The sequence below is a fragment of the Sinohyriopsis cumingii genome, chromosome 2, assembly GCF_028554795.1.
Source record: "Sinohyriopsis cumingii isolate HCF-2022 chromosome 2, ASM2855479v2, whole genome shotgun sequence".
Taxonomy (NCBI): domain Eukaryota; kingdom Metazoa; phylum Mollusca; class Bivalvia; order Unionida; family Unionidae; genus Sinohyriopsis; species Sinohyriopsis cumingii.
The window spans coordinates 93,268,521-93,396,920 of record NC_142962.1 but is presented as its reverse complement, the minus strand read 5'-3'; the positions used below and the strand labels follow the sequence as shown (position 1 = coordinate 93,396,920).

Genomic DNA, 128,400 nt, shown 5'->3' with positions numbered 1-128,400 from the left:
TCAAACTAATACATTTGGGGCTTGTATGAAGTAAAGAACCGAAAGTACAGTGAAACTCAAGGATGATGACCCAATCTGTCTGTCTATTGATGCGTGTATTTACTTAAGAAGAAATATGACCTCTAAAACACAAAGAGATACGGCAAGCATGATTAGATCAAACACAACGATGTTTTCCTTCACGCCCGTGTAATTTAGAGTTTCAATCGTCTTTGAAGACAAACTTGGTCTCCTTTTGTAGGGCTTGAAATAATAAAAGAAACTGAAAAATCTTAAGCACTTTGCTATAGATAATTTCATCAACAGACTAAACAACATAAATACCGTTACAACAATAGAAAGCCTTAAATCTTCTATCAAAAAGAAATGCATGAAAAAAATTAAAGATTAACGATAACTAACCAATGAAACCGAATTTAACAAAGGCAATGACATGTGAAGAAATGCCTCTCACTTTGGAAAGGTAGGCGAATGTACTCTGTCATGCACCATCAACTTGAAAAAAATTATAAACAGAGAGAAACCTGAATTCAAAATTCAGTTGTTTCTTTTTCTTCAAAATTGTTTCGTTTCTTTTTTCTTTTTTTTTGGAACAAATCTAAGCACTAATATAGAGTGGAAAAGGGAAAATGCACATACAAGCTTTGATATTTCTGAAAAAATGATGGGATATTCCTAACGTTCATAACCACCTATATATGCTTGGACTTGTCTGTGACTTATCCACAAAACAAGATGTACATATTTCTGGTCAAGCTGCAAGTGTGTGCGTGTTTTTGAAAATGGTAAAAATGGGATATACAATTTTCTCGTGACACTTATAAAGTGAAGAGTCTGTGCAAGTGTCAAAAGCCAAAGTCATATAAGTTTTGTATTTTGTACGGCTTGTAAAGATTTCCACTTTAGAAAATGTGAAGTATCACAAGTTATTATCACAAACAGAAGTGGAACATAGGGGCTTGCAAGAAAGAAAATAAGCCAGACAGTTGGTGTCATCAAGAGTGCTAGAGACGGTACCCGAACTTGCTTGCTTGCTTACTTGAATTAAAGTGATTTTCGCTCTAATGGAGCATGTATCACTGGTTTAATAACGCACCGCGTGATTTTTAGTTACTCCTGGGAAGGAAAGAGAGCCTCATCCCCCCAGGCTTTTATGTACTCACAGACTACTTTTAAATTTAGCCAATCAGGTGTAGGACTAACTAGTCCTTAACAACCTGACTGAAAGGCTTTAAACATGAGTGGGAATTGTCTCACCACACACTCATTTTTCTGTCCGAGCGTGGTAACGGAGGAAAAAGGTGCTCAGCAAGACAGCCATGGATGTTAAGTACTCACCAAAACGCTAGCCCGTACTTATTTCAAATCAAGTCGTGTCACCAAAAAAGACGACGTGTACGACATCAAAGGCATTGTCAAACGCAGAATGCCTCAGTGCTAACTGGCTAGGTCTGCATTTCTTGCTCCCGCTGCTGTTGCGTATATTTCTTTCCTCCACACCGAGTTCTGGGCATAATTCTTTAAATTTCGTTGTACCCGAACTTACATTATCCATATTATCACCAACAAAAAAAAACAAAAAAAAAAAAAAACGCACAGACCTAAAAGAAACACTCACTCACTTTTTACAGAACATTACTATTTTTAAAATTTTGATAAGCGACGGAAACGAACAACTTAGAGTCACACTTTCTAACCAAGATAAAGAAATCATGTGCTGATAGACTCACTTCTGTATTTTTTCTTCTAACTGACTAACATATCATAGGCAATGGAATGTTATTTCTTTTTCGAGAGTATGGGGTAGCCCTGAAATTTTTTGGGGGAACTTGAAGCGATCGCCATAGCTTCAAGTTCCCCAAATTTTTGGGGGGAATTTTTAAAAAAAATTTGGGGAACTTGAAGCTATGGCGATCGCTTCAAGTTCCCCCAAAAAATTTCAGGGCTACCCCATACTCTCGAAAAGAAATAACATTCCATTGCCTATGATATGTTAGTCAGTTAGAAGAAAAAATACAGAAGTGAGTCTATCAGCACATGATTTCTTTATCTTGGTTAGAAAGTGTGACTCTAAGTTGTTCGTTTCCGTCGCTTATCAAAATTTTAAAAATAGTAATGTTCTGTAAAAAGTGAGTGAGTGTTTCTTTTAGGTCTGTGCGTTTTTTTTTTTTTTTTTGTTTTTTTTTGTTGGTGATAATATGGATAATGTAAGTTCGGGTACAACGAAATTTAAAGAATTATGCCCAGAACTCGGTGTGGAGGGAAGAAATATACGCAACAGCAGCGGGAGCAAGAAATGCAGACCTAGCCAGTTAGCACTGAGGCATTCTGCGTTTGACAATGCCTTTGATGTCGTACACGTCGTCTTTTTTGGTGACACGACTTGATTTGAAATAAGTACGGGCTAGCGTTTTGGTGAGTACTTAACATCCATGGCTGTCTTGCTGAGCACCTTTTTCCTCCGTTACCACGCTCGGACAGAAAAATGAGTGTGTGGTGAGACAATTCCCACTCATGTTTAAAGCCTTTCAGTCAGGTTGTTAAGGACTAGTTAGTCCTACACCTGATTGGCTAAATTTAAAAGTAGTCTGTGAGTACATAAAAGCCTGGGGGGATGAGGCTCTCTTTCCTTCCCAGGAGTAATTAAAAATCACGCGGTGCGTTATTAAACCAGTGATACATGCTCCATTAGAGCGAAAATCACTTTAATTCAAGTAAGCAAGCAAGCAAGTTCGGGTACCGTCTCTAGCACTCTTGATGACACCAACTGTCTGGCTTATTTTCTTTCTTGCAAGCCCCTATGTTCCACTTCTGTTTGTGATAATAACTTGTGATACTTCACATTTTCTAAAGTGGAAATCTTTACAAGCCGTACAAAATACAAAACTTATATGACTTTGGCTTTTGACACTTGCACAGACTCTTCACTTTATAAGTGTCACGAGAAAATTGTATATCCCATTTTTACCATTTTCAAAAACACGCACACACTTGCAGCTTGACCAGAAATATGTACATCTTGTTTTGTGGATAAGTCACAGACAAGTCCAAGCATATATAGGTGGTTATGAACGTTAGGAATATCCCATCATTTTTTCAGAAATATCAAAGCTTGTATGTGCATTTTCCCTTTTCCACTCTATATTAGTGCTTAGATTTGTTCCAAAAAAAAAGAAAAAAGAAACGAAACAATTTTGAAGAAAAAGAAACAACTGAATTTTGAATTCAGGTTTCTCTCTGTTTATAATTTTTTTCAAGTTGATGGTGCATGACAGAGTACATTCGCCTACCTTTCCAAAGTGAGAGGCATTTCTTCACATGTCATTGCCTTTGTTAAATTCGGTTTCATTGGTTAGTTATCGTTAATCTTTAATTTTTTTCATGCATTTCTTTTTGATAGAAGATTTAAGGCTTTCTATTGTTGTAACGGTATTTATGTTGTTTAGTCTGTTGATGAAATTATCTATAGCAAAGTGCTTAAGATTTTTCAGTTTCTTTTATTATTTCAAGCCCTACAAAAGGAGACCAAGTTTGTCTTCAAAGACGATTGAAACTCTAAATTACACGGGCGTGAAGGAAAACATCGTTGTGTTTGATCTAATCATGCTTGCCGTATCTCTTTGTGTTTTAGAGGTCATATTTCTTCTTAAGTAAATACACGCATCAATAGACAGACAGATTGGGTCATCATCCTTGAGTTTCACTGTACTTTCGGTTCTTTACTTCATACAAGCCCCAAATGTATTAGTTTGAAAACGAAAAGATAACATGCCCCTCAATACTGTAACACGTCTGTTCTGACTCTACCGATGTGAGTGTGAGTGTTTATGTCGAAATGTTTAAGTGAGATATAAAAAAAATGGTCAGTTTGGAAACGCGAACCAATACTGTGACGCTCAGTATTTTGATGTGGTAAGAGGAAATGGTACAACACACACAAAGAGGGCTTGTAAGTTCACATTTCAGTCTGTCTGCACTGTAATGGTAACAACGCAAGAACATAGGGATTATTATGCCACACAGTCCTAGAACAAAACAATGCATCACCCGTTGTAAGCCATTTCATTGGCTATACTTATTTTCTTACCGCGTTCGCTTCGAATTGACTTGAGTAGCTATTCAGACAGTGACGAGAATGGCCATGCTTTACTGGGTCTATCCTATAGGCGATTTATATAAAAAAATATTTTTAAAAATTAAACTAATGCACGAACATTCGTACCATGGGCGATCCCATGGAAATTGTGTCCGTCTTATTGCAAAATACATCAACATTTAATTTAACCGTGCAGATCGCTAGAACAAACCTCTGATAATATACATTTTGAAAAGTGTTGTGTGACACGGATCGCCATTGTCGCTTGGTGTCTGCTTTCTTGTTCGAAAGAGATCGTTTCGTCTTGACTATAAAAATTTAATTTGACTAAGTTTTACGCACTACTTGAACTCATACATTTACGTTGTAGGTGTAAGCCGTCTTTCTCAGTTTTCTGGAAGTTCCTTTTTGCGTTTCTCAGATATGATACTATTTTTTATGGACCGAACGAAATTTCTTTTGGCGTGAATCAGGACTCGTGGTTTTGTGGCATAATTGGAGAGCATTGATTAAAGCTCAGTTATGTCGTCTTCGAAATCGCTGACACGGATTTGAACTAACACTTCAGGTTTTGTGTGAGGCGATACGGTACATCATTGCTTTTTACTTCCTCAATGAAATCGTTTCATCTTATTGCAAAATTACATTTGACTAGGTTTCATACGCAGCAGGTCTCTGTATATAAGGAGAGTGTCTTAGCGTCAGAGTATTCATTCCGCTCTCAAACGATCAAGAAGATGGAAGAGTCAGCACAGATCGACCTGCTGGTCAAATATTTGCTAAAAGTCATACGAAAGCATAATTCACATGCGAAAGTGGCAACAAAACTTACTCTTTTGATCGTTGATTTGATGAGAGTCATACGAAAGTGTGTAAGTGCTAATGAAGTTTGCTATATCTGCAAAGGTAAATGGGTATTTGTCTCCAGAATACCTGCTTCGTCTAAGAAAGAGAGACAAAAGTCAAGATACCTAATATCGTTGTCAGGAGAAAGGACACTGGAATTCAGAGTGCCCTACGAGAAAAGAGAAGAAACAAAAACAAGACGAAACAGAGAAGAGGGATTCAGAAGAAGAAGAAATTGAAGATGATGAAGAACTTGTGCCAGTAAAGACATAGAGAGAATAGACCAGAAAGAAAACGTAAGTGTCTCTTGGTCTTGACATTGTATAATAAGGATGGCGTGTTTTGTTTTTACTCACACTTTATGAAATTGTGCTCTTTCACCTCTCTCTATCCCTCTGGATCATGTTTTAGTTAGAATTGAAATGGAAGGATGTTTTCCTTCACGCACGCTCTTTAGGCATGCAAGTCGGTAAACAATAGTCAGTCTATTCATCCATCATTTTGTGTCTTGATGTTTCCTAAATCACACACTGATGCCATAAAATAACGGGTTAAATGGGTTTTGTAGTGTTGGGAGTGGGGCTGGGGTGTAGGTGTTTGGCAGAGTTGGTCATTGCAGGTGAGGGCTTAGGTGCTTTCAAAAAACTTTTTCTTCTTCACTCTGTGTTGATAGTATATTTGGGGTTTGTATGCGTTCGCGTACGTTTGTGTGGATAGTTTATTTGGGGTTTGTATTATCTCCCTTCTGTGTTGATAGTATATTTGGGGTTTGTTTTTGCCTCTTCCCTCTGTGTGTGTGTATGTGTGTGTGTGTGTTTGTTCGCGTACGTTGTGTAGATCGTATATTTGGTTGTTTTTTTTCTTCTTCCTCCCGAGTGTGGATAGCATATTTGGGGTTTGTATGCGTTAACGACGTTGTGTGAATAGTATATTTGGGGTTTGTATGCGTTCGCGTACGTTTGTGTGGATAGTTTATTTGGGGTTTGTATTATCTCCCTTCTGTGTTGATAGTATATTTGGGGTTTGTTTTTGACTCTTCCCTCTGTGTGTGTGTGTATGTGTGTGTGTGTTTGTTCGCGTACGTTGTGTAGATCGTATATTTGGTTGTTTTTTTCTTCTTCCTCCCGAGTGTGGATAGCATATTTGGGGTTTGTATGCGTTCGCGTACGTTTGTGTGGATAGTTTATTTGGGGTTTGTATTATCTCCCTTCTGTGTTGATAGTATATTTGGGGTTTGTATGCGTTCGCGTACGTTTGTGTGGATAGTTTATTTGGGGTTTGTATTATCTCCCTTCTGTGTTGATAGTATATTTGTGGTTTGTATGCGTTCGCGTACGTTTGTGTGGATAGTTTATTTGGGGTTTGTATTATCTCCCTTCTGTGTTGATAGTATATTTGGGGTTTGTTTTTTCCTCTTCCCTCTGTGTGTGTGTGTGTGTGTGTGTGTGTGTGTTCGCGTACGTTGTGTAGATCGTATATTTGGTTGTTTTTTCTTCTTCCTCCCGAGTGTGGATAGCATATTTGGGGTTTGTATGCGTTAGCGACGTTGTGTGAATAGTATATTTGGGGTTTGTATGCGTTCGCGTACGTTTGTGTTGATAGTTTATTTGGGGTTTGTATTATCTCCCTTCTGTGTTGATAGTATATTTGGGGTTTGTTTTTTCCTCTTCCCTCTGTGTGTGAGTGTGTGTGTGTGTGTGTTCGCGTACGTTGTGTAGATCGTATATTTGGTTGTTTTTTTCTTCTTCCTCCCGAGTGTGGATAGCATATTTGGGGTTTGTATGCGTTAGCGACGTTGTGTGAATAGTATATTTGGGGTTTGTATGCGTTCGCGTACGTTTGTGTTGATAGTTTATTTGGGGTTTGTGTTATCTCCCTTCTGTATTGATAGTATATTTGGGGTTTGTTTTTTCCTCTTCCCTCTGTGTGTGTGTGTGTGTGTGCGTGCGTATGTCTGCGCGCGTACGTTGTGTGTGTGTGTGTGTGTGTATTGGTCTCTGTTTGTCCCTATAAAAACTCACTTTATCCCTATCAGATACACTCTACCTACCTACCTGCAGTAGCGTGTATTCAGGTCAGCCACTTGCAACACTGTTGACATTTATCCCCTAGTGTTCAGTACAGTGACGTCACTGACGCTGGAAATTTTGAGACTATAAATATCGACTTGGGGATTTCCACATTTTGTAGCTATACATATATACTAGAATTCATAAACAGGAACGTCACTCAAGCTGAGGCTATAAAAAGATAGTGGGATTTTCCAAAGGAAAAACCCACAAGTTGGAGCTATAAATAGATAGTGGGATTTCATAGGAATTTCAGCTGATTATAGATACATAGGTATTTATTCACGATCGTCACAGAAGTTGATATTGTAAGTAGTTACTAATTTTATCCATTTTAGTCTAAACCATTGTAACTTAATTTTCGGGGATGTGTTTATTTTCCTTTAAATTCTGGGACAATTTCGTCATTTTAGCGTTACTTTTAGTCACATCCATTTTGTCGTTGAGCATTTCCTTGATTATAGCTATTTATAGCATCATTACAATTATGCAAATTTTTGAACACCCCAGCAAGATTTCAGGTCTTGGTAATGCTTTATATATAAATCTCACGCTTGTACTAGTGTATGTATGTCTCTGTCTCTGTTGTGTTTGACCCTCTACCATTATTGTCCCTAGACAATCCCACCATGTTCAATTTCCCTTGACGCTAGACAGTCCCACGATTTATTCCCATGTTAAATTCCCCTTGTCCCTAGACAAGCCCAAACTCTATTCCCCCCATGTTCAATTTCCCTTGTCCCTAGACAAGCCCAAACTCTATGTTAAATTCCCATTGTCCCTAGAGTTGCCCACGATTTTTCTCCATGTTAAATTTCCCTTGACGCTAGAGTTGCCCAAGGGGTCTTGTAATGCTAATTCCCATTGACGGTAAAGTGGCCCACTTAACTACTTACGGAATAAAGACAAGGAAGATGGCGGCTGTAACAGAATTGTTTAACCAGTTGAAGGACATTTGGTATTGGATGGTGGATGGAGCCTATGTGGTGGAAAGGCTTGAAAGTGAATGGAAGCATGAAAGTAGTTAATGGGGATCTTATAGGGTCTATGGGATTTATCATTACAGACCCCCTTGGGAACATATAGGGTCTATGTAAATTTAACATGGAGAAAAATCGTGGGAACATATAGGGTCTATGGGAATTAACATGGCCAAAAACCCTGGGACAATATAGGGTCTATGTAAATTTAACATGGACATTAACCCTTGGGACTGTATAGGGTCTATGTAAATTTGAAACAGGGAGGGTCTCTATTTTTTTTTTAAAAAAATAAAAAAAATAAAATAAAAAAAGGGGTAGGCAATTCAAAGACTATCTCTTTTCGAGAAATATGGCTGGCCCTGAAAAGGGCCTTTGGTTTATGTTAATATGCCCTTAACATAAAGGGCATTTGCGACATCTTCTTGTCCTCAAACTTCGTCTTACAGCAGGGCCATACATCAGAGTCCTCTTGAGGCAACCTTGTCTCTCTATATAGACTCTTCTTATCCACAGGCTGCTGCTGGTCCTGTGGACAACGGTCCACTTGGATCGGACATACATGAGCATGTCCGTCCTGAACATCATTGTTGACACAAGGGTTGAAGATTCAACGTCGGTCCACATGTTGAGGCTCCTACAATAGGTGAATCAATGCACTGAACTGCGCTTATTTATAGGGACAGGTAGGATTGAAACGGATTGAGTTCATTCACCAATCCGAACACGCGTTACAGAATTCAGTCAGCCCGCATCCAATCCGAAGAGAGCAGTCTGTGACGTCACGTAGTCAATATAGATCTGCTAGCGCTTGTGTGCAGTCAATCTATGCGACAGTGATTCAACATGACGGAAACTCAGAAAACGATCCAATGGGGTGCACCAGCAGCGGAGACCGCCCAAGGGAACCCGGACTTACTTTCAGAAGAGGTGAATTGGGATTTTGTCGATTTTCTCTCCTCGCAAGAATTTGTTCCGGAACCTTCGTTACCTTCTTCATTACCGCAAGTGGAGAATTTTAGACAGAGACAGAAAGAAGAATTGGAGAAATTTATGCAACGACAAAAGGAAGCGGAACAGGCTTTTCTCTTACAGCAACAGCAACAAGAAGAAGAGGTAAGAAAAAAACAACAGCAAGAAGAAGTAGCAGCAAAGAAACAAGAGGGTGAAAATCAAACGGTCACGGTACTGTTGGATATTTTAGCGGAGTTAAGAAGTCTGAAACAAATGTATCAGACTTCTTTATCACGACCGAAGAGAATACGACCTTCCCGAGCTAAACACGTCAACCCTGTGACTAAGCCTACCGTACCACCCTTAGTGATTTCAACCCAATCATTATCATCATCATCAACATTACGCAGTCCAGAAGTAGGCCTTGGCCGTGGCAAAGGCATAAGGCAGTTAAAGTTGATTGCTTAAACTCACCCCTACATCGTAATAAAAGGCCCTTTTCAGGGCCACCCACATATCTCGAAAAGAAATACAATTTCAATTTGCCAATAACTCAAAAAAAAATAACCCACCCATTTTACCCTTATAGTACGTGTCTGTGTATGAGTGCGTGAGTGTAGCTTCTTATTTTAAAATCATAACTCAAAGACTCTTACCTTATATCATTCATTTATTCTTTTCTCCATTTTTTACAATCCAATTCACAATTCACAACACAACACTTTAATAATAAGTTCATTGACTTCTTCTTTCTCCTTGTTTAGTCTCTCTGTTTTTTGAATTTCTTCACCGTCACACTCTTTTCCTCTTCTTCCTCCTCACTTTCTTCCCTTCTTCTTTTCTTCTCCTGTTTCTTTTTCTTCACCTGTCTGCTTTCTTCCTCTGAAGAATCCCTCTCTTCTTCTGAAGAATCCTTCTTTTCTTCTGACTCCTCTTGTTTCTTTTTTGGGCAATCTGGAGACCAATGTCCTTTTTCTTTACAATAATAACAGGTATCTTGACTTTTGTCTTTTTTAGCTCCTGTTTTTTGACGGTCTGGACACTCTGAAGACCAATGCCCTTTCTTCTGACAGATATAGCAAGTATCTTGACTTTTATCTCGAAAGGAAGGAGAGTAGTCCGTAGGCTGGTCTGAAGAGAATTTTCTAATGACCCCTCGCAAAGCTCTGACGAAACGTTCCATCTGGTTAGTCTCTTCCATCGTTGTGCTCGGCTTGAGAGTGAAATGAATAGTGAAAGGACAAGACACACACCCTTTTATATACGCTGGTCTGCTATGACTATAAAGTAGTTTATGGTGTTTGAACTTGAGTCATTTGACTTTTTGCTTTCAAGATGAAACGATCCCATTCATTCGAGAAGAAAGAAGAAAGTAAGAGGCAGAAACGTGATCTATCGCCTCGAACCAGGGCTGAAATCTTGGCACAAATTCATGCCAGTGATTTTGAAGAGGACATGAGTGAACCAGAATTTGAAACCTCTAAACCAAGTTTACCACCCTTAGTCAACCCTGAAAAATACTATTCCATTCGAGAGACGGAAAAGCGCTCCTCTAGAAAATTTAGAACCACGGCTTACAAATACACGGTGAAGTTTAAAGATTTCAAGTCCGAAGTACCGTTAGAGAAAGCAGAAGGGTTCATCACCGGAGTGTGGGATTCTCTGCTCACTGCACTCAAGCGACAATGTCAACCCAAAGAAGACGATCGCTTGAGACTTTCCATACAACACGACGGTTTGAAATCCCCTGTTTGGATCGAGTTTAGCACCCCTGCAGAATTGACCGCTTCCAAAGTCATGGACAAGATTCAACACGTGCAACAATCTAATGACCAGTTTGACATCACCGATGGAAAAGCCACATTGGACATGACCCACGTCTCTCCTCCTCAAGGGACCGGACGCAAAAAGATGTTATTGGTGAACGACCTTCGCAGCATTAAGCGTAGCCTTGTCCAAATTCACAATCCTCATGACCAGATGTGTTTAGCCCGTGCCATCGTGGTGGGACGAACCTATGCCAACAAGAACGACACGGTAGAATGGAAAAGAGACTGGGAGAACATTCGACAATCGGACCGAGCCAAACAACGAAGTGAAGCAGAACTCCTGTTACGACAAGCTGGCATGTCCAAAGACACACCCTGTGGCATTCCTGAGATGCAAAAATTGCAAGATGCCCTAGCTCCACGATACACTTTGAAAGTGCACCCTCAAGAAGTGCGCGGGTCTCTGTTGTTTCGAGGGCAAGATTTTAAGGACGGAAAATACATTCACGTTTATCATCACGATGACCATTTCGATACCATTACCAGTATCACCGGATTCCTGGGATACGGTTATTACTGTGAGAAATGTGACCATGGTTATAATAATCGAGAGCAACACAAGCATTGTGGATCGAAATGCTCAGGATGTTTGGCCTCTTCACCCTGTCTGAGCGAAGAACCAGTGCCTTGTTCCACTTGTCTGCGCACGTTTGTCAGCCCTACCTGTTACCAACAACATCTGAAAACGCAAGGTTCACAGCAGAAATGTGCTTGTCAACTCCTGAGATTGTGCCCTACGTGTGGACAAGGCATACGTACCAATAGTACCAAGGCACACGTATGTTCAGGAAAAAAGAAATGTCACATTTGTCACCACATCGTGGACTTGGAACACCAATGTTACGTGCAAAAATACCAGCCCCCACCAGAGAAAGAGGACAGTCACAAGAAGAAAGGCAATTTCATCTTTTTCGATTTCGAATGCATGCAAGAGACTGGCATTCACATTCCTAATTTCTGCGTGGCTCATCGAGCGTGCGAGAAGTGCATTCAAGAACCTATCTTCAGTCATTGCCCTCACTGCAGCAAGATTCCTGGAGGACGTGAAAAAATCTTTCGGGGGTCAAACACGTTAGCCGATTTTGCCCAATGGGTCTTAGACCCCATCGACAAGACGTGGAGCCAAGAGGACATCGGACTTTACGGAGATTGTCATCGTCATGCCACGGTGATGGCTCACAATTTCTCCGGATACGATGGACAGTTTCTTCTCAGATACTATACGGAACATGGCACCGAACGTCCTAAAGTGACTTTGAACGGAGCCAAAATCATTTTCATGCAAGTGGGACAAGTACAGTTTAAAGATTCGATGAGCTATTTGGCCATGCCTTTGAGTCGAATGCCTAAAACGTTTGGAATGACAGAAATGGCTAAAGGGTACTTTCCACACTTTTTCAATACGGAAGCCAATCAACACGCCGTTCTACCCCATTTGCCTGAGGCTCACTATTACGACCCCGACAACATGCGTACCGAACAACGAGAAGCTTTCTACGCTTGGTACCAGGCTCACGCCTCGGACCCTTTCGACTTTCAGGAAGAAATGCTAAAGTATTGTCGTTCCGACGTGGACATTTTACGGCGTTGCTGTGGAAAATTTCGAGAACTGTTCATGGAACACGGAGGGGTCGATCCTTTGAAAGAAGCTTGCACCATTGCCAAAGCGTGTTCCTTAGTGTATCGACAACGATTCATGCCTGAAAACACCGTGGCTGTCATCAGTCCTCAAACGACCCACTATGTCAAGCGTCAATACTCGGTCAAAGCCCTACGTTGGTTACATTACTTGTGCGACAAGGAAGACAAGTGGATTCAGCATGCCCGCAACGGAGGGGGCGAAAAGACCATCGGAACGTATTCGGTCGATGGCTGGGACTTAGAAAACCCCAAGATCGTGTACGAGTTTAACGGTTGCTTATTTCACGGATGTCCCGTTTGTTATCCTGACCGTGGCACTAAAAATCAGTTTTTGCAACGAACCATGGAAGACTTGTACCAGGACACTTGTCAGCGACGCCTAAAGTTAGAACAGCAAGGATACCAAGTGGTGGAAATGTGGGAACACGAGTACGATCACCGTATGAAAACCGATCCCGAGTTTAAACGCCTCGTGGAAAGTTACCAGTTCATGGACCCGCTGAACCCGAGGGATAGTTTGTACGGAGGAAGGACCAATGCCACCTGTTTGCTGTACCAAGCCGACGAAGAGAACGGAGAAGAAATCAAATACTTGGACGTGTGTTCGCTGTATCCCTACGTGTGCAAATATTGTCGCTTTCCTGTAGGGCACCCGCAATTGTTCACGGAACACATCGACCTGGTCAACATTCGACAATACGAAGGCTTGATCAAGTGTAAAGTTTTGCCTCCCACGAACCTATACCATCCCGTCTTACCTCACCATTGTCAAGGCAAACTGATGTTTCCTTTGTGCCGTACTTGTGCCGAAACGTGCAACCAAGACCAGCCTTGTCATCACAGCCAGGAAGAACGGGCCTTGACGGGAACCTGGGTCAGCGTAGAATTGTTCAAAGCTATGGACATGGGATACCAACTGTTAGAAGTGTACGAAATTTGCCACTTTCCCAAGACACAACAATACCACAAGGGTGACCCTACTCAGAAAAGCATTTTCGCAGACTACGTGGATGCCTTTTTGAAACTGAAGCAAGAAGCCAGCGGCTATCCTTCCTGGTGTCACACTCCCGAAGACCAAATACAATTCAAAGAGAAATACTACGAACAAGAAGGCATCACTTTAGACCACATCGAGAAAAACGAAGGCAGGCGATCGTTTGCCAAAGTGATGTTAAATTGCTTGTGGGGTAAAATGGCACAACGCCCGTGTTTACCCAAGACGGAATATTTGACAGAACCTTCCCGCTACTTTCAGATGATTCACGACAAAACCAAATTCATGAAACACGTGGACGTCGTTCGCGAGGATTTGATCTTAGTCAATTACGAAGAAGATCTGGACTTTGTACAAGACGACCCCTTTGGAAATGTCATCATTGCGGCTTACGTGACAGCCCATGCTCGCTTAAAATTGTACGAAGCTTTAGAACTGCTAGAAGAACGCGTCCTGTACTTTGACACGGACAGTTGCATTTACATCCATCACCCGATTCAACATCACCCTGACATCGAAGGAGACCGTTTAGGAGCCTGGACAGACGAGCATCCCGACGACAAGATTCTAAGTTTCGTCAGTGGCGGTCCCAAAAATTACGGCTACGAATACCGGGACAAACAAGGAGAAGTGCACACGACGTGCAAAGTGAAAGGACTGACTCTGAATCATCGTACCAGTCGTGTAGTCAACTTTGGGGTATTGAAAGAAGCCTTGCAATCGGAAGAGGATGGAAACTTTAAAGTGACCACTTACCAACCGAACAAGATTGTACGTTTACCCACTCACCACATCGTCAGTCGACCTTTGGAAAAAGTTTATCAAATCGTGTACCAGAAGCGAGTTCGACTTCCCAATCATTTCACCTTACCGTACGGTCACGTCGGTATTGGTCTGTATATAAAAAGGAACCCTAGGCAAGATCGATAGTTCATTGTGACTACCAAGACCGAGCAAACAAGATGAATACTTTGAAAGAGACATCGTTCCAGTTTGGGGATTGTAAAAAAGTTGTATCTTCCTCTAGTGTGACTAATACTGGATGGATAAGACCCAGGCATTGCGACGGAAAATGTCCGGAAGGAAACTGCGATTGTCCATGTGGTTACCATTGTAATTGCGTAACGGAGTTTGCAGACGAGTGCGATTGTGAGCCTTGCGATGGATACGATGCTGTACGTTGTGACCTGAGCGATGCCGTAAAGCATCATGGGAACTTTAGTACCCCTACCCCTATCATGGAAAGTGATGCTGTGCGTGTCAAACCTGTCGGATGCGAAAGTGATGCCGCTCGTCCTCTTGGACATTTTACTGGGTTTCGTTTTAAAGGGGAATGTTCACCTTCACGTCTACCCCCCTACGGATGTCATCCAGCCTTGAGCAAACTCCTACCCATGTCACTCAACCCTCATCGAAACGAACCTGTGAAAAACGAATATTCGTTTCCTGTGCGTTTGTCGGAATACTGCGACTTTGAAAATCGTCTTCAATCGTTCAAAGGAAAATGGCCAAAGTATCTGGGAGGACCGACCCCCGAAGAATTAGCCAGAGCCGGATTTTTCTACTTGGGCGAAGGAGATAAAGTCAGGTGCTTCAGTTGCGATGTGACACTTCACCACTGGGAACCGCAAGATTCGGCCTACGTAGAACATGCTCGATGGTCACCGAATTGTCATTACTTACCCTTAGTGGGACCGAGACATTGAAGTAACTTCTTACCATAATAATCTGTTCATGGATACTTTACAAGAGAACATTCGTGCTTTGCCTGTGGAGTTGAGAGAACGCATTTACCGAGAGCTGGTCAAAATACAAGTGAAACGTAAAGAACAATTGCATCCGTTACGTCACCGGTGTTTGAACCACTGGTACCTGAAGGCTATACAAGGATTGATTCAATTGAAAGTGTTTCATCGGACAGACATTGATCAACGATCCTCTAGTTTTAAAAAGGATTGGTTTGGTATGGACGATTCTACCTACATCATTGTAAACGTACTGCATCGAATTCCAGAGGAAGAGTTAACGAATTACCAACATCTTGAACACAATGTCAACTTAGTGAAAGAGGAAACTTCTGAACGAATTGTAATGTGTAGATTAGTGACTCAACGATTTAAATTTGACACTGAAGTGAAACCATGTTTGTGCAAAGAGTACATTTCTTGTGTCAGACCAAAGAGGATTTAGAATGACCTATTCATGGATACTTTGCTAGAGAACATTCGTGCTTTGCCTGTGGAGTTGAGAGAACGCATTTACCGAGAGCTGGTGAAAATACAAGTCAAACGTAAAGAACAATTGCATCCGTTACGTCACCAGATCTTTAACCACTGGTACCTGAATGGTATAAGAGAACTGATTCGTCAGAAATTGTTTCAGTGGTCAGACCTTGTTCAACACTTTGAGTTAGTGAATGATCGAAATGTTCATTATTTTGGTTACTTCGAGATTCACCTACAGCAATACATTGAGGAAGACAAGTTAAAGGATTATCAACATATTTTACGTGGAATCTACTTAGAGGAAGAGGAAACTTCTAAACGAACTCTGAAGTTTCGGTTACAGTATGCAAGATTTAGATTCCCTACTGGAGAACGAAGATCTCTGGCTAGAAAGTACGTGTATTGTTTCCGAAACAAAGAGACTATAAAAACAGGCTGCCATGCCACGACTTATGTCACATGTCATCCAACAGATTCCGTGGAAGGAACTCAATGACCATATTCAAACCGTGGATCATTACCATCGATTATTACAAGAACTGTATCCATTCAATTTGGGACGACAAGTGGTGTGTGTCTTAGTGACTTGTTTTTTGGGATTTCGTTTACCAGCCGATTCTTTGTGGACTCTTTACGATCAGTACTTACCACATCCATGGCCTTAAATGGTCACGAAAAACTCCTTTTGCTCAAAGCCTTGCGTTTTCATCTGGATACTTCTCGACCTCTACGGGAAAAAAAGATTCGTCAACTTTTAGCTACCCAAGACGTGTATGACGATGTGTGTGTAGCTTGTGACTTACATCCCCATTGGACAGATGTCCGTGCCTGGAAAGAATGGGATTTTGAGGCTTGGACCCAAGAAGTGGCCCAGTATGCACGAGAGTTGTTCAAGGAAAAAAGTTACTTTTCAACCCGTGTTAGTGACGGTGCCAGAAGAACCCGTCACCCAGGACAGGACTGTCGTGGACAGACCTGAAAGACCCTTTCGGGAGGACACTTGTGTGACCTTACCCCCTGTTGAACTGGTTAGAACATTACCCAAAAGATGTGATTGTTGTACAGACACTTGTGTTTATTCCACGTTCATCGTTATCATGTGCCTTTTATCCTTGTACTTAAGCCTTTGGCTTTTATGTATTTTTGTCTTTCGTATTCATGTTTGATAAAAAACATTCAATAAACGTGTTCTGAAAAAGTATATAAACTCTTGTCTTGTTCGTTTTCGTGTCACAAGTGACATTTCTCACACCATGGCTACCTCTGCTGTCTCTGCTCCCTCTTCCTCTACTGTCAAAGTCATCGACGAACACTTAGATCGTGCCAGTTGGGAGGCTTTGTATCTTCGCCATCCCTTTAACATGCTCATTGCTGGACCTAGCGGTTCAGGCAAAACCGAATTCGTCAAACGTTTGATCGAACATAAACATCATTTGATCGATCGGCCACCTCAACGGATCGTGTGGTGTTACAAAGAGTGGCAATCGGCGTACAGCCTCTTGCGAGAAAGTCAAGGCGATTCCATCGTGTTTGTGGAAGGCATTCCTAAAGAAGACGACGGCATCGTCTCTGACTCCCGTCAAACCCATTTGGTCATTTTCGACGACATGTTAGGAGAAGACGAAGAAGAAATTAAATTGTGGTTCACGCGCAAAGGGCATCACCGTAATGCCAGTGTCATTTACATCACCCAAAATTTGTTTCAACAAAGTAAAGCCCATCGCACCATCAGTCTCAATGCGCATTACGTGGTCTTGTTTAAAAGCCCTCGAGATAAATCGCAAGTGCAAGTCTTAGCCAAACAGTTAGGAACGCCTTGGCTGACTCAGGCGTACGACGATGCCACTCAAACGCCACACGCCTATTTACTCGTCGATTTGAAACCTACGACCCCCGAGGATTTGCGATTTCGTACCCACTTGTTTCACCACTGGTGCCAAGACGGAGGGCCTGTCCTGTACACGTCTCCGTCCTCGACTTCATTTCACTCCCCATCAAAAAATCTATAAAAACCTCAGACCCTTTTTCGTCTGTCTCACACAGTGTGAACATGACGTCCCTTCAGTCGCATCTTCCCGTCAAATTGATTCGTGCCTTGTATGGCATCAGTCGAGAAAAAAATCCACAAACACGAGCCCGTGTCTTAGAAGCTAGTCTCAAAGAAGTCTTACGATGGTTCACGGTGACGGCACGTCAATTACTCCAAGGAATCATTCAGATTCCTCATCAAACCCAACGCTTTTTCGATCGAAACAAAGTCGCTTTGGTCCAACTGGCCGATCCCCGCATCGACACTCAAACCAAAAAACAAATCATTTTGAAACCTGGAGGGAGCGGTACTCTAGGAGGGGTCATCATTCGCTCACTCTTAAGATGGGATCCTAATGCCCCCAAAGTTATCCCCAAGACAAAAGTCCAACGAAGCCCCAAGAAGAAAAAGAAAAAGACCAGGTCCCCAAGAAGAATAACTTCTCCAGTGGCAGGACCCTCCTCTTACCAGACACCACCACCCCGGAAAAAGAAAAGAAGCCCCCAGAAAAAGAAACAGAGAAAAAGCCCCCAGAAAAAGAAAAGTCCACAGAAGAAAACTAGTCGCAAGAGAGGCACTTCGGCCAGGACGCAACCTTACACTCGCAAACCACGACCTGCCATGGCAGTGACTGCGTCTCCGGCATCCTCACGTTCATCCACTTCTCCGTTGATGACACCCAGAACTGAAGAGTACTTGGAGACGTTGATCACACCAAGAACATCTCCGTTGATGACCCCCAAAAGAACTTCCCCAGTGGCAGGACCCTCCAATTTAGTGGCAGTGGCTGCTGCTCACAAAGTACCTTCTCCCAAAATCAAAGTCCAAGAAAGATCGGGCATGTTACAAAGTTTACTGGATTTGTCTAAGCAAGAACTGGCTCGATTTAGTCCGTTGCGTACCCCTGCACGACGTGTCATGCCTGTCCTCAAACTGATAAAACGTAAAGACAATCAGTGGCGACGCGTTCCAGTATAAAAAGAGCCTGTGACCAAGTCGGGGTATCAGTGAACTTGTAAAAAAGATGTCACCTCCAAGAAGCCACAAAAGAAAGAGACAAAGGCAGACGCGTCATCCGACAAAGCGCTTAGCCAAGCATCGACATTACCCTAAGAAAAGACACAGTCATTCCAAGAAAAAGAGGCGTCAACAAAGGGGAGGATTCCTTGGTGATTTTGGGAAAAACATTGTCACCTTTATGACAAAGCGATAGTCCCAAAAAAAAGATAAAAGGGTGTGCGTTAAGTCATCGACGTTAGTGTCTGTTCGGTGAATGTCCCGGAACCACAAGCAAAAAATGTCACCCTCCAGAAAACCCCAAGGAAAGAAAAGGAAAGGACTGCCACCACGTTTAGCTAAACATGGGGACATGTTATCTGTCCTGTCCAAAGCTTCTTCACCCCTACGAAAAAAACTCATTCAAACGGCCTCCAAAGAGGTCATCGATACCGTGTGCGAATGTTGTTTGAACGTTTTGAAAGGCACGATCCCTTTGTCCAAACACCAGAAACAATGCTTAGGAAAACATCGTCACGTTCTTCGCCAAATGGTTCGAAAGAAAATTCCCATTCGTCAAAAAAAGAAGATGTTGGTCCAACGTGGAGGCATTTTACCTCTCTTGTTAGGCCCCATACTGAAAGGAGTCTTGGGAACCATGTTGGGAGGACTGGTGGGAGCAAGATAAAAAGGCCCTCGGAAGTCCCAAGATCTCAGAATCGACCCCTGACAACCCCATGGAAGGACGAAAACTAGCTTTAGTGCCTTACAAACGATGGATGGAATACCATCGGTGGCAAGAACAACGCACCCCTCATTTACCTCCCAATCCCCATTTGAGCGAGATGTCCCAGTTACAACACGAATTGCAATCCTTGATGGATCGCCAAGATTTGTCCGAAACAGAAAAATCGCAAAAGTACGGTCAACTCTTGCAACGACTACAACTCTTTCACCAGAAAGCTTTAGACGAAACAGCTCTACCCACTTTGAAAGATTTTAAGGCCTTGATGAAAAGTCCAGCACCATCACCAGTACCAGTACCAGTTCCACCACTACCCGTGACCAAGACAGAAAAAGGAAAAGAAGAAGAAGAAGAAGGGTTTCAAACTCCACCAGAAAAAGTACGCAAGTTAACAACACCACCTACCTCCAGAATTGGATGGATTAAAAAGATGATGGCCACCCCTTCTTCCTCACAAGAGAAAAAGAAAGTGAAGACAGAAGTGAAACAAGAACCGATATCCCCTGCTCAGACATCCTCCTCTTCAACACCTATTGCCGGTCGCACACGCAAAGCCTTGCAATCCAAGAAAATACCCCAAGAGAAAAAGAGTAGCCTCTTCCAAGAGTGGGCGCCTTATTAAGACACCAATCAACACAAAAAAATGGAAAAAGTCTTAGCTAGCATTTACTACGATCCCTCGCATCCTGCAGGTTACGCAGGAGTTCAAAAATTGTATCGTGCTGCCAAAACGCGACTGAAAAGTCTCCGTTTACCTCAAGTGCAACGATGGTTACAAGAACAAGCTACCTACACTTTGCACAAACCCATTCGACGCAAGTTTGCCAGAAGTCGCACCCGAGTGGAAGGCATCGATCATCAATGGCAAGCCGATTTAGCCGATGTCTCTCATTTGGCCAGCTACAATCGTGGCTACAAATATCTGTTTTGTGTCATCGACGTCTTTTCCAAATTTGCCTGGGTCGTGCCCTTGACTTCCAAATCGAGCAGCGAGTTAGTGCGAGCCTTGCAACGAGTGTTGAAACAAAGTGGCCGTCACCCTCTTCGATGGCAAACGGACAAAGGCACCGAATTTCTGAACCAAGCTTTCCAAAAAGAATTAAAGAAACGTGACATTCATTTTTTTACCACCGAGAATCCCGAAACCAAAGCCAGCATCGTGGAGCGTTTTCAACGCACTTTGAAAGAACGCATGTGGAAATATTTTACGCATCACCACACTCTGAAGTACATCGACATCTTACCGCACCTGGTGCAAGCGTACAACCAATCTTACCATCGAAGCATCGGACGTGCCCCGCAAGACGTGACTCCCGACAATGAAGTGTTGGTGTTTGAGCGTCTGTTCGGTACGTCCCCGACGAGGGCTGTCCCCAAGAAAAGTGGAGAGTTGGCCGTAGGAGATTGGGTGCGCATTGGCAAAACCAAACGCACTTTCGACAAAGGTTACTTACCTAACTGGACGACCGAATTGTTTCGCGTCACTGGACGAGTGCATGGCCGTCATCCTGCCGTCTATAAATTGGAAGACATGAACGGAGAAGTGCTCAAAGGAACGTTTTATTTGCCCGAGTTACAACGTGTCACCAAAAAAGAAGACGACGTGTACGACATCGAAAGCATTCTCGAACGCAGAACCCGTAAAGTGGGCAAACGACGTGTCAAAGAAGTCAAAGTACGTTGGAAAGGATATCCACCCAGTTTCGATTCTTGGATCGACGCTTCGCAAGTCATCGACTATAAAAAGAAGTGACCATCATGCCCTTTCACACATCAGACGCAGCTACGTCGACCAATCCTCCTTCACCTAGTTCTTCTGTGCAAGATTTACAAAAACAACCCTTGTGGGTGTGGTGTGGAGAACGTGTGCCTAAAACGCAAATCGTCTTTTTCTGCCAAATCTTCGTGGTGTATTGTGTCATCGGGGCAGCCATCGCCAATTTGAGTTTGCAACAAGGAGACAAACAATTGTGGACCATTTTATTGAGCAGTTGCATCGGTTACCTGCTTCCCAATCCCTCCCTGAAATTCTCCTCGAACGGGAACGTTGTGTCCAGTGCCAGTGCCAGTCACCACTCCAACAACAACCACAACCAGAACCCCATTTTGGGCGGAGACACACCTCTGACGTCCAGTAATATCCCCTCGGACAGCCACAGAACTCTGGAATTATGAGTCACCAAAACCAATTTTACTTGACCTTACCCAGTGACAGTTCCATGGAGGTGTTTCCCAATAACACATTGTGCTGTTACACGGCCAAATTACCTCAAGCCATCCCCTTAGATCACGAAGCCCATTGGGAAGTGGCTTTAGTAGAAATGATTCACCCTACACAAATCCAAAACATCACCGAAAAACAAAACTTTTTTGAGGTCGAAATCCTGAACCAACAATTACAAGAAGCCATGACTGACATCGGGTTTTCAGGGATCACAAGACCAGCCAGCAAACCAGCCTTCAGTATCTACACCTTGAAAATTCCAGCAGGGTTTTATTTTAGTGGCCAACATTTGGTGGACACTATTGTGGACAGGTTCGAGTTCGCCTTTGGCAAAGCCCTGAACAGAGCCAAAAAAAGTGTCACCCTGGAGTACCATAAAGTGGCTCGTCGCTTACTGATGAAATTTTCAGATACGGACACATTGTCCTTCAGGTTCAATGGTAGTTTGTTTGAAATTTTGGGTGGACATTCAACAATGGTCACAAACAATTGGAGCCCCAAGATCAACAGTAATATGGATTTTTACAGAGCTTTTGGAAAACCGGTAGAACTGAACCAAGGACTGAATTTAATGTTCGTGTACTCCGATGTGGTGGAGTACAACGTGGTGGGACACACCTCTGTGCCATTACTGCGTGTCATTCCTTTCAAAGTGGATTCTACCACGAACACTGACGAGGAAGGTGGAAACACTTACCACGTCCACCGCGAATTTGTACATCCTCATTATTTACCCGTCAGCAAGTCGTATTTGGACACGGTCAACATTACTATAAAAGGAGATTTGGGACAAAATATTCCATTCACCAAAGGAAAAGTCACGGTGAAACTCCATTTTCGAAAACGGTTCTCTCACGACTCGTAAGTAAGTCATGTATCCAGTGTACCGAGGGGTTGCACGACAGCGAGGACACGGTTTAGGAGATATGTTAAAATCGGCCTTTCGTTCGGTGGTCCCGGTGTTGAAACCGATGGTGACACGCGGATTGCACGCCTTGAAAGATGCGGCACTGACGCAAGGCAAAGAATTTCTCCAAAATGTCATCATCGACAAACAAAACCCTAAAGAAGCCTTCATGAGGGCAGGCAAAAATGTCTTGCTGCAAACGGGCAAAGACATTTTAGGCCGACGAGACACACCTATAAATGCCCTGCACGCTACCGAGTCAGGCATTCAGCAAGGACAAGGCAGAAAGAGACGACGAAGAAAACACCCTTTCACCAGACTTCAAGCGAGAAAGGCCAAGAAAAGAAGAACCGTTCGAGACTTAGACGTTTTCGATTATTGAAACACAGAAAAAATGATGCACCGAGAGTCTTGCGCCTGTTCCAAGACGGAACTGGATCTGTTTGCCATGCCCCCCACCATGATGACGATGCAAGAATCCCAGTGGGTGGAATTTCATCCCGTCTCCTCATTGGCCGATTCCGCTCCCATCGAGTTTGAAATCAAAGGACAACCCGAAGATTACATCGATCTGAATAGCAGTTACTTGTACTTGAAAGTCAAAGTTCTAGATAAGGATGGAAATGATATAGACACTGAGCCAGTAGCTCCCGTCAACAATTTCATGCATTCCTTGTTCAGCTCAGTGGACTTGTACTTGAATAACAAACTAGTCAGTAGCAGCATGGATACTTACCCTTACCGTGCCTACCTGGAAAATCTCTTGACGTACGGAATAGATGCCAAGGATAGTCATCTCAATGCTTGCGTGCTATGGGAACCTGACGAAGCGGGCGAATTTGATAAAACAGGTCTTGAAGCTGACCCCAAATCAAAAACAACCACCAATGAGGGATTTGTAGAACGAAGAAAGAGAATCATGGGAGTCAACCAAAGTTTAGACCTGATGGATCGTTTGCATTTGGACATGTGGTTGCAAGAAAAATATTTGCTGAACGGGGTGAATGTTCGCCTGAGACTGAATCGTAGCAGTACCGCTTTCCATTTAATAGCTGACAGTGCCGATTACAAAACCAAAATCGAAGAAGCCAGACTCTACGTACGCCGTGTGGAAGTGTTACCTAAAGTAGGTAACGACATCAGTCAGACGTTGAGCAGAACGACCGCCAAGTATCCCATACGACGCGTGGAAGTGAAAACTTTCACTATTCCTAGGGGACAGAAATCCATGATCGAAGATCATCTGTTCCAAGGACAGCTACCCAAACGTTTGATCGTTGGCATGGTCTCGAATGAAGCCTTCAACGGAGCCTTCACTAAAAATCCTTTCAACTTTCATCACTTCAACGTGAAGAAAATCGAAGTCAGTCGTGATGGCAAGTCCTTGTGTACCCGACCTTTCGAACCCGACTTTGAGAAGAAGAATTACTTGAGATCGTACTTGTCCCTGTACGAAGCCACGGGTCAGTTAGGAACCAACACCAGTCACGGTATTACGTACGACGATTATGACGGAGGCTATGCTTTGTGGGCTTTCGATTTCACTCCAGACCAAGGCAGCGACGAGGGACATTTCCACCCTATAAAATCCGGCCAGATTCGTGTGGAAATTCAGTTTGGAAACCGAACCCCTGAAGATGATGTAACGTTGAACGTCATCCTGTATGCAGAATTTGATAATACCATAGAAATCAACAGTTTGAGAGAAGTCATTCTAGATTATTAGAAACCATGGAAGACTGTTATCCCTCTTTACAAAGTGGAGAAACTTTGGAGACGGAATGTGAGGAGATCGTGGAAGAAGGATCCCAAGACAAAGACGAAGAAGTTGTCATGATGAAGTCAAGATGGCCAGAACAAGAAGCCCATTTAGTCTCCTGTTTTGCCAAACACTTGGTCGACAAAATGACGGAATTGATCAAGAAAAATTGCTATGGATGTCAAAACGATCATCCCAGTCAAATTCAACACGATAAATGCCTGATGTTAAGTCAAGAAGAAAAATTGGACGAGTATCTGGACGAAGCTTGGAGTCTCATCTCAAACAAAGACGTGTTGCACCAGTGGTATAAAGACTTGCGTGAGCATTCTTGTCCACCATTAACCACTCAAGAGATCCATCGTATCGAAGCTCTCCTGAATCAGAGTGAGGAAACAGAACGAATAACCGTTTATTCGTCAGACATTTTCAAGCAAAAAGTCAGGATCGAATTGACGACTTATTATTACCTGTGAAGAAGAAAAAACACAAATCAATGGATACCTGGGAACTTTATTACCTTTTGAACCACAGTTCGTATACGGCTTCTTGGAATCCTGTCGTCTGTGCTAAAGATGAACTCCCTCATCGCAAACCTAAAGACCATCAAGCTTACGTGATCAACACGGACGACAGTCATCTCCCAGGAACCCACTGGGTAGCCGTCTACTTTCCTCAAGAAGGCTGTGTGGAATATTTTGATTCGTACGGATTGCCCCCTTTGGAAGACGATATCATCGACTTTATGAGAAGAAATGCTCAAACCACCCGATTCAATAATGTGAAATTACAAGGCACAGATTCCTTGGTGTGTGGACAGTACTGTGTGTATTTTCTGCATCATCGCAGCCTGGGCTATTCCTTAGAACATTTAGTGACTCATTTCGATCCTCGTTCTTCTGCTAGAAACGATGTGAAAGTAGATCGATGGTTTTGTGACCATTATGCTTATCTTTTGTCTCAAGCTAGGAAACGTAGTGTCCATCAATGGCCTAATGATTTCCAACAGTGGAAATCACAATTTCATTCACAACGTTGTCAGCCCTGTTTAAAGTAGATTGTTAATTGAGAAAAAAATGTTAGTGATTTGAAAAAATATGGTTTGATGTTATAGTGTTGGATTATTGTTAAAAATGTTAGAGTTGTTGTTTAGTGTTAAGTGATTTTTGAATAAAAAATGTTGTGTTTTGAAAAAATGCTTTTGTCTTTTGTTTAGCTATAAGAATGTTGAATTGATGCTCTTTCATTTCTTACTATCCCTCTCATGACAATCACTGAACGTTGCGAATCGAAAATCGTGTTATTAGGGGGATGTTTTCCTTCACGTCCGCGCTTTCACTATAATAACCGGGGTTGTTTCCAGTCTAGCCATCCATTGTCGACTCATCCTCCTAAGAAGATGTGCTCCAAACTAGCTAAGCTCAACGAAGCCTACGTGAATTTGCATAGGGTCAGACACAGTCTGATACCGAAGCCAGAAGAAATAGAGAATGTGAGAATGTTAAAAATCACTGAAGACCTGATAGAAGAGCTCTTCAGAGAAGAAGTGAACAGGGAAAAAGAAGAATGGACGGAGAAGTACAGACTTCAGAGACAGCAGCAACAGCAGCAACAACAGCAACAGCAGCAACAACCTGAAGCTGACAGAGGCTTTGTCGATTGTCGTATCGACACCAAAGAGTTCTTCTTCTCTTTCCGAAGAAGCAGACCTATCGCCAGAAAGTCTATCCTCAGAGGACATCGCATTCTTAGAAACTAAAAAAAGAATGCCATAGCAAACAAAAAAAACAGCCCTTTTCAGGGCTACCCCAATACTCTAGAAAAGAAGTAACGATCGATTTGCCAATGTGTGTGTAGGTAGAGTAGTGTGAAAATAAACACTAACTCTTTATTGATAGTGAAAGTGTATGTGTTGGTGTGTTTGTGTTTGTAAGAGCTCAAGTAAGTTGGTGTGGATAGTAGATTAAAATGATATCTTTTCTTAGTGTTTGAGGTGTATATTTGGAGTTAGATTGAATTGCTTTGCGTATGTGGATAGTCTATTGAAGTGATTTATAAAAAAATTTTAAAATAGTGATGGGTAGCATAAAAAGTGAGTGAGTGTTTCTTTTAGGTCCGCGCGTTGTTGTTTTTGTGGTCATGATCTAGGTAAGATGAATTTTATGTTATTAGGGGGATGTTTTCCTTCACGTCCGCGCTTTCAGTATAAATTGAAACTCGTTCGGCAGTCCAGCTACCCTTGTTGATTGATCAACACCAAAAAATGAACACGAGACTTGAGAAACTGTTGGAGCTTCATGTGCATCTGGAATATGCCAGGCGCATATTAAATGAACTGGCCGCGGAAGCCATTGTCGAGGAGGGAAGGATAAGAGAGGAGGAAAGAAGAAACAAAGAAGAGGAGGAGAGAAGATATAAAGAAGAAGAAGAAAGAAGATATAAAGAGGAAAGAAGAAACAAAGAAGAGGAGGAGGAAAAGGAGAGAAGAAATTTCAAAATCCCAGAGAGCGAAAATTGGGATTCTGAAGCGACATATCCTGCCTCTGCTCTCTGCCCCCAAAAGGTAAAAAGTAACTGGGGGATAAGATGTGTATGTGGCGCCAGGCCTGGAAGGTGCCACCATTAACCAGATGTCCATGAAGTTCCAAACAAAACAGCCCTTTTCAGGGCTACCCAATACTCTAGGAAAGAAATAACGATAGATTTGCCAATGTGTGTAGGTAGAGTAGTGTGAAAATAAACACTAACTCTTTATTAATAGTGGAAGTGTATGTGATTGTGTGTTTGTGTTTGTGTTAGTAACTAATAAAGTAAGTTTGTGTGAATAGTAGATTATGGGTTTCTTTATTGTTTCTTAGCGTATGTGGAGAGTATAGTTTGGGTTATATTATATGAAATGAGAAAAGTGGGGATGTTTTCCTTCACGTCCGCGCGTTGTTGGGTCATGATCTAGGTAAGATCAATTTTATGTTTTTAGGGGGATGTTTTCCTTCACGTCCACACTTTCAGTATAAAACTAACAGTGTTGGCCATTGGAGCTCATTCTACGGAATAAGCAAACAAGAAGATGCCAGCAGCTTCAGCTTTATACAACGATCTTATGGGAAGTTGGTATTGGATGGTAGATGGATTGAGTGTAGCAGAAAGGGTTGAACAGGAATGGAGGTATGAAGTGACAAAAGACTTCGTCTCAAGACAAGTAAACAGCCTGCACTTAGCCGTAAACATCGTGAAAGAAATGATAGAGGATGAGGAGAAGAGAATCAGAGGTTTAATTAACCCACTGTATGTCAAAGTGGGTAAGTTAAAAGAAGCAATAGATCATGTGACAAGTGCAAGGTGCTTTTTAGAAGACGTTGTAGAATGGACAGATTGGTGTTTCGCAAAGTGGGGGTTAGAAAAACTTAAGAAAGCTGAAGAACTAATGAGGAATGTGCTGACCAAAGAGGTCAAGAAGATCAAAGAAAAGTGGTCCAATGAAAGAAAAGACGAAGAAAATAGAAGAAAAAAGGATGAATTCGAAAAACTGAACACAAACTGGATGAAAATCCAAGAGAAGTTCCGGGCCATGGGCCACCCGGACTGGCTGCCGGAAACAGAAAAGAAGAAGAAAGGAATGATGGACAAATTAAGAAGATGTTGGAAAAAGTTAAGAAGATAAAAGAAGAAGAAGAAAAACCCAAAGGCCCTTTTCAGGGCCAGCCATATTTCTCGAAAAGAGATAGTCTTTGAATTGCCTACCCCTTTTTTATTTTATTTTTTTTATTTTTTTAAAAAAAAAATAGAGACCCTCCCTGTTTCAAATTTACATAGACCCTATACAGTCCCAAGGGTTAATGTCCATGTTAAATTTACATAGACCCTATATTGTCCCAGGGTTTTTGGCCATGTTAATTCCCATAGACCCTATATGTTCCCACGATTTTTCTCCATGTTAAATTTACATAGACCCTATATGTTCCCAAGGGGGTCTGTAATGATAAATCCCATAGACCCTATAAGATCCCCATTAACTACTCATGAAGTTACCCGGGATTTTATCAGAAGGCAAGTGACAAACCTGAAATTAGCTATGGATCTGGTGAAAGATATGATAGAGGAAGAAGTAAAAAGACTAAGAGGTTTTATAGATCCAGAGTATGTAAAGATTGGTCACTTGAAGGAAGCGATGGATAATGTGATAGAAGTAAGGTGCTTTTTGGAAGACGTAATGGAATGGACAGAGTGGTCCTTTGTCAAAAAAGGCCTGAATCAGCTTAATAAATCGGAAGAACTTCTGAGAAAAGTGACGGAGGAAGAAGTCATGAAGATCAAAGACAAGTGGACTAAAGAACGAAAGGATAAGGAAAACTTAAAGAAAAAAGAGGCCTTTGAAAAACTCAACAACAATTGGATCATGATACAGGAGAAATTCAGAGCGATAGGTCATCCTGACTGGTTACCAGAGTCAGAAATAAAGAAGAAGAAGAAAGGAATGATGGAAAAAGTGAGAAATTGGTGGAAGAAGTGGAGGAAATAGAAGAAGAAGAAGAAGAAACCCAAAGGCCCTTTTCAGGGCCACTCCAATGCCTCGAAAAGAGATTCCCTTTCATGCCTACATTTCTTTTTTTTTTTTAAATGTCAGTTGTCTATTATCTGTGATCTATAAATCTCCCCTGTTCCATAACACTATACAGACCCACCATGTTAAATTTTCCTTGTCGCTATATAGTCCCAAAATCTATATCCCATGTTAAATTCCTATTGTCCCTATATAGGCCCAAAATATATTCCCATGTTAAATTCCATTGTCCCTATAAAGCATCAAAAAATTTCCCATGTTAAATTCCCATAGTCCCTATAAGGCAAACCCCCTATTTTAACATTAAAGTCCCCTAGTCCCTATATCGCCCCACTTCACTACTCATGTATGTTGAGTTTTTCTCGAGTCACTGTGAAGGAATATATCCTGGTCTCTGTCATAAGTTGACAGGTTTTGCACCTTTTATCGGCACAGGGGCCAGATTGACTAGGGTGGTCTTGATTAGTGACTGGCGTTAGCTTCGCCCTGACCAGGATGTCCTTGAGGTTTTTTGGGTTTTGGAATAGGCTCTCTCGGTCTGGTCGAAGACGTGGTAGGTGTAGGTTCAGGTTCGCTCATGTCTTTGATTTGAGCGAACACTTCTTTTTGCGTGTGAGCCTATATGTCAAGTCCCTGCCTCTTACCTTCTTCTCTCTCACTGAAATCGTGTGATCGTTTCATCTCGGTTGCTGATTCAGAAATGATTTAATCAAGTTCGTTCTGCGTGCGCGAGCGTGTGTGTGTGTGTGCGTGTACGTATATATATATATATATATATATATATATATATATATATATATATATATATATATATAGATTATATATATATATATATATATATATATATATATATATATATATATATATATATATATATATATATATATATATCCATCTCTACCTCTTTTTGTGGCAATGGCTTGGTATATTTCACAAAGGCACGTGAAAGTCCAACAGTTAGGAACCCTGGCTGACTTACGCTGACGACACCTCGCGCATCTTGACGACCTTTCGATTCAAACCCTACCACGAAAGAAAAAAGTTGCAAGAAGAAACCCAGACAGTTGGTGTCATCAAGATAAATAAAGACGGTAATGTGTCGTTAGGACGATTCGTTTCATTCGCAAACAAGATAGAGAACATTAGCTCAGAATTGTCTCACGAATATGAAACAAAAAATAAGAATATTAAACGCGTGTAAGACAATTGAGAAAGATAATGTCTGCAAGTTTTGTTTGTTTGTTGTGCGGTTTAACGCCATTTTTGAGCACACGATAGGCTATACATGGCGGCCAGTATTAATGGTGGAGGAAGAACCCGGGAAAACCCCGGGAAAAACCACCAACCCACGAGAAGCTACTGGTAAGCTTTCTCACATACCCACATTGGCTGAATCCTAGACTCGAACCGCCGCAGACAGAGGTGAGATGGCAATGATCCGTAACGAAGAGCGCTTTAGACCACTCGGCCACTCGAGGCCCCTCTCTGCAAGTAACTAAGTTACTGGTGAAAGGAAAAATTAAAGCGCTATCACCAGTGGCCATAGTGATTGTGAAAGGACTGTAAGTAACAGCTAAACAAAGTGAAAGTAGTACCTGATAGTGAAAATGAAAGTAATTGCAACATAAACAAAAGTGAAAATTCTTGACAGAGTCGATGACTGAGTCCTTGACGGAGTCAAGGGCGGGGTGGGTGGGGGGTGGGGCTGTAATTGATTTCTGACTATGGTAAAAAAAAAGACATAAAATTTGTATTTTATCCTTGACTTTGTCAAGAGAATCAGATTATAATATTTTTAAGCTGATCAAATTTAATGCAAGAATGTGCCTAATTCAGAATATGATCTCTAACACACACAATCGTAATAATTTGTTAGCGATTCAGTGTTAACTGTTAATGTGTTAACAAAAATTCTTGTATTCATCAGTAATTGTATTAACACTATATTTTTCTGCCTTGACTTTGTCGATTACGAAGTCATTGGGGGGACAGTGTCAATACTGTTCTGACGGCACTTTCGAGTACCTCATAGTTGTATACAGAAACTCGCGTGTTGGTACATTATATAATACCCCTTGTTTTAATAATTGTTTGTAGCCTTTGTAAAACACCAACTTCGACTCAGAAATAGAGTTTACAAAATCCTCTTCGAACGTAAAGGTCTATGATCTTACATACAGATTTAGACCGCTGCGGTGGCCAAGTGGTTAGAGCGTCCGCCCCAGAGGCGGAAGGTCGTGGATTCGAACCCCCGCTGAGTCATACCAAAGACTTCTAAAAATGGTACTAACAGCTGACTCGCTAAGCGCTCAGCATTAAGAGGTCAGTGTTAGGACTGCGTGTCTGCGAATTTACTCATTCAGTATTTTTGAAAGCAACGAATATATGTCGCGGTGCAGAGATGCTGTGATGCTATCTGCCATGTGAATAAACCATGAGTGGTACTTTGAACACTATCTGTGATCATCGTCAAGCATGATAATGTTGATTTACCACCCGAGTCCATAAAGGAAAGTAACCGTTGTTCCTCCGCGAGAGATGGTATCGTTATTGGTATCCACAGTTAGAGTTTTGTTAATATTACTTTACCAGCATCAACAACAGCAGCAGGCCGTCAGATTTCATCATTGTCATCACTCTTTCGCACAAGTACAACTGTAGGTTTCGCTCCGAAAATAACCTTTCTGACATTTCTGCAAAATCCAAAAATATGTGACAGTGGAATTGCGCATGAAAATCTTCTGCTTCCGTTCCATCCTTTAGCATTGATCTACGTGCTGCGAATCCTAAGTTGAATTTTGATATTATTCCATCACTGAGACTTGACGATATCAACGAAGATAATCTGGAGTATGCTAGCGTCGCCGTATATAATTTTATTGTGGATATTTGTTTTGCAATGATATTAACAATACCAGCAATTCCTGTTACAACTGCGACGCCGATTCCTATCACTGGTGCTATTACATATGTAGCTGAAAAAGTATCGATGTCCCTTACTGTTCCAGCGATGACCGCAGATGCAGAATATACAATTATGTCAGTAACAACGACACGTCTGAGGTATTTTTTTTTTTTTTTTTTTTTTTTTGTTTTACTGGAAACACATTAATGATAATTTTCAGTTGTGGTTGCCACTCGCGTATTTGATCGTATCTAAAACGTTGAACGTCGATAGGATTTTGATTCATTCTATTTTAAATAGGTGGTAGTTTAGCGATATGTCACATTCACATCTAAGATGAAACTAATATTTTCATCACATGGCCCTACTCAGCCTATACAGTCAGGATAAGCCTGGTTAGAATCAGCCAATGGTCCTCCATAACGTCTTATTCCATAAAATAATGAGAAATTATTGGTTAAAAATATATAGATAATGGAAAGCATGAACTTATTTGCGCTCCGAGTTCTATCACACCCACTCGTACACATACAACCACTTCACTGTAGAGAATACCACTGTAGAGAACAAAAATAGATAAGAAACTCAGCTGTACAACGACCGGTGCTTGCTGTGAATGTGGTATTATACTTAAATGGCGGCAGTTTCGAAGGGAGTAAACTGTGTGTTATTTTGTATTTTGCTGTGATTTAAAGAATAATAGATGCAGGAATGCAGTTTCTGCACACCATGTTAAGCTTATAGCATAGACCTTGAACCAGTATAATTATAATATAACTGATGGCAATGTTTTATCCCATTTGATGTCGAGAAAATGATTACTGTTTGGGTCACCTGTTTTCGAGGAAAGGTGATGTGATGTTTTACTCTTACTAGGTGGATGCTGTTACCTGTTTTTGTGTAGCGAACACATGCATCAGGATTATCCAGACTGTGCATATATATGCAAATTATTTTCCGTCTTAAACTAGAATGTAGTTAGAATTTGCAATAGGATCACCAGTTCTCGTTAGTCCTACAATGTAAGATATAGTACATGTTTTGTTGGACCTACTAATACTGCTAAGCTTGACAAAGCTACACAAAGTCTCACAAAGCAATGCAAAGTCAAATTAAAAAAGTGTATTTATATTTTTAATTATATTGATTAATAAATTAACCAAACGGAAAGACTTGTTTTCAACATAATTATGCCAAAATAATTACCAAAAACTGGGCGACAGAGTTCAAATTCAAACAATGAATAAGTATTGATAAAGTCTTGATACAATCAAATTTGAAATAATGTTTATTATTGTTTATCAATTGTTCTTTTGACTGATTACGGACAGAAAATGTAATTTTCCAATATGTTTTAGCGAGTTATAAATTTTTATCTCTACTTTTGTCTATATTCAGCACATTGTAACAAAGGTACACAAAGCCAGAAAAAATCATATTAGGAAGGTGTATTTATGTTGCAATATCAGATTGATAAATAAATCAAACAAACAAAAGATGAGGGTTATACACGTACCCTAATAATAGACTATGAATGGGGAGATTAATTTGGATAATAACAAAGTCAGACAAAATCATATTTGAAATATTGTGTATTTTTATGAGTTACTTGAATTATTAAACATATTTTGCAAACTCAGCAAGTGTGTTGATCTTTGACAAAGTATAACAAAGGCACACAAATCCTGACAAAGTCTTAACTGTTTATTTTTAAAAAATATATATATTCCCAAAATTATCAACAGAAATGGCTATTTTTCACATACAAAATCATGCAGAGTCATCACAGAAAGTATTGTTGTCATCCTAATTTGAAAAGTAAACCCCCAAAATGTAACACCTGTATATCTTTGAATAACTAACCAATTAAAAGCATGCAACATGCCAAATGATGCCTAATAAAATACTAGGGTACACGTAAATACTTATATATCAATTAAAAAAAGTTACCCTGTGTTGGCTTAATCGGATTTCTTTTACATCTCTCTAAATTATATTTCTTGTTTATATTTAACAAACATCTTATTTAAGTTTAAATTTCCAAAATGCATGGTGCTTCTGGTCAAAAAAGACAAAAAAACCACCGAACTGGCTTGTGCTGTATATGGACTTAATTGTGGTGTTGGTTCCTTTATTTGTGGTATGTGCAATGTTTGATGCATGCAAAGTGTCATGGGTTGACATCTGATGATTTAAAAACTATTTCGGGACAGTACCTTTATGAGTGTTGTGTGTGCATTCGTACAGCCTACAGTGGAGTGTACAACTATGAAAGATCAATGAACAGTCCAAATACAGATATTATAATTATTATTATGTTGATTATCAAAAAGTGTTTGTCTGTATCGACATGACAAAAACTCATTTATCATAAATTAGTAAATGAAAATAGTAGTAAAATGCTTATTATACCAAAATCCTAAAAATATTTAATTACGGTTAGTGTAAGTTTATAGAGATATCTTCCCAAATGGAGGTTGAATTTTCTTATTTCTTAATTCTACTCTTTCTCCTTTTGTTTGACAGTGAAACATCCTTGTGTCAATTTATAAAAATATTTAATTACCTTAAGTGTTGGGACTCAAAAATGACAGGATCATGATGGGCAAATACATGGCGATTACTTAACAATATTTGAAAATATATAGTGTTGATACAAAATTCTTATCTATAATTAGAAAATGTTTGCTTTGTCTATGATCATTATTTTTTATATTATCTGTTTAACTCAGTACAAGGATAGAAACATTTTTAAACTTACAATACTGGAAATTATTTACCGTTGATATAAAATTTATGGCATATGGTAGTGAAGTGCTACTGTAATCCATTAAGTAGGTGAGTAGGACTGTTAACACATTTATATTATGCCATTTTATGACATTGTGTACCTGTGTGAAAAATAACCATTTATGTCGATAGTTTATCATATGCAGACATTTTGAAATAATAAACATTCCAGTTAAGACTTTGTCAGGCTCTGTATGCCTTTTCTGAGATGCAGTGAAGTTGGAATTTGTCTCCAAATTCCCAGTCATTCATTATGGTGTGCTTAGTAAATCCAACATTTTTCTTTTGTAATTTATGCGGCAAAACCACCATACAGCAATAGTACACATTTTTTTTATCACTTTGTATGACACTGTCAAGCTGTTTATGCCTTCTTATAAAACATCAAAAGGTTTGTTGAGTTTGTCAACCTATGTTTCAATAATCAGTCAAATGAACAGTTTATAAAATAACAAACATTTCAAATATTTTTTTTCTCAGAATTTATCATTACTTTTAATTATGTTGAAACTAGTCCTTCTGTTTTGGTTAATTTATTCGTCAATGTAATTTACAATATACATTTGTCTAATATGACTTTGCACGACTCTGTCAGGCATTGTCGGGCTTTTGTATGACTTTGTCAGGCTTTGTATAATTAGGACATATTGCAGTATTGTATATTCTTTTGATAATCATTCAAATGAACAATTTATCAAATAATAAACATTTTGCATATGATTTTCTTATTATTCGAATTCAAACTTTGCCACCAAATTTCGGTCATTTAATTCGGCGTAATAATGTTGAAAACTAATCCTTCAGTTTGGTTAATTTATTCGTCAATATAATTTAAAATATAAATACACTTGTCTGATATGATTTTTATGACTGTCAGGCTTTGTGAGGATTTGTCAGGCTTTGTAGTCTTTGTCTTGCTTTGTGTGATTAGGATGTATTGAAAAATTGTGTTTTCTTTCGATAATAAGTTAAATGAACAATTTATGAAGTAATAAATAGTTTACATATGATTTTGTCAGACTTTATTATTACTTTGTCATTATTCAATTTCGAATTTGAGCTCTTTTGCCCAATTTTCAGCCATTTAATTCTGAATAAATATGTTGAAAACTAATCTTTTGGCTTGGTTAATTATTCATCAATATAATTAACAATATAAAAACTGTTTTTTACTTTGACTTTGCATGGCTTTGTTGGGCTTTGCCAGGCTTAGCAGTATTTAGTAGGACCCTGTTTTTGTTTTAGTGCTATGTCTTATTATCCAAATAACGGCTTTGGAGAACCTGTTCTGATGTCGGTTGAAATAGGAATCAGTAGTCAAAGTTTCAGGTCTATCTCACACACTTGGCAGTCTATATCGACACTCTTCCACTAATGTATGTGTAATTAATGTACTTACTGTGCTGTCTTTATCCTGGTGGAATGAAAATATGATACTAGCAGGGATGGTCCTGGCTTTTAAAAAGCTGTCGCCAAAAAGATCGCCAACCTCAATATTTTGTCGCCAATTTTCAAAAAGTGTCGCCAAAAAAAGTAGTGTACATTTTTCCAAGTGTTAATTTAGTCTATTAATGTAACAGGCAATGAAAATTACAAAAGATGGATTAGTTAATACTTTAATTACAACAAGCATTAACAAAATGTTACAAAGTGTTACATGAAGATCCGTCGCGATTTTAGGGCTGCCCACTTGTTGAATGCAGTTTCAAAGTCTAATTTTTCACATCTGTACATGCTGATTCTCATTAAATTCTTGAGAGATGAGATGCAGAGCTTATTTCTGATGTCAGTTTTTATGAAGTTCATCTTACTGAATCCACGTTCACAGTCCTCAGTGCTGACAGGTGACACCAGTAGTCTCTCAGCAGCCCCCCCCCCCCCCCCCCCGGCTAGCTTCACAAAGCTTGTAGCAAATTGCTTCCTAAATCCCAAGAATGATCACTGAATGCTGTATAAATTTTCTCGACAAGAAAAATAGGATCTCCATTCCCACGAATGAAACTTACACGAGTCAACACCTGGCAATATTGGACTGTATATATAAGCATAAATTCACACCCAATTTAGGGATTCTTTCACTCCTGTATTTTGAGAAATAAATAATTATTATTAATTATGCAAAACTTTTTTTTTTGTTGCTATTTCTTGTTGCGCAGTTTAAGTCTCTGCAGCCGTAACACAGGACTGATGGCAAAAGGAAAAGATCAATGAGTAAAATGCTGCACTAGCGACAGATGTAATTGTGATTTAGATTTTTTCCATTTGCTTTGTATTTATACACAGTAGTCGGTACTTCAAAGCTTATCAGTTTTCTATGAAGGTTCAGCAAAACTATTGTATTGGTATATGTATAAAAAAAACAGAAGGATTAGCCATGCAATTAATTGTATCTGTTCTATTCGCGTCTTCAGAAGTCGGTCAGTTGTAGGTATAGTGCGGTAGCATGATTGACTGTCTCGCAGCATACAGTACTCAGCCCCGATGTCAGCATAAGCAGATTATGATGTAACAATGCACTGTAAAGATGGGGTTGTCAATAAGAACAAAGGATCGTTTGTGTAACAGATTGATTCCAATGTATTGCTTAGTCAAGTTTGTGGCTTCCTTTCGTTCTGCCTTTTAATTTATCCAGTCCAAATCCATGATTGTATGTACAAATTAAATAACCAAAAAGTATGTCGCCCAAAAAGTCGCCAGATGGGATATTTTTGTCGCCAATAAGGAAAAAAATCACAATTTGCGACATTGGTGAAGCCCAGGACGATCCCTGTACTTGCAAATGGATGCATTTTCATGTTTCCCTGACATACATTTGAATTTGTTGCAATGTGACGGTAGTCGAGGTATGTTTCTTGAACAAAATGAAATGTTGCTTACATTTCCAATATGCATAATATATTTTTATTCATTTCATTGAAAACTAATATTTGAACTTAACCTGACTTTGGCATTCTCGGCTTTCATCGCTTTCTGGCCAACTGAAATGTAGGCCAATGAAACTTGAAAACAGGTCCATTTCTTTTGTGACAATTTGAAATTATTAGAGAAAAGACATCATGGTAAGTAAAGTCTGACAAAAACATTATAACTTTACTTTGTAGAAAAGCATTGTTATTGGTTGCCAGTTGTGTGTGATATTCCTGAAAATTTGACTTTCGTTATACTGTTAGTTAACATCAAAACACACTAAACAGTGCCATTAGACAGTAAGACCCATCACCCCCAGAACAAAAATATTGGGTGATTTGTCTTACATTGTAGGACTACAGTTCACGTCTGTTATTAGTCTGCAAGAGAAAACACATAATGTTTTATGCAGATTTAAAATTATCATCTCTACTTTGTGATGTCTTTTCAAATTAAGGCAACCTTTGTATTAAAAGTCATACAGGTCATGGAATTGCCTTGAGTTATGTTAAATTATATATAAAAATTATTTTAATATAAATTTAATACTAATTTTGTTTAGTTAAAGTCTATTTAGTCCTGATTATTGATTGCAATGATGGCCAGGCACTAAACTGGGTCAAGAAAAGAGCATGTTGATTCTAATCACCACAGTATAGGGTAGTACAAATTTCTTTACAAACATGCATAACTTTCGTTGTGACATCACAGTACACATTCAATCCAGATTGTACTGGATCACACGTTTATTTTGATCTCATCCAAAATGTTCATTACCATTTGTTTTGCTGTATGTACTTCTTGGGGGGTGTGTGTAAATAATGACCTTTCAAAGGAATATTGATGTATGAGGATCTAAATAAAGTGAATTATTGCCATTTAAAGGTATGTAGAATCAAATTCTAGAAACAACACCCATTACTGAAATAATTGGTATTGAATGCCTACGCGACCTGTATGACTTTTACTATAAATACATACAATATAAACAATTTTTTAATATTTGTCTTTGTAAAAAAAAATATCCAAAATCCTGACCTCATGGTATTGAATGCCAACATTTTAAATATTTCTTGCATATGGTTATATAAAATGTTTTGTGAACATTAATCTTTGAAAATAAATGTCCGTTTTCTCTTTTACATGTAATTATTAGGCTTTCCTGTGCATTTTGACAAAGTTCCCCCTTGCATTTTCTGCATGAAGTATGTAATTCTTGAGTCTTAAGATTTTGTTTATCTGCTTATTATCTAATTTTTATTGATGCTGTTTATTTGTATATCTGATTGACAGAATGAATTGTTTTGTTTTAAATTAACTATTCATGCTTTAAAAACCAGACCTGTGGCATCTCTTTTGATACTTTGCTTACAGAATCTAGCAAAATAGTAATCCAAAATAGAGATTTACTAAAGTTATTTTAAAAGATGAAACATCATTGCTTACATGTGCTTTGGAACTCCTAAAACATACTTCATTTAACTAAATTATATATAACACAGTTGTGTTGTGGCTCACAGACTTTTACAACTCTTTTAGTAATATCTGCCGACTGATTTTTAAATTATTGCCAAGTTTTATTGCAGAACTAAATGAGGGATTGATTTGCTACTCTGGTGAGACGTGTTGTATTCTCCAAGGAAAATTTCATCTTTGTTTAAATGAATAATGCTGTTACACATTTCTTGTTTTGAATGTTTAGTGTAAATGTGTCGGTTTTTCCATCGTTGCACTTTATTGATTGCTTGTTTCTGAAACACACAAGCTTAACCTATTTTACATGGAATCTTCCAGAATAATGCTAATAATTCTTTGTGTTTGTTGTCAATGCATTCTGTAAATTGTTGTAAAATAATATGAAACATCAGACCACCAATGCTTCCTCATTCAGCTGGCATATCCACCAATGCTTCCTCAATCAGCTGGCAAATCCACCAATGCTTAAAACAATGCCAATTTTGCATTAACTTCATCACCCAAATGAATTAGTTAATTTACCTACCAATAATATAAGTAATTTCAAATCATCAACAAATGCTAATGGTTGTTGCAACTATCCAGTCATGATTTATTAATAATGAAGATAAAGCTGCTTTGATGTACATATATATACAGTGTGTATTCCTTAATGAATGGAATGATATATTTTTAATATAAAAGTACTGTTGAGGTCAGGAGAATTTGTTGACTTTTGTTTTATATTTGTTTTGTATAATGCCACATGCATACTTCCCCCATACCATCTCACCGCAGTGAACTCGATAAATATAAATACATCTTATTATATCTTGAATGTAAGTTTTTAAGTCATAATATCTATAGCTGTAAAATCAGACTCAATTCTGTTTATTTCCTTAAAATTTAATCGAAATGTATGCACTTTCAGATCACTCTGATTTACACAGACTTATTATTTTAACACTTAAGCTGCTGTTATACATGTATTTCTTCGTCGCTGAATACTTATTGGAACAGAACTTTTTAAGGTGTATGGGTGCATGTATTTATTGATGCAATCCAATATATGCCAAGATGCAAGCGATATATAGAGTTTTCACTGGTAAAACTAAAATATTACTTATCTCAACACGGCAAAGAAGGACAAATCTTGATAGTGATGAACTATGTCTGACATGGAAGGATACAAATTTGCAAATGGTCTGTCATGATAGACTACTTGGTGTTCTGGTAGACAATAACCTATCATGGACTGAACATATCAAACATTTCAGTAAAAAAAAGTCAATTCAAGTTTATGGCTTCTCGGTAGGATAAGACATTTTCTCCCAGAAAGGCACAGAAAACTATTTTATAACAGTTACATACAACCCTATTTAGACTTCTATAATACATTATGGGGTAATTCAAATGATAAAAACATAGCAAAGCTGTCACATCTTAAAAAAAGAGCATTTGGGCTAATATCAATCCAGAAAGAAAGCAAGGAACATTTAGCTGGTAGGTTAAAAATATTACCTATTAAAAACCGAATCTGTTTGAGAAAAGCCAAATTAATGTTCAGGATATCCCATAATAGTGCTTCTGAATATTTACAATCACTATTCCAGTATAGGCTACCTGTTAATACTCCCCACCTGAGATCCATGTCTACCCAACAGTATAAAATTCCCAAACCAAATAAGGAGTTATTTAAAAAAAGTTTCCAATACTCTGGAACTCTGCTCTGGAATAGTATTCCAGTTGAGATTAGAAATGCCCACCCTATTTTCTTCTTCCAAACCCAATATATCCAGTGGCTTCAGATATGCATCTAAAATAAATAAATTCCTTTGTATGAGGGCCTCAAGGTAGATTAGTTCTTAGCTAATTGTATTACCCTCTTTAAATAAGGTCATTATTATTATTATTATTACTCACTGTTTTTGCTGTGCTGGAGTGCCAGCATAATAATTAGAAGTCACAGTGTACTACTCAGGAAATTCCAAAGCCAGTTTCACACCAGTTGCTGTGCTTATCCAAAGTACATTAACAGGTCAATATATGTACACAGGTTTCAGTTAAGTTGTTTAAAGCCTAAAGGAATATATGTTTCATTGTGCACCTCTTCAGTTAGTACTAATTTTAGTACCCCTACTTTGTGGAAGGGGCTATACCATCATTGCTTATTTTTAAGGAATTCCTGCTATTGATACCATGAGATTGGTTGGTGAGTACAGTACTTAAATTATTTACACTATTCAGTTGCCAATTTTCAAATACACGTGTTTACCAATGCATGATTCTCTGTAAAATAATTTACCGGTAAATATCAAATATGTAATCATTGTTTTGTTTATTTCTTGTTTAATATGTATTAAATTAAGTTGTTTTTCACTGTATTTAAATAACTCTGAATGTCATTAGGGGTTGTCCATAAAGGATGTCCACAGATAATACCTATTTTCCTACACCACTCTCCCCTTGTCCACTTTTGTCTGCATGCAGTTTACACCACCACCCCTGTCTGCAGATGTCCCCAATTAGCATTATACACTTCTCTGTGGTCTGGCAGTGTAATAGCTGGTGCTCTCAAAATACAAAGCTAAATTTGATAGACTGTCAATGTCTTACTCCATTTCAACAAATGCAGACTGTAGCCAGTCAAATAGGTTGCGAACAACTGGCAAACCATCATCACTGCTTTCAGTTGTGGAAGTTGATGATGTAGTTGACAGAATAAGAATAGCGCTAACAGATTCAGGCTCCACAGCACCAACTTCTGCTACTTCAGCTTGTGTGCTCACTGCAGCATCCCTGATTGCTCTTCGCAGCCTCAGGTGGAAATTACAGGCCACACTGATTACAAATGCACTTTTCAAGATTAGCAGTCAGTGACGGGCAGTAGAAATCAGATGGCATCCTCAAGAAGTTGTGTGAAGGCTGCAGATGTTAAGGCGCCAGTCGTTGATAAAGTGATCTAAATGTTCCACTGTTGCTGCCAACTGGTACATAGATAATCCCTTTATCTATGCTCTAGTGTGGAACAGGTGGAGTTAAAAATCGTCCAAGAAATATATCATTGTAGTAAGTGCAACACTGACCACGTCATGATTCACTGTTGCACTTCACAATCTGCAAGCAATACTGTGACTGTTGAATGTGCCAACTTGACCTCTCATCTGACAGTAGACTGATGTCCAGTTTTTCTGCATCACTTGATACAAAGATGCTACCACATCAAATCCATCAATAACCGTTGAGCTCCAGATTTCTGCCAGCACTTCACAGGCCTTCTGGAAATTGACCCTTTCCAACTCTATAACTCATGTCTTGCCATTGCTGTCCAAATGAGATCCATAATGATTGTGAGGCAGGATCAATCCTGATAGGTCGCGTGACAGATTAGCCATGCATTGTTCGACGGTGTTGTAGGCAGAGTGCCCTTGCGCATGGCATGCAATGAAAATTACATCCAGGTTGTTGTAATGGAAGGCTGGATAGGCTGCGGCTAGTTTTCAGAAATTGAGTGTTCTCATATGGACTGCCATCTGCTGCTGTGACCAATCGGCTTCACTGATCCATTAATACACACAACAGACTGAAATGCAGCAAGTTGTTTGAGTTCTTCAAAATCAGCAGCGTGTGTCATTGCTGTGCTACTGTCATGCCTCCCACTGCGAATGAAGATAGCAGATGGCCCTGAATACAATACAGCCACTGGTTTTATAACGCATGCATCATAGACTGATAGGATAGTTTATGGCATTCATCAATAACCCAGTAGTAATCTGGCAACTGCACATGATACTCCATGATAAAAATACTAGCTTGCAGACATCCGCAAGGTTCTTTACATCCCCTCCCCGTTGTCCACATTAAACAAACCCACCTCCCCCCATCTATGCAGATGTCCTTTATGGATGATTCCTTATTCTTCTTCATCTGCATATCAAGATGTCAGATTGACCAGCTTAATATCATATGACTTAAATATCCTTCCAAAACTATATACACAGACATGTTTTCTCATGATTACATTTGCTCACTCTCACGTGTCATAAGCATAATCCCAATTTCACACATGCACATCATTTTTTATATATCTCCGTCTCTCTCTCTATCTCAAATCATATGAAAAAAGTACATCTTTTAGTAGACCGCTGCAGTGGCCTAGTGGTTAGAGCTCAGCCTCAGATGCAGGAGGTCATGGCTGGTTCTCCAGCTGAGTCATACCAAAGACTTGCAAAAATAGTATTAACAGCTGCCTCGCTTGTCACTCAGCATTAAGAGGTTAATGTTAGGACTGGTTGGCCTGGTGTCAGGAAAATGTGACTGGGTGGGACATCATGCTACATGTCAGCGGCATGTTGCCCAAGTGCTAGATATCACTTTAAATTGTCACTGCAGACATTGTAGTAATATGACTGAAAAATTGTTAAAGCTATGTTAAAAATCCAAATCACACACACACACACACACACATCTTTTAGTTTTAAAGTTTATGTGTTTCATGGTCTTGAAAATTAAGGCTGTTATTCATAATAATGTACTTGTACATCTACTTGTGTATAACATGGCTCATTTTGTCATCCCTGTTATACCCTTAATCTAAAAACCTCTAAAACCCAAAAGTTAAATTTGGTCACAGAAGTTTTAAGTTTGAGGGTTTATCTGTATGTGACCAATACACATCTTGTTTTGTTTTAAAGAGGACCTTGCAGATTTGTTTATTATAATAAATATGCTACTCTGTTGATATTTTTGAGGGAATTACTATTATGGATAAAAACAGATTAGGTTGGTGAGTACACATACTTGATTATTCACTTTTATGTTGCAGGTTTCCTAAACAGTACAAATAAATATTAAATATGTAATAACTGTTTTAAGTACTTCTTGTTTCTTATGGAACAAGTTGATAGCTGCATCAACAAGTCCATAGAATTTCATACACTTCCACTTATCCCCCTATTATTTTGGGTGGGGTGGGGTGGTATGTAACATTTTTTTTACAGCTAAATGATTTATATGGCTATTGCATGGTATTTTTCATAATACGGTATCATTTTGAGGACCCAAACCATAGTGCTATATTGGGATCCCACTGTACTGTGAAATGGTAACAATGTGGATTTGTGAAAATATTTTTAATTTTGCATGTCTTATTTTAGGCTGTGTCAGAAGAAGGACATATTTAAGGCCAGCAGCTTCATACTGGCAATTGGTGAAGCTGAAGAGAACAGGAACAGTGCAACAGCCATGAATAAAAGCAAGCAGGCTACATTGTTCCAGAGTTGGGGAAAGAGGAAGAAAGAGCCAGAAACAAGGGCAGACAATCATTCACTTGCCAGTATCAGCCATAGCATTTGCCCAGAGAGCTATTCAACTGTTGATCCTGAAATTATTGATCTTTGTAAGGCTGTGGAAGAAGATGAAGATGATGAATTCCTTCTTGAAGCACTGGATGATGCTGGCACAGGACAGAATGGTAGTTCATCTAACTCAGATATAGGTCCTGCAAAATGTTCAACTGCTGGTGATAAAGAACAAGATAACAATGGCGATATTTCTCACATTTCGATTGGTGCAGATCTACTGCCAACTCAGTACACACAAGATAATAGTTTGCCAGGATTTGACAGAGCAGCCGGTAAACTTTGGATTTATCCTACTAATTATCCTGTGCGAGAATATCAGTTCAACATTATTCAACAAGCTTTATTCAAGAATACCCTGGTAGTGTTACCCACTGGGCTTGGCAAGACCTTTATTGCATCTGTGCTGATGTACAATCTGTACAGATGGTATCCTCGGGGGAAGGTTATTTTCATGGCACCCACAAAACCACTTGTAGCTCAGCAGATTGAGGCCTGTTACAAAATCATGGGCATCCCTCAGAAGGATACTGCAGAGATGACAGGTGAGTTAAATACAACCTTTTTTTGTTGGTCAATACTAGTGTGAGGCCCTATATCTTTTGTTATTTTCATTACTGAAATCAGTCATTGGCTGCAGTATACGAAGCTGGCTCCACACATGTAAAAATTGTTTTGACAATAATTACATTAATTTATGATGAGTGGATGAGAGGTTCAACACCTGTCCATAGGCACCATGAGTATATATTGTACCTGATGAAGCACAGGGTGCTGATAGGTATTCAGTTGATACAATGAAAATATCAATTGACTGGTAAAGGAAATGCTGTCTCACAACTACTTTTGAGCTATAATTATAGTGACTGGCAGTAATTTTCACTGATCCAACAGATTATTGATGGCTGGGTTTTAGTGATTTGTCAGCAAAATCTCTAACCACTGGATATTGTATTTGCATTAATTTTGAGCCCTTTTGAGATACCGAGGACTTGTAATTTGATGAAATCTTCTGTTTTCCTCTGTGGAATTTGTATTCTTGTGATGGATGAGGATGTGTTGCAGTAATAAGTGTATGGCTTTTATATTGATGTCATATATAGGAGTAGAATATGTAAACAAGATGGCAATTGATATTTCTTACCAAACTAAGAATTAACGGATACATGTACATTGTTTGTTTTTGTTCCTTTTGTCATTTTAGGAAATATGGGGCCAACAAAGCGGGAAAAGGCATGGTGTGAAAATCGTGTGTTCTTCCTGACCCCCCAGGTAATGGCAAATGACCTCAGTCGAGGGTCATGCCCAGCAGAAAAAGTCAAGTGTCTTGTTGTGGATGAGGCACACAAGGCCCTGGGAAATCATGCCTACTGCCAGGTAGGGCACCTTGATAAGTATGTGACAGCTAATAACAGTTGTCACAAAATACGTTTTTCAGACAATCCTGTTGGACAAATACACAAAAATTTTAATGTTTCATTTTCACATCAAATTAGTTACGGATCAGTTATCAAGTTTACTGTCTTCAATAAAATAATATTTGGAAGATAACTCTCAGTTTTCCTTTCAGGATATTGCTTTTCAGATCATTGCAGTCATTTACTTGTAACTCAGGGAACAGGCTGGACAAATTAGATACTTAACTGATGATTTATTTTATTATATGGATAATAATTAAGATAAATCTATTACAACAACAATAATGAATAAAAGTAGCATTAGCAACAACATCTGTATGGTTAATACGTATATAAAATTTATCATGTACTCTTAATCCATCATTTAACAACTTCAAACGTTACATTAGAAATTTACAAATATTCTTATGTGAAACAGTTTCTTAGTATTTTTTTAAGATGTTAGTGACCATTTGAAATTAGAAGAAAACGACAAAAGATACACCATTGTTTATTGGTCCATTAAATTGGTATTAAAACTTTTTTAGGGTAGAAAATATAACTCGTGTAACATGGGCAATCAAGCAAAACTTTATTTCTCTATTTAAAATTCGTAAAATATTTATGAGTCAGCACTTTATAGGTTTGGTGCTAAAAGTAGCTGCACCACATCTGTTGATAATATTTTGTGTTCAGTTTCTTCATTGCCCTGTAATTTGCCAACTTTCTTGAAATATTTGGCTGCCACTGGTACTTGTGATGCAATCTGAAAACAAATATTTATGTACAGTGTATTAATTATTTAGTATGTTGGGTCTACTATATATTAGTACAGGTATGTACTTCCAAATTTCGATATAGTCCTACATTTATATTTGGTTCCATTATTCTCACTGGCAATATATTATATTGATTCTTTATTTTCCTTTTGGGTTTTATGTATGCTTTGTGGCATGCAAACTTGCTTAGGGTGATTTTTAAATAAGCACTTGATATCAAAGGGAACATTTTGGTTCCTATTGCTGATCTGATGCTATTGTTGTTATAAAGTCTCTGGACAGTACTCAACATAAATTCTTTCAAAATCTGATTTTAATCATAGCAACATGGAATTATGTAATTTTCTTAGGCAAAGACAAGAATCACATTACTATGACTGCCAATTCAGTTCCATAAATATTATGCAAGATGCACATGCTAATAATCAAATGATACACAATCATTACTTGGGAATGCGGTATCTATTTCAGCATATGGTGGATGTTAGTGCTGTCCTCTTAAATTAACAATACACAAGAATCACTAACAGTAATCAAGTTAACTGCTATTTTATAGGTTGGTCAGAAATAAAAATTTTGATTGTACTGCAGAAAGACCAAATGTAAAATATTAGGACTTCTTTCTGGCATGTCAGTTAGATAAATTGGTATAGAATTTGAGTTATGTTTCTTAACATTACAACTGTTTATACTCAAGGTAACATGGACGAATACTTTCAGTCCATAAATGTTACATGTGGTTGTTTTTTTAATGTCAGTCATATATGACCATCTTGAGAGTTCAGAAAAAATACTGGTGTTTCCTCATTGAATTCTATAATTTTAATGGTTATCATGTATCTCTAATGAAAGATAAACAGTTTATATTTAGTTTATTTGTTGTCCATTTAAAGAGTTCTTTTTTTGTCACATATGGAACTTACCTGTTCATATAAGTTATGTAACATTCTTATGGACATCTTCAGCAAGCATCCTCTATCAGCTGTAAACAACCTCTGATTGGTTGTATGATGTTTTTTTTTACAGCTGTAAACAAACTCTGATTGGTTGTATGATGGTTTTTTACAGCTGTAAACAACCTCTGATTGGTACAATGATGGTTTTTTACAGCTGTAAACAACCTCTGATTAGTACAATGATGGTTTTTTTCCAACTGGATAGCAAGTGTACCATGTGCAAACTGAATGCCATGTGCAACTGTTTGGATTTTTGGTAAAAATAGAACCCAAAATTTTACTTACATAACAGTGAAAGCAGACAGACACAGACATTTTTTTGTTGTAAATATGTAAATTTGTCAAATGTTGATATATAAAAGTAGTTTTAAGTTTTCTTTATTCAGACATTATTCAGACACAATGCACATTTTACTATTTAATTTACAGAAAGTATTATGATAGGTGATGTTGAACTTTACATAATTGACAGACGTATCACGTGTAACAGTGGGGTGATACGAAATAAAAATTTTAACATTTTTCCAACCAGCAAGACAATTTTTACAGGTTAGAAATCAGAATACTCTAAGTTTGTAGCAAACATTCATAGTGTTATGCATTTTCAATGAGCAACGAGTAATGTCCCATTTTGATCCATTTCTAATGTAATATTTTCAGAAATGACAGAGGAAATTAATAATTACAAACAAATGTTTTAGGTCATAATTGTCTTTATTCCACTGTAACACATGAACATATATAATAAGTAATATTTATGAGCAATTCAACTCTGAATTACTTTTGAGAGCCTCTTTTCAACAAACACTAGCATGAAATCTGCCAATTACTATTAGATTTATAAGCAAAATGGGCAGACTTAAAGTAATTAAAGCTTAAAGATAAATTATCACTTGACATAACATATGAAACCACGTATTAGTGGTAAATAAAAAACCCTCACATAAATGCTTTGCTCTGTTCTTATTTATTCAAAAGCACAAATCAAGTTAAAAAATGTAAAAAATTTGCCAACTTTGATTTAGATTCACAACTTTTAAAAATGTTTATTAAGAAAATATGATATTTAGCTCTACTGGTCATAGATCAGAAGAGCTTATGGGAGGATTGCCATAAAATATTAAACACGGGGCCCCGAGTGGCCGAGTGGTATAAAGAGGTCACCGTTACAGATCACTGCCATCTCACCTCTGTCTGTGTCGGTTTGAATCTCGAGTTCTACCTATGTGGGCATGTGGGAAAGCTTGCCAGTAGCTTCTCGTTGGTTGGTGGATCTTTCCAGGGTTTTCCTAGGTTCTTCCTCCCACCATTAATACTGACTGCCATGTATAGCCTATCTTGCGCTGAAAAATGGCATTAAACCGCACAACAGCAGCAACTTTACACACAAACACACACACACTCATCCCAAGATCTAGTTGTTCCTAAAGGAAAATGGTGCTGCTCAGATATCCAATAGTGACCATCTTGTAAATCATGAATAGATGGCCATATTAACTTGGGATTTTCACAAGAAGACTTTCTGTGCTGTCTAGTTGGTTCTCTGTGATATTGGTACCATCCATTATGGGCACCATGCCATTATATATGAAAATGGTTATGACGTGACACCTAGAAAAGCCACCATTGCAGCTATATTGAATACTTTTTATTGCTACTCTTTCTAAATAGAAAGACATATCGATATGGGTTTTTTCTACCAAAACACTAATTATGATATCTAGTTAATCCTGAATGAAGATGGTGCCAATCTGATCTCAAATATGGCTGCTACAATGAAGATGTTGAAAATATTGTCACTGTTTATACTGAATGGGTGGTCATATTAACATGGATTTTTCATCAGTCTTTTAATGGTAACTAGTTTGTCTTAAATAAAGATGGCACTGATCTTATGACCAATATGAATGCCATAGTGGCGAATTTGAAAAGTCTGATTGCTCAAGAATATTGTAGATGACTTCAGCACTCAGCTGTTAAAAAATGGTTCTATGTTGAAGTGATAGGGCTGTCAGTGCTAAAATATTTAGAAGAACTTATTCATTAGATGTGTTGGAACTTGTGCCCTGTTCTGTAGTTATTTGACATGGGTTGATCATTGGTTGGCTTTTGTCATGTTCACAGGGCATGTCTGACATGGTTTATTGGATGACGACCTCAGGATGGCATGCAAGGAATAGCAATATATACACAGTAGTCATAAATGTAGCAGAGTGAGCAGAAGTAATTAATAAATAGAAATAAGAAGATTATATCTTCGCATATTTTCACGAGGATGAGCTCCACTAACATGATCTAGATTATATGAGAATTAGTAAACAATTTCTGATGCCTTTAAGCAATGGATTGTAAATTGCATGTCAGAATTGCCTATAGTACATAGTATACTCATTCTAAGTCCAGTCCAGCTGCACACTGCACAGACCCAGATATGCCATCATATAATGTGCTGGCAGAGCTGTGTCTTTGTTGCTTGTTAGCAGGAGTCAATAAAACAAAAAGAATATATTAGACCATATTCTGCCAGGGCATTATGTGAGGACAGATCAGGGTTCATGCACAGGCATTCATCCAAGTGTTCCTAAATGAAAATAGTGTTGCTAGACTGCCAATATGGCCTGCATGTTGAAAATTTTAACAGTCATTTTGACATGGGATTTCTATTAGAAGACTTCTTATTATATTAACTTGCTCCTAAACGAAAGTGGCATTGATCTGATGGTCAGTATGGCCACTTTGGTGGCCATCTTGAAAGACTTGTTGTGTCTAGTCCTCCTGAATGGATGGTTATATCTTCTTGGAGCTATCACAAAAGGACTTCTTATGAGTTGATCCATATAAAAATGGTTCTATCAATGATGGCTGTTGTTATTACTACTACTTTTGAGGAGTTGTCATATCAACTTGGTGCTTTAATTACAACATTTTCACTATTTGTTGTTGGTCCTAAATGAAAATGATGTCAAAGTGATTTACCAAAATTTACAAAACTTTTTAACAGCTACATTTCCTAAAAAGATGGCCAAACTAAAGATTGCTGTAAAAAAAAAATCTTTCTTTAAAATGATGCTGGTTTAAACACAAAAATGGCTCTCTTGATGGCCATCCTGAAATTTTTTATTTAGGGCTTCTCCTGAGTGAAAGTATTACAGTATGAACATAAGAATTTTTCACTAAAATACTTAAGTAGGTGGTTTTCAATGAAAATTATTTCTTTTGACCTCTAGCATTACATACTAGTATTTATCTGGAAAAAATGTTATCATTCCATTGATGGCATTGTCATGGGTTTCTTGACCTAGCACTTGTTTCAATATTTAATTTGTTCTAAATGTAAATGGCGCAGAACACCAGCATAGCTATATACATAACAGAGCTTCACACTCCATCAATAAGCCATTAAGAAATGGACCTCCTGGAAGTCAAATGACACTATTGGCTGAAGCAACAACAAAACATTTAATTTATTTGCACCAGTATGTGATTATTTGTGCTAACAATGCGATTTGGATGATAATGATGATGATGCGGTACTGCTGTATATACTTTGTGCCATGAAACAGTACCATTAGCAGCACTATATACATAACAGAGATTCACCACTCCATCAATAAGCCAGTAACTTAATAAGTCTAGAACTGGGGTGTCATGCCACAGACATGTAACATGATGTCCCACCCAGTCACATTATCCTGACACTAGGCCGACCAGTCCTAACCAAACCTCTTAATGCTGAGCGGCTAGCGTGTACATTTACATTGTAAGGAGATTTAACAGGTGAAGATTTAGATAAAAAGAGAAAGTTTCTAACTTAAGAGTATGTATACAGTGGATTGATTTCTTTTTACATATTGATGGTTGAATACTGAATAGGTGATATTGTAATGCAAATAAAGCCTTCATATGATATCATCTGATAGCGAGGATATCACATGGCAGAAATTCTGATCATTTATAATGAAAGATACATATTCAGAAGCTCTGATTTCTAAATGACAAAAAAATCCCATAAATAGACTAAACATATGTGAGTAGTTGTACCATGCAATCAACAGAATTTCAAATTTGACAGTAATAGCACCCACAAATTTGCTCCATCTGTGTAAGTTAAAACAGAATTAGTTCGTAAAATACGTTTGAGAGAAATCAATTAACACATGAGTCAGTAATATAGAGTCTGATTTTGAATTTTTAATTGGACACATTGGTGTTTTAGCAGATGGTAAAAGAGGCTACTAGCTCTGGCATCGCCTGTATATAGCAGAATGGCTTCCACAGACCTAGTCCAAATATTCAAGCTGCCAACACAATGACTGATAGGTTGTTCCTTTTCAAAGACTTGACACCTATTAATTTTTGTGTACTGTAAATACCATTCTTACAATGTCCATGAGTTTTTATCCTCGGATTTATGCATTGCCAACTATAGATGCATTGTTGCTTGAGAATTTTGAACAGTCTTAATTGGAATGGTGTATCAGTCTTAATTGGAATGGTGTTCCATTAACTCTTCTTGGCTTAAAGCAAATAATGTTATATAAGGATTAAAAGTCAGTGGACAGATTGTGTACACTGTTAGCTCAGACAATTTTTTTTAAGGAAGATCCATTTTTGCCAAAGAGGACTTTATGGAATTGTGATGCTTCTCAAATGTTAGGATTTTCCAACTGTGAAAGTCAACCTTTTTTTCACTTGACATGGTCATACCAAAGGGATTAATCTATGAACAACCATTGTGAAATTGAAAGGATAAAAGTTGCAATTAGGGTTTTAATGAAAAAGTCTAGATTATGCTCAGAGTATTTTATTACATGTATTTCTTATTTAATATGGCAAAATTAACAAGAGAAGTTATCTAAGGGAATATCAGATATGGTTTCAATATTCAGCAGTTAAAAATAAGGAAAGGACAGGAGAAATTGGCTTTTTTCTTGGATTCCAGATTCTTTTCGTCAGCAGACCTTTAGTCTTTTGTAGGGACTCTTGTTTTGATTTTGCTAGACCTATTTGTTGTTTGCAAGACTTCACTAAAAGTTAGTTTCCTTTCTCAATGTTCAGGTTGTGAGGGAATTGGTCAAGTACACACAAGACTTTCGTGTTCTAGCATTGAGTGCCACACCAGGAAGTGACATTAAGGTGATGTATATATATGCACTTTCCTTTACAACAGTGTAAAATATTTTTATAATGAATGTTTTTGGATCAGCACAAATAATTTTTCATAACAAAGTGCTCATTGACATAAATTGTTTATATGTGTATCAGAGCTCATTTAAATTGCAAAGTGAAACAGCATATCTCAGTAATTTAAGACAAGACATATTTAATCCAATGTCATGCAACTGTTCCTTTATAAATGTCTCCCACCTTGCTAACACCACACAGACACACTTTGAGGCACTGCGTATATCTTTCAGAGACCATCAAAGGCCCTCAAAAATGAGGACAAATTATTTCTTTTGCCAGGTAAAGCAGGGAGAAGCAAGAGACATTCATAATTATACTAAAATGATGTATTGAAGATTTTAAAATTAATAATAAAGGCTATTTCATTTACTCATACGTAGTACACAGGGAAGTCAGTTTTTGAAAAATATATGTAGAGGAATCTTTTTTAACTCATTTCATATGAAAATGATGCCCAGTTCTGAAATGCATCTATGGGTGAGTACCCCCAATAAATGGGACTTTTGTGAGTCCACTAAGAAGACTACTTGTGCAGAGTTGCCTGCCTTTATGAATTTTCAGTGAAAGTTCCACATTCCATATCAACCATATTCAGGAAAATCTAAATTGACCAGGAGTTATGTTGAGACAGGTAGGGAGAGTACTCAGCACCAATATATAAATCTGGAATTGATAAGACTTTCATTTACAGGTTCATAGAATGTGGCTTTTTATTGTGAAAAAGAAAATGTTGATAAAAAGATTGCAGAAAACTGTAAATGGATGTAAAAAAAAATGGCAGCAGATATGTGGAGTAGAAGATACATATAGTTCATGAGGAAAACTAATGTTCATTCCGAGGTAGTTACTGTTTTGACCAAATATAATTGAATGAATTATAATTGTTGAAAGGACTCTCCATTTATTCTCAATGGACTTTTATTTTTACTGACTCTAACATGAGAAACGCTCATTAAAATGATTCTTGGATTCCTGGACCCACCACTTCCAGCATCTAAACATATGCAAACATCTACAGCCTCACTGCATCTCTATCATTTCTAGGGCCTTGAGTTTTATAGCATCTTTCCCTTCAGAATTGTGATAAGGATTGTAAGACAGAAAGTCTCAGGACAAAAAGTAACAATTTGAATTTTCACAATTATGAGGTACATGTAGAACAAATAATCACATAGTCACGCCATGAATTTTGCAATTTTGCTGGTTTTTATATAAACAACACAACTTAATTAAAGCCCTAATGCTGCCATTTATCATAAATGTCACCATTTTTCTAATCTAACTTAAGTTTGAAAGGATGGAAATGATTTGTTAAAAAGCTATCTGACCTAAACCTTTTTTTGAAATAATGAAGATATTAGGTTTAAATTACATTCAAATATTCAGTTTAGAATTAAGGGTTGCCTCCCATTGATTTAATCAATAAAGTCTCTGGTGATTGTGTTCTTTTTCGGGAGTGTTTCAAAAGTAGAGGTTTGATATATTCAACAAATTTTGTTAGTGGCTAATCATAAAACATCTTTTGCACATGGCACACATTCGAGAGGGAATGAAGACAGGTAAGCCCATATTTTTTAAGTGGATCTGGAAAAAAGCATGGATTAGATAAAAATAAGACTCTGACAAGTGAATATTTGTGATCTGCTGGGGTGCTAGAATACTTTGAAATGCAAACTTGGGTTGAAGACAGTCTGACACAGTGTGGTGTGAACTTATTATGTTTACAACAGTGGCATCATCAGATCTTGTGTTAGTGGCCGAGTGGTCTAAAGCGCTCACCATTACGGATCACTGCCATCTCACCTCTGTCTGCGTCGGTTCGACTCTCGGATTCGGCTAATGTGGTTATGTGAGAAAGCTTGCCAGTAGCTTCTCGTGGGTCGGTGGTTCTTTCCGGGGTTTTTCCAGGTTCTTCCTCCACCATTAATACTGGCCACCATGTATGGCCTATCTTGTGCTGAAAAGTGGCATTAAACCCTACAACAACAACAAGATCTTGTGTTCCAGCTTTTATTTGAAATCTATTGACCTATGGATGTATCTAGTCAACATTGGGTAGATTAACACACACACAAAATGGCAGGGTTTCTCAATTTGATGGGCAAATTACATGGCTGATAATGTGATGAAATGTCATCGTTATCTGGTTTTATTGGAATTTAGTGATGTTTGGGACCAATATTTTTTAGTATTATTGAGATGATTTGGCATATAGAACTTTTTGCATGTAAGAGCCATATGATTTCTTAAAATATTTTATAGCAGTTTGTAAAAAAATAAGAATATACATAAGTACTATAAAAAAATCACATTTTTGTAAATGTCACTGCTAATCCAAAAGTTCATTAATGATGTAATTTAAATGGTTAATACAGTAATAGACGTCCATTTTGGAATGACATCTTTGACAAAACCTTGGATTTTTATATTTATTTTATAGACTTGTGTTTGAAGCTATGGAAGATAAAGTCATTAAGTGCAAAAAAAAGGTTTAATTTGATTATTATCTTGTTTCAAACTTAATTAGAGATTAAAACCAAAATTGTATCTGTATATCCTAATCAAAGCTACCTTTTCCAGCCTAAGAGTAAGCCTTAAATAAACCTCAATGATCTCAATGTTATATGCTTGTTTTACAATTTGCCCTTAATATTTCAGTTGCTAATCAGTTACCCTTTTCCTGTGAAGCCATCAGTTCATCGTGATCATTAATAGTAATAATTAAGAATAATAGCTAAAAATGATTTTAATACATTTTTGAAAAGTAAATGTGTGAAATTTGAAGTATGATTTTAAGTCCAGTTGCTTTTGTCCTGCATACCCACCATTACTATGATAATTCAAATTATGACTTCTTGTTCTTTGACTTTCTATCATGTATATTTGTGACTTTTTGTCATGTCACTTTCTTTCCATTTACCAGTGATAAGTGGACTAAATTTGTACATACTTGAACTGTAGTTTTATATTCTTGGTTAAGTGTGTCTGTTTAGATCAGGTTTCTTGCATCCTGTACATGCGTACCTGGTATGATAGAACTGTTGAAGGGATGCACAAATACTATACCCCATTATAAAACCATGACATATTTCACTCTCTTTAGCTTGGATTAAATTTTCTGTTTGAAATTTATTTCTCAAGCTCTGTTTATGGTATAATCAATAAACTTGATAAATGTATGTATTTCTATTTATAATAGTGGCTCCTGGCAGATATTTGAATTACCACAAAAGTTTTAGGGGCCTGAATGGCAGAGTGATCATCGGCATTTGCCTTTACAGATCACTGACATTTCTCCTCTCTCTGTGTTGGTTCATGTCTCTGGGTATGTGAGAATGCTTACCAGTAGCTTCCCATGGGTTGATGGTTCTTCCAGGGGTCTTTCCAGGTACTTCTTCCACCAGATGTACCGGCTGCCATGTATAGCCCATCGTATGCTGAACAATGGCGTTAAGTCCACAAAAACAGTGACAACAAATATTTGATTGCCAAAATAAATGAGAGTTATATTTGTTAATATGACAAGATGTATTCTTGATCAGAATGATTAGAGTTTGTTGTTAGGTTGTTATTTATTAGCTTTCTTAATGTTATGCCAAATTGGCTTGTGATGTGGTCCTGTGTTTGTTTTCAGTTGTCTTTACTTTAACAGATGCATGTTACCACTGCTATGTTTATTCTTAGATTATGATAAAGCTTGGAATATAGGTTTGTGTATCAGTATCTTGGATGAGTTAAAATTAGAGATCAGTAGAATGAGATTATTTTCCATTGTATTGAACAAGCATGTTACCACTTTAAATGCCACACTTACCTGACTTTGATCAGACTTGGAATATTTACTTATATCTTCAAGTTGAGCTTGATAATGAGCAAGAACCATGCATTAATTAGTTTATATAATATCAAGTAGGCTGAGTTTTTATTGTATCAAGTAGGCTTTGTTACCAATCTGGTGTCAGTATTTCTTACCTGGCTTTGATCTGTCTTGGAATATTTGCTTGTATCGTCAAGATCTCTAATCAGTTCTGTATTGGGGAAGATAGATGCATACTACATTTGTGAGCTTGCATCTGATTGGCAGAGCTTGTTACCATTTGGGATGCCATATTTCTGATTTGATTTTTGATAAGACTTGGAGTATATGCTTTTATCATCAATAACTTGTGTGTTTGGGATTGAGCAAGATTCAAGCATATTAAAAAGGCAATCACACATGAGTTTTTTACCACTTATTATCAGATTTTAATCAAAACTGCTAATATCATCAAGATCTCTGATGAGTTTTATAATGACTTAGACCTATATATAATAATGAGGTGATGCGCTTCAAATTGGCTGAGCATCTTACTGCTTAGGAGCTTAAATTTTAAAATTTGACGACTTTGATCAGACTTGGAATATATGATTATACAAATTTGGCACACACTCCTGTACTTTAATTGAAGATTGTAATTTCACACACACTCCTGTCTTGCAATTGAAGATTGTAATTTCACACACACTCCTATGTTGTAATTGAAGATTGTAATTTCACACACTCCTGTCTTGTAATTGAAGATTGTAATTTTACACACACTCCTGTATTGTAATTGAAGATTGCAATTTCACACACTCCTGTCTTGTAATTGAATATTGTAATTTCACACACACTCCTGTCTTGTAATTGAAGATTGTAATTTCACACACACTCCTGTATTGTAATTGAAGATTGTAATTTTGCATGCACACATTCCTGTATTGTAACTGAAGATCGTAACTTTACACACACTCACCTGTGCTGAAATTGTGCTTCAGTACTCGATGCCTGGCATTTTGTATGTAGTGGGTAAAGATTGTTATTACATTAAGCACAGTTTCTCAAACACTAATATATATATAGCCATGAAACTTGACATGTGTTCTCATCTTAGGAGGTACTACTTATCTTAGACAAAGTTGGTCATATGGACCTATTTTTTGTGCTCCAAGGATTACATAAATTTTTGCTTCAGCTCAATTTCTCTGACACATTTTATGTATTGTCTTGAAACTGTGGGGGTTTGTTTATATTGGTAATTACTAGTTACTATGTACAGTGTGACCCTGCTATAGCACTCTCCATTTTAGCGCAAATTCGGATATAACACGGTCATGGCATGGCTCATGAAATTTTAAATACATGTCTTTTTCTCGCAGACGAAAAAAATCTTTCTGAAAAGTACAAGAAAAACCTTAAAAAGTTTATTATCATTTTAGGGAAGGGATTGCGCATGAATAATACAAAGATGATTGTGGAGTGGCTCCTGAAATTTTATGTGTATTTTTCTCGTACACGAAAAAAACATTTTTTCTTCCTAAAAGCATGAAAAATAAAGCATAAAATGTTTATTCTAGGATCGCGTAGGGCTTCACCAATGTTGCAAACTGCAATTTTGTTTTCCTAATTGGTGGCAAAATATAACATCTGGCGATTTATTTAAATTGGTGACATTATTGGCTGTTTAAACTTGTATGTACAACCATTGGTTTGGAGTGGAGAAATTCAAAGGCCCCATGAATTGGAAGCCGCAAACCTTATATAAAATGCACTGAAACTTATCTCTCGTTACATAAACAATTTCTTTGTCCATATGGACAAACCATCTTAACAGTGCATTGTTATATCATAATCTGCTTATGTTGACATCGAGCATGAGTACTGTATGTTGTGAGATATCTGCTTTTTTGTTGTTGTTGGCATTTCTGGCAGCGGGAATCAACCAGATGAGGCATTATTGCATAATCTATCTTTCATCATATTTTCAGCCGCTTGCTAGTAATTACCATATTTACATAGACTGACATTTGTGCGTGGATGGTATGTAAAATTCCTCTTCTTTCCACTCAGAATTAAATCCTTCAGAACACCCACATGTTCTGTACTAATCCTTGTCATCAGACCAGAACACCTGCGTCTCTTTTGTCTGTTGACCCTTTGTTAAATTGAGTGGAAGGCAGCATCACTCTGCAACCACAAATGTAATTTTTTTAAGAATCTTCCTTGTTGGTTTATTCAATAGGCAGGGAGGAACTGTAGCTACTATTGAACAAACTATGGCCAGTTCCTTTTTTAAAAATGTAACCAGATAAAATAGTTCGCTGAAATTTCAAAGAAAACATTACCTTTGAAACACTGACTGTTATAAAACGTACTAAGTAAATGCGAAAAAAATCAGTCTCAATCATGCAATACAATTATTTGATGTTGCCGTCACAATAAGAAACAGGTATTTGTTTGGTTATCTAAAGCTGGCCTTTAGCGGTGACTTCAATAATGCATGCACATTTCATCAAGGAATGCTGACTACAATCTTCAATAAAAACAAAGAACTTTTCTTCAGAGAAGTCAGTACCAAACTTAAATAAAAGCAATGGAATCTGATGGATTTTTGCATTTTCCAACGTGACTGGAACACGTATACTGTGCCATGAAAGTTTCCTTTTTGCAGGGAAAAAGTTTGTGCTTACGAATGCTACCAACGGCAGCTTAACATGCAAACTAACTTTTACCAATTTGGGACGTACTGAAAACCAAATGTGCTTCATCATTCGTTATGTGATTGTGCTATGTTTATCCATAGAGTTCGGACCTATATGACCTGTGACAAAATTATTGAATATTTTAAATCTGTGTGGATTTTTTTCGATGGAATTACTTGTATTGTAGATTCAATGTATGTGATGAGATTCGTGGGTGAGTACACGGTGTTGATACTCTATTCATGCTATACATAAGACAGGTATATATAAACAGTATACACATTTATGTACCAATCCATGGTTCTCTAAATAAAGTACAATATTATATATGCCTTGTCTGTTTTCACTACAGATGTATTTCCCATTTAATATGCATCGACTTAAGATGGTAACTGTACCAATTAAGCACGTATTTTACTGCCCCCAGTTTTTACCTACACACCACACACCTCCTCCTCCTCCTCCCCCGCCCCCAAATTTGTGCTAACTGACCTGGTTGCTTATAACATGGTTCGGTCTATAACATGGTCAGGTTTTATGGCTCCCAACTACCGTGTTATAGCAGAGTCACACTGTAGTTAGTTTCTCTGACACTTTTATTTGTACAATTAAGACATTTGATGGGTGTTTTCATTACGGAGGGTTCTTCTCACCAGGTTGACCTTGGGAAAAGTATGTAACCTCCATTTCCTTGGCATATAATAACCATTAACGTGTAAAAAAGTGCATTAAAACTGACCTGCTAACGAAGTACTTGCCAAAGTTTGTAGATGGCTTAAACATTTAGTAAGAAATTAGTATATATATTGTTTTAGGGTCAGAATGTTAGAGGTCAAAGTCACTGACTCTAAGAAGAAAAATGGCTTTTACATAATAATTTTAGTTCCAGGCTTCATACCTTGGACTAAATTTGTGGAGGCCTTATATTAAGATTTGGATGAGGCCTATTTGATATTGCGGTCAAAGTGTACATATTGTACAATTTATCCTCTGACAATCCAGCCATTTTTGTATTCCTATGGGCCCATCCATCATTCATTTTTGATTTATTGTGCAGATTTATTGACCAATCAGTTGAGGTAACTGTGACAATGGTTTCTGCACTATAACTTTAATTGTGGTAAGTCAGGTAAGAAATTAATGGTTTCTGCAGATTAAAGTTCAAGACAGCATGCCTTGACCAAAGGTTGAGGCTATTGAGACCCAATGGTCAGTAATCCCCAGATTGAACCATACCCTACTAGTGCATATATTAAGGACTATGAAAGATGGGGTGGGTGTACAATGTTCCATTCTCAGTTCTCTTTTTATAATCTTTGGTACAGAATGTTAGCACCAATAAACAGCATTATGCATGCAGTTTTTTTATGGTATTTTTTTATGGAACTAAGAGTTGATAGTTTTGTTCCAGATCAGGTTTTTTTAATATGGATAGTTATAGTTTAGCATTGGCTGATCTCTAGAGATTACAATATATAAGGTAAATGTTGATGGCATTCATTTTTGCAATATCATGTTGTGACTGATAAATTGATAAGGTGTTAACAATTTGTGCTATACATGCAGCATCAAGATGAGATTAATTGGCATGTAGACAACATGTATGAATGTTTTTTTTTCTTCTTCTTTTCCTTTTTATTACTAGACAGTGCAACAGGTCATAAATAACCTGTTGATATCCCAGATTGAGTTACGGACCGAGGACTCACCAGATATTCGCCAGTTCTCCCATGAGCGGAAGGTGGAGAAAATTGTTATTCCACTTGGAGATGAATTAAGCAGTGTAAAAGTAACATACATAAAGGTAATAACAGTTGTACCTTTGTTGTACCTATAATTATGTTGACATTCAGGTAAATTATCTGGTTTTGATAAGGAAAATTGGTCAAAGAGACCAATATTGTCTAAAAGATCTAACAGGTCTCCAACCAGTCCACCTTCAAGAATCTATATGGAACAGCAAACATTTAACAACTTTACTTAATGAGACTGTACTTACTAAAAAATCACTTTATAAAACATTGTTTTGTGGGGCACTATAACCTATATCACATTTCCATGCTGTTGTCATTGGGAATCAAATATTAACGCAACAGCTGAAAATGGTAGCTTTTCCAAAAACATTTTCAATCTTTAGTACTTTATCACAAGCTAAAAGTAACAACTTAAAACAAATTTAATAAGTTACTGTTAGAATTTTTTAACAAAGTAAATATTATTCTAGTTCAGTTATACCTGTCTTGATAGACAAGCCCATCTGCCAGCACAAAGTGGTCGTTCAGGACAGGTGATCTCATTAATGATCATAACAGAAATATTGTGCCTTTCAATGAAGTAGCCTTTCATGAAAGGTGGTTTTCCAAAACAGTGGTTTTTCATGACAGTTGACTTTCTAAAACAGAGCTCTTTGAAGATGAGTTTTGCTGCAAAGTAGGTAGTCTTTATGCAATGCTAAATTTGCATTAATGTTTGTTGCAATTGGACATTTATCTTTATACATATGTGGTCTTATTTTATATGCGTGTTTGTCCCTGTAATCAGTTTAACTGCTTTATACAAGTCATCAGTGTACACATGAAGTAGTTTAAGTATTTCTTGAGTACAAACTTAAAGATCATTGAAATTGATGTTTCAGTAACAAATTCCCAATAGACATTATACTGAGCAACTTTAGAGAAATATTTATAATGAAAACAATATATCAGGCATCTTTGTGTTTCAGATACTGGAGGTTTTTGTAAGCAGATTAAAGAGACAAGGAGTGTTATATAACCGAGATACCACAAGCCTGTCTAAGTTTCAGATTTTGAAAGCTAGAGAGGCCTTTCGCCAGAATCCACCAGAGAGATTGCCGGTAAATTTAGACTTTGGAATGAATATTTCTTCTTGTTATGAATTGTATACATTCAGTTTTACTTAAGAATGGCAGGTGTTACTCAGTTTTTGGTCTTGCCAGTATAGGTATATAATGATGCATGGACAGGATTTTCCAGTGAGACAGTTCTTGTCAAATTAAGATTTTGTAGTCGTACATTATACGTATCTCCCAAATGAAATGTGGTTTCTCACCCTTCCTATTAGAACATTGCATCTTTCGACTCTTTGAAAATGTTCTTGCTTTGCACCCTAAAATAAGGTACTGTATGTACTCACTTATAAGACGAGTGAAATTGCAAATAACAAAGATCCTGATCTGCCATAGCATAATGTGCATGCATACCAGAGTATATGTTGTTTGTTCTGCTGTTTACTCCTAACAAACTGCACAGACCCATATCTGCCAGCACATTATGCAATGGCAGATCTGAGTCTGTAAAGTTTGCAGTTGAACTCAATTTATAAGCAATTATATATGGTTTCTGGTTTCTTCTGCTGGAATTATTTGTTATTGGATAAATTTATCACTTTTTAATTTGTCTTTTATATAAATCATTGGTTGTAAGCCATACAAATATTGAAAACTTTGTGACAGTAACTGAAATTCACGTCATGTGCTTGACAGTAATAGCTTGTATAAAAATGAATTATTTTTTCTCAAAAGTAATCCTTGTGATGATATATATTTCATGAATTCAATAAAAGATACAGAAGAAATATATGTGGTCTTAAATAATTTGAGCAAAGATGGAACTTTTGAAACCACACAAATTCATAAATAGTGCTACATGTGCACACACATGCAAAGTACCTAAACTTGGCACATTAAGTTATGCATTTCTTCTGGGCATGGATCACTCCTTTGGTCTAGTGGCTAGAGCATCCACCTCAATGCAGTTGGTCTTGGGTTAGAATCCTGGCTGAGTCATACCAAAGACTTATAAAAATGGTACTAACAGCTGCCTCGCTAGGTGCTCAGCATTAAGAGATTAGTGTTAGGAATGGTCGGCCTGGTGTCAAGATAATATGACTGGGTTGGACATGCGCTATGTCTGCAACATGATGCCTCAGTGCTAGACATCACTATAAACTGCCACATTGGTGACATCAAAGCGATATAACTGAAATTTTTTAAAATCTATGCTAAAAATCCAAATCACACACACATACTCACTCTCTCCCCCTCCCTCCCTCCCTCCCTCTCTCTCTCTCTCCTGGGCACATAATGATATACATTTTTTCCAACAGCTGTTTCTTTTTAATGAAACAAAGTTGGTATGATTTTGCTTTGCTCAACACCTAATTGGCTTAAATCAATTTGTAATGTAAAGAAAATTAAAACCCCATTCTGTTGCATTAGAAAACAAAATTCTCTTTATCCTTTTAAAGTTCAAAACTTTAAAAAAAATGTTAACTGTGGAACTATGACGAAGTATGAAACCTCCACACAGCCGAAAACTGTTCTACATCTGAAAAAGTCTCCAGTGCAAGAAGCAATTTACAAATAAAAACTATTGTATAAAAATCTGATTAAATGGTTAGCTTTTCAAAAGCATTTTATGTGTGGACATCTTTAAATAATTTGAACAATATGTGTAAAGATGAAAACATCAAATGTGGTTGCATTTTTCAAGTATTAATAGTGATTGCAACTCCGTTAACTCTTCACAGAACGAGATATGCATGTCCATGGTGTACCTGGAGGGTATGTCATTGCAGGTTCCTCCAGCAAAAGTGAACCTTTTCCCGTTGTTGTGCCCTCCACATTGATAACGGAAAGGAGCATACTGTTTTGCTACCATTTGCTTATCCACAGATTTGGATGTTTCTTTTTGTGAACATTTTTGTGATCTGGTTTGAATGAAACTCAATAAGCATATTTATATGCATATGTTATTGACCTATTTAAATTTTAACACCATTTAAACAATTATTTTCATGTTTTATCAGTCTTTTATACCTTTGAAATGTAATTCATGTTAAGCACTTACTCAGAAATTGCTTGACCAGTTCATATGTAGATGACCTGATTGAGTTTTGGTGTCCTTTTGTGAGTTCTTCAAATGTTTTTATTTTTGTTAAAAAGCGAGGGACATAGCATTGGCATGTCTATTTATCCATGAGTCCATCTGTCTCACTATCATACATTTTTGGTTTCCATTGTTTAACTTTAAAGTTATTTGACATTAATGGATAAAACTTAGTCTACTTGTGCATCATCTGTGTGCGTCTGTGTGTGTCTGTGTGTGTTGCACATCACATTGGGGTAGCCATCTTGAAGATCAAAGTCCCAGGTTTTCCTTTCTATCACACTTTCTTACATACTCAATAACTTGGACTCTGTTTGCAATTAAAGGATGAAATTTGAAATGCTTATACATCAACACGAGAAGGTGTGTCACATATGGCATTAGGGCAGGTCAAGGTCATGGTTCAGTATTTTTATTTTTATCACAGTATCCTATCTACTGAATAATTTTAAAGCCATTTGAGATTCAGGGATGAATTTTAATATTATTAGAAGGCATGTTGTGTACCACATTGGGGATGCCTGTTTACAAAAACTCATATATTTAAAATTTTCCACCACACTTTTCTTGCCACTCTTTAACTTTAAAGCCATTTGAGATTACAGAATGAAAACTGATATACTTATGTATCATGATTAGAAGTTGTGTTGTGTACCTTATTGAGGGTCCTATCTTCATGGGAATGTTCATGGGTCAGTATTTTATATTTTCATCACATTCCCTTCCACTCTATAACATTCAAGCAATTTTGAGATTAAGAGATGAAACATGGTGTATCATCATTAGAAGGTGTGTCATGTACCACATTTAGCTTCCTACCGTCAAAGTCAAGGTCACAGCTGAATATTTTATGTTTACCATCACAGTTCATTTAGTGTTGTTTGAGACTACAGTATACAACTTGGTTTTACCACATTGTGAGTCATATCTTTAAGGTCATGGCTTAGTATGTTATACTTTTCTCAATACTTTTTTTCATCCAGTCTTCAACTTTGGAGCTGTTTCAGATTAAGTAATGCAATTTGTATATATATATGTCATCATTAGTGTGTTGTGAACCACATTTCTGGTCTTAGCATTAATGTCAGTATCATGTTTGATATATGTTGATTTTTCTATTACAATTTTCCTTTTCATTATTTAAATTTCAAGCAATTTGAAATGAATGAATTAGACTTCATAACATCACAAAAAGGTATGCCTGAAGTGTGTTATGACTACAGCTCCTCAGTTATAGGAGTCCTGGGTAGAAGAGTACTCTAGTGTGTTATGTCTACAGCTCCTAGATTACAGGAGTCCTGGGTGGAAGAGTACTCTAAGTGTGTTATGACTACAGCTCCTCAGTTACAGGAGTTCTGGGTGGAAGAGTACTCTAAGTGTGTTATGACTACAGCTCCTAGATTACAGGAGTCCTGGGTGGAAGAGTACTCTAAGTGTGTTATGACTACAGCTCCTAGATTACAGGAGTCCTGGGTGGAAGAGTACTCTAAGTGTGTTATGACTACAGCTCCTAGATTACAGGAGTCCTGGGTGGAAGAGTACTCTAGTGTGTTATGTCTACAGCTCCTAAATTACAGGAGTCCTGGGTGGAAGAGTACTCTAAGAGTGTTATGACTACAGCTCCTAAATTACAGGAGTCCTGGGTAGAAGAGTACTCTAGTGTGTTATGTCTACAGCTCCTAAATTACAGGAGTCTTGGGTGCAAGAGTACTCTAGTGTGTCATGACTACAGCTCCTAAATTACAGGAGTCCTGGGTGGAAGAGTACTCTAAGTGTGTTATGACTACAGCTCCTAAATTACAGGAGTCCTGGGTGCAAGAGTACTCTAAGGTGCTCACATTTACTAGTGATTACTGACATCTTAGTTCTGTATGCCTGGGTTTGAGTCAATTTGGCCAGCATGGTTTTTCTTATCTGTAGCTTGCCATGGTTTGGTGGTTCTTCCTGGTGACTTCCTCTATCAGATATACTGGCCACCATGTATAGTCTATGATGTGCTGAAAAATGGCATTAAACCTACACAAGCAGCCAGTGTAAATTACATGAAAGATTGCTATCAAACTTCACACACACCTTCACTCTAGGGTTAGATTGGTCTTAAATGGAAGTGGTACTATTCAGACATCCAGTATGGCAGCCACAGCAGCAATTTTGAAAATCTTATTTTAGCTACTTCTCGAGAATGGATATCAACATTAGATTTTCACTGAAAGACGTCTTATGATGTCTAGTGTGTCATAAATGAAAATTGTAACAATCTGATTCCAATATAACCTTCATATTGTCCATCTTGAAAATCTTGTCATTGCTACTGTTTCTAGATCATAAGTCATATTGATATTGGATTTTCACCACCAGACTTCTTTCATGTCTTGTTGGTCTTAAATGACAGTGGTGCCACCTATACATTAAATATGGCTGCCACAGTGGCCATCTTGAAAATCTTTAAAGTGGTGCCATATCAACATAGGGATTTCACCAAAGACATTTTATGATATCTACTTGGTCCTGAATAAAAGTGGTGCCAATCTGGTGTTTGATATGACCACCACATTGGTCATACTAAAAATCTTGTAAGTTGTCTAAGTTTTTACTAAATGAAAATAATTTTGATTAGGTATCCAGTATAGCCACCTCAGCATACATCTTGGAAAATTTTGTTATTGCTACTTCTGCTAAATGGAAAATCATATTGACATGGGGTTTCACCCCAAATACTAAATATCATATTTAATTGGTCCTGAATGAAAATGGTGCCTATCTGACCTCAGATGTGGCTGCTTTAATGAACATATTGAAAATCTTTCACTAATTCTCCAGACTGGATGGTCATATGACAATGGGTTTTTAACCAAAAGTCTTCTAATGGTGTCTTGTTAGTCCTAAATGAATATCTTGCTAATCTTAAATCCAATATGGCTTCCACAGTGGCTAATTTGAAAATCTTATCACATAGGAATATCAGATGGTTTAAACTCTCAGCACTTAAAAAGAAGAAATAGTCGTATCTTGAATTTCTGGAAAATTAGAACATTAGTCCATTTGAGGGATTCTGGTTTTTTTCCCCCCTGCTTTATATCATAGAAGCTGTTTGAGGTAAAGGGATAAACTATAATATACATTTGTGCTTCTTTGTTTCAAATCCCATGTATTACAATCAAGGTTTTATCTTCAAAGTCAGGGGCATAGTTCATTGTTTTTTTATAGATCTTTCTTGCATTTTTCATATAATGCCCCTTAAGATAAGGCACTGCAATGGTTAGTTTCAATGTCTGCCCAGAAACTTCACAGATCAATCTAAAAGTCATAATTAAGTTTCGTTATTGTGAACTTTTATGACCTCAACATGGTAGGCAGAGGAAGAAAAAAAACTGAATTTTCTTGTTTCTTTTTTATTTTGAACTCAATTTTTTTTACTGGAATGCATTGGGATCATAATTTGTTTTGTAAACACAAATATTGTGTTTTTCAACCAAAAAATATTGGTTTAAAATAAACTTTACTAGAGGTTTAAAGCCACAATTAATTATTCTGGTATATGGGATAAGTATTATCAGTTGGTTTTTCAAAAGCATACTGTACCATTCTTGTCAATGGTCCCCACCCCCCAGTGATCATTTCTAACTTATTTGGTAATATATAATGATTTTCATCTGTCTGGCAATCCACAGGAAAGACATTTACTATTTTTTGATGGCATTGTTTTATATTTATATTCCCTGACTTTGTGGCATATTATATACCACAGCCACACCTTCAGCCAAAGTCAAGGTTACATCAGGGGAAAATATAAATCAATGGCTAACATAATTCTGTCATGGTACAAACTTTTAATCAATGAAAATATTTTCAAGATGCTCTCATCATTTATACATCATTACTAGATGCAGTGTCATATGTCACAGCCATGCCTTCTGTCTGAAGGTCAAGATTAGCTTTATCTGGGTCAAGTTCACACAAAAGGAAAATAAACTCATTTACTTTTATCCTTGTCAGGTCTGTAGGTATACTTGATCCAGTTGTAGAATCATCATTGGGGAGATGTAACTATGATGTATGTTTAATGTACAAAATATTTTCTTTAAATCTTATCCAGATTGTATTGTCTACAAGATTTTCAGGTTAGGAGTAATGGTATACCCTGACTTTACAATTGTTTGCTCATACAGCATAGTTTGTTATACAACATGTGAACAACTTATTTATTGAAAGCTAATATGGTACACACTGTCTGACTCTGTAGATTAGCATAGCTTAAGTTTAATTGCTCACCTTCACAGAATTAATATCCATCCATCAGTGTGGCCTGCTTTTATGATTAGCTTATAACTTTAAAAGGACTTTGGCACTTGAAAAAATGTTGTTGTGAGATTTATTGAAGCAAAATCTGCTCAACTTCACCACTTCATTTGGATTCCTTGCTCAACTTCCTCCTCATGATTTGCATGTTAAATTAAGGTTTCTTTAGTTGGATTAATTTACAGAGATCTCTCCATCGCTATGGCATAGTGTCCATTCTCTTTTACCAAATATAGTTTGAATTACTAATAACATCATCAAACTTTATGATCTTTCTAAAGGTAGTAATAGAGTATAGAGCCACTGTTGAAGTTTCTTTGAGTCCCTTCATTACAGTAATCATTTTGTCATCCATGTGCATGTCCATCCATTGGTATGTCCATACCTCAGTGTTGAAGTTTTCCCCTTAGGTAAATAGAGGCAAGCTCAATAAAAAGGAGGTCTCATGTATTTTCAGAGACAGCATTATGGTGCAGTGGAAGGAGACTTTGCCCTGGCCATGAGTTTGTACCATGGTTATGAGCTCCTACAGCTGCATGGTGCACGTTCCCTTTATACCTTTCTGGATGGCATTGTGAATGGGGAGAAAGGGTATGGCAGGACTCGTGCTGAACTGATGAGAAACTCAGACTTCAATGATTTACTGGAGATGCTTGCCCAAAAGTTCACCCCAGCACCCAGGTACAAGTCTTAAGAGCTAGAAAAACCCATGTTAGCTTACAAATGCTTGGTTGATACCACTGTGAAAAATCCTTGAAGTTGAGAGGCTGCTATTAAAATGCTTTGATTTAAAAAAAACGTTAGTTTTATCCAAGAAAAGTATGTATTTGTTGAAAAACTTGCCTGAATTTCTGAGAAAAACGCTTTGAACTTATCCAAAGAAATACAAAAGTTTAAAATTGACAGAAGTTATCACTTTTTAAATTGATGATATTGTCATTGATATATTGTCCAAAATAAAATAAGTGAAATGGGATACAATTGAGTGTACATATATTTGAAATGCATTTGGAACTTTTTCATGTACAGTCTCAGATATGTATTCTAAGTTTGCATTTATTGCATCATTCCTTTAAAAGGATAAAGCATATTCTAAAGCATGGTTTTCCATTTTTGAGAGTGATAAAGAAAACTCTTGCTTTTGTGTTTTGTCTAATTAAAAGTTTGCTTTAATACAATAGCAAATGCATAAAATAGATAAAATGTGCATTGAATTAAAATGAATAAGAACATAACTGCAGCTGTAGTAAAACGTTAAGTACTGGTGATGATACCATCATATCAGTGGCAGTTTTTATGTATGTTTGAGGAAAACAATGTCAGGGCTTACAAGGAGTGAAAAACTGTGTAAGTGGATGGAAAACTGACTCTGGATTATCATGCTTTTGACTGGAAATGCAGCAGCAGCCTAAAATAATAGTTTGAAATTCATTCATGAAATTCTTTTGTATTTTGTTACATTTTTATTTATGATTCATTGTTCTCTATTTTGCATTTGCTCTCCCCTTTTTTATTTTGTGTTAATTCACTATTGTTTGCATTCATTCTGCAGTCTTTTTGTATTAAATTCTCATTTCATTTGTAAAATTACCATTTTCAGGGTCTGTACTGAAAATAATAACTTAAAAGTTGTCTGACATGAGCAGTTTACTGCACTTACTCACCAAGTCAAACTGCATAAACCCAGATTTACCATAGCATAATACACAGGTGGATCTGGGTCTGTGCAATTTGTTAAGAGTAATCAGGGCTTGAAAAGTTTCATTGACTATTTGCCTTGCAGGGTAGGTGACTTGAAACTAATACTTAGCCAGCATCAACTTTGCTCATCCTACCTTGTAGATGAAACAATCTGTGTCCAAAAATAAAATAAAAAAAATCATCCATTTGGATGATCATCTTTAAAAAGTGACTTTCCGTTTGTCAACCACCACTCGTAAATACAAGTGAACAAGTGGAATTTTCAAGCCCTGATTAAAAAAGTATGAATGGACATTTTGTTTTTATTGAACCCGGTTTCTGGATAAATTAGAAAAAAAATTGAATGATACCACTTAAATAACTTCATTCTCCGTCCAGATCAATTAAATATTAACTACAACATAGCATATGACATGTCTTGACATTGTCTGAGACATGTTCATTATCTTTCTAACCATGTTATCAGGTTAAATATCAAAGGTTTTATACTGCAGGTATCTTGCAAACATGTTAAATTAGACATTTAAGAAAATGTTTTTTTTTTTAACCAGATTTGGTACATTGGAGTTTATAAAGAATATCAGAGGTGGTTTGAAGACTCAGCAGTTGATAAGAGGTGAAGGATAGAAGAATGTAATTGTAATTTTGTAATAAGTCATTTTTTGGAATTTAAAGTTTCTTTAACTCTTGCCCATATACACCTCTCCCTCGATAACTCGCACACAATGGGGTCCACAAACATAGACCACACTATAAATGAGGCACGAGTTACCGGGGGACCTCCAAGGATTGGAGGAAAAAAAATCACTTTGACATCATGAAAACTGGGGGAGGGGGAACGCTGCTAGAGAACTGGGCTGTTTAATGACTGAATCCTCATTTTACAATCACGTCGATAATGATTTTTAATAATGTGCTTTTTCTAATGAAGTTGTTCGTTATTCTGTTAAAATAACATTTTCTTTCTTCAAAATATCCAACATATGAAAGATCGTTCCAACTGGTTTGAACAACCATCACGTGTACGCGAAAAATCTGTGTATTACGTCACTGCTTTTTGTTTTCTTGATGAGTCTGGTTCCCATAGTGGTGTTTAATAGTATCTTGCCAAATTGGTAGTCCACAATTTGGGAACTAGACTAACTGTTGATACACCACCAAACAAGATTCCTTTTTTTCAAAAACACACGACATTTTTTCGTGACACGTCTACGTCGAAACTCAATATTTTATTGTTCAGTTAGTACAATGTTAATGTCGTGATTTCAGTGAAAGTAATAATAAAATTTCTTATCATCCCTGTGGATATCTCTAAATGCCAGTTCAAGAATTCTCTGAAATTCGCTTGCCCACAATGGTCCGTATTTGTGAAATCAAGCTCGATATTTTACGAAGTATTCATTTCACTTGGCTGCCTTATCATCTTTGATCACAGTTATGAAAGAGTCGGTTAATTTAAGGTAGTTTCTGTTACATACACAATAACGTTTATTACAGTGTTCAATTGATCAAATGAAGCGAGTTCATATGACCGAGGCCGCTAGATTTTAAGTTAGTCCGATTTTTGTGCCTTTTAACTTTTCTTTTATTCCACCTCTTTTTTTTATATTCAAAAGACATAATTAACATGATAATACAAAGGAGGCCAGCTTTTAATTCAGTGCAACATTGCAACAAATACTTCCGCAATTCAGTTATCAAAACACGGTCGGCACTTAATTAGGTTCTCAGAGAAACGCTCGCAGACATAGCTGTTATGGTAGATTGACGCATTTTACTTTTAATTACAAGAGGACACATTGCATTTATGATGATTACACTTAAAAGGAACTAAAAGATGGAACTAGAACACAAATTTCAATTGATAAAAAAGTTATTTAATTTGTATTTATTTATTAAAGTACTGCCTCCATTCGGCGTAAGTGACATTTTCATTGATCTAAATTTCCTTACATATCGTTAATTGTGGGGTACTAGGAATGTTGTTTGGAAAGAAAATTGTAAAAAAATTGTATGAGCGATACATCAAAGTTTCCGTTACCAATTTTGATCGCGATTTTCTTCAAGTTCAACAAATAGAAATACATTTTTGGGGTATTTTCGGGTTTAAAAAATGGGATCCACGCCTGACACCGCGTTATAAGCGGGCTCGCGAGTTATCAGGGCGTGAGTTATTGAGGAAGTGATGTACTCCCATTGCCACCTTGGTACCTGTGTTAGTCTTCACTTGTGAAATGGCAAGTCATGTTCACTTCACCCAAAACCTAGTGGATATTTGTGTTATTTTCATTCCATACATTGAGAATACTGTTATATTTTTTTTAAGTATTAAGGATTATTCTGCAGGTGGTATTATATTATTGTTTTAATTTTTGACTATAATTATGTAAAAAAAATTCACCTATGTGAACTTTAGTGTTCTCTGACTGCATGGCTCACCACATCTGCACTGTGTTAGAATGTGTTCATTTTTGTGTTTGTACACTTTATTTTTTACCTCAGGTATATTGAGTGTCTGATATTGAACACAGTTTACTATAAAAATCGTTTTAACATTAGTTTGATTTAATACACATTTCAACGTAAGCCCTAATGAGTTTTTTACCAACATATTTGACAGAGAAATGGTTACAAACTGAAATGATTTTGGAATCATAATCCTGATTGTATTTAAGCAAGAAAAATGTATGCATTTCCATTTTTTTTCTCTTTCAATATTACTCTGTTGGTTTAGAGTCAACCATGATGACTAAGTATGCTAAATGCAAGCATGCAGCCAGTGGGAAATCTCATGACTTGTGTCTCACATGTAAAAAGTGTTCATTGTTGGCTGTGTGTTCAGTTTGTCAGAGAATACATGGTCGACAGTTCTGAGGAAAACGGCAAGAAAAGGAGTAATGTGAGAAATCAAAGGGCTGAGAGTACTAATTTCTTGCACATACGAAATCAAAGAACTGAGGAATTGATGTTTTTGGCAAGCCTTGTCAGGGACACTGCTACATCTGAATAATTTCTATATTTTTGGGGGGAGTTTCCACCAATTAATATTAGGCAGCTCAAATAAGTCCCCCCACATGTCTGAGCATGGCCTTTGGCCCTTTATGTCCGGTTGCATGGGGTTAATAAATTACTTGAATGACCATTTCTCTGTCCTTCTGTCAGCCTGCTTTGGGCAAGAATTTCTATACTCTATGGGAGTTTCCACCCAATTCTAGACATGCCAAGTAGCATAAGTCTCCCCACATGTCCCAGCAAGGTCTCTGGCTGTGTAAGTCCAGTTGCAGGAGGTTTAATATTGAACGAGCCATGCCATCCAACCACACCTCAGTTTTTATACCATCTTGGCTGCCGACCATACCATCCAGCCTTCCAGATCTTGGCCCATACTGTCTACCCACATTTTGTATTTTATGATGTATCAGCTAACGACAGTACCATCCAGTTGTCTGGTTTTTGGTCATTACCATTCATTGACTATGGCTTTTGTTTCATATCATCCCATGCCTTGTCAAGTAGAGCCATGGATCATTCACATTGCTGAAGATCAGATAGGGTGGGCTGATTATAGCTTTACGGCAGCAATACAGGAATTTGTGGAGTATTGCTTTACTTGGAAAATCTGCCACATTCCCATGTTTTTACACTTTTGTACTGGACAAGGCCTTGTTTGGCTGAGGCCAACTCTGCAGTCAGGGTAGGTAACTCCATTCAACTCTTACCTATTCTTCTAACATGTTATTATCCCAAGTCCTCCGACAGTTACATCCCAGGAAGAGCTGCTTCACTAGTAACTGATGAATGAGTGAATTTGGCACCAGCCCTTCTTTACTTATGGAGACCACATCTAATTACCATTTTAGTAAGCAAATAACAGTTTAGCACTTTTATGGCTAAAACAAGCCAAAAGATATGGTTAATGTCTTCCTTTGCTTGGGATTTCATATTATGCTTAGGATAAGTATTATCAAAGAAACAGATTTGACTCCCATGTATGTTTTCCATTTTTCTTTTCTATCAAAATATTTATATAGACATTGTAGAATTTAAAACTTTTGAATATTTTTACTCTAACTAGTCGTCATCCACTTCTTTATTGTTACAACCAGCTTTTAAAACTTGGTTTATAAATAGATTTGTGAGTTATCAGGGTCACGATTAACAAGTGTGGTTATATAACAAAATTGATATGTACATTAGGAATCCCATCTTAAAATACAGATGATATTCCAAAACAACTGTCTTTGCAAAGTCAGGCTTTTATTGAAAGATGTGTAAAAAGACTTCATAGAACTCATTCCAGGTGAATATTTTAAGCACTTTTATTCAGATCTTTTGATGATTGGAGAGGTATTAAAGTTTATGTCTCAGTACCTGGGGTCAAATCGTACAGACATGCGCACATATTTTTTAAAAGAAAAACTTGAGTAAATAATTATATGTAAGAAAGACGTTATGATAATATCGAATAATCTTAGGCTTTGTACAGTAAATTGTATTCCTCCACAATTTTATGAGTTGGATAGGTCAGTATAGTTATCTCATCTTTATTTGTTGGGTGTCATTTCAATCTACAGTTGGATTAAATTCAATAAAGGTAGCCAGATCGACCAGTTACAAAATGTGTAAAACTTTTCATGATGGTTAAATCATGGAGACCTGGTATTGTAGTAGCTTTGTAAAAATGCATATTAAGTAAGAAAGGTCAATGGGAAATTTCCAAAGGAGACCAATGTTTATTGATTTTCAAATTTTAATTGTTTTCCATTAGATATTTGCCTTTGTAACCCAGTGTTGAGTACAGACATTGTCTGCCATCAAGAGTAACACTCCCTCTTCCACTGTTTCCACCATTAGAAAGTAACAATCCCTTCTACACTGTGTCTACCACCATAGCCTTATACTCCCTCCTCCATTGTTTCTGTTACCAGAGAGTAACACTCCCTCCTCCAATGTGTCCACTCTCAGATAGTGAAACTCCTACCTCCACTGTGTCCACCATCAGAGGTATATCAACATATTTAAATACCAACAAAAATTTCTTTCTTTTTTGTTGTGGTTGTTGTTGTAGGGTTTAATGCCATTTTTCAGCACACGATAGGCTATACATGGCGGCCAGTATTCATGGTGGAGGAAGAACCCGGGAAAACCCCAGAAAGAACCACCGACCCATGAGAAGCTACCGGCAAGCTTTCTCACATACCCACATTGGCTGAATCCAAGACTCGAACCCACGCAGACAGAGGTGAGATGGCAGTGATCCGTAACGGAAAGCGCTTTAGACCACTCGGCCACTCGGGGCCCCCTCTTTCTTTTTTGTGCTTAATGACAAAAATATATCTTTGGATCTTTCATTTTTTACAGCCAGAGGAGTTCTATATCAAGTTCAGCAAGCAAGGAGAAGAAACCATTTGTTACTGGTCACCCTAAAATGGAGAAGCTGCAGGAAATTGTCCTTGATCATTTCAAGAACTTTGCAAATGATGGTAAGGCCTCACATGTATAATGTCAACTTCCAAAATCTTCCTATACCAGGGATAGATATTTTCTTGCATGTCAGTGCAAGAAATGTGTCCATTTCAGACACTGGATGTTTTGAAACTTTGGGAAATTTAAATAAATTTTAGTAGTCAGTGTAATTTACTATTAAAATGAACTAGTTTTTAAAATGAACTAGTTTACATGTTCTCTCCAAGGATGTTTTCTGTTTCCAATGTTATTTGTATTTGACAGGTTCACCGTTGATATACTGCTGTTTATATTTCAAATAGATTCATCAATGCTGGCACAGATTAAAAGGCTTCTTTGTTAAACATGTCTTAAAATTCATTCATGGACAGATTTTTATTGTTTCAGGAAAATTCAATCTGTGTATATTCTCAGACAATAAAAATGTGTTCACTGAAGAGTATTATTACTGCCACAAGGCCCAGACATGGTTGTAAGTGAGGCACCTCATCAGAATAATATTAGTGATGTAGATAAAAAGGAACCAGATTGCACTAATACCAAGCATTTAAGTTAAGCTTAAGTAGAACAGTGGAAAGCAAACACCCTTCAGTAAGTGGACATGTTGGAAAATTGAAACATTTTATGGATTTGGTTACTTACTGTATGTTCGCATAGGGAGAAAAAAGATGTCTTAAGGGAAGAATATAGATCATCCAGAGGCAGTTGTATTACATTTTTTTTATAATACCATGGTATGTAACCTCTCAGTATATACTGTGTACCATGCTAGTGTACATTCCCTTAAGCATCAAAAAGCTGGGTCACAGAGACTGAAGCCAATATGACTTGTGTAACTGATACCTTGAGCAAACTCTGTAAATGATTTGTATTTGAGATAATAAAGAGATATATTGATTTGGGAATTAAAATATCAAAGATAGGTCACAATGTCTCCAAGAAGGAAAACATTGTTTTCTGCATTGTTTATTAAGTTCTTTATCCACTACTTTCACCAGATTTTGTAGATGGCTTGCATTTGAGACAAGGAATACACATATTCAATTGGGATCAAAAAGTTAAAAAGGCTAGATCACTGTGACTGAAAGAAGGAAAATTGATTTTCACAAAACTAAGTTCTGTACCATATGCCTTGACTAAACTTAATAGATGGTTTGCATTAGAGATGAGGATGAGACCTATTCAGTTAAATGGCGTAAAGATCAGAGGTCAGAATCAAAGGGACTCCCAAAACGGAAAACTGTACACAAAATAGCATAAGTTTTATGCTACAAACCATGATCAAATTGTGTGGATGCATTTGAGACTAGAAAGGCACCTATCAGTTTTAGGATCAATAGGTCAGACGACAAAGTTTCAGAGACAGAAAAATAGTTTCTGCAAAATAAATTGGAGTTTAGGAAGGTCGCTGAGACTGAGAGAAGAAATATTGTTCAGCGAAGATTTTTTATTTCTGTGTCATTTGTCTTGACCAAATTTTGTGTTTGGATTGCATATAAGACAAAGAAGACACCCATTGGTTTTAGATTCAAAAGCTAAAGTATCCAACCAGTAAAGGTTTTGCTTGTTAAAAAAGTAAATCATTGTGAAAAGACAGATAGGTAGACACTAGTACAATATGTTGGTTAGGTGGCGCTCTACAGTTTCATATTTTGCATAGGGTTAGAATTTTTAAAAAAAAGAATTTCCCTGGCTTTTCTCAATGGTTATGCAGGCTATTTAAAAAGATATTGTGTATCTTAGGTATAGTTCAAAGATCCTATTAATTCCCTTTATTTTGGTGTATGATTGATGGGTGTAATATGGGTTTTACAGCTTGGTCTTACTTCAAATGAGCACCTTTCAAAAAAGTGCTAACTCCATTTAGTCATTTTCACTTCATGAACTTTAGAGGTAAATTGTATAAAAAAAAGACCTGATAACTTTACTACATTTTATATATTTGGTAATTCATTCATTGCACTTTCAGAGGCTGGTATTGTCCAGTTTGGCAAAATTCGTTTTCCCTATTTTGATAGCTGCTATGGATAGTGTACTTTAGACTAATTCAGGCTGATTTTTTTAACACAAGGGAGCAGTCATTTAAGTTAGCAGTGTGCTTTGATCATGTGCAATTTCCAAAAGTACAATATCCAAAGAAATGTCATCCACATTACATTAAAGTAGCATAGAGGTATGCCAACATTCTCTCCACTGTGCATGTTTTAAATGCAAACAACTTCACCTTACATACATCACTCTCAAAAGTACATAATAACTGGTGAACATAGGTATTATTATTGTATGATTTAACTTTGATTGTATGGTTGAAACATTTAAGTTACAAGCATCAAAACAGTCCTTTGGAACAATTCTCCTGTATTTCACCCCACAGAACAGTATTTATTAGTGTCAGAGTCTCTAACAAGTCCAGCCCCCTCCCCTTTATGATAAAAGTGAGCTATTTTAAAAATGCACATAACTTTTTGTCAACATAGCAACCAATGTTATGCTGAAAAACAGGAACATGAAACAAGCCAGAATTATTCCTGAGATGTCAACAATAAATTTTACAGTTTGAAAAGGGATGGAACAGATGAGGTTCGTAAAGGTCAAAGGTCAGAGGCTAAAATATTTGCCTATTGTTTAATATGGAAGAAGTAAATTTGCTTTGTCATCATTTACTTTTTAATTTCATTGCAAATAAATGAAAAGAAACATTTTCACTATATATTTCATTTACTTGATGCAATATTTTTAAATTTAAGTTAACTCTGTTCCTATATTCTAAGACTTCTAAATTCCCCATAATTAAGGTCACTACTCACACAAACATGCCTCATGGCAAATTATGTAAACAAGAGCAAAATGAGCATAATTATCTTATTTTCATGCTTGACATCAGTATTAATGTACCATTTTATTCAGAACATCATATATAATGTTATGAAAATAAGAAAAAAATTGCATACATTTTAATATTTGTTTTAAGGTGGCACTCTACAGTTTCATATTTTGCATAGAGTTAGAATTTTAAAGAAAAAGAATTTCCCTGGTGTTCCTCACTGGTTATACTGGCCATTTAAGAAAGACCTTGTATATCTTAAGTATAGTTCAAAGAAAACTTTAATTTCCTTTATTTTGGTGTATGATTGATGGGTTTAATATGGGTTACAGAGAATACAGCTTGGCCTTACTCCAGATGTGCGCCTTTCAAAAAAGTGCTACCACCACTTGGTCATTTTCACTTCCTGTACTTCAGAGGTAAATTGTATAAAAAAAAGAGCCAATAATTTTTTTTTACATTTTATATATTTGGTAATTCATTCATTGCACTTTCAGAAGCTGGTATTGTCTAGTCTGGCAAAATTAATTTTCCCCATTTTAATAGCTGCTATGGATAGTGTACTTTAAACTAATTCAGGCTGATTTTTTTACCACAAGGGAGCAGTCATTTAAGTTAGCAGTGTGCTTAGATCATGTACAATTTCCAAAAGTGTAATACCCAAAGAAGTGTCAGCCACATTACATAAAAGTAGCATAGAGGTATGCCAACATTCTCTCCACCGTGCATGTTTTAAATGCAAACAACTTCAACTTACCTTACATACATCACTCTCTCAAAAGTACATAATAAATGGTGAGTGCCCCCTTAGTTGGTTGAATGTTTGGTTATTGTCTATGGAACAGCAGCACATTAAAGACTTCTGCAAAGGCATTAAAAATAAGATGTATTGACTTGAGACAAACCATATCATATTACTTGGGGATGGTCTTGGCAAGATTCACACCTGTAACTCAGATTGTGAATTGCACACACTGACCATTGCAGCTCCCACTATTACCATAGATCATTATTTTTTTTAAAGATACTGTTTTATGCTGGACTCATTTTATTTATTTATTTTCAGAAAAGAAAGGAGTAGCCACTAGAATAATGATTTTCTCACAGTACAGAGACAGTGTCAAAGAGATCACTGACATGTTAAACCAGCATTACCCACTAGTCAAAGTAATGAGTTTCATTGGTCAGTCTTCAGCTGGAAAAAGCACAAAAGGTTTTACACAGAAAGAACAACTAAAGGTGAGGTACAGACAGATCCTATGTACAGGTTAGAAGACTATTGTAAACAGTATATAAAAAAAAAAACTTTTGTTTTCAGTTTCATCTACATTATTAACTATTATTTGGCAATTTATTTAGAAGACTAAATGTTTTTCCTGCGATTTTAATTTATTTGCTCTATTCACAAAACACACAAATGTACAGTGAAAGTATAAGTGGCCTTATGTAAAGAAACTTGCTTTGTTTTTTCATTAGTTGTATTAAAAGTGAAAAATGTTGTGGACTAAATACCAAATGAGTGTTTACTCCAGTTTGCACAGTGGTTCAGGCCCTTGCTAGATGTAATGAATCTTGGTCTGAAAAGAGCAATTGAATGAAAATCATGATATTTATTTGCTGCAAGCTAAATGAAACCTGTAGATTTTATTTGAAAAGCTGTCTGATTATGATTTCTAGGTGAACTGCCACAGTCAAGAAATACTATGTGACTTTTTCCTCTTAGGGGTCGTCCATTAATTATGTCAACAAAATGGGGGGAGGGGGTTTGAAGAAGTTTGACAATTGTTGACATGGGGAGGGGGGGAGTTCAAGATAAATTGACGTCAACAGTGTTATTTTTTACAGTAAATTTAATAAATCAAAAAATAGGAAATTAGTCGGTGCGTTGGTATGGCACACACTCGCTCGCCCGTCAACAGCCCACAGATTTCCATCTCTTTTCTTCAGTCAGTCTTTGAAAGTTGATAACATGCTACCTCGATCGGCAAAGGCATTCAGAATTCTTCCATATCTATATTGTCCTTCCATTCAGTTGTTGTTGCTTGAACGCATCTGCAAAATCTGTCACCTCTATGTTGCTTCACAAGTCATGTTGAAGAAGCATGTTCAACAGCACCGACAACACGATCTTGGGTCTAGGCAATTACCACATGCTCCTCAAGCGCAAAGAATTCGGCCAATATGAGTGGCTGCCAAAAGACAGAGAGAGCTGATGGCAATTATTGCTCATGGAGAGATGTTAAGCGCAGAATGGTTAGATGAAGATGATGTTGACTTGTCGGGTGTATTGGTTCCACAAGAAATTAATGAATCAGCCACTATGCCCATTATAACAATTGAGGAACATTTGGCTTCCCCGTGGGAAGATGATAGAAGCTAGAATATTTTTTCATGAATTCAAAGTGTTATAGTCAATTTGAAATCTGTTAAACAAGTAAAAAAATGTATTAAAATTTATTTGTAGACCTTTTAATTTCCATAATTCTATTTTTAACATAAAAGCCAGCCGTATAAAATATTGTTAGTTTGTGGTGGGGGGGTAAAATTTTATTGGGGGGGGGTCACTGAAAGTTTGACAGTTGTTGACTGGGGGGTAGGGGGGTAAAAAAATTGCCTAAAAATTGTTGACATAATTAATGGACGTCCCCTTAAGCAGTGAGCTGCTTTTATTCATTGTCTAGTTACTAAAAGTATTTGATAATCTCTACATGGGATGGATGTACAGTGGTGAACATGGAGATTTCAATATTTGATAATCTATACTTGGGATGGTTGTACAGTGGTGGACATGGAGTTTTCAATATTTGATAATCTATATGTGGGATGCTTTTACAGTGTGGGACATAGAGTTTTCAGTATTTGATAATATATACTTGGGATGGTTGTTCAGTGGCTGATATGGAGTTTCAGTATTTGATAATCTATACTTGGAATGGTTGTTCATTGGCAGACATGGAGTTGCAGTATTTGATATTATATACTTGGGATGGTTGTACAGTGGTGGACATGGAGTTTTCAATATTTGATAATCTATATTTGGGATGGTTGTTCATTGGCAGACATGGAGTTTCAGTATTTGATAATATATACGTGGGATGGTTGTCCAGTGGCAGATATGGCATTTTTTCATGACATTGAGAGTTAATAGATTCATTACTGGACCAGTTACATTTGATAAGCATGCAGATATATGAAATTTGGTCATGATTGTTTTGATTGCATTATTAAACAGTTAAGAAGCAGGGGTTAGTGCACATGAGCAGGGGTAATGTTGTTTTGGTATGCTAGTCACAGACCAGAAGAGATTGTGTTATGTCCTGTTGTCCATCATCCCTCATTTGTCCATCCATTAGAACAAGTTTGTTATTACTACCCTTCTTAAACTACTTGGAAAATTACCTGAAATTGTACACGCACATTCATCCCATGGTCTAGTCAATACCAAGTGAAAATGGGGCCCCGAGTGGCCGAGTGGTCTAATGCGCTCTCCGTTACGGATCACTGCCGTCTCACCTCTGTCTGCGTAGGTTCGAGTCTCGGATTCGGCCAATGTGGATATGTGAGAAAGCTTGCCAGTAGCTTCTCGAGGGTCGGTTGTTCTTTCTGGGGTTTTCCCGGGTTCTTCCTCCACCATTAATACTGGCCGCCATGTATAGCCTATCATGTGCTGAAAAATGGCGTTAAACCCAACAACAACAACAACAACCAAGTGAAAATAGTCCTGCTCAGATATCAGATATAACTACTGCAGTTTAAAAAGCATAAGCAAGGTCACAAACTTATTGGTCAATATTGTCCAGAGTCTGCCATGCCTGATTAGTGCCTACTTACAAGACTATCAAACATGGGCTGGCATGTAATGTGCCATTCACAGTACACTTGTTTTGAAGCTGACATTGCTATTTCATTTTGATAGGGGTTGGCATATCTTACCTTGTTTTCTTATGCTTTCATCTGCACCAAATGCTCCCTTAAAAGTCATGTCAAAAGGCAAACAAGAAAGATCCTGATTTTCTGTTGATCATGGTATTTGTTGTTTGTTCTACTGATTACTACGAACAAACTGCACAGACTCAGATCTGCTGGAGCGTTATGCGACAGCAGGTCTGGGTCTTTGCAGTTTTCAGTTGGACTTGTCTTATAGGTGAGTATTTACAGTGTTAATATTAACAATAAACTATCTTTGTATGGTTATTGTTATGAACTTTGACATTTTACTGTAAAGGGATTATGAACTTCTTTTGTTGTTTGTTTGTTTTATATTCTGTGGTTGAGTCACTGATATGGTATATTCCATTACCATTCCACATGTGCTGGAGTTTTAGATTACAGAAGCAATGTACTTCACTGCAGTATTGTTTGCTTATGTTTTTCAGACCTGATTGACATTTATAGTTTCACATACAAATTTTAATATTATGGCCAGGCCTGAAGATGCAAAAATTATTAAGCTTGAGTTTTGGCTCCAGATTCTGTGTCAACAAATCAGAGATTAGGATTTTACTTTTGAAAAGACACGTTTGATTAAATAAGAGTGGAAACTCAATCTCAGATTCAAGCTCAGAGTTTTTTTTATCTCTAACCCAAGCATGTTAGTTTAATGCTTAAATATTTTACCAGATTGAAAAGTAGTTCAGGCTTGGTCATGTTTTTCTCTAAGTCCATCTATTTGTCCATCAACCAGATATCAACACTGAGGTTAGGGTTTGCATTTTTTGTCATTTTCAATGATATTGTTGCCAGCAAGTACAAAGTAGGTCACTGTGACCATTATTTCATTCAGTTTATTAGTTTACCTTTGCAATGAGTTATGGTCTATAAGAAAGGGTTTTCCTTAAGGACATTTTGTCAGATGCTTAGGGAGTCAAACAGGCTGACGTCAAAATGTGTTTTGTGGAGTACTACCCCAGTCAGTGAAAATTAGGTCACTTTGACCTAAAGTTTCTATTCTGTTGATTTGTGTTAATTTATGCATATAGCTCACTTCTCAGGTACAGTTGTCTATGGAGTTATATTACTTGGTATGTAACCATGTCATGGGCAGAGGTGAAGCAATTTATCGATATATATTGATGCCTCAGTATTTCTGCTGTACCAATACATATATTGCTTCAAGAGGTGAAAAATCAAGTACTTAACTCATCATTTATCAACCACTTTTATGCGAATTTTCTTTGTTGATTTGTTTTTTGTCTACTATTGGTGTCACACTGAAATATGTTATATTAAATTTTCATTGGTTGTTATTGTTTATTCTGATCCCAGGTAAAAAAAAACAAAAACACCAATCAAAATTAAATGTAGCATATTTGCTGCATGATAAAAAGAAAGTATTGGCAAAGCAAAAGAGAAACTTGGTGCAAAAGTGATCAGTAATTGTTCTGAAAAGTACTTAAATTGATATGCTGACAGGGCACACGAATCATGCATAATTGGTACAAATTCGGGCATTTCGAGAGCAGCGATGTGCAAGAACTCCCGCAAATTATTTGAATGTTGCGTATGAAAATGTACTCAGTTTAGTATACAATTTTTATTAAACCAATTACCCTTAAAGTCACGCCAATAAATGTATCGTAGCACTGACATCTGTTGTCGTGTATGCAACTATTTACACATCTTGGTTCTTCAGCTTCATATGAATGGTTGTTAAACTAAATTTCATTGGCACACTGTGCCTTGGAACAAGCAATTTGTGATAGTTTGAACCTTCCATCAATGAAATTTTACAAATGCATGTTTAATATATGGGCTACCTAGAAAACCCAAAGTGGTTGATTCCCAGTGTGGTTCATCTTCAGATGGCGATTTTGTTGGGCAAATACTGGCTGTTTTTAGTTATGATGTCAATAATGTTTAAAGTCATAAAGTGTATCAGATTATTGGAACTGGGAAATGTTAATGAAGATACCAGTGGGTGATTTTTGAGTCCTAAAATGGTGTTAAATGCCAGTCAATGACCTTTCAGCAAATGTTGAAAAAGCAGGATACCAGGCCAAATTAAAACACAGATAATTCAAAAGTTGAATACAATTTTAGCCCTGTGGGATCATATCCTACAAAACTATATCTTCCTATTGGGGTTAAGATAAACAGAACAAATAAGAATGAAAATAAATAAATTAAGAAGTAAATATATTTATTTGATCAAAATAAATGTGTCTGGTAGAAAAAGTGAGTCTTGAATCTGATCAAATGGAACAGGCTTAAATGGCCTAAAATGTTGAAATAAAGTCACTGACAACTAATAGATCATCTGTTTGAAAGTATTTTTTTCTTGTTATGGAAGAGAATGGCATATAAATAGATGCTAAACATATGTCTGTAATATGTATACTGGAAATGCAACTAGTAAATTACATAAAAGGGCAACACCTACCACTGACAGACCTTCTAAAGATGGAAAGACCATCAAGTTCATATGTATATTGAAATTATATCATATTGTAGGCTGTGTATATTGTGAATCATAATAATATGTGACACAGGTGTATCATTTCAGCCCTAGTGATGAAGAGTACTACGATTATCAGAAAACCCCATGAATAACAATGAATATACCAATTAGTATTCATGGTTTACATTTGGTCATACTGCTTTTGGTTTCTTTACTGTTAGAACTTAGAAAGTAACAACATTGATGATTGCAACTTTTTACACAAGATGTTTTTATTACATAAATTGTAAAAGTCTGTTAAAGAGAAAAATTCTTGCAATCTGAAAGTTTTTGCTCACAATTTATTTTGTCAGTGCTTTATATTGTACATGAAGGTGATGAAGCAGTTCCGTGAAGGTGGCTACAATACTCTGGTATCTACCTGTGTGGGAGAGGAGGGCCTGGACATTGGGGAGGTGGACCTGATCATCTGCTTTGATGCCCATAAGAGTCCTATACGTCTTGTCCAGCGGATGGGAAGAACAGGACGCAAACGGGAGGGCCGGATTGTCATGCTTGTGACACAGGGAAAAGAAGAGCAGGTGCATCATACATCACTTGTTGTTTGTGGAACTTGAATGACAAATTAATTGTCCAATTTGCAAGCATTTGAAGAATACAGGAGTTGATCTAAAAGTTCTACAACAAATGCAATATCTTCTAAACAATGCAACACAGCTTAAAAATGTGCCTGGCTTTAATTGAAAGTGTACCTTTAATTTAAAGTGTACTGATTTAGGATATGATCCTATTTTTAAGTTGATAACATAACAGGCATCTTTTTCTATATCATATATATAGACATGGTGGCAAAATGGCACTTAAGTCCATTTGTGAACAGAAATGATTATACAATTTTATGCAGTATATTGGGAAAGTCCTTTACACAGATAAATGCTGACTTGGATGCTGTCTATGGACCTAAAACTCTTGCTAAATCTGGAATTAGTAAATGGATGAAATGATGTGGTAATGGTAGGGAGACTAATGAAGATGATATAAGAAAAGGCAGGCCAAGTAGATCTCCTTTAAAAAAATAATAAATTCTGTTGAAGCATATGTAAAGAGAGACATGTTACTGTCTGAGAGGTAGCAAATAATTTTGATATTTAATACAGAAGTGCAGACAAAATTCTGACTAGGGAATTAGGAATGTACACGGTTTGTGCCTTTTGGGTACCCATATTGCATGATAAAGAACTGAATTTAAAGGTAAAGATCTGCATGGAATTATTATACAGGTACATTGTGAAAAACTATAATTTCTTAAATAATTGATGAAACTTTGATACACTACTTTGAACCCAAGTATAATAGCTGAAGCAGTGTATAGAAGTGTATAGTGTATAGAAGTGTATACAAAATCGCCATTGACCTATAAAAGCATGTCATTCCAAATTAGCTAGAAAAGTTATGTGCATTATGTTCTTCAACTTAACAAGGAATAATTTTGAACAATGTGGTACCAGAGAACACTTCAGTGAATGGACAGCACTGTGTCACAGTAATTGAATATAATTTATGTGAGACTATTAGCACAAAGTGTCCATAACTACTGAGGGATGGCTTCATTTTGCACTAGGATAATACCCTTGTATATACATGCAAGTTTATAATGCAGACATTACAAAAACTTGCCATTGAAACCCAAAATCACCCACCATACGCTCAGATTTAGCTCCTTGTAACTTGCAGCTTTTTTCAAAATTGAAAGATTTGTTCCCATCTTCATTCAGTCTACATTATAATAGGCAGTTAACCAAATTATCTAACTATGTAGGAGAGATCATATGAAGATGAGAGTGGATTTGTATTAGATGTCACAGTCTGTAGGCTTGAGAAAAATATATGTTTTCATCGATTCATTAATTAAAAATGTGCATGCAGTTAACTGAATTTCCAAACTCTGAAGGAGAGGCTAAGGTGTAGGGTTGGCACAAAAAAAAGTGTTAATTCATTAATTACAAATTTAATTTTTAAAAATCCACCATTATCTGCAAACTGGATCCAGCAAGACATGGGCTTGGTCTGGTTCATATAATAATTATTAAACATTATAACTTTCCTAAGTGTTAAACTATATATTCTCAAAAAAATGGATCTGGTGGGGAGATGTTGCATCATTCAGAGACTGTTACAATTAATTTTTATATTTATTGAGGAATAATGTTAAGTATAGTTTTTACTAAGTAGTGAATTGGAGGCATTCTTGATTGTGGTGTATGGTCTAGATGTCCAACATAATACATTCAGAAAAGGGTCACTGTAGCCTAATATTTCTACATTTGTGAAGACAAGACCTATATTTTGTGTTGAATCCCTCTACTTTGTAGATCTACAATCAGAGCCAATACTCGAAAAGAAGCATTCACAAAGCCATCTTGAATGGAGCCAAGACCCTCCATTTCTACCAGTTCAATCCTTGCATTTTGCCAGACAACACTGCTCCCACCTGCCACAAGATGCACATTTCAATCAAGGAGCAATTTATACCAACAAGAAAGCTGTCAGCTGACAAGGATCAGTGTACAAATTCAGTTACTGGTATGTGGTGTGGAGGGCCAGATGGGACGTATATTATTGTAGTCCTCATTCAATCTCACAGCTATAAATATACTTTGTTTAAAGAAGATTACATTTCATTGAGTGTAAATGAATTGCACATACGCATGATTATTTTTTATATAAAAGATGAGTTGCAAATTAATGTGAATATTGTTTGTCCTTTGGATTGAAGCTTAATTACATTTTGCCCCTGTAATAGTGACTTTAAAATTCAAATTTATATCTTAAATCATATTGAATGCTGATGAAATTATTTGGTCATACTTTGTAATTAAGCCAAAATTAGTGTCTAAAGGTTTTAAGAATCATGGGTTTTGAAGAATGCACGTTTTAATAACACTCTGTGTGACAATTTCCACACAGAGGGTGAATTCCCTCTCATGCATTTTTGTAAGGGGTGTGTTTTTCCATATTTTAGGGGATCTCAGTTTTATGTAAGATGATTATCTATGAATAGATCCACTGCAACAAATTTGAGTGTTATGAATAACTCTGAATGAATGAAGAAACAAATTTACAGTTATTTATCTTCATTATTATAACAAAGGCAGCTATCTTGTTTTAGGACAGTAGGACAATATTGTATGTAGTAGGCCTGCATAATAGCTGGGACATTACCACCAAAGACCAAAAGTTAAATTTCTAGAAAACTAAAGCTTGAGATAACAGGCAATGCCTTTGTTTGAAGGTTTCAGAATTTACAGTTTGTCGTTATTTCTAGACTTTCAAGAGTTCATGTCAAAAAGAATATGGCAATGATAATACTGTATTTCATATAAGTTTTTGTACATGAAAAAATAATTATTAACTTCAGTGTACAAAAAATTATATGTAAAATAAATAATTATCATTTTATGGTCCTGCCTGTGTACAAAAAATAAAGGGATAATACCCAAACAAGTTTTATGGAACACACACTGCTCAACAACCCAACAGTAAAAAAAAATGTACAAAATATATATTTTCTGTCTCATTCTGCTCTCAACTCAAGAGTCCAATTACAATAAAAATAAAAGTACTCAAAAAGATTTTTGTTTTGGTTTTAGAGAGAGAGAAAGAGGGAGAGCATAATGTCTCAATGTGCATGCTCATCTGCATGTAGAGCATATGGAGCTTTTATAATGTTGGCAAAATGTTTAAGATGGCCTGAACGTATTTGGGTGTTATTTATTGGCAAATTGTACACATCAATTAGACCAACAAGTAGGTCTTCTTTGTCAGAAGAAAAAAAACAGACCTACTTGAAGGTCTGCACAACAAGTCCACGTTGTCAAGAAACTTAGAGTAGCCTTTATTCTTACAACAACCTAATTTTCAAATTACAATAAAAAATATAAAGAACTAAAAAACCACATTTTAGTTAATGCGTGTGTATGTGTGTGTGTGTGTGTGTGAGAGAGAGAGAGAAACTTTTTGTAAGTATACAAGACTGTATTTATTCAGGGCAGTTTTGAATTGTAGCTTTTGCAAAGAGAAAAAAGACTATTTCCAGTTGCCTGACAATTGTGATGATCCTCGTGTATTAGGACAAGTATATTCCATTATCAATAAACACCTCTAAATCAACAATTCATTCTTATTTTAATTATGATTTACATTGTTACAATAACCATATGGCTACGCAGTGTTATTTACACGCTAATTACATGTAAATATGCTTAGAGCTTTGGTTATTGCAGTTGAAACCAGACAGATGGCAAGATTTGACAGAAGAGGTCAAATCAGCAAGGCTGCCAGTAGGGAAATGAGGCTCTCTTTAGGGAAACAAAAATCTGTCGACGTGCTATTGAGGCCATTGTCCATACAGCAGATGTTGTAAAGACCAGCAATCATGCACATTACTTGTTATTTGAACTTGCCAATAAAGATAACATTAAAAGGGTATATAGTAGAATAGATTCATAACAAAATATATATATCCAAGTCAAAACAGTACAAGCACTTAAAAGATTGTATATGTACGAATCAATTTAACTAGTTAGTGACTTTCAAATTGACGATAGAAAATGACAAGGTTTTTATAATATATTTGTGTATGACTATAATAAAACAGTAAGACTATTTCATCATTGGACTTGGTCTTCACTTTAGCATGTACTCAGATATAATTTGTTTTGGATAAGAAAATATCACATGGCTTCCAAACTCAGTTTAAAATGCATGTGGTGTTTTGTTATGGTGATGGACTTAATAAGAAGAACTAATTAACGATAATTAAGGATTATGTTCTGTGAAGGCTTTTGTCCAGTTAATAATACCAGTAGATATTGTAATGACAATATGAGAGCTTATGCATCAATCATTGCATTTTATCAGCAACAATTCACTATTAATATTTGTAAAAACAAAATGGCTATATGGTATCTTGGATCTAATTTGCAAACATAAATCTTATTAGTAGAAATGTTATATCTGATAATTGAAAGGATTTTTCAAAAAATACAAAGTGATATGTACGAAAAATGATGATACATTTAAATAATTATTAGTTTGATAACTGGATGGTGTACGAAAAATGAAAGGGTACAAAAAGCACATGAAATACAGTAGAGTAGAATGCTAGCTTTTATGTAATTGATGTTTTCTGTTTTATAATTGTTTTTCACTGTAGTGATTACTATTTTATAGCAATGCTGTGATTGTTTCAAATGAATAACCTCTAAGAGCTAAAATATTTGTGACACTCTTTCCATATGATATATATTTATCTTTCTATACATTGATTTACAGCATAGATAGGATATTTGCTTGAAATCAGTAAATAACATTTCATTGAGTAGTTTTTCACCCATGAGATGAAATATATCTATTATTCACCCAGAGCAAGCAAATTTTCTTTTAATGTTATGCTCAAGTGTTGGGTTAACAATATGTATAACAGACTGATAACAGAGTTCTTGCTGTATCCCTTGTGATAATATAAGCCTTTTACCATTTATGTTCTGCTATGTTTTGTGTATATTGACAAAGAAAATATCAGTAGTAATGTAATTCTCTGTCCTAATTCAAGGCAGAACAACACTTAAAAAAATGAAGAAAAAGGTATGTGCAAATTATTGGAATTGAGCTTGGTTTGTCAGCATGCCAGGCAGTCATACTTACCACTAGACCATATAAGCATCTAAAAATGGCTAACATTTCCTTGTTATAATGTTACTTTTATTGCAGTGAAAATATTTATCATATTTCATTCTGGTGAATTAATACATTTATCTGAAAATGTAAGTAAATCACATAACAGGGTGAAGTTGGCATGAAAATAAATACATTTATCTGGAAATGTAAGTAAATCACATAAGAGAGTGAAGTTGGCATGAAAATAAATACATTTGTATGGAAATGTAAGTAAAACACATAACAGGGTTAAGTTGGCATGAAAATAAATGCTGATATTTTAGATCAAATTCAAACATATTTAAATAGTATTTAGTAAAATTCATGCAAACCATATACAGTATTGTTTGCTCTGCCTAACACAAAGAAGTTGATTATGTCTTGATAATAGATGTAATTTTAAGAAGGCAAGTTACTGCTTGATAAGTCACTTCCAAAAGATGAAAGATGATAATAACTACACTGAGTTTCTTTTGCAGCATAAAATTTCAGATTTGATGATTCGATTTTGGATTGCACATAATGTCAACTACCAAACTGGTATTTTCATCACTGAAGTGTATTGTACTCCTAATGGCACTAATTCAGAATTTACAAGTGATTGGTATACAGAGAGTACATTATTAAAGACGAAGACAAGATGTTGTTGAATAGGCAAAAAATAGGTTCAGACAAAACCTGCATTTGCTCAAGTTCCTTGGTATTTTATGCTGTTGACCAGAAACCAGTATAAAATTCACTTAGGACCAGAACTTAAATTGAACATCACATCAACATTTTTATTGATCTTATCATACAATGGAACTGAAGGCTTTTTATTAGTTATTTGTTTACAATTTGATACATTTGAGCACTTAAGTATACACAGCTGTTTGACTTACTATATTTGTTGAATGGTCTTTATGGACGAAATTATCAGAAAACATAGTAACATCAGTCCAGACTTGTGCAAGACATAGTAGATTGTTTTACGTCATCTGCTTTTAGCAGATGACAAGACAGGTATAATGTTTCCAGTGCTGGCAATGGCATGAACATTAAAGTTTGAATTTAATGTTTGTTAATCAAATTAGATACAGAGCAAGGCCAGACACCACATTCAACAGTATCATTCTCTTAATTTTGTTGTATAAGCTGTACAAGTAGTTAATATGAAAGTGGTGACTTGTAATTGTTCTGTGTGATCATAGGGGATAATTGGCTTCCTGCTAAAAATGTCTATAATTTACACTGGGTCTAACCGTATGAATTAGAATTTGAATGTAGTAACACAGTAAGAATTATATTACTTGAATCTGTCAGGCATGAAAAGTCTGGGCTGCTCCGAAGATATACTGACTAGAGAGGAATATGAGGAACTTGTCTTGGAGTGGGGACTGCCACTGGACCAAGTGCCAAAAATGCCAAAGTCTTCAGATATCATCTGTATGTCTGCTGAACTACAGGTAATTATATTGTCTGTCTACACAAAACTTCCTGTCTCAAATAAACCACTATCTCATGATTAATTGGCAGTTGTACACATGGTTTTTCACAACATATGAATGAAGCTTGAAGTAATATCATAAGACTTAATAAGACCCAGAGCTGTCCCCATAGCTAGGCTCATGCTAAATACAAGTTATATTTTTTAATTGAGTCGTACAGGTTTGCTTTGGGTTTTTTCTTGTTTTTTATAGTATTGTTCTGCATAGAGTGTTGTATTAGAATATGGACAATAAATTGTACAATGTTAAAGAGTAGTTTCAAATTAACTGAGTAAGAAAGAATACATTTTTTATGGTTATAATGTTCCAGCTTCCTTTGCACCTGCTAGTTCATCATATTCGTGTTTTATTTTTTGTAATTGCAAACATTAAGGTACAAGTATGCTGTTGAATTGACAACTACATGGCAGGGGTTTCAAAATGTCAATAAACAGGGTAAGAATGTTTTTGCTTGCAAGTTATTGTTTAAAAATTAATTTTATAACCTTACTAATCTAATATTTACCTTGATTCGGTTTGATTTTATGTTCATTGAGTCATTTTAAGACTTACTGTAAGCCAGTCTTTAGTCAGCAAGGCTTTCAGACTTAAATGTTGTTTTTATACAGAATCTGTCATTGAGTAATCAGATTGAGGCCTTTTGTAAATTTGTGTACCAAAACAATTTATTTTCAAAATAAAATGACTAATCATTTCACTTGTACCTTGTAAATTAAGTAACTTTTCTTACTTGGGTTAAACATTTGTATTTGAACTTTAGATTGTAGAAATAGCAGTAAACTCGATGATTATATATAGCTGGTTACATTTGGTGTGTTAAGTTTATGTCTCAAGCTCTCATCACGCTAAATTATCAGACCATTTGACGATTCATATCAGTATCATCCTATTGCAACAAAAGAGGGTCACTGTGAGCTGTGATCTAAATTTCACTATTTGCATATAGTTTATGACCACTTACTATTATGCCTGGAAATTTGGAGCCTGGTGAGGGGATGTATCTGTATGAGTACTACAATCTCATCACAGAAAGTAGGTCATTGAGACCCATATTTCATGCATTACAGGGGTTTCAGGCTTTGTTTCTCTGTTGGCTCTGTTGCTAATTAAAAGTTTAGTTTTATAAATGTAAATATAATGAACTGTAACAAAAACTACAGGAAAATACGTCCTTGCAAATAAACCTACACACAAAACACAAGAAAATACAGGAAAATACATCCTTGCAAATAAATCTATACACAAAACACAAGAAAATACAGGAAAATACGTCCTTGCAAATAAACCTATACACAAAACACAAGAAAATGCAGGAAAATACATCCTTGCAAATAAACCTATACACAAAACACAAGAAAATGCAGGAAAATACATCCTTGCAAATAAACTTATACACAAAACACAAGAAAATACAGGAAAATACATCCTTGCAAATAAACTTATACACAAAACACAAGAAAATACAGGAAAATACATCCTTGCAAATAAACTTATACACAAAACACAAGAAAATACAGGAAAATACATCCTTGCAAATAAACTTATACACAAAACACAAGAAAATATAGGAAAATACATCCTTGCAAATAAACCTATACACAAAACACAAGAAAATACAGGATAAAAGATAAAGATCCTAGAATCATAAATAAGGACCATGCCCTTACAACAAAGAAAAGGTCACTGACCTACATTGAACATTTTAATGACTTAGGTTAAGTTTTGTATATAGCTTATGACCAGAGTTTTGTTTGCATGTTGTGTCCATATATTAGAGGTGCATGGTATTAAGGTGTCCTGATTTACCTAGGTATTTATTTCTTAAGTCTGATCTCTGTGCTTATAAAAACAAATATCATTTTGTATATGGCTCCTAATGCAACAATTCACCAGTTGACTTTCATTGGTTTACTCCACATTAACTTTACAAATTTAATTTTCGTATAGAATTCACAGTTTAACATGAATTGAAGTTATCAACAGCTCTGTGTATCAGTTACTGAATATAGTTTGGTATAGAATCCCTATTTAAACATGAATTAAACTTATCACCAGATTTGTGTATCAGTTACTAAATTTAGTCTGGTAGACCATTGCAGACAAAAATATGAACTTAAGTTGTTTTATTTTCAATTTTACACTTTTAAAATATAGAGAATTAATTTTGAATTCCAAAATATTTATTATTAGATAATTTATAATATCAGGAAATCAGGCTCTTAAATGATGAAATGAGTTGATTTTTTACTGCTTGTAGTAGAAAATGATTTCCTAATATGATGTGCCATATGCTACATAAAACGAGTGAGTCTTGTCACCATTTTGCGCTATTACCTTGCCATGTTTGAAGACCAGACATATTTTCCATTTAGAATTCAAGTGCAGTTTGTATAAATTTCTCTGTTACAAGACATAAATATACTTTTCAGGCAGTTTTATTTTATTCAGAAATTATAAGTTTTGTGAGAATTTTTTTTTTCTTGCCTCCAATTTGACACATTTTGCTTCCTGATCATTGCTCATGATCTTGCATGCTTATTGCCTGTGCCATGGTTAGCATCTTGCATGCTTATTGCCTGTGCCATGGCTAGCATCTTGCATGCTTATTACCTGTGCCATGGCTAGAATTGGGAGATTTCTTATTAGTCACATCTATGACTTGTAATAGTGACATTTTACCAGCTTGTTTAAGTAATTCCAATTTTTTAAATAATAATAATAATAATAATAATGAGGACTTTGTATAGCGCCTAATCTTTAGAAGTTCTAAGTGCTTTACAACTTTAGACAACACCTATAAGATAAGAAACATAATAATATTATTAAAAAAGCAAACAACATGAAATTAGAAAAACATTAAAAAAATAAAAAACATGCTGAGAATATTTCAGGTAGGAAACATTATTAGGTCTTTAAGTTTGTTCTTGCTGTCGAAATAAGTGAGTTTTGAGAGCCCTCTTGAATGTGATCATGGTGTCTTTGTGTCTAAGTTCAGTGGGCAATTCATTCCACGTTGCTGTGCCCTGATATGCAAAAGAACACTGTCCATATGACTTTGTTTTCATACTTGGAATAATGAGTATACGATTGTCAGAAGAGGAGCGTAAGTATCTTGCTGGTGTGTACACATGGGTGAGGTGAGATAGGTATGTTGGACTAGAGTCCGACAGTGAAATATAGCACAGAGAACAAATTTTGTGTTTGATTCTGGATCAAATGGATAGCCAGTGTAGGGTACAGAGCAGCACGGAGGTATGCTCTGATCGTGGTACTCTAAGTATGATCCGAGCAGCTGTGTTTTGAAGTTTCTGGAGTAGATATTGAGATGAACCAGACAGAATTGAGTTACAATAGTCCAGTTTTGAAAGTGCTAAAGAACACACAAGTGTTTTAGTGGCATCAACTGAAAGATATTTGCGAATTGAGCTGATGCGTCTCAGCTCAAGATATGCAGCCTTGCATATGTTCATGACATGTTGGTGCAGTGTGAGAGCACTGTCCAGAGTAACACCTAGGTTTCGTGCTGATTGTGTGAATTTAATGTTGGCATTGCTGATATTTATTGTTTTAGGTAAAGGATGTGAATGAGAAAGTCTTTGTGTTGTGATCAGAATGGCCTCAGTTTTATCATCATTCATCTGCGGCTTGTTACAAGTCATCCATGATTTCACATCAGAAATGCACCTCTCTACACCTTGGATGGTAGCATCTAAATTAGTGTTTTACCCCTTTTTTTACCAATAACAACATTCATAACATAATTCTGGTCACTGTCTCAAAATATTCATCATCTGTTGTCAAGATATATTTGGATAATTTTCTTATCAGTTATCATAAATGATGGATTATAATATATAACATAATACCTCAAACAACACAAACCTTCTTAATTCAAGGTTTTGTGACAAGATTGGAAATGTAAAGATCTTTGCAAAGAGTATGTGTATTTGCATTGGTAATCCAGCAATATACCCCTGGAACTGGAATTTAATGTATTTAAAAAATTCATTTTCGTATTTCCTTTAAAACTTCAAGGAAGAGTCTTTCTTCTCCTTTTTAGTGTAACAAAACAGATACGCAGTATATAAATGATAAAATAACTGTTTTTTGTTGTTGTAAAAATGCTACTCTGTATATTTTCATATGCCTTGAATATCAAGGTCTTTACAAAATATGTTAAGATGGATTTTTGCAATTTCTATTTTCCTGCATATAATAGCCAAAGTTCATTATTTTGTTTACTTATTGATCATTAATTATATCCACCATGGAGATCAAAATTTTAGTATATTGTATAATGTTTATACAATGAATATAACCTGTACATGGAGCACTTGTAGAAAAAAACTTGTTTGCTATCTAGTTCATAAATTCATGTGTACACTGAAATTGTGTGTTTATTTTTGCATCGTCATGTCAAACCGAGTGCCATATTAACCAATCAGAAATAAATCATCAAGGTCACATGGTTTGCTGTTTTAGATTATTTAGATTATGTCTATATTGTATCTTTTTGTACAGGCTTATTAAGCAAAGTGTTTTGCTTTTATTGTGATATGTTAACTTGTGTCTGTGCACTAATTATTTAGTCTACAAATCTGTTGATTAAGAATGTACTTAATCAATTCTGACATCTTTGTCTGTAGTAAGATAAGACTTTGTTTACGTACCAATTCAGACAAGCTGATCATTCTTGGTGATTTTAATGCCAGAGTTGGCATGGACCACATCTCCTGGGATGGAGTTATTGGTAGACATGGAATTGGCAACTGCAACAGCAATGGACATTTGCTCTTGAGGTTGTGTGCAACATATAATCTGCTGATCACAAATACTGTCTTCCGTCTGCCTAACAGTAATAAAACAACTTGGATGCACCCACGGTCCAAACATTGGCATCAGATCGACTATATCTTAGTTCATAGGAATGACAGGCATGATGTCTGTGTGACCAAGACCATGTGTGGTGCTGACTGCTGGACAGAACACAGGCTACTGATTTCCAAGATCAGTATTAAAATTCAATCTCCCAGACGTCCACAGGGAATTAAAGTCCCAAAACGACTCAACGTCTCCAGGCTGAAAGTCTGCAACACTGAGCAAGCTCTGTCAGAAGCTCTGACAAGCCAGCTAGAAACCACAGACTATAATACCAACGATGTACAGAAATGCTGGGCGGCCTTCAAACATCTGGTATACTCTACTGCATCTGAAACCTTTGGCATCACTGCCCGAATGCACCAAGACTGGTTCAATGGAAACTGTGAAGAAATACAGTCCCTGCTAGAGGAGAAGCATCATCTCCATCGTGCATACAACATTGACCCCAAGTCTGCTGCAAAGAAAGATGCCCTCCTTTGCCGACAGACACAACATGAAGAATTTCTGTAGTGCTCTTCATGATGTTTATGGCCCAGTAACATCAGGCACAGCCCCACTCTTGAGCTCTGATGGCAGCACTCTCAAACCGAGAAGGAGAAGATACTGCATCGCTGGGCAGAACACTTTGATGGTATCCTCAACAGACCCTCTTCCATCAACAGTGAAGCAATCAACTGTCTACCCCAGGTGGAGATCAATGATAGATTGACTGACCCTCCAACAGTGCTGGAAACTCATAAGGCCATTGAGCTTCTGTCTAGTGGGAAAAGCTCCAGGAGCAGACTCCATCCCAGCTGAGAGCTACAAGTCTGGTGGGCCAAAGCTAGCGGAAAGACTAACAGAGATGTTCTGTGGCATGTGGAAGATGAAACGCATACACCAGGAATTCAAAGATTCATCCATCATCCACATTTACAAACGCAAAGGCAATCGCCAATCCTGCGACAACCATAGAGGAATCTCTCTACTCTGCATTACAGGCAAGGTCCTTGCCAGGCTACTGCTGAACAGACTCACAGAATACCTTGATCATGGACTACTGCCAGAAAGTCAGTGTGGCTTTAGAAAGGAGAGAGGCACCATCAACATGATCTTTTACTGCCAGGCAGATGCAAGAAAAGTGTCTTTAACAAAATGTCCAGCTATACACCACCTTCATGGACCTGACTAAGGCATTTGACACTGTCAGCTGGGAAGCCATCTGGAAGATCATGGCAAAATTTGGAAGTCCAGACGTCTTCAATGAAATGGTGAGGTAGGTTCATGATGGCATGCATGCCAGAGTCCAGGACCAGGGTAACTATTCTGAACACTTTGCAGTTACAAATGGTGTGAAACAAGGATGTGTCTTAGCCCCCACTCTCTTCAGCCTCATGTTCTCTGCAGTATTGAAGGATGCTTTCAAGGACAGCAATGTGGGAGTAGGTCTCCGATACCATCTGGATGGGAAGCTGTTCAACCTGAGGAGGCTTCAAACCAAAACCAAAGTCCAAGTTGAGAACATTCACAACCTCCTGTTTGCAGATGACTGGGCCCTCAACTCCAGCATGGAGGCAGGCATGCAACAGAGCATGGACCTTTATCCACTGCGTGTACCAACTTCGGACTCACCATCTCTACCAGCAAGACCGAGATTCAACATCAACAAGCTCCTGGAGGAGATTACCTGGAACCATCCATCACTATCAATGGCCAAAAGCTCAAAAATGTAGACAGGTTCACATACCTTGGCAGCACTCTCTCACAAGCAGTCCACATAGACGATGAGGTCAACACCAGGATTGCCAAAGCAAGCAGATTCCACTCAAATATCTGGGATAGGAGAGGCATCATGCTTGCCACCAAACTAAAAGTCTATGCAGCAGTTGTTCTCCCCACCCTTCTCTATGCTTGCAAGACATGGACATTGTATAGCTGCTATGTTGAAAAACTGAACCACTTCCATACGAGTTCCCTGAGAAAACTACTGAAAATCAGATGGCAGGACAAGGTACCAAACACAGAGGTGCTCACTCAGGCTGGCATGACAAGCATCCATACCATGCTGTGCAAGGCACAACTCCGATGGGCTGGCCATGTTGTCTGCATGCTGGTAGAACTCCTACCTAAGAAGGTCTTCATTGGAGAGCTACACCAAGGCAAGAGATCTCACAGTGGTAAAAAAAAGGTACAAGGACACCCTCAAGGCCTCACTGAAGAACCTAGGCATTGATCTTGACAGCTGGAAGATGGTCACTGCTAACGAATCTGCTTGGCGCAGTCATGTCAATGCTGGTGCAGCAGCCTTTGAGCAGAAAAGACTGGTGGACACAGCTGAGAAATGTGATCTGTGCAAATCCAGGAACAGCAGTTCTGTAACTCCCAGTCAGCAGCCTGTACATCCATATCCCCACTGCAACAGACTCTTCCGAGCCCGGATCAGACTGATCTGCCATCTCCAAGCCCACCCCCAGTGAATCAGTGACATTAAATGGTCGTCATCAACACCAATGGATGAACATCAAGATATGAAATTTGTATTTGTTTGCTTTTCTGTCTCCTTATTTTATTCAAAGTTTATTTCTGCATGATTCGTTTAATCTGGATCAATGAAATATGAATTGTCATAAAAGAAACCACTCAAACTGATTACCCATTCTGCTGATGTGTTTGCAAGACATAAATCAGAATTTCTTGAAAATGTCATTTTTACTCTATGTGCCATGTTTTCAATAAAATTTGTTAGTTATATCTAAATTGGACTATGTTTCTCCATTCTATACTGGTTCAACTGAGGGAGACTCAGTTAAAATAATGAAGAGATTCAGAGGAAATATATCTTTTTCAATCAATGTCATTTACCTAATTTGATAGTAAGGTGTAAATTTCTTGAGAAAGAAAAGGTTATACAAGTTATTTCCATAATTCTACACTTGACCATGACATTTTACCCTTGGTCACTTTGGATTTCCCATGCTTCCACAGGTGAAATCTGATAGAAATCCACTGTTTAAACAGAAAATATGGCCCATATGAAGTCTTTTGAGGCTCCCATGTCTGTTAGTCTACAATTATGTCATCTCTACTATTTCCACATTCATCACCATGAGGAGAGGACTATTTTAGACAAAATCTTTATCTTTTTATCTTGCAGCTATGTAAATTTTCATTATATTTAACAATTTATGTCAATAATGTACTATATTAAAATATGTTATTGATGTCATCCATTAAATTTGCATCTATCATTGAAGTTGCCTACAGAATGTAGACCAGTATTAAAAATGGGTTGGTGTTTATTTTGCAGGAAGACTTGGTTGAGAAGGAGAATGACAGTTGTAGAGTGTTATCACTTACAGAATGGTTGCCATGGCAAAACCAGCTCCAGCCCACTCACCTGATTGAACACTCTCTTGCCTCTAAACATCTTGTCGAGCTCATGGAATTCATAGAAATTCAACGTAAGGATACATTTAAAAATTTGCTTGTGCTCTCATATTTGAAGTTTAAATTTTCTAGTTAATGATTCTTTGGATTGGTCCTAATAAACGAGCATGGAACCAAAAATAAAAACTGACACAGAAAGATTCTTAACCAACCCCTGCTGATGTTATTTAAGATTTAGATTTACATTGTTTGTGGCATAATTTTCATAGGCACAAGAATCATTAGAACATTCTTCATTAGAACAGTCCTCACGTCATAACATACTTTCCATGGGAATCATTGATGAGGACAAACCTCATATCATGACATACTTTTCATAGGTACAAAAACCATTGATTAGAACAGTCCTCACATCATGACATACTTTCCATTGGTATGAGAATCATTAGTGAGAACAAACCTCATATCATGACATACTTTTCATTGGTACAAAAACCACTGATTAGAACAGTCCTCATATCATGGCATACTTTTCACAGGTACAAGAATCTTTTATTAGAACAGTCCTCATTTCATGGCATCGGGGCCCCGAGTGGCCGAGTGGTCTAAAGCGCTCACCGTTACAGATCACTGCCATCTCACCTCTGTCTGCGTGGGTTCGAGTCCAAGGCTCGGCTAGCGTGGGTACGTGGGAAAGCCTGCCAGTAGCTTTTCGTTGGTCGGGGGTTCTTCCCTGGGTTTTCCAGGGTTCTTCCTCCACCATTAATACTGGCCACCATGTATAGCCTATCTTGTGCTGAAAAATGGCGTTAAACCCTAGAACAACAACAACAATTTCATGGCATACTTTCCATAGGTACAAGAATCATGTATTAGAACAGTCCTCATATCGTAGCATGTTTTCCATTGGTATAAGAATCATTGATTAGAATGGTCCTCATATCATGGAATATTTTTCATAGGTACAAGAATCATTGATTAGAAAAGTCCTCATATCATAGCATATTTTCCATAGATACAGTAATCTTTTATTAGAACAGTCCTCATATCATAGCATACTTTCCAGTGGTATAAGAATCATTAATTAGACTGGTCCTCATATCATGGAATACTTTCCTTTGGTACAAGAATTATTGATTAGAAAAGTCCTCATATCATATTTTCCATTGGTACAAGAATCTTTTATTAGAACAGTCCTCATATCATGGCATACTTTCCATAGGCACAAGAATTATTGATTAGAAAAGTCCTCATATCATATTTTCCATTGGTACAAGAATCATTGATTAAAATGGTTCTCATATCATGGCATACTTTCTGTTGGTACAATAGTCATTGATTGAAGCAATATTCCTATCATGGAATATAAAATTCTGGCTGAGATTTTATATTATAAGAATATGCCATACTTAAATTGTAAGTTGACAAAACATAGATTTCCTAGGCAACTTCTCTTGCATTTGTTTCTAAGCAGTTGTAACCCAGGTGAGTCTCAGGTCCACTTTGGCTTCTTGTTTATAAAAATTAAGAAAAACTTTTAAATGCAGTAATTATATTGTTCAATGGTACTAACTATGGTATCTCATCTCCTTAATGGTCAATATAAACTCACCATAAGTATGTTAATTATTAAATGTAATTTATGCCATAGACATGTAAAAGTATTGTAACTGTAGGGTTATATTTTTGCCTTTTGTCTGTCCATCAATCCATCTGTCATATCTTGTTATATTTTGCATATAGGTTAATTTTAGGCAGTATGGTAGGGTATCTGTGTTCCTTAACATTTGGTTGCATGAAGTTGAGCATAATAAGTCAATTATGTCCCTTGTATTTGTGTTATATATGGTCAAAATATGATATGTTACCAATGAAAACTTGGAAAATTTGTTTACCATTTGTTTTTTAGTTCACGTGGGTATAAGCCCAGATAAATTTGTCGGTTTAATATTGTTTGTTCACAAATGCTGTTTGAAACTTTTTCTCAAAAACTGCTTGGTCAGTTTGTGCATGATCTTACAGAATGCATTCTGGAATGAGTCTTTTCAGATTTGTTTTTGTTTAGTGGATGCCAATATGTCATCCAATATGGTTATTGTTATTAAAAATAGAAAAGCTTTTACATTTCAAAAACCATTCAACCTGAATTTGACAAAAATTCAACAGCATCCTGGCATAGATGACTTCAAATTTGATACAAAATAGTAGCAAGTTACAATACAAAAATTGTCAGCCATTACTAAAAAAATAGAAAACAACATCTTAAAAAGCACTCAACAGTATTTGCCCAAATTTGACAGAAAACGTGCAGGCATAAATGCTTTTAAAAGTTATACAAATGATGCCAGTTTGCCATCAGATATGGCCACTGTTACTATAAATATATAAAACTTTAAACAACTTCTCAGGAACTACTCAACACTCAATTTCACCAAAGATTCATTGGCACTTCCCAGTGTAAGGACATTGCCAGCATGCCAATCCTTAGTGGCCTTTCCAGGTGTAATAAAGTAACCAGAACTCTTATTCCAGAGGAATCACATGTACTATCCAGTTTAAGGAAGTTGCCAATTCACCTATCAGTAGTATTTCCTGGTGTAAGTAAGTTGCCAGCATGCTGATTCCAGAAGGGGTGTCTGCTTGTTGATCCAGTAATAGTTACTGTTTCAAGGAAGTTTCCAGCATGACAATCCCACAGGGGTTAAGGGCATTTCCCAACACAGGAAAGTAAGTAACACCTTGAGCAGGTCCAACCTTTACGCTGTATAGAATGTGCTGTCTTCTTCTGAAATTTTCTTATCAAAGTACCCAGTTTGTCAAAAGAGTTAAGTTCTGGGCCAGGTACTCTTTGAAATAATCTTCACTGTGAGCCCAGTCATTGATCAGTGACAAGGCAATTGGAGCCAGGCAAGGCAACAGGTACCAGGCATGGGGCACTTGATCTAAGCATAGGGCATTAGGCAAGACAACAAATACCAGTCACCAGATGTTTGTTTATCTGTCATCAGACACGCAGCTGGACTTTTCACTAGTCATTCAGTATTGGTAATGAGGCAGATAACCAAACTTAACCTGTCACATCCCTACCAACCATTTGATTCAGTCAGAATCATTCTGATCTTCTGAATTCTGAATTTGAAATTAGAAATTCCAAATTTAAATCAGTGCATATCAGTTTAAATGAAAGCAAAATAAGAAATGATGATTCAGTAAAGTTGCCTTTATTTTCATGGTTGCAATATTTATTTTTTAATCTCACTCTTGTTGCATGAAATGAGATGTGTTGGATATCTTATTGCTTTTGTTTTACCTTACACATGAGCAGCCAAACAATAATTTACCACATGTTTGACTTGATCACAGTGTGATAATAATGTCATAGGTAGATATTAGTACAAATAGGACAATTCAGACCAAGACCAAGAAGTATCATGACTAAAGTTAATCTGAAATATTACATTGAATATATTAATACATGTCCAGATGTAATAAGCAGTTTTCAACTAAGAGAGAATGAAGCTTTTTGCATGATTTGTAGGATGGATGTAACCTTCAGCCTTCACACATATCCCCACTGCCCTTAATCTACATTCTGAAGTTTCTCTTTCAAAGTCTGGCTCTAAACATCTTAAACATGAGTCCCAGTAGAACAACCAAACCCTTTTTAAAAACTTTCCTCTCCTTTCAGTTGTAAAATGAGGCAACCTGAAGGGTCACAAGAGGAAATCTGCTTACTTAACCACCCTCAAAAAGGAGGGATGCAGTTAGCCCATTTTGCTGAGCCCTCTTCCTGACATCCCCATAGGTGCCAGATTAAGTTGTTTTTCAAAGGACATGTTAGACCTAACTAACATGACACAAGGCCTCTCCATGCCAAAAGCAGGTCTCTGGTTTAGCTTCTGGGACCATCCAGCTCTGTCAAGGACCCCATTTGGTTTTACCAGATTAATCTGGTATTCCTAAAGGGAAAAGGTGTACATTCAATAATTTAAGGGGATCACTATTGATTGTAATTAACACTCCAAGCTTAGGATTCTATTCCTAGATCTTCCTGATTTCCAAAAATGGGTGAAAATTTCAACTGATCAATTTTAGTCCATTAAACAGGTTTATTTGGAAAGAACAGGAACACCATAAGGGCAAATGACTGGACAGTCTCTGTAGACCTCCAGGATCCTTACCTACATTATCCTCAACCTCCTTTCCCACAGGAATTTCATGCAATTCTTTATGGGTAAGGAGGTCTTTCATTTTGGTGCTGTTTTCTTTGGCCATGCTTTCACATGCAGAGCTTCTACTGGGGTAATGGGAGTAATAGCAGCTAACTTAGGATCATTAGGGATACCCATTATCCAGTATTTCACAGTCTGGCTGATACACATAATTTCTCAATGTGTTTTACTAAAAGACTGTCACCCTGCTGAAAAAGAAGGGCTTGTCTGGGGTTAATTCAAAACCAGGAGACCTGTCACCCTGCTGAAAAAGAAGGGCTTAATCCTCAACCAGGAGACCTTTCACCCGCTGGAAGAGAGAGGATTGTTTAAGGTTAATTCCCAACCAGGACAAGTCAGATCAAATTCCTTTTAAGAATTTCATTGATGTGGGGCTGAATTTCCTAAGTAATCAAGTAATCTACCTGAGGGCTTCAAGGTAGATTAGTTTTTAGCTAATTGTGTTACCCTCTTTAAATAAGGTCATTATTATTATTATTATTATTATTACTATTATTATCAAGGTTTAGTCCATAGACCCATCACCAACACCAGCATCAGTGGACATGGATATTTTAGCAGAGAAGGGAACTGTAAAACAACTGATTCACATGCTGGAAAAGTGAATATTTATTAACAAAATTGATAAATCCATGGTGGAAGTGCCTCTAATAATGATATATGTCTGAATTTCTAAAGAACTAAAAAAGAGACTAGTAGAAAGGATGTTTGCAACTGCTGTTGGTTTCTAAGTTACCCCATTTCTTGACCTGATAGAGTCTTTTGGAACCCAATTTTCCATTTCCAGAATGAGCACTAGTTTATCACCTTATTATCTGTTCAGAATTAATTATGTCAAACAGAATTGGACCAAATCCTTTCACATTTCCAGAAATGGTACAGATTCACCATCAGACATGGCCGCCATTACTGAAGAAAGGAAAAACATTTGCGCACTTTTATCTTTGAAGAAGAAAAACAACTTTGAACAGAATTTGACCCACGTGGACAGAAAATATTCTAGTATAGATGCATTGCATTTCACTATTGCACAAATGTGCCATATATGGTTGAATGAAACCTTGAAACAGTTGTTTTCATAGAATATGCAATCATCACCTTTGAAATAAATTTCAGCAGAAAGCAGGGTTCGGTCATATTTCTTGTCCAGCTGCTATTGCAGTTTGATTTGTTGACAGATGTTAGCAAAATTAGTGTTTCACTTGGCCATCTGTTGTTGCATTTTACATTGTAGACAGACATCAGCTAGGTTAGTGATCTCACTTGGCCAACTTCATTTACAATTTGCATTGCAGGCTGATGGCAGCAAAGTTAGTGAACTGAACCCAGCATGAACCTCTTGTTACTTATTCCCATGCTTTATCACCAAGTATGTAGATATTGTGATAAGTTCCATCCGCCTTTGTTTCCACATTTCATTCTAAACCATTTGGTGGAAATTCATAAAACCGAATGGTTAGCTTGTGCATAAGTTACCCATGTGCAAGAGAGGTATAAATTTTTTTTATCCCATCCAGTCCCTGTGTGAGGGTGAAAGGTCAAATATTAAGTTATATTTTTGTGTTTAGCTATATTTTACTTTTTACATGCAGTCATAGGAGGAAGACAATAAATATATGCAACAGAATCAGGATTATGATCCATTGGCCTCAGTCCTGAAGGTTGGGTTGGGGTTGGATGGTAAAAATGTTAAAAGCATGATTAGAGTTGTCATGGTAATCCATGGAAGTGTGTGTGTGTGTGTGTGTGTGTGATTTGGATTTTTAATGCAGCTTTAACATATTTCCAGTCATATCACTACAATGTCTGCAGTATGACAGTTTTTAGTGGTGTCTAGCACGGGGGCATCGTGCCGCAGACATGTAGCATTGTGTCCCACCAAGTCACATTATCCTGACACCAGGCCGACCAATCTTAACACTAACCTCTTCCCTCTTCATGTTGAGCGCCAAGTGAGGCAGCTGCTTCCATGGAAGTAACTTTGAATTTTAAGCTTGAATCCCAAACCTTATCCAGCATTTTATTTCATTTCAATTACAGAGACCCTGAATCCGGAAGATGATAACTATGGATTGGAGATGGCAATCTACCTTAATGAAGATGATATATTGAAACCCATGCAAACCAAGTCTTATACAGATGGAATAAAACAATTTTGTGTTCCTTTATCAGAAAATACTGAGATTGATACCAGACAATTCAGAAGAAAGAGAAGAAATAGTGCATATATTGTTGATTTGAATGAGGATTGTGAAGTAAACTCTGAACAAGTCTTTAACAGAAAGACAAAGAAAAGGAAAACTGACTTGCCAGATATAGAAATTCAGCAAGTGGAGATTCTCCCAGATGAAGTGGAGTTACCTCCCTTTGACCTGAATGCTAATAATCCAATTGACATGGGTACAAGTAAGAGGCATAATGGTGTACTGAATGAAAACCAAATGTATGACGATTCTAAGGAAAGACAATATAATTTAAAACCTTCTGGAAAGTGCCTTAGTTCAGATGCATTAGTAAATCAGAGGAAATGTGCACCACAGGAAATGAATTCTGATAATAAAGAAGCATTACCATTGGTAATGCAGAAGTTGTATGATAGAAGGAAAACAGAAAGTGATTTACTAAGGAAGAACATGAAAGGTGTTAAAAAAAATCACACAAAGGTACGACAATCTGTAGTGGAAGTGATTGCAGATATGGATGATCACGACTTTGATATATCAGAAAAGACTGAATTTCAAAAGTCAGACCAGCCAATACCCATCAGCAGCCCTGGTAATGAGTGTGAAAGAATAGTTTTCTCAAACATAGATGAAATAAGTAATATTAATTTTGATGTAGAAGATGAAAACATTAAAAAGATGTTTAAATTATTCCCTGTAATCAGAGGAGTGAGACATAGTAATAACCACAAGCTACATGGTGAAAAGGACATTGACAAAGCAGGTTCAATGTATAGTGTGAGATCACCTCCATCTGTTGTAGATATGGTTGAAACACTGAATGCTCCAGATGTTGAGTATGGAATGATTTGCCTTGATATCACACAGATAGCAGAAGAGTGGGATAAGGAAAATCAGATAAATAACACTGGTGAAATTAATAGTGTGCTTGATTTGGAGAAATGTGAGTATAATTTTGAAAAATTGAAAAATGGACCAACTGAACTTCCCAGTGTTTGTCAAAAGCAAATTGGTTCAAGTAGAAACATTCATGCTCAGATGGATTCATTCAAAAACAAGAGTGAAAACTCCCATGCAAGTAAGATTTCCAGGTATTTATTGAATGATTTGACCACTTGTGCTGGCATGAAAGAGGAACTAAAGATACTGAGTGAAAACTTTGAACAATGGCCCACAGATGTCTTGAGAAATGGGATTTCTGATTCTAAAAGCTTTACAGTGCATTCAGAAGAAAATATTAGTTTACAGGATGTTTTAATCATCAATAAATGTGATCATGAGGGGACTGTTTTTACATCTTCTGGAAATCCAGGAATGAATCAGCATGGTGGTAATCCCAAACATATAAAACAAGGAAATTTTGACATATGTAAAGTTGGAGCTAAAACTTCAGTGAATTCCAAACAACAGCTCTTAAGTATTGGTAGAGATGATGTCAGACAACAGAAGGCATCAGTATTGAACAGGCATTCCCCTCCTGGAAAGGTTTTAGTATTAAATGCTGATCAGATGGACAAAGGAGTCACGGATATTTCGGAGTCAAACAAAGATTCAGATGACTCAGATCTCGATGAATTGCTCTTTCTATGTCTTGAAAAGTCCAGAAAACGTGTCAGCTCCAGTTGTGCCAAGAACTGCACATCCCTTGGGAAAAGGTCTCAAGTAGTATCGTCTTTGAACCGTGGACATGACGGCCACAAGGACAGTACTGATAAGCTTTCAGATGTTACAGGTATTTTCCCTTTGAACCAAAAAGCAGACAGCTGTACTGAAAGGGAAATAATTAGTGGCAGCTTAAAGAGCTTAAAGTCCAGAATCTGTTCTAAATTTAATAAGAGTGCTTGTGATTTTCCAGATGGCGACTCAAGATCTAGACAAAATCAGACATTGAATATAGCACAAGGGGATACATCATCTTTTGTCCTTGACAAGGATCTGCACATGCATGGATATTCACCATCCTCCAACTCCAGATCTAAATTGAATTCCAGAAATAATACAAAGGATATAAATTCTCAGCAAACATGTTCAAAAGATTCAAACACAGAAATGCAGACAAAACTGCCGTTGCCCAACTGTGATACACAAGTTATTGAACATGACAAAGTTTATTTGGAAAAACACAGAAGGAGAATAGATTCCTCACAGTTTGAAAGGAATAATAGTTTCAATGAAATTTTTGGAGATGATTCAGATTTTGATGGATTTGAAGCTGCTGAGACCTCCTGGGCTAAAAAGGACACCTCAACACAGTTTACCTTTACTCAGGCCTTTGACTGTGTTAATGACAGTGCTGTACTGAGTACAGAGCCTATGAACACATGCAGTAGAGATAAACACAGGAAAGAAATAAATGCCTCAGTGTCCAAACAAAAGGCTGTTGATGCAAATTTTAATGAACCAGTTAGATCTGATTCCAGAGTTGTGAATTCAATGGCTTCACAGTTATTGCATGTATCAGAGAAAGATAAGAAAATTTTACCTTCCAAAGAAAGCCATACCGCAAAAGAAAATACTAATTATCATGAACAAAGTCATGATGCTTATATGGTGAAAAATACATCATGTAATGGTCCTACTATACCAGGGCTCTCAAATTCTGATGACGAAGATCATGATGACGAAGATCAGATAGAATTTCCCAAGTTTGATCTAGGATTTGATCTTGATGAGGACATTGTACCTCCATCTCCTTGTTCTACTCAGTTCTCTCAATCATCCCTCTCAAATCAGAAATCCATTTACTGCAGGAGGTCATTGAAGCTCTCGTCAAAAGAGGAAAGTTTCTCTGAAAATAGTTGTATTGTTTCCTCAGACTGTCAGATCGAAATTGTTCAACATGAAAAATCAACTCTCAACAGTACAGGTGAAAACAAGAATGATGATGTTTTTGTTGCCATTAAGAGAAAGAATAATAATAACCACACTGGAAAAGGTAATTTGGAGACCATAGTGGAGGTTTTTGACTTAGAAAAAGAACAAAACATGAAGAATACTGGTAATGAAGACAAACTAAGGAGAAAGAGTTTTAATTACATAGAGAATAGCAATAGTTCAGATGTTGAGGAGAGACAGAATAGAAATGGCTTTGGTAGTGATGAAGAACTGCAGAGGATGGATCAAGGCATGCAGGGTGAACAAAAGATGATTAATTTTAACAGTGAGGGTATAACGATGCATGATACTGGCAGTGTATCAAAAGGAAATGTGGCAGTTTGTGCAGGGTCAGACAAGACAGATATGAGTCTTACAAACAAACTTGACAAGATGGGAAAGGAATTATTGGTGGGGCATGAGTTAGTCAGTAATAAGCAAACAATAGTTGAAAGTAATATGCAAACAATAGCCAAAGGTAATATGCAAACAAAAGTCAAAAGTAATATGCAAACAATAGTCAAATATTTTTCTGTTGAAGATGAGTCCAAAGAAGACTATAGTTTCCCACAGGAAGATGTTGTATTTGAGACATCCTTCAGTCTCCAATATGAGGATGACTTGTTGAAAGAACTGGTTGAAACTGAAGATCAGGATATTGCCATTTCTGTAGGACAAGACAGACCCATGACACAGTCATCTGAGAGCACAAAATTTAGAAATCTTGTTGGTGCAACAGACTCTCATGCTCCGCATTTTGTTGAAAATACAAATGGGGAAGAACCTAACAGAGGTGTTGAAAATGATCCAGATTTGCAAAACATGTCAAATGATTCCGATATGGATGATAGTTTTGTAGTAGTGGGAAAGAAAAGAAAGATGGCTATTTTGTCATCTCCAGAAACTCCAGATTACTCATCTAAGATCAGGAAAACAGATAGTGGAAATTTGGATTGCCAATTTAAAACACCATTAAGACCCACAGTCTCATTACTCAGAGGGAAATCTTCCATCATTAATACTGATTCAAAAGATACAAAGACCTCAAAGGCTTGTTTGTCTTTTGATTTAGCAAATGTTCAAAACAAGGATGAAGATGAAGATTTTGAAAATTCATCCTTGTGGATTTCTAAACAGGCTCAACATAATTTTGTTGAAGAACCCAAAAGCTTGATAAAGAAGTCAGTAACAATAAAATCTGATATTGAAAAAGAAGTTGATTCCTACATTTCAACAAAGGACAAAAAGAAGAAGAGAAAATGCAACTTTAGGAGTAATCCCTTTATTGAACATGAGGCGGAAGTTAATGAGGAGGACCTGTGGCAAGTTTCAGAGGATGAGGCAGATCACAGCGACCTGGATAACTTGGATGAGAGCTTCATCAATGATGCTACTCAGATGTCTCAAGCTCAGGCTGTGGATGACAGTGACATGCATGCTGTTTATCTCAAATCAATTAGAAGCCCCATTCACCACACAAAAAGTGGTCGCTTCAAACTTCAAAATCATTACAACAGAAGAAATGTTTTTTCCCAAGTCCCAGAGGAAGATGAGTCCCAATACATGGAAGACAGTTTTTGTGTAGCTGATGAAGATGTTGAAGAACTGAGTCTTATCTCAGAAGATGATGAAGATGCTGAAATAAAAATTCTGAAAGAAATCTCTCCCCCAAGAAAGAGACAGAGAGGGAAAAGCAAATTGGAGAACTTTACAGCGAAACTGAAAGCAAGGAATAAAACTAACAGAAGATGGGTCAGGACTTTTGCAGACTCATCATCATCAGATGAAGAATTAGATCATAAGAAGGAAGATACTAACTCACCAGATAAAGAATTTTTAAGATCATTTGAGGTAAAGAAGGCCTTGTCTTTACCTAGTATTGATGAAGTGGAAGATGTTTGTGATAATGCAAAACTAAATGCATGCACAAAAAAGTGTGTAAGCAAGAACAACACCTACGTTCATGATGGATGTAAAGAATCTGTTTGTTCAGAGAACACAAACCCTATAGTGAAAGGCATTCATTGTAAAACAACAGAAGAACTCAGACAGGAACGATTAAAAAGACAGAAGGAAAAGCAAGAAGAATTCAGGAAAAAAACAGCTGAGAAGGCAGGTCTTCAGAATATTAAAGTTAGATGTGAAATGAAGGATAAGGAACACAGTAAAGTGGAAGAAGAAATGACAAAATTGAAAAATAAGAACACTTGTATGAGTGTTAAAAATGTAACCAAGCTACATGAAAATGAACAAAATATAATAATTTCTGAATTGAATGAAGAGGAATCCAGTATGGCCATGATGACTGACATAAATACAAGTACTGGTAAACCTGCCAAGAAGTTTGTTTTATTGGTTGATTCAAGGGAGATAAGTGGTGCACAAGATATTGTGTCAACTCTCAGGTTCCAACACAGTATTCATGTTTGTGCTGCTCAGCTGCCAGGATGTGACTACATCATCAGCAACCGCATGGCTGTGGACAGAAAACAGTGGTCTGAGTTCAGCAATGGCTCGAATAGGCTCAAGTTGATAGAACGAATGCAATACTTTGCAGAACTCTATGATCAACCATGTCTTATCCTGGAGAGTGATAGAATAAAGCTCGGAGAGGATAAATCTCATAGACCTATTCACTGGACAAAATATGTAGATAAGACAATCTCCCAGTTAATTAGATCTAATATTAGGTTGTATTTTACCAATAATCAGATTGAGACAGCAGCCTTATTGGCTGAGCTATGTCAGCTGGAGCACAGAAAGAACATGGCCATCAGTGTTCCACTGGAACTTAATTCCCAACAGCAGAGTGTTGCTAAATTCCTCTGCACTGTGCCAAAGTTAGGTTATATTCATGTGTTGAACTTATGCAACGGTTTCAGAACATTGTCTGACCTGGTAGATAGTTCTGTAATGTCTATCGAAAAAAAGGGACAGATTTCCCAGTCTCGTGCCATGGAAGTGTACAGCTACATCAGAAGGACCTTCGATTCAGATATGTTGCCAGTAAATTAAATTCACAATTAGAGCTTACTTCAGTCAATCAGCACCTTGTTGGTTATCAAATAAATTTTATAATGAATTTCTTGAACATTTTTATATTCATTTGTTGAAGTGTTGGCCGTCTTAGTAATTTATATATCAGTAGTTAGGGAAATCTTAAATGGATAAATGTTCTAAAATACTAGTAATATAATACTGTCTCATACATTAGTGTTACATGTTAAAGGCACTGCATTTGGATAGTCAGAGAAAAGGGAAAGTCAGTTTGTGAATACTAGCATAACAGCATGCTGCCAAATACAGTGGTTCCCCTTGTGAGAGGCCCCTGTTATGATAGGCCACCCCATGAATCAGGCCATCAGGCCTGACACGGAAGTCATTTATTTAAATTATTTTGTCTCCCCCATTAGACCACATCTTTTTAGGGCCACAGTTTTACTGCAGAGTATTGACCTTATAAGAGGGGCCTACTATAATCAGCAGCCATATAACAAGGTTAATACATTTGGGTCCTCACAATCCTTCATCATTGATTTGAAAAGAAGTTAACACTGTGGGCCTTCAGTTTTTAGTTTAATAGATCTGGCCAATGGAATTGACTCTCTTTCTATTTCCCCCAAATTTTTAACCTCTGCTATCATTTGCCATTTTTAAAGGACCTTTTTAAATATCTGTAAATGGCATATATTTTTATTTCCCTTTTTAATTACTGCTTCCTTTGCATGCATTGGGTGCAGTGCATTAATTGTTCCTAAGCACATTTACCTGAGTACAATACCAGAAATTTTAAATGTCAAATATATCTGTAAATAAGTGTTTGTTCTTCTTTTATGAATCTTTTTATGTCCAGAATAATTCTTGCATTATCAAGCAACCATACTTTATACACATCATCAGGCAACTATACTGTATACACATCATCAATCAGCTATACTGTATACACATCATTGAGTAACTATACTTTATACACATCATCAAGCAACTATACTGTATACACATCATCAAACAACTATACTGTATACACATCATCAATCAACTATACTGTATACACATCATCAAGCAACTATACTGTATACACATCATCAAGCAACTATACTGTATACACATCATCAAACAACTATACTGTATACACATCATCAAGCAACTATACTGTATACACATCATCAAACAACTATACTGTATACACATCATCAAACAACTATACTGTATACACATCATCAAGCAACTATACTGTATACACATCATCAATCAACTATACTGTATACACATCATCAAGCAACTATACTGTATACACATCATCAATCAACTATACTGTATACACATCATCAAGCAACTATACTGTATACACATCATCAATCAACTATACTGTATACACATCATCAAGCAACTATACTGTATACACATCATCAAGCAACTATACTGTATACACATCATCAAACAACTATACTGTATACACATCATCAAGCAACTATACTGTATACACATCATCAAACAACTATACTGTATACACATCATCAAACAACTATACTGTATACACATCATCAATCAACTATACTGTATACACATCATCAATCAACTATACTGTATACACATCATCAATCAACTATACTGTATACACATCATCAAGCAACTATACTGTATACACATCATCAAGCAACTATACTGTATACACATCATCAATCAACTATACTGTATACACATCATCAATCAACTATACTGTATACAAATCATCAAGCAACTATACTGTATACACATCATCAAGGAACTATACTGTACATACACATCATCAAGCAACTATACTGTACATACAAGAACATTCTTTCATTTTTCTAGAAATAGAATACATACTGATCCATCTCCTGTCCACAATTTAAGTGCAGATGGTAACATTCTTACAGGAACCAATATTTTTGTGGTATTTTCACTAAGAACAATTGATTCTGATTGTCTGTATTATAAGTATCAATCAGAATATTCCTTGTTTCTTGGATTTCATTTTGCTTGTTTGGATGTCCAGTGGTCTTTTGGTCAGGCCAGTTGGACTGCTTCACAGATAGCGGGTTAAACAATGATCTATAGACATTACTTTAGAACTTCTCCATGAGTAACAGGTGAAACAACAATCTGTTGACAGGGTCTGTAGGATTTCTTCACTTGCGCCAGATAAAACATTGATGTATAGTAACAGGTTAAACAAGGATCTACAGACAGGGCCTATAGGACTTTCATTATTAACACATAAATCATCTAAGACTGTTATGACCTAAAATTCATGTGCATAAATATGAGATCAGGTTACTGAAGTGGCAGAATGGTCTAAAGTGCTCACCTTTACCGATCATGGCCATCTCACCTTTGTCCATCTGGGTTTGAGTCTTAGGATGGGTCAGTGTGGGTATGTGAGAAGACTCAGTAGTTTCCCATGGGTCAGCAGTTCTTACCGGGGTTTCCTGGGTTTCCAGTTATACTGGCTATCATATATAGCCTATCTTGCACTGAGAAATGGCATTAAACCCAAAATAACAACTGATGAGACAAATGCCATGTCCATTATCACAAATCTTTTTGTAGCTCATATAAAATAATTAAAATTAAAGCCAATTATTGTCAATTTAATTTACACTAAATACCACCTGTCATCTCTTTATTCTAAGAATGGCCAGTCCTAAATGTAAACAGGTTTATAAACACCTATGTGAAGATCATTAGAGTGTTATAATTCCATTAGTCTCTAAAGTTTAAGAAAGCTTCACATCCAAATACTAACCTATTATGAAGATAATGAGCATTGAAATGGAAGTTTAAAAAAAAAAGTTTATGCATCTTGTGAGATGTGCAAATAAAGACCAAGCTTATTTGATAGTCGATAGTCCATAGCACAAAAGTTATCATAATACACACAATTTTTTCCTTCTTTTCACATGACACACACACAGACATAATTATTTTATGCAGGGGCATACTGTGTTACCTATGCTTGTGCATACTTCATCTCTATGTCCATCCATCATGTATGTCACGCTTGTCCTGATGTGCAGCGAGGAAGAGTAAATGAGGGTCATAGGTCACATTTTGTTTATACAGATTATGCCTTGTAACCTGAACTCCATCTACACCGATTCTGCATGTATACTTGGTTTGATGCATCACAAGAATGATTAGATGACAATGAAGGTTTCAAATCATGTATACAGTCCCAGAGGGATGTTAGCAGACACATCTTGATGATTATTAAACAATACATACATCACTAAAGTAGGGACAGCTCTGTTGGCCTAGTGGTTAGAGTGTCCACATTAAAAGCAGGAGGAAGTGGGTTTGAACCCCAACAGAGTCATACCAAAGACTTACAAAAATGGTACTAACAGCTGCCTCGTTAGGCACTCAGCATTAAGAGGTTAGCGTTAGGGCTGGTCAGCCTGGTGTCAGGATAATGGGACTGGGTGGGACATCATGCTACATGTCTGCATGATGCCCCAGTGCTAGACATCACTATAAACTGCCACACTGCAGGCATCATAGTGATATGACTGAAAAATTGTTAAAGCTACATTAAAAATCTGAATCAAATATACACACACTAGATGCCAACATTTAGTATCAACATTTTTTTCTGAGTTAATATTGTGCGTAATTGTTTACAGTTGCTATCAGACTACTTACAGCTTCATAGAGGTAAGTTGAGTAGTAAGCATTGATTTATTTTGTAATATACCATTTTTGCAGGTATATACATTTCCTAGTAATGCGCTTATTGTTTCACATTTTTAGTCATTAACCCAGTTCAGCATTCATGTTTCCACGAACACTGACCTCATAGATATGATTTAATGCAGAAAGGTAAGATTAAAACTTTTTAAGTTCAGTAATTGTAAAGCAGTTCGTTTTTGTGTTAGGGCTGTGCAATGAACGCATTAATGATTTGCACACACAATTAGGACTCCTCGATGATTTATTGAAGCTATCAACGCGAAGAAATTAAGGGAAAAAACCGTCTTCTTATTAGCTCACATAGCCGTAAGGAATTGTATGGTCCTGTTTAACATGTTGGTTTTACTTAAATGGTACTTATGATGTCTAGTTGATCCAAAATTAAATGTAAGCCAGTCTGAAAGTCTTGATATCGCTACTGTTACCATGGCGTTTCACCAGAAGACTTCTTATGATGTCTAGTTGGGCGTAATTAAAAATGGTGTCGATCGAAATTCCAGTATGGCAGGCAATATGGCAATCTTGATTATCGTGTTACGGATACTTCTAGATAGATGGTCATTTTGACACTGTTCGTTTACCAAAAGACTTGCTTTTGATGTATGGTTGATTCTAAGTGGAAATGGTGCCCCAATCTGATTTTCAACATGGTCACCATGGCAGCCATCTTAAAATTTCTCGTATCGTTACTCCTACAAAACGGAAAGTCATATCACCATGGAGTTTCCACCAATTACTTATATCGTTTTGGTCCTAAATGAAGATGGTACCAATCTGAAATCCAATATATCCACCACATCAGATAAGTTGAATTTTTTTATATTGCTTAAGAATATCAGAGGTGGTTTTCGTATTCAGCATTTAAAAAGAAGAAATGGTCTTATCTTTAAGTCTTGTAAATTTATTTCGGGCGGTAAAGTGCTAGCTAGTACTTTCGATAGACTTTTGTTTTCATTTGCATTTTAGTTTATATACAATTTACGGGATTTTCAAATCTTTTCCATTCATATTTAGGCTTGTGGTACATTTTGTTTATATTTGTTTTGGTGTAGTTCTGCGAAAAACAACGTGTGTGTGTGTGTGTGTGTGTGTGTGTGTGTGTGTGTTTCCCGCTGACCAAGAAAGAAGCTACTCACAGTTCTTCACGCGTGTAACTTGACATTTCATTTTGTCACAAGAACTTAAATTGTGTTTAACACATTTCAGTGACAGAGTAATAAGGTCACAATTCCTCATATTTGAACTGATAAATGTGGTTGGTCTCAACGAATTTTGATTCATTTTGGTTTAAACAAGGTTCAGTTTTTTAACATAGAGTATGGCTTCAAAGTTTGCTTTTGGGTACACCGACATGTTCAACAAAACGTTGTACGTTTGTTGCTTTTAACCCTCGATAGATGCCTTACCCAATTGACTTTTTGTTGGAGGGGTGTTATAAGGACCGTTTTAGGTCCTTATTGTTATTGAAAAAGAATGTTATCTTAATAAAGTTACGTTTGTAAAGTTGAAATGTGTTCATAGCTCGTCAGGAAAGTCTTGTTTTTTTAGCTACACCTTTCATAGCTTGTCAGAAAAGTCTTGTTTTGACCGACTTTGTCTTTCTCTGTGTTTCTTTTGCAGTAACAAAAACGCATTTTCTGCAGTCTTTGTTGATTTCTTTTTGTTGATGTTGATTTTATTTTTAATTATTTTGTTTTGTCGGTAAAAGAAAATTCTTTTTAGAATGTGTAAGAATGATTCAGTATTATGTTTCCAATATAATTATGATTGTAATCAGGTAAATTTTGTATTTCAAACCAAAATCCGTTTAGTTATTTTTATTTACATTTTGAAAATGTTGTATTTAATATACGAACAAATGACGGCTATTGTGCGTTATATTTGTAAGATAGAGCTTTATATTACTCACTTTATTTTGGGTGGCATTTTTCTGGCGTAACGATTTGTCAGAATTAATAAATAATTTAATCTATATCAGCGTTTCTCCTGTTTGGATTTATTTATGAACTTTTTTTTCATTTCTATCGTCTATCCGGGCATTGATGTTGCTTCTTCCCCTTGTTCGGTTTACAGTCAGGTGTTTTTCTCACAATGAGCCATTAATCTCGTCAGATTACAGTACCAAAGTTCCCGACGTGTCCCTCCAGATCCTACCTGGGTAGCACTCCCAAGTAACTGAGGTTAAATCCTGTCATTTAATTTCTGTGGAACATTATCCGAGCGCCAGTGTCGTCTCTCCGTTGTTAGTACTTGGACATTTTGATACTCAGATTATTGACGGGTTATCCCTTCAAAGCCATCATACATTGGTCTGGATTTGACCGGTGTCATTAATTTTAGAATGGTTTGATACACAAATCTCTTTATCCCCATATTCTTTTTCAGATCATTTGATATAGACTTGTGTCACCGATAGTTCCCCCGTGGAGATTTGTCCATCTTTCATCAGCTCAGGGTACATGTTGTATTTATCATTTTTCGGAAATATTGACGTTCAGTATATTCTACTTAATACCATGGTTTAACTGATCTAAAATAAGAAGACGGCCATTCCGTTTGAAAACAAATGTGCACGCAGTCTTCTATATTTGGTCGAAAGAATGCTTTTATTTTTAAGATCTGTTTCAATTATCTTGTACCGAAATAAGTCGCCCCACCCCAGAATAATAATTAGGTAATAATTCTTGTTTGTGTACTGGTTAACTTGAATTGATAGTTTGAATATATTTTCATATGTATGCGTTCGCCGTAATCGTAAAGTTTTAGATGAATAATCTGCAATATTATTTTCGTCTTGCCCATATTACAGGTATGTAGTTCTGTAGTAAGCCAGCCCCCCTTTTTTTCAAACTTGTTGCTTGCATTTCAGACAAACTTAAGTCAATAAACAACCGCCAACAGAAACAAGTAAAATTAGGGCAGTGGTCCAATAATAATAATGTTAATACTATCTTGAACATGAACGGATTTATGGCACTACCGGTCATATATCAGAAAAGCTTATGGGATAGCAGGTTGCCCTTCGTCCATCTGTGTCGTCCGTCCGGGCAAATTTGTTGTCGCTACTGCACCTACATACTTGGAGGATTGCCATTCAAATTTCCACACACGTTCATCCCAAGGTGTAGCTAGTAATAAAAATACCCAATATGGCCGCCTCGACGGACATCTTTTGAAACTTTTATTTCAACTCTTCCTGAATGGATTGTCATATTTAAATGGGATTTTAACCGAAAGGCTTCGTGTTATGTCTTCTTTGTCCTTATTGATAACACTGCCGATCTAGCTTCTAATATGGTATGGCCTCCATGGCAGCCATCTTGAAAATTTTGCCATCTCTACTTCTAAACGGGAAGACATCTTGACATAGTTTCCCTTTGATAATTTATTATGATATCTAATCGGTCGTAAACGAGAAATGTTGTGCTTTTAGACTCAATATGGCCGACGTAGCAGCCATTTGTGAAAATCTTGTTATCGCTGCTACTAAATATATGGTCATGTTAACACGGGGTTTTCACCGAGACTTCTTATTATGTCTGATTAATCCTGAGAGAAAATTATGCGGATCTTCCAGTCAAAATGGTCACTACGATGGCCATTTTGAAAATCTTGTTATCGCTCAAAAAAAAATGTTAGCGATGGTTTCAAAACTCAGTGAAAAGGACGAAACGGTTTTAACGTGGATTCCTACAAAATCTTTTCGGCTAGTATTACTTCGGTCCTTTCGAGGCGTCATTTGCTTCCTTGATTTATTTATTTTACAGCGCCCTTGCACTGGTCAATGTTTTTTTTTTTTTTTTTTTTTTTAAGATCGCGCGAAATTTAGGACTAATAAAAATAGCCGACTTTGATGAAGGTAGTAAGCTAGAAAAATTGATATTTAGGCTTCGGTGAATGCCCATATAGATTTAGTGATTACAGAACCGAGGCTTTCAACATCACAAACAAATGGAATCCAAACGGGAATTGCTAGGTTATATGAAATGCTACTGTCAAAATTTTGTCAATGGAGAACTTGAACATTGAGTAGGATAACATGGTTTTTTTTATATATGACATGAAGATAGATACAAAAATATAACGTTCTACCAGTATTTGCACGACCTGAATCAAGAAATGTCGACAGCACCAAAATAATGATGAAAATGCATTTGTTTAATAGTTTATCGATTTGAAAAGGCTGTTAAATAAGTTGTCATAAGGACGACAGTCATCTTCCTTGAAATAGATTAAATTTCATCAGGCAATATTTGGAACAATCTGTAAAGAATCTCGATGTGAAGTTCAGTGAAAACCTGAAGAGGACATCTTCGAAAATTCTACAATCGGATCAGCACAGGTTGGCTGACGTGGCGTGTCGATGGGCAGGGCATTCTAATCGAATTACCTTGGCGCTAAATAATCTACTTGTGTTGAAATGCCGTCAAATACCAAACGAAACCAAAGGTTTGTCACTATGATCCCTTGTGCTAACAGGCATTTGTTAACTGGTTTGATTAAATTGGAATAGTTAATTTCAACAGATCCATGTTTTTGGTGAAGTTACCGACATCGTAAATATCTCTTTCAAACGTTTACTGTAAATGACTAAGATTTGAGCTTAATAAATGTTTGGTGAATAGCGCTAATGATTTTGTTTGTCTCACCTGCCAATAACTATTTTGTCATTGGGTTAGGTTGTTAATTTGTTATAGTTATTAATTTAAATGCTTGCTCTCTGACATAACCAACGGTTTATGACACATTAATGTACACCTAGGTAACCTATTTTACTACAAGACCGTTACTACGTATTGTTTGAACTTTCTTTAGTTTAACTTTCAACATAACTTTCAGACAACGTTAATATCGCTTACTTCCATCTTCACCTGTCAGATTTGGCTCTTTAATATTCTGTTTTTCAAGTTGTTTACCAAGCTCGGGTCAAAGTGGAACTCTTTTCATTTGTGAAGTTATTTTTTCTGGTGATCTGCCTATCTTATTTTCATCTGTTATTATTCCTGTTATTATTTTAATTTGTTGCATGTCCTCAATCTTATTTTCCTGTGTATTATTATCTTGGCTATCTGTTTATTTGCAACGAATTCGTCAGGTAAACGAAAATATGATTTTACGGCTACTTGCAAATATATCTACGCCATATCTCAACTAACCATTACATTGACTTAAACTCGTGCCACATTTATGTGGAAGGTTAGTGTTAAGTGTTTGTAGTTACACAATGGATAAATAAGAAGTAAATTATATATAATGGATACTAGGACGGTTAAATAACATAGCCTAAGTTAATGAAGGCAGTATTTAGCAGATCATTTATGAAGGAGTACATTAAACATTCAAGAGAAAACGATAACAAATTTTAGAGGGAAAAAATATGAAGGAATAAAGAAATAAAAATTCTGCAATTATGCAAACTTAAGATTAATTCATATGTGGGGAGTTTAAATCTTAAATACATAAAATCTGATAGATCACTGAAAGTTCTTGATGTTCCATGTATATCATTGTTTGTAGACAATTGTACAAAAACTAGCGGTGTGGATAAAATTCATCTCAATATAGATCATGCTATTCACTGGGTTTTTATTTTATTTATCCGACCCAGAACAACACTGGTACATGCCAGCCAGCGAGAACAGGTGAAAATAACGCTAAAACGACTTATTAAAAAGATGTATGAAAAGACATAAAAAAAGTCAAGGCATTAAAAACGGACATTTCAATCATTAAAATATTCCACAAAATGTTTTAGTCTGTTTGGTCTCGTTTGTTTTCCTGACAGTCTTAAGTGCATAACATGTAGACACTTCAGTAATAACAACAGTAGTTACACATATGGTCGAAGATTAAAATGCACTGATTAACAAACGCCCAGTCTATTGACGTTTTAAAATGCATATGTTGAAATGTTATTGGGCGGGCACATTATCCAGATCCACGTAAACTACCAACTTAAATGATATAACCCAAGTAAGGTATCTAATACCGTTTGATGTCATGGCATCTTTTTTTCAGTCTGTAATTCATTCAAATCATCGATAGGTAGAAATGTTACTGCTAGGATTATAACATCTGACAACGGCTTTTATATTTTTGCTGATTATGTAACCAGATAAGTTAAATTGAAGGAACTGTTATCATATATTAAAATAAAAGAGCACTAACAGTTGGACACTTATAAATCTACAGAGTAACTTTAGAAACAAAGCTTAAAAATAGCTTCAAAACCTAAAGATAAATTACCATTAGGTTACAGGGTAAAACAAATGTTTAAAGACAAAGGTGTGACAATTGCAGTGGATGTTATAACTGTGCTATAATTGTCGCAGTTATTGCGTTGTCCATGGCAAATATGGTAAACGGTTTAACAGGAGCGGTAAGGAGTGCTCAGCTGTAATGCAGATGCTGGGTTTACCTGGTCGCTGTTAAACAATGACGATCTTAATTAAATATAATTCATTTTGGAACTTAATAACATTTTTTTAAATATAGCAATAATGACAGTTTCAAGCACTTCGTAAACAGAAAATATTGTGTGTTGCATACAGACCATCAAGATGCAAAATGCACCACACAGTTACAGCTTTCTGAAACATGTATGAATACATGCACCTCGTACTACAGATTTATAAATTGCTACCAAATAAGTTACAAAATAAATGTATCAACTAAGTAACTCATGATGCACAGACTTAATGTACAATATTTTAAGAAGTGTCCAGGTTTTAATCTGCAGTTTACTTATAACTTGAAATATATAAGTGGTCAAGGAATCTGAAGTTTGTTTGTGACCTGTTGGAACTTCTGATTGAAAATGTGACAAAACAAGTGTACCTCACAGTACTACTAATGCATTTCTGAGAATTTTAAAAGACGTGCAACTAGTGTCTACCACTCAGTTCACTGGCTCGGATATTTCTAGTTGTTAAAATGAATAACATGTCTTTGTGGAACCACTGCTAAATATATGTACAAAATTTCAGGTTATTAAAATTAAATGACATGAATCAATAGCACAGTTTCTCGGGAACAACAAGTAACCTCAATAAATACGGATATTCAAAATGTATAAACAAATACACCTATATATTGCCAAAATATAACTCAAATAAACACTATTGCTACCAAGTGTATCTGTAAGGTTTCTGAATTCTTACAGATATTTTCTTTTCGGGGTATGACATATAGGAAAAAAACTTTTTGAAACTTAACAGGTGATTGGATATTTTAAAGCATTATTGTTCCTTTTTTACTGCATATATACTCGTTAATTCTTGTAAGCAAATATTCTAACCAAACATTCTTTTCCAAAAAATGTATTGCATAAATAGGTATCTATTGTAGTACCAAGCCAATTCAACCCACCTGACCCCGTCATCTGTGCGATTAATGTATTCTAAAATACATGTATGCTCAATGACATGAAAATTCGTTTATTATAAAATGTTGGAACTTAATGTAAAAAAAAGGTAAAACACAAACGATCAAATTTTCATTTAGATATAGATTCTGTGGCACATACACGCACACATACCCAAGCAAAAAGCATAACCATACAATTTCGCAATCGCTTGCCATACCTCCAGCCTCCAACTCACATATAATGGCTCAATATGAGTCTGACAGTACGGCATAGAGACACGGTAAATAAACACTCGGTGCTTCTTTAATATTGACATTAACACAACTAAAAAGTCTCTGGCAGTTCAGCTGTAAATAACTGATTTGATGCCATTTCCTTATTGCCATCACAATTCTGTATTACTTCCGTCTTCTTGAACGATTCCGCCAGTATCGGTTATGTTACAATGTGTGCCTGCATGGCCTCTTGTGTAGAGCATCATGTGAGGCCACCAGGATAGTTGATGTAGCCAACAATGCCAAAAATGCCACCCATTTTCATCACTTGGTAAAAAGATTATGTAAGCACAAATATAATATTATAATCTAACATTGAATCTGAAATATATTGCCGAAATCGTACCATATTTTCATCAGCGCCCTTGCCCTGTGCACTCAAAATTTAATTGTCGCCCAAAATGCAGTTGACATAAGATCTGTTACTTTGAATCAATGTAACTATTCCCTCCTCTGTCAGACCACTGCTGTATTGCAGAAAGAAATGAGTCCATCCTATTTATTCATTACTTATTACAACTGAGTTAATATAAAAGCCAACAATTTTATCCCGTAATAAACCTGCTCCATATCTGTAATGACATTTGAAAGCTTTTAACACTTCAGCAGTATACCTTATTTATGTTCTTCAGGTTCGTTATCTACCATTTTTGTTGTTGTTGTTGTTCTTCTTCTTCTTCGTCTTCTTCTTCTTCTTCTTCTTCTTCTTCTTCTTATTATTATTATTATTATTATATTCTTCTTCTTCTTCTTCTTCTTCTTCTTCTTATTATTATTATTATTATTATTATTATTTATATATTTCGGCGATAACTGTTTTGCTTCTAATATGATTAAATTATGTCGGTGTCAAAGTTTGTTTCGGACGAGTACTGCAAACGTGTTTGACGTTGAATCCTTTCGGAAAGAAAACTCATGTCACCAACTAAATAACAAATGTGCGCATTTTGACATGTTTAACGACGACTAACACAATCGTCTTTTAGAACAGATTAATGTCAAGTACCCTGTTATGTTGAATTGCACTACTCCTTATAAGATTGCACATGATAACGTAATTTTAATAAAGAAAGAATAAGGCAAGCTCTTACTCGCTTCAATATGTGCATGTGCTCCTTGACAATTTCTAATGAGCAAGGCCCTGTTAAAGGAATACAGATTTAGTCGGCAATATTACAAAGTATAAACATTTCTTCTCATAGCGTTGGATAAAAATTTTGAACTGTGTGTTTAATAATATTATAAGAAAGAATTTAGTTTTATGTAGCAGACTAAAATGACTTACTATGCTAAAACTTACAGTAACATTTTATTTTCCTATCCATTGTGAATGGATGAATAATGACTAAAACACATAACCATTCAGACGAATGTCAAAGCCAATTATATATAATTAGCATTAATTGATTCAAAATTACGTGTATATAATGAGTATTGCATATTTCAATATGTATTTATTTCAAAATTTTTAATAAAAGTTTTATTTAACTGAATATGAAAACAATATACAGATGGGCAAGCAGAGCATGAGAGAGAGAGAGAGAGAGAGAGAGAGAGAGAGAGCTACAACATACACTCGTCTGTACGTGTCTACACTGTGGTGGCTTTTAGTGTCGTCTTTATGGGTTGTACTGCGTTTTTTGGTGTTTTTTTTTTGTTTTAAGGAAATTGGAAATTTTTATTAAACTTCATCACAGTACCACTTGTTTCTTTCTATTCTCTGACAAAACAATTGTTCAAAATCGTTTGCTGGTATGCATAGCAAAGTAATAAGTTGATCTTATGTAATGTGAAATAAAAATGATCTTTGGACAATCAGATTGACACAGGTTGTGTGTTAATTACTTGTTTCTTCTTTTTTTTCCCTATACCCTGACAGAACAATACATTGGCATTTTATTACGATGATTTTCACGAGAACTGGATATATTCACAAATAAAGTGTCATTTGTAATGGAATTAACTAGATATATTCACAAATAAAGTGCCATTTGTAATGGAATTAACTGGATATATTCACAAATAAAGTGTCATTTGTAATGGAATTAACTGTATTGTAGTAGAAGAAATCAAACAGGCAGATACTCAAGATTGTAAAGACAGAATACAGTAATAAGTCTGACGTAGACCTTACACACTAAAATGGTTCTATAGGGAGGTGACTAAAATGTGTTTAGTGCTTCATTCACGGAGAATTCGCATAACCAGATGTCACAAGACGGAAAAATGTAATGGAACATGTATTCTTTTCTGGGCAAGAATGAATACATTTGGGACCATTGTTCGTATAATTCAAATTGTTTCTTTTAGTTAAACTGATTCTTTTTAAAGCGTAAAAAGTGTATTCCGTTTAAGCTGTTCACGAGGTCTTAATTACAGACCCTGAAAAGATGTACAGGGTAGATCCAGATCCAGATGAGTTTTATGAATACAACTCTTTGTTTTTCCTCGCTTGAGTAATTAATAAATGATTTATCTGATTAGAACATTATTCCATGTGCAAGCTTAATGAATATCTCATATATATATATATATATATATATATATATATATATATAGAGAGAGAGAGAGAGAGAGAGAGAGAGAGAGAGAGAGAGAGACAGACAGATGGGAATGGTAATTTAGTTCCATTACCTTGGTATGATATAGCCAATGATGTGTTAAAAGTGCCGTTAAAATTCACACACACACACACACACACACACATGTTTCACATTATCAGGATATTTCGTATGGCCACGTATGTTTGTGTGTAGCAAAAAAAGAGATAGGTAATTATTCAACGGTCTTTTTAATTTCTGCTTTGTTGTTTTATTTACAAAATGGAATTCTTGACATGTATATATATATATGTGTGACAATGAGCCTTATCAGTGATATTAAGATCAGGCTCGCAGAGTTTACTAATGTTTGACCTATGAGTGACTGTGACACATAGGCATTACTAAATAATAGCAAAACAAAACAAATTACGACCAAATACATCACAAACAAATAAGAACCGAATACAAATTGACTTAATTAATCGATGCAATTATTAACATATCGTCATCATATTACCCGATCAAAAGTCAACATAATTATTCTGGAAGGAAACTAAAATAAATCATTACTTTGTGTGCTGATTTCTTCATCGAAGCCAAAAATTTCAGATAGAAATATCAAAGCACGTACATCTATAAAAACTGTTTACATTTTAATGTAACCATGCATTCAGATCGTCCTTGACACGATTATTGGTCTGGGACAGAGGATTCCCCAGCTTCGAAGGAGGGGGCTGTTTGCCCCCTGGGATCAAATCTGCGTCTGAGCCCCTTCTGGGCGAGTCATAACCATGGTCTTCTTCGTAGTCTGTAAGCGATGCCATCGTACCTCTCCGCTTGTCCTGAGAACGAGCTTTCTGGGTGTTGTTGATGGAATCGTCGAAGAGATTAGAAGGGGCTGAACCTGTTTTCTTCATCTGTATAAATTTCCAAATGCCCATCCCCACTCCACCCACAAGGAGAGGGCTCAGAGCCCCAACTGCCGCAGCTAGACCTTCCGATTTGGTAACTGCAGAGTCAGTGTCAGCCTGAATTTGTTCGACGTTAGTTGGGACACTACACGAACATTGTTTCACCTGCTCCACACATTTCTGTGACTGTAAGAAGTACATACGAGATACATATACATACGAAATAGATAGTAGATCTGAAATATTTTGTAATTTTTTAAGGATCATAATGGGGCAGAAGTATCGTTCAAATGCATACAAAGTAATTAAGATATTGTTGTCCTCGTTGTCCATAATTTAAAAGATAATATGTTTTATTAAATAATTATATGTCTATAAATATTCTTCGCTCTGATTGAAATAATTGAAATACTTACGGTCATCTCAAACCCTTCCGGTCAAAAGAGATTTAAAAGACAATGAACTGGACTTGAATTTGATCTTTATTCTATTCATACAATATATAAGTTGTATGCGAAAAGAAAGCGAGATAATAGTTGTGAACGGATTGCCAAAATACAATTATCCCTTTTGATACTTAATAATTCATATAAAGCTCGATGTTACGAAGTCTAGAAATTATTGACAATTATCAAACATACTTTAGTAAAGGGCTACAGAAATTAGAATTACCTGAACCGTCACAGTTACCGCTACCAAACACAGAGTCAGTCTTGTCAAAAGTCTCGCCATCTTTGTTTATTTGCTGCAGATATCCACAAAGTCTTGCGTGCCCACCTGATCTTTTATTTCTGCTATTAATCTTCAATATTAAAATCTATTTCAGTTGATACTGGAAAACGACTTCAGTGTATTTTATTAGTGATTTTCCCAAGATAAGCAGACGTCACTGGAAATAATCTCCCGGGGACAGTTAATCCACTTGGATATACCGAATCGATTGTTACAGTTTGACATATATTTGGCTTTTCTTTTATGCCCCTATCGATTCTTTTTCAATTCTATCGATAATATTGACAAATTTATCTAATGCCCTAAATTAAGACATATGCCAGCTAGGTTTTTGTTGTCATGTCAGCGTTATTTCCATGTACAGCAAAGTTAGCAGCCTAGTTCTCACGTATTGCATTGTCCTAAATATCGGCCAGTAATTGTATGGGGCGA

General features: G+C 36.6%; 2 protein-coding genes across 2 annotated transcripts; one reads left to right on the top strand and one right to left on the bottom strand.

Annotated features, from left to right (window-relative positions):
* Positions 1–44,072: 44,072 nt before the first annotated feature.
* On the top strand, positions 44,073–112,509 carry LOC149805381 (uncharacterized). Its single transcript, XM_089949857.1, has 13 exons — positions 44,073–44,817; positions 45,477–45,649; positions 52,463–52,540; positions 60,738–60,896; positions 61,815–61,946; positions 68,756–68,979; positions 75,361–75,482; positions 79,356–79,528; positions 85,061–85,267; positions 87,059–87,269; positions 91,707–91,849; positions 100,059–100,212; positions 106,411–112,509. The coding sequence occupies exons 1-13, from the start codon at positions 44,157–44,159 to the stop codon at positions 112,440–112,442; spliced, it is 8,469 nt and encodes a 2,822-aa protein (XP_089805983.1). The 5' UTR covers positions 44,073–44,156; the 3' UTR covers positions 112,443–112,509.
* A 14,123-nt stretch (positions 112,510–126,632) lies between these two features.
* On the bottom strand, positions 126,633–128,123 carry LOC149805380 (uncharacterized). Its single transcript, XM_089936174.1, has 2 exons — positions 127,909–128,123; positions 126,633–127,422 (listed from the first exon to the last, which is right to left on the bottom strand). Exons 1-2 carry the CDS (start codon positions 127,966–127,968, stop codon positions 126,979–126,981), a joined length of 504 nt encoding a protein of 167 aa, XP_089792300.1. The 5' UTR covers positions 127,969–128,123; the 3' UTR covers positions 126,633–126,978.
* Between the last annotated feature and the right edge of the window lie 277 nt (positions 128,124–128,400).

Coding starts and splice junctions, on each gene's coding strand:
- LOC149805380 (XM_089936174.1), bottom strand. CDS start 127,968: ATGGCGAGACTTTTGACAAGACTGACTCTGTGTTTGGTAGCGGTAACT. Junction 127,423..127,908: donor CGGTAACTGTGACGGTTCAG/GTAATTCTAATT, acceptor TACTTCTTACAG/TCACAGAAATGTGTGGAGCA.
- LOC149805381 (XM_089949857.1), top strand. CDS start 44,157: ATGAATAAAAGCAAGCAGGCTACATTGTTCCAGAGTTGGGGAAAGAGG. Junction 61,947..68,755: donor ATCCACCAGAGAGATTGCCG/GTAAATTTAGAC, acceptor ATGTATTTTCAG/AGACAGCATTATGGTGCAGT. Junction 79,529..85,060: donor CACAGAAAGAACAACTAAAG/GTGAGGTACAGA, acceptor TTGTACATGAAG/GTGATGAAGCAGTTCCGTGA.